This window comes from Spodoptera frugiperda, chromosome 18 (assembly GCF_023101765.2).
Source record: "Spodoptera frugiperda isolate SF20-4 chromosome 18, AGI-APGP_CSIRO_Sfru_2.0, whole genome shotgun sequence".
In the NCBI taxonomy this organism is placed as follows: Eukaryota; Metazoa; Arthropoda; class Insecta; order Lepidoptera; family Noctuidae; genus Spodoptera; species Spodoptera frugiperda.
The window spans coordinates 5,049,872-5,171,767 of record NC_064229.1 but is presented as its reverse complement, the minus strand read 5'-3'; the positions used below and the strand labels follow the sequence as shown (position 1 = coordinate 5,171,767).

The 121,896-nt window shown below is 37.6% G+C and overlaps 6 protein-coding genes, 3 long non-coding RNA genes and 1 other non-coding gene across 10 annotated transcripts in view; 5 read left to right on the top strand and 5 right to left on the bottom strand.

Moving 5' to 3' along the window:
• Positions 1-2,104: 2,104 nt before the first annotated feature.
• Positions 2,105-4,906, top strand: LOC118278122 (UDP-glucosyltransferase 2). The gene is made up of 4 exons (XM_035597199.2): positions 2,105-2,963; positions 3,288-3,507; positions 3,920-4,139; positions 4,539-4,906. Exons 1-4 carry the CDS (start codon positions 2,139-2,141, stop codon positions 4,798-4,800), a joined length of 1,527 nt encoding a protein of 508 aa, XP_035453092.2. The 5' UTR covers positions 2,105-2,138; the 3' UTR covers positions 4,801-4,906.
• Positions 4,907-9,398: 4,492 nt separating this feature from the next.
• LOC126911701 (uncharacterized) lies at positions 9,399-11,229 on the top strand. The gene is made up of 2 exons (XR_007706205.1): positions 9,399-9,958; positions 11,039-11,229. It is a non-coding gene; the product is annotated as an uncharacterized LOC126911701 (long non-coding RNA).
• A 148-nt stretch (positions 11,230-11,377) lies between these two features.
• On the bottom strand, positions 11,378-56,379 carry LOC118277892 (semaphorin-5A). Its single transcript, XM_035596896.2, has 21 exons — positions 55,953-56,379; positions 44,084-44,203; positions 41,966-42,071; positions 28,989-29,196; positions 27,291-27,445; positions 25,779-25,938; positions 23,343-23,542; positions 22,547-22,708; positions 21,814-22,111; positions 21,117-21,327; positions 20,329-20,484; positions 19,697-19,897; positions 18,986-19,234; positions 18,748-18,824; positions 18,168-18,393; positions 17,628-17,801; positions 17,038-17,205; positions 16,311-16,433; positions 15,215-15,360; positions 13,049-14,876; positions 11,378-12,884 (listed from the first exon to the last, which is right to left on the bottom strand). Exons 2-20 carry the CDS (start codon positions 44,181-44,183, stop codon positions 14,640-14,642), a joined length of 3,357 nt encoding a protein of 1,118 aa, XP_035452789.2. The 5' UTR covers positions 44,184-44,203; positions 55,953-56,379; the 3' UTR covers positions 11,378-12,884; positions 13,049-14,639.
• Positions 15,938-16,028, bottom strand: LOC118278339 (U6atac minor spliceosomal RNA). Its single transcript, XR_004783875.1, has one exon. It is a non-coding gene; the product is annotated as a U6atac minor spliceosomal RNA (small nuclear RNA).
• On the bottom strand, positions 38,647-40,459 carry LOC126911700 (uncharacterized). The gene is made up of 2 exons (XR_007706204.1): positions 40,206-40,459; positions 38,647-39,782 (listed from the first exon to the last, which is right to left on the bottom strand). It is a non-coding gene; the product is annotated as an uncharacterized LOC126911700 (long non-coding RNA).
• LOC126911702 (uncharacterized) lies at positions 56,299-65,077 on the top strand. The gene is made up of 3 exons (XR_007706206.1): positions 56,299-56,437; positions 56,847-57,036; positions 64,794-65,077. It is a non-coding gene; the product is annotated as an uncharacterized LOC126911702 (long non-coding RNA).
• On the bottom strand, positions 57,938-61,332 carry LOC126911697 (uncharacterized). The gene has a single exon (XM_050700272.1). The coding sequence runs from the start codon at positions 61,161-61,163 to the stop codon at positions 58,506-58,508; it is 2,658 nt and encodes an 885-aa protein (XP_050556229.1). The 5' UTR covers positions 61,164-61,332; the 3' UTR covers positions 57,938-58,505.
• A 37,734-nt stretch (positions 65,078-102,811) lies between the features above and the next one.
• On the top strand, positions 102,812-110,293 carry LOC118278218 (venom protease). The gene is made up of 8 exons (XM_035597342.2): positions 102,812-102,974; positions 103,337-103,437; positions 106,352-106,488; positions 106,859-106,992; positions 107,316-107,484; positions 107,921-108,165; positions 109,316-109,476; positions 110,058-110,293. The coding sequence occupies exons 1-8, from the start codon at positions 102,905-102,907 to the stop codon at positions 110,217-110,219; spliced, it is 1,179 nt and encodes a 392-aa protein (XP_035453235.1). The 5' UTR covers positions 102,812-102,904; the 3' UTR covers positions 110,220-110,293.
• Positions 110,294-111,072: 779 nt separating this feature from the next.
• On the top strand, positions 111,073-113,192 carry LOC118278182 (microvitellogenin-like). Its single transcript, XM_035597284.2, has 2 exons — positions 111,073-111,292; positions 111,749-113,192. Exon 2 carries the CDS (start codon positions 111,774-111,776, stop codon positions 113,079-113,081), a length of 1,308 nt encoding a protein of 435 aa, XP_035453177.2. The 5' UTR covers positions 111,073-111,292; positions 111,749-111,773; the 3' UTR covers positions 113,082-113,192.
• Positions 113,085-121,896, bottom strand: part of LOC118278181 (cysteine sulfinic acid decarboxylase) — an 11,833-nt gene continuing 3,021 nt past the window's right edge. Inside the window, exons 2-8 of the mRNA XM_050700282.1 lie at positions 118,183-118,364; positions 116,814-117,036; positions 116,184-116,435; positions 115,718-115,782; positions 115,104-115,293; positions 114,462-114,695; positions 113,085-113,952 (exon numbers count right to left, since the gene is read on the bottom strand). Coding sequence (XP_050556239.1) covers positions 113,758-113,952; positions 114,462-114,695; positions 115,104-115,293; positions 115,718-115,782; positions 116,184-116,435; positions 116,814-117,036; positions 118,183-118,364 — 1,341 coding nt within the window. The 3' untranslated portion in view covers positions 113,085-113,757. The remainder of the gene's footprint in view (positions 113,953-114,461; positions 114,696-115,103; positions 115,294-115,717; positions 115,783-116,183; positions 116,436-116,813; positions 117,037-118,182; positions 118,365-121,896) is intronic.

The window sequence follows — 121,896 nt, the reverse complement described above, 5'->3', positions numbered from 1 at the left end:
TGCTTATTTATGTTGTCCTATGTTCTTTTGGGGTGTACAATAAAGTATAAATAAATAAATACCCTTAGTAAGGAGTAATATGAGACACGCTCAGAGACCTGTTTTTGTACTTAAATATTGTTATTTAAAATTTTGTAATATTTATCTTTTTATTATTATTTTGTCTGTACCACTGTGCATGTAATGTCCCATAAATAAATGCTTTTCCTTTCTTTCTTAATGTCATATTATTCATTTCAGTTATTTTTAAATATAGATGTACCTACTATTAAACACCTATACCTGTAACAAATCCACGTAAACCCTAAAACAGTGACCCGTGTGATCAAATTACATTAATACTTGTGAACAAATTCACTGAAATACGAAAGCAACTAGCTGGAAGATTTATTGAATACCCCTGCCTCGTTGGTTGAATAGAAGCAAGTACGATTGCCGGACAAAGGGTCTCGGGTTCGATTCCTGGGCAAAGAACTACTGGGCTATTCTCGTTTATTTATTTAAAAATTTTTCAGTATTGGCACGAAGGCATGGATGGCATTGTACGACGATCGATGATGTAGCTGTTTGAATATCAACTCCCGATATTTCATGTAAGAATGTTGTTCAGTTACATTCCGTTGCTAAAAGACAATAAAATAGTTGAATCTTTGTGTTGTTAAAATTTCCATGACGTGAAAACATTAGGTTCACCGCACGCGGACGGATTCCGACGGCATGGAAGGCATCGTTCGACGATCGCCCGATGGTGTAGTTAACACCCTTAAATTCATTAAAGGTCTTTGAATTTCAACTCCCGATATTTCATGTAAGAATGTTGTTCAGTTACATACAAGCAAAAAGCACCATTTCTAAAAACAAGAAACAAAATAGTTGAATCTTCGTGTTGATAAAATTTCCATGACGTGCGCGCTTGTTTCACAAACAAACATGAAGAAGTTTTCTATTATGTTACGCCTTCCACCAAATAATATGTCAAAAACATGAATTAAAACAATAACATGAACCGAAGTCGTGTAACGATCGACATAGAATTATCTATACTCCGTTAGAGCATTTTCTTTGTACTAAAAGTTTAATTATATTGATATTATTTTTTTCATACCTTTTTACTATTTATTTACTTTTTTTCGATAAATTAAAACAATAACATGAACCGAAGTCGTGTAACGATCGACATAGAATTATTTATAAATAATTTATTTCTTATTTTTATTTTTTGATTTTTGAAATAAAAATATATCTATGTCCTTTCTAAGGTTCTAAACTATATCTGTACCAAATTTCAACCAAATCCGTCAAATAGTTGCGGAGATTAATGGTATAAGCATAGAATGTTCGACGTGATTCTTTAATTTGACATAACTTTTTTATTTATGAACCGATTGACATGAAACAAACACTAAATGTAAATTTAAGCATCCCACAATATATTCGTGAAAACCGCATCCAACTCGGATCAGCCGTTTCTGAGATTAGCGCGCACAGACGAACAGACAAACAGACAAACAGACAAACAGACAAACAGACAAACAGACAAACAGACAAACAGACAAACAGACAAAAAAAAGTTAATTACATTTTTGGGTTCGACATCGACATAACAATAACCCCTGCTATTTTTTTTATTTTTATTTTCAATGTACAGACAGCACTTTTCTACGATTTTATTATATGTATAGATAAGTATTAGTATTCAACTTAAAATAAAAAAGCATTTGTGCACAAACCCGCGAAACAGCAATTTGTCGATCACAGAAAGTGTTGCTTCGTGCGGGAATCGAACACGCTACATGTGGCACGCCAGTCGCTTGCCCAACCGTGCGGTCATTATTTATTATATTCATTTTATTCCTCTATTTTTATTGTGTCTATATAAATTACCTATAAAAACGTAGGTATTTAAAAATAAAAGGTATAGAACCACATGGCCATTAACCTTTCACCTACACATGCAATGACACTAGATATATGCAAATGTTACATTCATCCACTTGTGATAACAAAAACAGTATATACTTAATCAATATTTACTTTTCTCAGTACCTAACTATCAACATCCACCTTAAAGATGAACGCAGTTTTATTCAGAAAGTGAAAGAATTAAGAGCTATAGAAAAATATATAAAACAAAAACAATGTTTCTAACAATCTTCATAACTATCTCGCTTCTAATACAAATAGAATCTTCAAGAATACTAGCAGTGTTTCCAACACCGCTTATAAGCCACCAGAGTGCTCATAGATCGATCATACATGAGCTACTTCAAAGAGGCCACGACATCGTCCTCATCACTCCTCTACCAGAATACCCAAAAGGCGATTCACCAGAAAATCTGACAGAAATCGATGTCTCCAACGTGACAAATGAAGTTTGGGACAAGAGATACGATCGGAACATCTCTACTAAAGACAGTTACATCAATGAAGACTTTAAAAATATTCTAAGAATTGCTACTAAGGTGGTAGAAAAGCAATTTGAATCGGAAGAAATTAAATCCTTTATCCACAACAATGAGACCTTCGATCTTCTTCTGTTAGAGACCTGGATCCGACCGACTCTCTTCTGGACTTACGTTTACGATGTACCTGTAATTTCTGTCAGCTCTCTAGGTTCATTATTCAATGAATACCAGAACATAGGTGGACCCATGCACCCTTTGCTGTATCCAACAAGCTTACAACGTGATGTATGGAATGAGAACTTTTGGCAGAAGATTTTGGCGGTGAACGAGTATTGGAAATTGGACTCTATGCTCAAAGAACTTGAAATAGAAGAAGATGCTTTAGCGAAGAAACTGTTTGGTGATGTGCCTCCGTTAAGAGAGCAGATGAAGAAAATAGAGTTACTTGTGTTGAATATTCATCCAGCTTGGCAAGGGGCTCGTCCAGTGCCTAAGAATGTGGTACATCTAGGAGCTACTCATCTGCAAGATAGGAATAAATCGATGCATTTGAGTCCAGTAAGTTATTAATATGTGATTATCGATATTATTTATATTTGTAATATATTTTTGGAGAAGGCCCATTGTCTGTTCTAACTATCACAGACTGGTGATGTTGTCTTAGTATTCACAGAAGATTTTGTTTGAGATGCCTATGTTGCTGCTCATATCGCGAAGGACCAGTGTCCCGTTATAGGCAATATAACTCCTAAAAGACAACATTACCCTTTTTGCCCTATAATAGAAGACAATATAAGTTTTGTAGATGGTTTTGTAGACAAGATTTGGAAGATATCTACCAAAAAAAACTCATTACAATACTTTTTATTTCGGTTCCTCTAGCAAATGGAAGAGATCTTGGATTTATCAACGGCTGGTGTGGTCTATGTCAGCCAAGGCACCAACGTTCGACCCTCGATGGTACCAGAGCATCTTAAACACAAGCTGATTAGAGCATTCAGCAAACTACCCTGCTCAGTGCTTTGGAAATGGGATGAAGTCCTTAAAGATTTGCCATACAACGTCAGACTTGGGAAATGGTTCCCTCAGGCAGCATTGTTAAGTGAGTTCCAAGTGTTGATGAACATTTTAAGTTTTAATTAGTTAATTCTACACCGTGAAATTTTCTGTTTTTGATACTATAATTGAAGCTAAGCTACAGATTAGTAAGAAATTATAGCCATCTTCAGTGCTCAATGCACATTAATTACTTAAATCGAACTGTTTTAGTAAGACAGTGTTTTATCACATGGCTATTGTGTAATTCGATAAAATAAAAGTGTTATCCGCCTTTTGTATGGCATGGGCCGGCAAACGAGTATACTGATAACTTGATGGTAAGCAATCGACGCCGCCCATAGACATAGACACCTGAAACACCCAGAGGAGTTGCCAAACTTTGTAGGACGAGACGACGACTTGCCGAGGGTTCCAAAACGTAAGATCAGCCTTTAAAATCATTCTCTTTTTTTCAGATCACCCAAATGTCAAACTGTTTTTAAGTCAGTGTGGCCAGCAGTCTATCGACGAGGCTATAGCAGCAGCGGTACCTGTCCTCGGTCTACCGCTGACTGGAGACCAGTGGCGGAACGCTGAGCTATTGGCACATCACAAAGTTGGCGCCACTGTAGACTTGGAGACGATAGGGGATGAAGAGCTGAGGAACATTATTGAGCTTTCTATGAAAAATGAAAGGTAAGTAAATAAATATTTAGAAACTGGTTACTTAAGTCCGTATTACTAACTGTACTGCTGAACTAGTTTTGATGAAAGAAACCTATAGTTAAGCTAAAGAACACCTACTTATAAGTTTTTAATTTATAAACTGACATGAGGATCAAGTACTGTTTCTTCAGCTCCTTGAGTCTGATAGTTTTTTTAATAATAACTCGTAATGAAAAGTTCCCCCTGTTACTCGAAACTAGCAAAGCTCTCTTCTCCATTAATGGAGAGTACGTGAAAAAAACCGTGATTTTTAGTAAAAAAATACCTTGTATAAATTTTTACTTACAAATACGGTTTCTTCAGCCCATACCATTGAAGACATCATTAAAACCCGAAACAAACTAATCATCAATAAATGTTTCCTTTCAGCTACCGCACCAACATGCATCGCCTGCGCACCGCCATATTTGACGCACCAGCGCCCGCGCCGGCTCGCGCGGCAGACGCCATAGAATACGTACTACGTCACTCATCAGTAATGCTCGAGTCTCCTTCGCGACTTGTCTCTTGGTACCAGTACTTAGAAATTGAACTGTTACTTATTGTTTCTACTATATTTTGTGTTAAAGTTTTTCTTTTATATAAATTGTTGAGCTACCTGCTGAAAGAGATGTTTAAAAAAATGCAGTAAAGTTGGTTGCAAGACTGCGTTAAGAGAAAAGAGAAATAAAAAGAGATTTTCCAAGTAAAAAGGCTTTCCAATATTTCTGAAACATTTATATACAACGTGTAACAAAAAGGGGTATACATATCAATTGCACGGCTTCTAGATAACATAACAAACGATACGGGAAGGGTTTTTAAACTCATGTTTTCATGGTACCAAGTTATGAATTTTTCAAATCGCGCCGCCGCGTGATTCAAAATTAGGTAGACAGGTACTAGGCGATCAGATTGACAGAAGAAATGTTTCGTAATATTAGCGAGTGATCCCTGTAGTGTTGTGACATGTTTGTATGATTTAAAATGAAGAAACATGCGATACCAAGTATTTGGTACAAAAATTTTTTAAATCGTATTTTCAGCTGAAACTTCGTGTAGAGACTCTATTCAACCTGTATTCATCAGCGCTTCTTGATGTATATGGGTATTTTGTTACACGTTGTATATACTAGTATATAAAGCTGAAGAGTTTGTTTGTTTGAACGCGCTAAGCTGCAAAACTACTGATCCGAATTGAATAATTATTTTTGTATTGAAAAGTCCATTTATCGAAGAAAGCTATAAAACGTCACGCTATGAACAATAGTAGCCGAGCAGAGTGGGTGAAACAACTAAGTTCCTGTCACACAGGGCTCATAATAAATAAACCCACGTGGATAAATCTTTAATTTCAATTAAACTAGTCGCTATCTCATGATAGTCATTATATCTGAATTATTATTATCTTCATAAATAAAAAAATTCAGTACAACATCCTATTACCTAATACACAACGAAAATCTAGAAGTACAAACTATATTGACAGTAATAAAACTATTTGAGTAAAATATAACAGTGTTTCATTGTAATCACTTTCCTTAATCGTCCGAGAGAACTGCGATATTATTGGCCCATAATCTAAATTGGGTCGAGAGTAAGACGCTCGAAATGGGGGAAATTGCTCGAAATTGATATTACGCCTACAACGCCGGTTTGGGTATAATAATTGATGTTATTTTTGCTTTGTGTTTAAACCAATAGATTCGGACACATCGATATTCTTTATAATATTTTAAGCCCCTATAAAGAATGGGTATTTTTGCTAGTAAAATGACATGGTTGTAGTGACTTTGATCTGAAATGGGCCTATTTATAAAATATCAGACATTATAATCTTGCTGACCTACTCGTCGTGATAGTGGACAGGTTAGGTTACCTTAAATCTGATCTGGTTTTATAGTGCTTGAAAATCTTGCGATATCACCAAGCGGTCCCGGCCAAGCTAAAGAATGCGGGTCTGCGGACGGCGAGCAAGGGTAGCTAGCCACCCAATCAAAACCCGCGTGTGGCGCATCGCGTTCTGACCAACACACATCGAGCGCCATCAGACCACCACTGAAGGGGTGACCACCAGTAAGGCTGATGCCGACCCGGAGCTGCGGACTGACTAGCGGTTTAACAGGGCTACAACTCGAAAAACAGGGGTAGGAATGGGGTGGTTTATAGTCAGTAAGAGTCTGGACACTCCCTCTCGCCTTGTCCAAGGCGGGAGATGTGATTTACACCTTAAAAAAAAAGCTATTAGGGAAAGTGGGGTAAACGCGAACGCGGGATAAACCCGAACCCAATAGTTTTAATATGTTAGAAAGATATAGCCGTATATCACTCGCCGGTAACTCAAAGATCACGCCACCACCAGCACCAGTCAACGACACGAAAGACGCGGACGCACGTACTTTTCAAGGTATGTCAATTTTAATATTTTCAATGTTTTCGATGTAATTTTTTGATAAATTGAACTTGGTGTAGCTTTATTTCTATTGAGAATAGTTATTTAACACTTTACATAGTGGGAAACTTACATACTAAACCATTCAAATGACAGTGACGCATTTGGTAAAAGTTTTATAACTTAAAATATTTTTTCCATTTTATTTTTTTCGACCCGGTGGGGTAAAGGCGAACGCTGCATGTCGGGTAATCTCGAACGTTCGGCATTACTCCTTTCTCCTTTTTTTGTTAGTTCCCTGTTCATATCTTTTTTCCAACTAGCCACTGGCAAACAGGGTAAGTGTTTTCCAGTCTATGTTGACTTCTTTGTGGCATAAATTATGTTGTCGGGTGATTTTGATAATGCTAACACATCAAATAAATTGTTTCAGCTGCCCCGTAATTATAAAAGAAAAACTGAAACTAAATACAGTTCAGAGGATCTCAAAAAGGCTATAGTCGATGTTCAAACCAAGAAACTCAGCATTGTCAGATCGGGAAATACTTGTGTTCCAAAAACTACAATTTACCTTAGTAATGTTAGTACGTGCATTACCCCACTTGGTGTTCGGCTTTACCCGACATCAGTTGGGTTGAACCGAACACTAAGGGTTTTGTTTTTCGGTCATTTTGTTAATTTTATTAAAAAAAATAATGATGTTGAAAGTCCAATACGTTAGCAGATAAGTAAAGTTTATTTTAATAATTAAAGAAACTCGTGATTTGATTCCACTGTTTTATTTATATTTTCCCTTAGGTGTTCGTGTTTCCCCCACTTTCCCCTAAACCCCCATTACAAATATACTGCTAGGGGCAAAGTATAACAGCACATGAAAATAATAACACCAACAATTCCATATAAATATTATTAACGCCTACATATTATTTGCGTAAGAGCAAAGTAAACAACATGCTGTGTAATTTGCATACCGATCACGTTCGCTGCCTAATATCGTGTCACGCTGTCTAACGAACTAATGAGCGCACATGTCACTTCGCGTTCTCAGCGAGGACGCAGGTAATCCGGAATGTCTACTCAATATATTAAGAATTTTGGGGCGAAAATTTTCCAATGTTTCTAGAAAACCAAATTACTTCGGGAGAATCGATACTTACAGAGGTTTATTTCTTTACTATTTCGTTAATTTCCTAGACTTACACAGGAAGGATGTGAACCTTAAACTCAAAGGTCCGACCCTGTCCTTCAAATGGTGTGTACGTCTAGGTGGGCCACGAAAATGATTCATTTTAGAACTGGAACATAATTTTTAAGATATTGCAAGGTTTCCAGTCGGGCGAGTCCTAAGCTTAAGTTTCCTTGAAAATAATTAGTTTCACATTTAATTTTTATCAATAGTACATTCCAAGGGGTAACGAAAATCACGTCATTGTTAAGCTTTTTTTGAAGGAGGCATCCAATTACTTTTCACGCTTTGGGCGAGGTAATCTCCTGTTTTTGAGATATTCACGTGGTAAGCCGTATTTTATAGTTCTTGAGTTCATTGAAGTCTTTGTTCTTGAGTTCAGTTGCAATACATAATATATTAAAAATTGTGATTAGCTTTCGTGATTTCGTCCACTTAACAAAGGTTGCTTTCGTGTATGTTTATTACTATAAAATGATCTTAGTACATCTAATACTAAGTGCTCCAGGTATTTTTGTTTACCTCGCCTTAGTTAAGCATAAATAGGTAAGCAGAAATGTACTTCTCATTAATATGCATGAAGCTTGTTATCACGACTCAACGAGATTACCAGAATAAATAACTGCAAATTGTATTTGATGTCGAAGAAATGATAAATATTAATGGTTTATTCAATAAACATGTTTGCTTTTCTTCTTTGAAACTTTACTAAGAATTGTTTGTTTTTTTCTTTTTGTTTTGTTTTGTTTTAAAACGTTGCCCCACAAAGATTTTCTTCTGTATTGCGGGTGCGTTTACAATCATATAAGTTCATGTATTCATATCATACTCAAACCCGAAACCACATTAGTGGATCATACAAAGAGTTGCTTCGTGCAGGAATTGAAACCATCGTTGCGCGGGAGCCGTAGCCAGTTGCACAGCCAACGTGCCAACCGTGCAATCAAGTGTTTATAAAGTCAGAAAACTTTAATTTCATGTTATCGAGTGGAAAATTTATAATCGATTTGCTAAATGTAATAAAACAAAATGTTATCAATATGTGACAGTCTTTATTGTTATTTTAATTAGCTTAATAACAATGTACAGCGTCTTATATAAACATTTTACATAATTAAACATTTAGGAATAGACATAACTAAGGCATCAACGTTACAAATCACAAGAATAGGTAATCTCTTAAGATTTAGACATGAATCGGTGAGTTATTGAGATAAAAAAGCCTCTTAGAAATATAATGATATGATAATATTTAATGAAAACTAACTTAAAATGTATTCAAATCCAAAACAATGAAATAATACAAAATTTCGCAGACCGAAGCGGTATTTTTCGCTCGCTAACGCGGGATTGGATAACGCCATGTTTGATTGCAGAACCAATATAACTTGACCTTTCTGAACTTCGTAACAATCGTAGCATTCCCTGTCACACGTATATAAACATATCACCTTGCGTCTCTAAAGTCAACTAGGTACAATGAATTTCACTCCAGACAATATGGTGGACAATCTTCAAGATTTCCGACTGAATAAAGAAGGTATAAATAATATCGTTAAGAAGAAACGTCGCAGATTTTCTCTTTGTACAGAATTTTCTTCGACAAAAGCATTGAATAAATGCAACGATGAATCTCAGGTTTTATTTTAAACATAGAAATCTTAACAATTATTAGCTCAGCTCAAGATTGTTCAAAGAAATTCTAGCGCCTTATAATCTTAGTATTTGAGCTGTGTTAGTTACAGATGGTTAAATAGAATTTTGAGATGAATTTTCAAGTCTGACATTTATAATTTACTAATAACTGAATTTTACTATTATCTTCACGTAAAATCAAATGCGAACGTTTGAACGAGATTACACAAATCGGGTCGGGACGGTCGCAAATTACACTGCTTAAGTGAAATTCATTGTATTCCCATCAAGTGACATTGAACAGTGATAATGGGAAACTAGGGCCAATTCTGGGCACAATACCAAACTATTTTGACCTGGGACTTTGGGACCGATAATCTTATATAACAACTTTGTACATAGTTTTAATTAACAATAACTTTTGTTTGGAGGAGCGTTCGGTTATAATGTTGATGTATTGAGGATTAGAGTATTGATTTATGGTTTGTATAACCACGAAGTGGTTAGCGTTGATACTGGTTAGAAATATACAGAAAGAATTTAATAATGTATGTGTGCCTATGACAAATTTTGTTGTCTTTTTTATTTTTCACACCAGTACTCACGTTGAAGTGGCCAAGCATCTGGTCTCGTCTTCTAGAAATTGGAGTGCCACCGAAGATTGTCCGCCTGTTGGAAAGTATCTACAGAAAGTACTCCTGTAGAGTAACTCACAACGGTCTCATTTCGGAAGACATAGCGGTGCACGCAGGTGTCCGCCAAGGCTGCCTTCTGTCACCTCTGCTTTTTCTGGTCGTCCTGGACGGAATTATGCTTCGCATCACAGATAAACGGCGCCGCGGGATAGAATGGGGACTGTCCAACACATTAGAAGACCTGGACTATGCCGACGATCTTTGCCTGCTGAGTCACACCCATGCCGACATGCAAGCTAAGTTGGACGATTTGCGACAGGAGGCAGCAAAAACAGGGCTCAAAATTAATACCCGGAAGACCAAAGAAATAAGATCTGGCGTGAAGAATAATTCACCGTTGCTGATTGGCACAGAGGCAGTGGAGCGCGTCCACAAATTCACATACCTCGGGAGCGTCGTGTCGGAAACTGGAGGAAGTGAGGAGGACATCGCCTCACGGATCGCCAAAGCTCGAGCAACTTTCGCGCAGTTGAGACCGGTCTGGCAGTCCCGAAAACTGACCCGAAGGATCAAGTTTAAGATCTTCGGGTCCAACGTCAAATCGGTGCTGCTATACGGGTGCGAGACGTGGAAGGTAACGAAGGACATCTCCCGCCAAATCCAGGTCTTCGTTAACCGATGTTTGCGTCGCATTCTCGGTATTTACTGGCCCGAGACCATCTCCAACTTAGACCTGTTGGAGAAATGCCACGAAAGTCCTATCGATCGCCAAATAAAACGCCGCAAGTGGGGATGGATTGGCCATACTCTCCGAAGAGGCCCCGACCACATTCCTAAACAAGCATTAGAGTGGAATCCCCAGGGGAAAAGGAAGCGTGGCCGTCCTCGGCAAACCTGGCGACGTACTGTAGTGGCGGAAGCGGCGGGCATCGGCTTGACGTGGAGCGAGGTGAAGCGGGAAGCTCAAGACCGATCGAGATGGAGGACCTCTGTCGACGCCCTCTGCCCCATCTAGGGGTCATAGGACCTTAAGTCAAGTAAGTCACTCACGTATACTTTTTCCTGTACCATTAGTAAGAGTTTGTTTTATGTTGAACAAAACGAGACCGTGTTCGGCACTCTGATTGGTTGGTTCATTCACACGGTTACGTTTTCGTTCGAAGCAAGCCCGTGCTATAGGTGTTGCACACAATTTTTTGTACACATAGTATTATTTTTTGACATAAAAATACACGTTTTGAAAAATTGCTTTTTAAAGAAAGTACAAATAAATTCACTTTCAACTGCAACTAAGTAATCACACTAACCAGTATCAACATTAATTATCTTTTAAAACCACCAACACTTAGAACATCACAACAAAATTAATAATGTAAATATGATAAACAAACCCTGATATTTAGGCACTCCCCTTAAAACACGTCTAGCGACAATTTTGTTCTATTAGTGGAACAATAACCAAGGTTGTCTCTTAACAAACAATAACGCTAGAAACTGCGTTCCTCAAACATCGGCCAGCTGCTCAATAAGGTACCAAAATAAAAGAGTAACGATGGAGTTTCTTGCTCGTTCTTCTCCAATTGAATCTACACTTTGGACCGAGCATCTAGCTTCACTGGTGGAGAATTCAATTTGACGTTTCAAAAGTGCCTAATAAGAATTAATCGAAATAAATGCTTTGACTTTGTCTTTGAAAAAATAACAATATTACCGCTATATTTTCGAAATATTCAATCGTTACCAAGATACCAAAGTTTATCAAATTCTTTTAAATAATTTATTTCACCACTAAATCAAAGTTTTATTTTTATCTATAATTACTGATTTATATTTTACTGTTTGGGGAGATAACTCGATTAGTTTCAAGTTATGCTACTTAGCACACAAAGATTTAGTGACATGAGTAAACCGTATGACATAAATAATCTAATGGAATCACAAAAATATAATATAAAAAGAGAAAATACTAGGACATGGTGGAATGTTTGGGAAACGCTGTCATAGAATATTATGGTCCCATCAGTCTCGACCTTCAGAAGACATCAATCATGGTACACTTATACCTAGTGCTATGTGAAACAATATACACGTATTGTGCCCCGTTTAAAATCAGGCGTGTTACTTGGCAGTTTTACTTGGTCATTTTCTTATTGAAAAAAAAAATAATTTATAGAATCTTAGTATTTGTTGCTGTTACAAATTTTAGTGTTCGAATAAATAGTTTTGAAGACAATTTTGACTTCTTAATTATTTGTATGTAGATCGTTTTATGTGCTGTATTTAATAGTTATACTTAATGTATAATGTAAATAATAAATATCAACATTTGAAACCAAGTAAATCTGTCTGAACACTGCTCACATTAATTTTGATTACATTTCTGAAATTTCCTTCATATCTTGGCAACAAACAAACATGAATGAAAATGAAATAAATCTGATACACACAATCATGAAGCCGCGTTCGCACTTATAATTCATACCAGTGACTTGAGCAAGTCACTAGTCAAAATTATAAATGTAAACGAGGCATAAGAGTCTACCATTAAAAAAGGTAAAATAAAAAAGTATAAAATTTCCATACATAAAATAATAACCCACACTTCTAATGACTCAACATGAGTCGTTTTCACTGTCGAAATTATTTTCAACCATAACAAGTTGTAAAGGAAATAGTCACTGTCAAAGTAAATTAATCTTTCCTGCTCATACAATAACATACTTTTTCCTATACAACCAGTAATTACGTTACCTACACATTTCTCTGTGACAAAAATATAATTATTTTATGAAGTAAATAGCTTTATATTTGAAATATAGTGTAAATATGCAATCTGTATACTTTTTCTATGTAAAATATTGTATGTGAAGGCACCTCTATTTGTACTGCTTTAAGGTGCTCCCACACAGCGGTTATATAACGTTATACAACAATGTGTAACAATAACATTTGTGTTTAAACAAATTTTAACAGTGGTTGTAGAGTATGTTACATGCTATTATAAATGTTACACAATGTTGTATAACGTTATATAACTGCTGTGTGGGAGCACCTTAATATATAAAATTTTCTTAATTAAAAAACTACATTTTATTTACAATTGTATTAAAATACTACCTACTTATTTACATGGCACATACTTTTGTTTTGTCGTACAAACTCCTCTTATTAAAAACTAAAATATACTGGGATTTAATTATTTTTACATGTTTTAGTAGCATGGCACTGGATTCATTACCTACGGCCTAAAATTTTAATAAAAATAACTAAATAAACTAATATTTCTTTTTACAAAATTAAATAATCGCATCGCCTTCTATTTTTAAATACATTTTTAATCTGTGGCTAAACGTCACATAGCTACCAGCCAATCACAACAGCGGAAATATAGACCACAGATTAAATAGTCATTCAATACACACTCATACATGAGTCTTGTCAAAAACGTTCAACATTTTTAACAGTTTGTCAAAGGCATTGAATAAAATACGATACTTTAATATAAAATATAGAAAATATAACAATAAAATGCAAAATTCAAATTCATTAAACATTCTGGCAACATTTTCAAATGTCAGTTGCAACGAAATTATAGATATCACAAAAAAAAATATATGTATAATACAAATTATTGTTTTAACATGAAACTATATGATCAAAGAACAATTAATTCATTTTCTATGAACAATAATTATAAAATATTTTGGAGGGATCCAATACACGCCTTACAGTATAGGAATAACTTTATAATCACTGAAAACTATTTTTTCTTCAAGAGATTCCGTACAATCGGCAAGGAACTACAGTTTGGGCAATATATAGGTATATAATGAAATAGGTACACTATTCTGTAGACACATAGAAATACCCCAATATATCAAATATAAAAAAAAAATACAATAAAATTTGAACATTTTTGAAATAACTTGACGTGTTTTCATCAACACTCCGGTCATTATACTTGCGCATACGCAAGTAAATGTCAAAAAAATATCAGCATAATTATGTTTATTATACTATTGGCAGTTCATTAAACACTCTTTATAATACACTTAACAAGAACCACAATAGTCACCATTTGTTTAAAAAATAGTTTTTTTTTCTTGTCCGTACTTTATTTCAAACACTCTTTATACTATCACAGGCTATAAACACAACCGCACTAACACCAGCCTCTTCGAATTAATTAACAAGGTAAATCCAACCTTATTAACATCAATAAATAGTTCAAATCTCCTTGTCTTATCTAGTCATGCATGATACTGATGCGTCATTGTAAAATGAGCTTTGTTTCTTGAAAGTTTAAGTTGAAATTACTGTATCACACGTACAAGTAGCTCTAATAAGCATTCATCGATGAATAATAATCGACATCATTGTAAAATGAACTCTGAAATCGAAACGTTTAAGTTGAAATTTCAATACTCTGACGGTTTTTTTTCAATGAACGTCTTCTTCCATGCAGAAAAATGACAGTAAAGCTTCATCGATGAACAAAAGTCGACAGCATTGAAAAATAAACTCTGTTCCCTTCACATTAAAGTTGAAATTCCTTGGTGGATGTTTTTCAACTAAACTCTTCTTCATCAACGAAAAATAGGCTCTATTACTTGGACACTAAAGTTAAATATTCACACCATTCTTCAATAAAACTTGTCTTCTTCAATATCTAAGTTGTTTTTGTTGTTCGGTTGGTTAGAATGCCTTCGCAATGTGCCGAGAGAATCGTACTCGTTCGCGATAGCTTTCGGGTAGAGTTTGGGAGTCGTTGCCGCTGTGTTGTGGTTGTTCGCGTTCGATATATTGTTGCTTTTCGATAAAAGAAGACCACTAGTACTGCCGATCCCCGTGAACGATGGTTGGCGTTTCGCTTTTCGCGGCTGTGGATGAAAGTATGATGTTAGAAAAGAATATAAAATAAAACTACTCGACCGGAGTAATACCACGGTCTCACAGAAAACTGACGTGAAACAACGCTTGCGTTGTGTTTCGTTGTGTGAGTGAATTAACCCCTTCCCAATATTCCCAACCCCCGATTCCCCAACAACCTTTCAATTCCTAACCCCCAAAAACAAGCAACACGCTTGTAACTCGGCGGCGATTGCTTACCATCAGGAGATCCGTCTGTTCGTTTACGGGCTTTAACTAACTACATTTTGGTCAGCAGTACCGCATTTATAGGTTGTTGATATGATAAATAAATAAATAAACAACTTACAACTTCTTTGAGCGGCACAGTGACGTAACTGTTCTGTTTGGCGGTGATGTAGTGCGGGCTGGAAGGCACGCGGTGTTGCTTGTTCCACGGCATTCTAGTGCCGCGCCGTTGGCAGAATATCACACCCGCTAGGCAGACTAGGCAACCTAGGGTACAAAGAAATTCATATAAATAACTATCTACTCAAGTACTCGACCAGTGCTCGGGTCCGATTGATCGTAGCGAGATATAAAAAAAAAAATAAGTAGCTAGGTACTCAAGCATTTGTCCAGTGCTCAGGTCCGATTGATTATAGCGAAATGTTTTATGACTTACAAGCCTTCCTCGATAAGTTAGTGGACTATCTGACAAAAATAATAATTATTCGATTCTAAACTGTAATTCTGGAGATTAGGGAGTTCAAACAAACTTCAGCTTTACAAAATTGTGCCCAATGTATATTAATAGTAACTATATGTATAATCATTATATAGAACTCGTAATTACAACTGACGAAAAGTTCACGTTACACTTTAAGTGGACCTCTGCCTACCCCTTCACAAAATGAGAATAAAAGCGTGATGTTATGTTATATTTTTAAACCTATATTCCCAAAAAATATCACTATCAAAAAATCTTATCAACTATCATTATTACTATACCAATAAATCCTATTATTGAAAAAAAAATAGTAAATATAAAAAATAACAATTAAAAATATGAAAATAAATAACAAAAAGTATTAAAAAAATGTGGTCAAGTTGTGCCTTAACCAATTTTGTGTGTTCCATCCTTGTCAAGGGGAGTGCTAACCGTCTCTCCTTTCAATAGACACAACAACACCGCACGAAATTATACGAGTGTACTAACTTTGATGAAAACTTTACAAGCGCGATCTAGAACTTCCTATTAAAAAACCTATAAAAACACAAAAAAATACCAAATATGTTTTTAATAAATATAGAATACTGCCTAATCTACTCATTAACAACAATAATTACACAAAAATTCTAAAAATAAACCATAAAAAAAATATTTAAAGCATTGACCGCCATGTAGTTTAGTACAGCGCCACCTATGTTCACGCGGTAGAACTACGTTGTAAATTAAAACTCACCCATGGCAAAGGCTCCGACGACGCAGCCTATGATGCTGCCTATACTGAGAGTCTCGTTGTTGCCCATTGTGACGAAGGACGCCATCTCTACGTTTTGGCTGTAAGCTGGCATCGCGTATAGTTCTGGTAAAGAAAATTATTTTGGTTAGGTAATGGAATGTTCATGGAACATTTTAATGGCAAACACATTAACATCGTATTACTATAATTTGTGTAAAATACACATATTTAATTATTAAAACGAACTCAAAACAAAACTTGAGTGACTTGAAATATTCTATAGATTTAAATACAAAATTAAATTATATTTGCTAAAGGCACTGATTATACAAACTGTTATTTTTATTCGTTACAACAGTAGACAGAATATATCAGGAAATCATTAAATTTTTTGGTGCATTGTGTTTTACCTAAAACACAAATAGCTGTAATATCTTAATTATTATGTTATCGGCTTACTCACGTATCGTTTTGACGAGGAACTCGACTAGTTTCAAGCCATGCTAGAGGCTCATATTCATGAGCAGCATTACGCAACACACGACGCGGCGATTGTCGCACTGCTACTAACAACTAGCATGGCTTGAAACTAGTCGAGTTCCTCGTCAAAACGATACGTGAGTAAGCCGATAACATAATAATTAATTTAGTATGTCTCACGAAAGTTACAATAAAATCATAGCTGTAATATCTCTTCCAAAACAAATAAAAACGAAGAATTACATACCATTATCAATATCCTGGTCACTGTCAATATCCTGTCCATCATCAGCACACCTGGCGACCTGCAGCTGTGCCCCGAGACAGGCCCCGGCCAGACACGCTCGCTTCCTGATCCGCTCCCCGCCCACACAGTCTCCCCAAGGACCCCATTCACCCCAACCCGCTTCTGAGCCTACAGAAATGATAAAATGTTAGTCTTGACAATTCTATCCGGAAAGTGTGACTGGCTTAAGTCGGTCTCAGTTGTTAGAAATTTAAAAAAGTAACGTCAAACTAAAGAAAATACATCTTTTACGGAAATAAATTGTAAATAAAAGTTATGCAAGACTTTGAATGGAAGAAATGATTTCGAATGATGTTTTGTGGTGTATTACCATAGTAATGCTAATGTAATGGACATTACCAAAGTCGTCCGTAACACATCAATAATTTAACTTTCATACTAGATCAGTACTAGCAACTGTTATAGTGATTATTGGCCAGTTTCAATAATACATTTTGTATAAATCTTTATGTCACAATTCTATTTCTTATAAGGATAACAGCAGGTAGGTAGGGTATTAAAATGGGCTGTATCTGAAAATGATGGTGTACCTGCGCAGTTCTTGACACAGACGCGTCGTTCGAGCGCGGCCCACTCGTCGCTATGCCCTGCGCAGCCCCCCGGCGACACGCAGGCCCGGGAGCGGGTGCTGTGCCCCGCCACGCTGCCCGACCCAGAGCACTCGCCGCGGCACTCGCTCCACTCACTCCAACACGACCATTCTCCTGGTAACAATGTCAGGAGGGTTAGCACTGGGAAATATTTATTTAAAGTGACTTACGCTAAGATGTTTTGCTTCGTTATAGGTAGGTTTACAATTACATAAATATCACACCTAGCTTCAAAATCGATGTGAATAAAACGGCTAATATCATAAAGTAAAATTAATATTCTTGATAATAAGAATATACCCAGATTATGGCAATAGGCTTAGAATCTGTAACTTAGGACATGAAAAGTGAATATTACATAGTACACATATTATGCACCTCTGACCAATACTTCGAGAATCAAAAAGCAATTTGCTATATGAACTATACCTATTCCAAATCTTGAAACATATTTATCAATAACAATCAAAAGGTACTAACCAGTACAAGCCAACTTGTTACAAGCCTGCAACATCTCACTAGGTCCATGACACTGTCCGTGTTTGAGACACCTCCGCGTCCTCCTCTGGAGTCCCCCTCCACAGGAGACGGAGCAGGGCCCCCACGCGCCCCAGGCCTCCCAGCCGACGTCATTGTCAGATATTGGCTCACTGCTGCAGCGGCCGCGGGAGTTACAGTAGCGTTCGTCTTCGCGGACCATTGAGAGCTGATGAAAGAAAAATGGATTGTAGTGAATATTAGGATTAATTAATAAATGATCTTTTAAAGTTAGTACGTTACTTTTACTGCGCATTCAGAGTCATTTAATGGTTACTTAACCCTAAGTCCTTAGCAATTGTTTTCTAAACCAAATTATTACTAAGGAAGAGTTTAATTAACCATTAAAGGACTGAGTATGGCAGTTAGTGACTATCATGGTTGATGAATGATATTTTAACTACCGTAATACTTTCGATGGCAAGTCTTGTACGAAATGGTTGCAACTGTTGTTAGTGTAAAGTTTTAAATAAAAGTATTGTAATGTGGATTTTGCTAAGAAAATTGCTGTTACATTACATACCTTCAGTTGCTCAGGGGATGGAGCTCTGCATTGGAACTTAAATCTTTTTTCTGTATAACTTCCGTCTGATCCGTTGCCTGTAAATAACAATATATTATTATGAATTTTGGTCGGTAAAGCTGTCAAAATAACTTTAATTTTATTATTAAACATTTATGTGTCGTTCTCACAATATACTCTCTCTTTATAAATTTCCTCAGTAAAGACATACATTATAAGATTATGTTTGGCTACATACCAGGTATCTGCACCCAAGGTGTCCACGCCGTAGCCTTCCTGACCTCACAAGGCGCCATATCACAGGCCTGTCTCTCAGTACTAAGTCCCTCACACTCGGCCCCTCCGTTCTTAGGTACCGGGTTGTTACACTCCCGGTGCCTCTCCTTCCACCCTCCCGAAGGGCCGCAACCAGGACCTCCCGATGCTGTACAAGTGGACCAAGGACCCCAGTCTGACCACCCACCATCCACTGCTGCGAGGTTTGGGTCTGAAAATGAAGATGAGATAAAGTTTATTTTTTGGTAATATGTTACAGGAGCCTGCTACATATAAAAGTTAGTCTATGTTAAGTACACATTCACATAGTATTTTTGTTATGAGATAGACCGGAAACGAGTTTTCTTCTCACTTGATAGAGTGACACCAGAAGAGTTAATTACAAGTTCGTTGCTGGCCTTTTGGGCGTTAGGAATTTGGGGATTAGGAAGGTATTATGCAATTCTGCTTCGCTCTTTGTGATCAAAAGACTTATGTTACGTGTATGTAAGATATTGCGGTTTAGACGGGCCAGGAATTAATCTTAATTGCTTTCAATGATCTACAGGGGGATTAATTTACAAAATATTTCAACATAGTATACTTTCCTATCTAATTATTATTGTTCAATCGTACATCTATCCTGCCACACTATAACTTAACTAAAATAATAGTAGTTTATCTCAATACTAACCGGGACAAGGCGGCAGGTTGCAGTAGACATCATCGATATCGAGTCCGACACAGACCCGGCCGCCGAACTTGGGTTCGGGCGAGGTGCAGGTGCGGCGCCGCGACTTGATGGCGATGCCGCACGACGCCGAGCACTTGGACCACCCCGACCAACTCGACCACCCGCCGTGCACCGTGCAGTTCGTCACCGAGATACTGGCGCCTGGGGGACGGGGGATACACGTTATTATAAAACCACATTATGTATGTTCTGTTGTTGTGATGTATCAGTGTTTACTTCCATTCACGGGACACAGGGTCCCAGACCTTTGGAAGGCATACGAGGACCCAAAGCCTGAATAATTAAGTTTATATCCATGTGATAATAAGAATGAAGATTGATATGCTGATTCGTAATTCACAACTAAAGGTACATTTAAAGATGGTACATGTTATTTGTTTAGCTTCTGACAAATTCATATTACATAATAGTCATACAACGAACAACACATTAAAAACTTTAAACAACGAGATATTTAATTCTAAATCTATATTTTGTGACTATGAAGACAATACGTTATTTATGTAAAACCATCTTAGTATGTCGTGGTATATATAAGTCTTTTAATGAAATAAATACTCGTGTCTACGTACCATCACAGGGTTGTCCGCCATAGGCCGGCCTAGGGTTGTCACATCTCCTGGTGCGACACTGGCACATGTCGGGCTTGTTGTCCGAGTACATGGACACCGACGTCCCGTCCTGCATGCAGGGCTCCCACTCCGACCAGCTCGACCAACCTCCGTCCACTGGGGAATTGAAAATTAATGTTTAACGTATTAAGAATTTGAACGATACCTGTACATACGTAAGTCTTTTCACAAGTCAAATTAAACAAAAAGAGGTTCAACTTTCAAATGAAAGATCAACAGCGTCATGAACCAATATCCGTCTAGTTAATACTGGTGATAGGCCTGTCGAATAGGGCCCTAGAAGGGCATTCTACACCTATCCTACATATATCCTATTTACCGTAATGATAGATAATAAACTGAATACTCATATATGAGTTATTTTGTACTATGAACGATTTCTTACCATTAAAGGGTAACATACTCGTATATCGTTTCTCGGGGATATCGATAACATACTAAAGGGAATAGACAAAACACGTCCTTATATGTTCAATTGTTTTAGATTGCAATGCAACATCACGCCTTTTATCCCCGAAGGGGTAGACAGAGGTGCACATTACGACACGTAATGCCCTTATACAATGTACACCCACTTTTCACCATTTGTGTTATGAGTCCCATGTAATAGGGGGTGAGTCCTATGGCAATGCCATATACTGGGTTTAAGATTGCAAGGATGAAAAGCAGGTAGTGTTACCTAACACTATAGACATCATAACAGTATTATAAACGTTGAACCAACGAACCTGGGGCATCAATAGCGGGACAGGCGCTAGTGTCCTGCTTGAAGGCGGGGTCGGCGGCCCGACCCGCGGCGTGGACGCAGAGCTCGCGCGCGTCGTCCCAGCCGCAGTGCGGGTCCCCGGCCAGGACGCAGCCAGACCGGCTCGAGTAGCGCCCGCACCGGGCCCCTACTATACGGTATATGCCTGATTTACCGCCTACGTAGATTGACATCTGGAAGAAAAGAATAATTGGTTATATTGTATCCTAACATAATTGTACTTATCTCGTTAATTTTTGTGTAATCAAAGTCCTAAGTTACAGTTATGCTATTGGCTTGCTACAACCAACAAATGTATCATAATAGAAACCTATAAAGTCTATAGAGCCTATGGGCACTTTTCTTAGTGGGCTACTAAGAAAATACATGCACATATATTGTCATCCACCTGCCTCTCATTTAGATAGGCCAAATGGCCTAATTTTAATATAACTCTATCACATTATCTTCTTTCAAAGGTCTCTACACAATGTACACACCTGATAGTAAATAGCAGGTACTGTTGATTTGGCCTTTTTTCAACATGTCGCTGAGATGGTAGGTATATGCCTGACTAAGGCGTCATCTACTGACTTATATTTTGACAAAATGAATAGAGGAGAAACCGCATAACAAAACAATGGTCATAATCGATATCATAACAAAAAAAAAATACTCACAGTATCCTTAACAAACTGCATGGTGAGAACCTCAAAGCTGTCATTCTTGCCGTTAAGTTTCCACCTCTCGACCAGACACGCGCCATCCAACTTCGGCAGTACTGCCAACTTCAGCACGTTAGACTCCTGAGTCGCCACATAGAGTACCAACTGCTTTTCAATGTTCTTCGCACTGGTGACGTCAACGGTGACGTGGGTGAACCGTTCTGACGTCAGCTTGAAGATTGGTTCTCCTGACACTGGTTGGACTGCCTCGTACATTAGGTGGTAGCGATGGTATTCTATGGCTTCGTTTATTCTGCAGGAAATTGGGTATTGTTAGTTTTATTGAGGTTAAAAAGAGGTTTTTAAGCACCTTAGTAGGTTAGTTCTAGGGTATTCAAGTTTTTATGTAGTAGACATATAAATAAATTGCATCTTTTCATATAAAAACATAGGTTAACTAAGTCCGTGTCCACCAGTGCTATGCTATGTATATCAATGTATATGATTATTGGAAGCCAAAGCATCCACAGCAACGTATTCACACATATCTGGTGGAAAAGCACCCAAAAATAAAATAAAATAAATGTATTAAGTCAACATCTTAATTTTGGCCGAAGATGTTACAAATCTTGTAGTGACAAAAGTTTATCTTTAATGTGCAATTTCTTCCTAACACTTTTAAAACGCATCACTTTCAGTAGAATAGAATCACACTCATTTAAAGAGGTTCTATTTAAAAAATTCTTACCTAGAATCCGGTACACATTTGAAATGGTCCCTGGCCTGCTTGGAAGGCGACCGTGGTTCCCACGTGGAGGTGGGCCTGTCCTGCACCTTGTACGGACCCTCGAACGCCGCGGTGATGTCGGCCATGCTGTACACACATACTGCACTGCCCACTATGCTGTTCCTGTAATAGAGAATATTGCTCTGTAGTGATATTGAATTAGTAACCAATTGGAGTTTAATTTTAACCAATTTTTAAGCCAATCAGAAATATAATATGTATAATAAAGTGGTATTTATGCTAAAGTCTAAAATGAGAGGTAACACCAACTTGCTGGTAGAAATCAACGGTTTGTATAAAATACGTCTGAGAAAAGCTGATGCCACTGTACAGTGTACACCCACTTTTCACCATTTTTATTATAAGTCCCATGTAATAGAGGGTGAGCCTATTACCATATACTGGGCACAATTCCAGACTACGTGCTACTATTGAGAAATTTTCGAAAAACCAAAAACAAACTTGGCGTAACTCGGGAATCAAACACGAAACCCTTTGCCCAGCCAGTCATTTGCGACCAACGAAACTCCGAGAAATCAGAATCTGTAGATATGCATAAACAAATACATCATGTGTACAATACATCTGTATAATGTATTGGCTTAAGCTGTACAAATATGCATGTTTTTTACATTGGATTAGTAACATACGTCGTAATTATTCGTGATATCTAGAAACAAAACATGGGGCATCCTGTAACCGTCGAATGGAAGACGAGAAAGAGCTCGAATAGTTATAAACAAATAAATAAACTTACGTCGGTGTAGTGAACGTAGCAACGAGTATCTTCTCCTGCGGCAGGTACTCCACGCTCTGCACCTCATCGTAGTTGAAGGGCACGTCTCCGGGCACGGAGCACTTCAGCCGAGCCTTGAGGAACGTGCTCCAGCTGTCCTTCATCACCAGGTAGCCACCTGGATCGTTCTTACACACTCTAGCGATGCGGGAGTAGATTATCTGAAAGATGAAAGTTGATTTTTATTTTCTAGTCTTTAAAGTCTAGATAATAGATGTAATTTGAACAAAAAAATCCCTGCTTGTCCCTATCTCTTCAAGGCATGAACGTCTGTGATATTTTAATGCCTAAGGTTTTGTGTACTAAATACCCATAGTTCCGTATGTTAGTATAAAATATAAAATAGTATAAAAAAACCGTAGTTACGTATAAAATAGAACCATCTAAATATCCCTTACCGCCTGTTTCACCACATTAAACTATGATTCTGTAGTCAGTTTAGTATGTCTCACGATACTTATTATAAAAATACATTACTAATCCCATAAAAAATACTGTATGAAATGATCTCATCAGAACATCTGACCTAGTTTATCAAAAACAATAAAATTGATATAGATCATATAAATAGGGAGACAATTGGCAAATTGGCAGTGTCGACATAATGAGGGTCATAACCTCTTCCGGAGTGATGTGATACTGCTTGTTAACATGCGAGGGACTGGGAGGGACCCTAATGTACCTTAAGTACCTGCGTATGGTCAGCAATAGAGATGGGTTCTTTTATTATGGTAAATCTGGAGAAAAGTAGATGTTTAATACATTAAAATATGTGCATAGGCATAGTCATTTAGGGATTAATAGACGCGACGATAGGTTATCATAAATCTGAGTTTATCTTAGTCAAATACTCTTTTTAACGGTGCTCCACACTAGAATTTTCTCCTGTGCCATAGATGCGTTTACATGACACCCTAACACGAAACAACAATTTGTGGCTATGATATTACTTGAAATATGACTGTAATATTACTTAAATTTCTGCAATCATCTATTTTTATAACTATAAGGTCCAATAGGCCACCCCTATGATATAAAACACCAGATAACTATGTCAGTTACAACAAATGTTAATCACACAATCTAACACCCAGTCCCAGTTCCTTTATAACGACCTCACTTATAAATCGCTCAATCAGACCAAATAAACAAGAAACCAATAAAACGTTATACTGTATGGTGTACTGTTGACACATATAACCGACTGTCGTTAACTATACAAACTTAGAGGGCCTATAGTGCGCGATTTTTTTGAACGTTACAACATTGAGACCTCTGATTGGTTGTTTAATTGGAGCTGGCCAATCAGAGCGCCGAACTTCATTAGTGTGTCGATTGCGTTAACGTAAAATAAATAATAGGCCCTCAGCATTAACCCAGTAAAGCAAGGGACATTGGACAGTCGTTACTGAGACAATAAATACAAACACTGGTAGATCAATTACTGGTAGGTTTCGAAAGAGTATGTTGTCAACGGCCAATCAAACTGATGGATTGGGCAATCTTGCAAGCCAGGAACTGTACTTCTGAAGTTGGTACCTATAAGGGGAGTCTGTCTGCTTATGTTTTGGATCGATTTGATCCTAGATTATTAAGTATTATTTATATATTTAACTGTAAAAATTATGAATTAAATTCAATCTTTCTCAGTTTAGTAAATCTAGTAGAGTTCTGCGGAGAGCGACGGTCTATACTGCATAGTCTTTTAAAAACATTCCGTGTTTAAAAACAGTGACTTTATTTGTTGCCCAAGTTTTTTCTGAAGTAAACAAATGGGGACTAAGCTACAAACTACGGAGACATCTGGTCGTCATTAAATTACGTTCTTGTAAACAAATTGCATGTCAAGTTATACATAAAATCCACACTTTCACATATAAATGTAAACACAGTAAAGTCGAGACTTTACTGTGATAAAATTCACAGAAAGACAGTTTCAATACTGGAAGAATAGTTAAAGACTAGGTAAAGGGTTTTTATTAGAGGCAGACGAGCAGACGACTCACCTGTGAAAAGCGACCAAAGGGTTAAGTACGAGTTTGTTCGTCATTAAATTACGTTTTTGTAAACAAATTGTACGTCAAGTAACACATAAAATCCACACTTTCATAAATGGCCGAGTTTACTGTAAAATGCACTGACAGACAGTTTCAATACTGCAAGAATACTTAAAGACTAGGTAAAGGGTTTTATTAGAGGCAAACGAACAGACGACTCATTTGTGGAAAGTAACCAAAGAGCTTAGTACGTTTCGATCCCGTTAAACGTAAAACAAACTCGTACTAAGACCTCAGGTACCAACACGTGTAAGTACCAATAACGGTAAAAGTCCATTACCGGCCTCATAGAAGGATATAGCTCTTTTCTTAAAGATGCTACAATATTATAGCCACCTACCTTTCCACAATTCATGAACTCCACAGCGACTTCTCTGAACACGAAGTACACGAACTGGTCGTCTTCGAAGCTGCCCACGAACTGAGGCTCGTTCAGCCAGTTCAGGTCGTACTGTGTGGTGCGCAGCATGCCCGAGTCGTGGTTGGCTGCTCCTTGACTCCTGTAGATAGAGAACAGTGTTTGTTTTGCATGTTACAATGAGGATTATACGTTTTTGTGCTCGCTAGATGGCGCTTTATTTTTATTGGGGTACAGATCTAAGATCTTATTAACTGCAAAGGGCATTGGTCTAAGTTCTAATCCGAAAATGTACGCAAAATGGTATATTTAATTAAACCTTGAATAAAACCGAAGTTATTGGTTCCACAGTTTTGGTGTCATTATAAAAAATGCTTAAGGGGTCAAGTACTAAGGAATTAATATATTTTTTCATCTTGGCCGGCACTTTCGAATTTAGACGAAAATTGTTCTGTACGATGATCCTATTGTGTGTCAAAAGTGTCATTTGAATGAGGACCTTAAAAAACACTTTTTACTTGTCAATCTATAAAAAAAAGTTTGTAGATTCTTGAGCTCATTTACTCACTCTGGTGAAGTGAGCTAATAATAAAATTTTCGAAACGATTGAAAGGTGACTTATGGCGTTAATTTACAGACAGTATCAATTCTATATCAAACGCCCGATTGAAACATTTACATTCAAATACATATAAACGAATTGACCTACTAAAATGTAAACGTAATAAACCAATCAAAAATTAAATCTAAATTTAATATCTAACACTATAATGAAGTAAAGGTGGTATTAATCTAATCAAAGCTACTTGGATTGCGAGAACAGATAATAAATATTGACACGAGCGATACAAGGACGAGAATCGATATGAAGCCAATAAATCGCTGACCCGTAATCGATATCAAATTGGAACGGTGCACCGTGGACCGTGTCACTAGTATCTAGGTGCTTACGTAAAATGTTTGTTGAAATATTGTTCAGTATAAGTTTTGTATAGTACAGAATACAATCTATACAAGGGACAATGCAACCCAATAGGTATATCACAATCATGGTTATAATAGTATGAGTCCAACTCCAAGCTAATCCAATGAATCTGATATCTAGGTAGAAATATTTTTTTGTGGAGAGATAGCCGTCCAGTAACTTCTCCTGCCTTTCGTGGGGCGAGAGGTGGTAACTTCCCTTGTTCCTTCCCTTGCTTTGAGCCAGAGCCCCGGTAACCTGTTATGTTGTCAGCAGGAGCTGTGATAGTATCTACCTAGTACCTAGGTAGAAATCTACCACCAGCGTGATATTCCACATTATCATTATAAAATACTATCTATCCCCTCTTCATGTAGTTAATATTTTTCCTTCTGTAAACCTGTGTTGGACCTAGAAAAGTCTATAGGAGTACCAGGAATGACCAGTTATGTAGTACTACTTTGTTATTGCAAACTATAAGTAAGTAAGTAAGTAGTTAGTCTATCTCCTCTTTCAAAGTCTATATTTACCTGCATATAGCAGTGTCGGAGCTAGCGAAGTCGGTAGGGGTGCCAGCATAGTACTCCCCGTTGGAAGCCAGTATCGCAGTCACGTTGGAGTGGGGGTTGTACGGACAGCTCGCTACTCCAGTCGCCCATTCCGTCACAGTTTTTATGGATTCGATCTGTTGAAGAAATAATAATTTTAAGTATTTATATTTGTAAGCAGAACTTAAATCGATACTGATACACAGACAGCACTTTAATGGAAATAATGTGATTTATTTAAATCGTTTTAACGACATTTGTATGTTACCAAACGTGATTGGAAGACTTGACAACGAAAATAAAAGAAAATATAATTGCTGAATGTTACTGATTGACGAGCATGCATGAAAAGACTGATGTTGAAGTTGTTGTTAAGGAAGCGAAAGAGGTATGTAAGATTCGTAGCAATTGGCGTTCCATTGTCTCTGCCTACCTCCATGGGAGATAAGCATGAGGTTATGTATGTACGTTAATATTGTCTAAGTCTAAACTATTCTAACTACGTATTACTCGAATACACATACGTACATTCCCACGATTATCACAATAGAATTACATGTCCACGACCAAAACACGTTTAAGCAACAATAGATTTAATATAATTTGTGTAACATCACTAAATTGTTAACAGTTTCTTACAAAATTTAACAAAACAGATTACGCTTTTAGAGAACAGTGAGTAAAGTTCCCTAAGAGAAGGAGGATCCTCCGACCAGGCGAGGTGATCTTGTCTGGCGGGATTTCTGCCCAACTGTTGTTCGTTGGGATTTTCTATCCATGTTTATTCGCATGTATACTTCTATAATTGCGATATAGGATTTATGACGTCATCCGTTGATTAGCTCGTCGATCGGCTATGTGCGACTTCTTTCATCTGTCATTATGTCATGAGTCGCCAAACGCTTGGTCGAACTCAGTAAAAAATAATAAAGAAAACACTTAAAGCGTACTACTTAAAGCTCAATTTTCCAAATCAAAATCTTCGCGTTCAATTAATTTCAAAAAGGTTTCCAGATATGCAAACTTGATTTGGCATTAACATCGAAAGTGTTGGATAAATATCTTTTGTATGTTCACATACAAATTCGATTTCAATATTCAAATATTCTTAACACACAACTTTACGGCAGCAAGCCTTACAAAAACAAACATGATTTTAGCGCAATGGCTTAACATTTAACTCCTAAAATACCAGTTACCAGTTCTAAGACCAAATAAAAGAGACATGAATGTTTTCAATAACGCGAATTGAAGTTGTATCTATAGTTGAGTGCTTAGTATAAGTTTGTTTTAACGTTAACACGATCTACACGTTAATGACGGTCGGCGCTCTGATTGGCTGCTCCGAGTTAAACAACCAATCAGAGTGCTAAACGTGGTAACGTTTTGATCGCGTTAAAGTAAAAAAAACTTGAGCTTTAACACCATTTGGCATATGTAAGTGTGTGTGTGAAGATGTCAAAAGTCATGTTTTGAATTATCATTGATTTAATCTTTATAAACTTAGGCAGGTGGCTGTTTTTAGGAGGCTCTTAAGATGCATATCTTAGTCGAAACTGGTTAAAAGGTCAGTATTAGGAAGCTGTTGCCTGCAAGCTATTGCGATTTTCCAATTTTAAACTTTAATTCTTTACTAGTAATGTGTAAAATGGACATGTTACTCGAGGAGTTTTAGCTTACCTCTCGCCAGCTGCAGACAGGACTAAACGCATGTGTTCCACAAGCGAACAGCTTGTGGCCATGCAGCAGGAGGACTTTGATATAATTGTGGCAATCTTCTTCCGTTTGTCCCTTCATCTGACACATCTTTATCTTACTGGAGGGAGCCAGCCAGTCAGCTCGTTCCAGCACTCCGAGGCCTCGAAGTGATAGTCGGTAGAGGGCATCCCTGGGACAAGAAAAATACGCATATTAAAATATTAAACTCAATACAGACAAGAAAAAAAGGTATCAACTGCAAACGGTTTTATGTGAATAATGGAAGTATAGATACTGCATTGTTAGACTAAAATTAATGTGCATTAATAAAATACTCAGAAACTAGGAAGTTGTCAAGTAATCGGAAGTTTAACGGAAGACTTTGAAATAAAAAAGAGATATTATACGACGGATGCCGGAAAACTCTTTCGAGTAAGTATTTAGACTAATCAAGTTTGAATTTCTTCCTACATTTTAGCGGTAACTAGACTACTATGACTATCACTCAGTAACTATGTATTTTTGAATTGACATTTTCGTAACCACACTGACATATTACCCCAGCATGTTATACAACAACCAATAATCCTACAACAGAGATTAACTGTAAAGATCAAATGTGCAAAGTACAAGCTTGACAACTGCGGAGCTTAACAATACAATGCAAATATTAATCTCACAAATCCAATTATGATGGGGATCTGATAACAACCTGCGTACGTTGTATCCTTGAGATATTTTAAAGGGCAATAAATTATAATAATCTGCTAGTAGTATAGTAACTCGGTAATACCAATACAGTTATCTAAAAAAACGACATTGAGTTTGTTATCTGAACACGTAGACTGCACGGCGTCGTGTTTAAAGTAGATACTTCACATTTTCGCTTGAATTAAAAAAATCCGTAATCCAATCACCTAGATCCAATTGTAATTATCTAGGAAATATAAATCGTTACACAAGCGGTAGTTGGAATAAATCGGAACACATGTATGTAACCGTATATCGAGTCGATTGCCGCGGGATCGAATATCAATGGTACGCCGTTGTAATCGATAGCGTTACCGATAGGAACGGTATCGATATTATTTATGTATCGAGTACGGTCATGTATCGGACTGGTTTGAGAGCAATTTCGTAATTAGACAAGCAGGTGAATAACTATATGTTTGTTTGTTTTCATTGAACTAATAATGATATCTGATTAAAATCATTAATTAAGTTATGCTTTGTAACTTTGACATGAAGCTCTATTAATTATTTTGGATTGATATCTTATTTAAGAAGTAACTAAACCTCTTTCCACGGCGGTGCTTTTCCACTAGAGATGTGCTATGCTACATTGTTGTGAATGCGTTTCGCTTCTACCAATCATATTCAACGGTACACGTAGCTTAGCATTGGTCGAAACGGACTCAGCTAAGCTATGTTTTTTTTTTTGTATGGAAAGATGCGGGCTATAGATGTGTGCTATGGATAGTTTCCCTACGATCGATACACCGCATTCTTCACTTTCGTAGCATAGCTACATAGCACATCACTGACGGAAAAGCAACCTGAATTTTCTTGTAATGTTTTTATCCTCACAAAGCCTTCTAAACACTCCCGTACATAAAAAGTTGCATCTGCTAATTACAGAGATCATGCTATACACGAACAAAAAAAAATTAGAACTGCACCATTAAATCGTGTGTTTATACAATAAACTTCACACATCTCGGTACTACGGGTAGACGCGTGCCTTGATCCATGTTTGTGAGGCATATGAACAAACAAATGGGTTTAATAGCTCAGCCAAATGTTCACGGCATATATTGACACACTATGTGGCAAACACTAGCACTTCCTGGCGTTTGATGAGTACCGCTGCGTCTTAGGGCTATCTTTGAGGCTGGTGAAATGCTGGGACTACTTTTTTTGAGGAGGGGAAAACATTCAGTCTTCTCCCAGAGTGGGTAAGGCGAGAGAGTGTCAGACTCTTACTGGCTAAAAACCATCCGTTTCGTAATCCTGCTTAGAGCTAGTGTCCCGATTACCCGATAGGTTATCTGCAGCTCCGGAAATACTGGGACATTTAAGTTTGGTTTTAATGTCTTTTGATACAAAGAATGTGTAAAGATTGCCGAATAAAGGCCGTGGACTGCTGAAGATGAACTTGAGAATCTACTGAGAGTATTTCCACCCCAACTTCTTTGTGTAGCTAAGAAACATTAGGTTAGGTTTGGCTGCTAGAAATAAATTTTGACGCATATTGTAGATATGGAACAAGGATTTCCCCTTTTATGTCATTTGACAACAAGAGAAAGAGAAGTTCAGTCAATGGACTGACATATAATTAGGTCAGGTTGAGAAAAGCCCTCAGTTAAATGTAGTAGTCCCCTAACTTACATCTTTTTAAACCCTGATCTACATATTTTAACTTATCCCTAGCCATTTTTGTCAAAATTCAAAGAAATAATGGGTAATAGAATTCCATTCTGATAGCTTCTCCACGTCAATAAAAAAGTAAACAAAATAGAAAACAAACAACTTATTTATTTCCGACCGCATGTTCCTGATTCATTCGACAGCCCTAGCGTTGAACTGAATCCATATAACTCAAGATTATAACGCACCTACATAAGTGTGAGTGTTAATAAACAATCGTAATAACACTTAGTTAACGTTCGTCAGTTAGGAATAGATAATGATGAAATGCTCTCGACTTTCACACGAGTCGAGTAATTAGGAGTAGTGGGTCATGATATGCTAAAGAATTCCTTCTAGTTTAGTATATTTTTAGGTAAATATGGCGAGGATTTTACTGTTTTTGAGATTTAACTAGAACTGAGATTTAGGTAAACGAACGACACAGTGTAATGTTAAGTTAACTACTGGTATACATATTATGTATACGTATACTTAATATGTAAAATTTGTTTGAACGCGCTAATCTCCGCAACCGCTGGTCCGATTTATTAATTCTTTATTTTGTGTTGGATATTGCATTTATTGAGGGTGGCTATATAGGTTATAAAATATCACGCTATGACCTATAGGAGCCGAGAAGTGGGTTATAAACTAAATGAATACTAAAGTAACTCGCGTCTGTCTCTACTTAATGCCTAAATCACTGTACGGATTTGAATAATTATTTTTGTGTTGGGTAGTCCAAGTATAGAGAAAGGTTATATATCATCACGCTACGATTCATAGGAGCCGAGCAGAGCGGGTGAAACCGCGGAGAAATAGTTTGTAATACAATACAGTATTATCCGACTTGTCGTACTTATTAACAAAGTCAAAGTCAAAGCATTTATTTCAATTAATCCTAAATAAGGCACTTTTGAAACGTCAAATTGAATTGTCCGTCAGTCTGTCTGTCAGTGAAGCTAGGCGCTCGTTCCAAAGTGTAGCTTCGAATGGAGAAGAACGAGCAAGAAACTCCATCGTTACTCTTTTAAAAAAGAAGTTTTTTACAATTTCTCTGATACACTATTTATCTATTGTATATATATGTAGGAACAATGTAACTACAATACGTCAAAACTAACGGGACAATAAAACCAATTTGTAAAGAAAATAAAATAGCGGGTTATTTCAAACATAGTGCCCACATATGTACACTTACAATTTTGAAATAATGCTTCTATACAAATAATAATAATATATAATTTAATCTTTCACATAAAAAAAAAAAAATATCTGCTTGATGCCACAGGATCCCTAGACTGCATTGGAATAAATTAATACTTTAAGTTAACGTGTAACTAGTGATCGTATTTGAGCATTGTCTAGTGTGAGCGAGTGTCCAGTGGAGCCGGACCAACATGCTGCCACGCATTTTTATCCTCAATATAATCTGACAGTTTATAATATGCCTGTTTACACAGTTCACGCTTTATACAAGATTTAAATTTTTTCTCGTTCAGATTCAGTATGGTAGTTGGTAGTTTATTATAACATTTAACACAAAAACCCATGAAGGATTTCTGCACTTTGGACAATCGGAATTGCGGTATAGCCAACTTATTTTTACCTCTCGTATTAAAATTGTGTCTGTCGCTTCTTTTTTCAAACAATTGTTGATTTTTTCTTACGTACATAATATTTTCGTAAATGAATTGAGAAGGCACTGTAAGAATATTTATAGTTTTAAAAAGTTCTCTCAAAGATTCACGACGGGGCAAGTTATATATTGCTCGAATAGCTCGCTTTTGCAAAATAAAAATTGATTCTACATCCGCGGCCCGACCCCACAGCAAAATGCCGTAAGACATTATGCTGTGGAAATAGCTAAAATAAACAAGCCTTGCTGTATTTACATCCGTTAGCTGCCTAATTTGTCTGACTGCATAAGCAGCGGAGCTTAGTCTCCCCGAAAGTGCTTTTATGTGGGGCCCCCATTGTAATCTGTCATCTAGTGTGATACCCAAAAATATAGTCTCCTTAATAAATTCCAACTTTTGTCCGTTCAAAGCAACATAACATTCGTTATTTTGTACGTTTGGCAAGCAAAATTTAATACATTTGGTTTTTTTCTCATTAAGCGCCAAGTTATTAATAGTAAACCAATTATAGACTTGAAGAATGGAGCTGTTTACGCCGTCAAAATTATTCATACGTCGACCTATCTTAAAAATCAATGATGTATCATCTGCAAACAGCACCATTTTTGGTTCATTTTCGAATATGAGTGGCAAATCGTTAATGTAGACTAAAAAAAGAAAAGGACCCAATATTGAACCCTGAGGAACGCCCATTTTTATCTCAGACCCTTTTGAATTAACCCCGTTTATATGAACTTTCAGCTGCCTATCCTCTAAATATGTTAACAGTATTAAGACAAGACACAATGTTTTGCGTATTAATAATAATGATTAACCAATGCTCGGTTGTAATTAATGTTCTTGTAAATACGGCTCAGATTTTATCCTATTTAACTAAGAATTTCCCCAGACCAAACCCGTATGAAAATTAAGTGTTTCTAGATCAAGAATCTTAAAGAAGACCTAGAATACCTATCCCTACAAGGAAAACAAGTTAGGTACCGGATTTGAGAGCTTTGCAATGTAAAATAACTACTTATGCTATTACAATTTTAAGATCAACTTGTAGATAATAACTGTACTTCGTTTGAGCAGGATCAATGAATCTTTAGACGACCTTGATTTCGAGAACCGCGGTTGGATTTATGTTTTAAGAATTAGGCACGGTGGAACCTGAATCTGGCTTCAATGAGGATCGTGGGCGAGGTGATTCTGATGGATTGCCGTCATGAATCAGTATTTTGAGTGAATTTGGTGGTGTAGTGTTAATTGTAAGATCCTTCAATGTATCTAGTTGTGATTTCTTTGCTAATTGGATATGATAGAGCTTTGGTTTTGACCTTAAAAATGACAATATTTCTCGTAGGACGACAGACATCTTTCGTCTACAATAGGACTCTTGACTACCTACTTGACTGCACGGTTGGCGCAGGGCAACCGGCTGCCGCATAAAGTGTAGCGTGGATTACATCCACAAATTGTTGTTTCGGGTTTGGGTGTCATGTGTATGTTCGTAAACACAACCACGACACAGGAGATGAAATTCTAGTGTGGGGCAACGATTTGTTAAATGAAAAGAAAAATAATAAAGAACTCTTTTTGAACCCTAGGCGGAAAATATTCATGGAATCACATTGCTTAGGGAAGACGAAGAAACGACATACTGGCTGAGTCTACTTACAAGATTTTTCCTATTTAATTCACACATTTACTATTCAAGAAAGTTGAAATATAAATCGACATTTACATTCAACATTTCATAACGCTAACAGAAAGTTTTATAATTGCATGAAAGAACTTCACCAACCCGTATTATTCTACATATCTCATTTAACTTTACATACCTAATTGTTTATACTTTATACTAATTAGTTCTCGATAATGTAACAAGATCGCAATAATGTGCCATGTTTATTGGCACTATCGATTCAGTTTCGAAGTAAACGATGTTGGCTAGATACTCTAATTACGTTTAATGTATGTTTATCACGTTTCATTACATAAAACTGACACATACTGACTCAACATTTAGCTAGAATGCAGTGTAAATGGTTGAGGCTTGCTCAGTCATGTATAAAATTACATAATTGGCAACCTTTTGCTATTTGTGATAAGGTTTTGTGGTATTACGGTATGCAAGTATCGAATTAATTTTCATGAACGACAGTATCCGTACAAACTTTTTGTTCTGTAACTTAATACAGCTTTTTTCTTCTGTAGCTCACAAATAATTATTGATACTCAATTAATGAAAACTTCTTCACATTTTTTTATTGTAAGAAACTATTGATAGGTCCAATCACAAATTCTTATTTCAGATTTTTTTAGGCCTTATAATTTTTTTATACTTAAAAGTAAATATTCACACTTTCAATAAAAGTATACCTAATTGTGCTAAATCCGAAGCTGCCGGCAACCTAGCGGGTTACCGGGACTCCGGCTCGAAGAGCAGGAGTAGGAACGGGGTGGTTTTTAGGGTTCCGTAGCCAAATGGCAAAAAACGGAACCCTTATAGATTCGTCATGTCTGTCTGTCCGTCCGTCCGTCCGTCCGTCCGTCCGTCCGTCCGTCCGTCCGTCCGTCCGTCCGTCCGTCCGTCCGTATGTCACAGCCGTTTATTTCCGAAACTGTTGGGCCTACATAGTTGAAACTTTGTAGGATGGTGTATTTCGATAACCGCTATTCGAATTTTGAATAAAAATGAATAAATTTAAAAATTAAAGGGGGGCACTCCATACATGGAACTGATTCAAAAAAAAATTTTTTTCAGCTAACATATCCGTGATGGGTGTCTATAGATAGGTCTTTAAAAAAGACATTAAGGTTCCTAAAACCACTTTTCGTCAAAATCAATCGTTTGAAAGTTAGACGCTTCCAAAGTGGAAAAATGTGTGTCCCCCCCCTCTAACTTTTAAAATAAGAGAGTGAGAAAACTGAAAAAATATATGCTGTAGATTTCAATAGAAACTAACAACGAAAATTGGTTTGAACGAGATATCATTATTAGTTTTTAAGAAATAAAACATTTTAAAAACCGCCAATACAACTTTGTTGTTCATACAAACACTATGTAAAACCAAGTTATTTTACAACTTTTATATTATGTCATTTACTTGCTGCTACGGAACCGTTCATGGGCGAGTCCGACTCGCACTTGGCCGGTTTTTAGTCAGTAAGGCCTCGGCCTCGAATTTTGCGGGCAGCGGGGCGGCGGCGGCGGCGGCGCGGGAGCGGCAGGATCTTATGCGTATAATCAAATGGACCGGTTTTCGAAAACAGCGGCGGCGGAGCGGCGCGGGAGCGGGCAACGAGCGGTGCACTCCAGTCAAGCGGTGACCGCCCGCGTTGCGCGTCTGCATTGTAGTATAGTGTTGTGTACCTAAATTTTTCATTTTTTGTGAATCAAAAAGATGTTGTCGCCGTTTTTCACACATTTCGTTCGCTAATAAAAACAAATATCTCGACAACACAACCACGAACACAACACTACACCGATCTGCCCGCTAGTTTCGAGAACGGGTCTGCGATGCCCGCCCCGCTCCCGCGCCGCCGCCGCCCCGCTGCCCGCAAAATTCGAGGCCGAAGCCTATTTGACACTCCCTCTTGCGTCACCCAAAGCGGGATAGGTCATTTGATGATGTTCCCCCTCAAAAACAAAAAAAAAAATGTTAATGTTTTTGAAGTAGTAGGCATGATAAATAGATAAGTAGGTAGAGTAGACTAGATCAAACAACTTACGGAAATTAAGATTTGCATGCTCTGTGCTATTACTTTTGAGGTAATTTTTATCATTTATAATTTATTAGTAAAGATAATTATAATTTGTTACTTTTTTAGTTACCGAGTCTCATCACTCCAATTTATTTTTTGATAACTAGATACCGATATTTTAAACAATCCAAATTAAACTCAATCGCATCGTTAATCTGACTAAAACATCACACCATCAATTAAAAAAACAAAAATAAAAAGAGAGAACATTTATAAATCATTAAAAAAACGTTATCGTAAGTCGTAACAGCTTTTTAATGTGATAACACTGCTTACCCTAAGTTGTTTAAACATCAAGTCATTCACCTGTTAGCTTATGATAGATAGCGTTATCAGTTACCAAGACCGGCCGGTTACCCCACTCTTAGATCTTAGAGAAACAGTTTTAATTATAAATTTTATTGATATGTATGTAGTTTTTATGAGGTACTCTGATGTTTGTTATTAAGTTGTCGATAAGACTGTTTGGTAAAATGTTGATGAGAGAAAGAAATTATTGAAAGAAATTAATGTTCGTGTTATGATGAGTATGGGTTCAAAGAAATGGTCCATCCATTTCTTTCATAGGTGAGTATGAGGAAATGGAAATCGATAGGACAACTAATAAAGTTCACTTCTAATAATTTAGGATAAGGCCTAAATAAATATTTTTTATTTTATGTTTAGTTGTTGATATTTTAATATGTTGTAGAATTGATTCATTTGTTTCGTAGTAGTTTTTCTTTCTATCTTATAATGTAGGGTTGGCCCGCAGTAAACCTGACAAAACACTATGTATTCATAGTCCATTCCACATCACAGATAAAACTTTATCCATCGGTTTAAGATTATGACACCCCCGCAAAATATTATTAACCTGTATTACAACTTTACAAGTTATTTTCTTCATGACATAGTCTTTATCAATGTATAAACGACTGTCTATACCTTGTTGAAAACCTGTATGTAATCTGTGCAGTTATTTTTGAGTTTATTGCGAAAAGACAGACGAGCAATAACATGTTAGATATTTATTATGGCGTGACTTGATGATACATTATAAAGCTATTTTTTTCAAAAGTATGCAAATGCATATTTGCAGAAAATAATTACTTAACCAGTTCGATGGAGCTAGCTTCCAAAAAGCCCACTTAGGCTAGCCTACTTATTTATTTAGTTGAATACTTACGTTTTTTGAAGTATAGCCCAAAATTTAAAAGAGCTTGTTTGAAACCAGATGCCCTTACAAAAAATCTGACGGCTACCCCAACGAACAATGCACCCTTTAAACGCGTTAGAGCGAGATAATGCAATCTTTGGAACCTTTTGTGTGACTCGGTCACAAGAATCCGGCTTTAAAACGTTGCATAGTTCTTTTTTAAAGTCGGTGTCAGAACGTTACTTATAGAAAAGCAAACAACATAGTGTAGAATTGTTTGTTTCTGACAATTACTGTCGCAACAGAAAGCTACAGTTATTTGCTATCAGAACATATAAAGAGAGTAGAAATGAAATAGTTCCTGATTTGTATCAGAACGCGTGTCGCCGTTTCTCCCACCCTTTAATTTCACTACAAGCAAGAGACCAATGTCTGAGCGGATTACCCCCACAAATAAATAACACACATTTAAATCTCGAATTTGCTATTGGTTGTCACACAAACGCAATGACTGCATTTGACGTACACTCTAACACGCATAAAAACTCATGTATGCTAGGGCGAGACAAAGGTCGATTGTTGATATCGATAAAATTTAAGTAATCTTGTTTTTGTTTTACAAGTATTGTTGAATATTGTGAAATTGTATTCATGCGAAATAGAAACCAAGTAATAAAAGTAAAATAAATAAAAAATACATAACTGAATTTTAAAACCAATTTTATTACTCAATAAGTTAAAAATCAGTAAAAAATAAATAAATCATAGGCACTTTTGAACGTCAAAGCAAATATAATAATATTAATAACGTCTGTCTGTCGGTCAGCCCTCTAGTGAAGCTATTTAGCTTTGGAACGAGCAAATGCTCGTTCCAAAGTGTAGATTCCTATGGAGAAGATCGAAGATCTGTTCGTTCGATCTTTTTCAATTAGATTCACAATACAATTCTTGATAACATTGCTTTTCTTTGCATCGATTGCTTGAACTATGTGAGAACAATGTAAAACTAATATTCAGTCAAAGCGATAGAAAAAAAACCTTAAGAACAACAAAATTAATACAGTCTGGAGCTGACCAGTCCCAGTTGACAGCGCTCGTTCACCAACATGACACGTACACCAGCACCGTCCAACTCAACCATGTTGCAGGGAATCGAACGATCCAATGCCCGTGCCACCGCCAGTGAGACCTTTGAGTGAGCATGACAACTCTAAGCTGACACAAATGCATTCTACTAGTCTAATTTAGCTAATTACAGGGCTCTCACATTTACAATAATCTGTATAAAGTACAGAACACATTGAAATAACATGGTTATATTATTTCATTTTTTAAATTTACGAAAGATGATATTTTAAATATCGCCATTTTTAGACAAAAAAACTGATTTAAAGAGACTAATTTAAAATTTTCTAAAATAAAATCAGTTTACTTACTGAATTACACATTGCGATATTGTGCGGATAAACGCCTAATTTTAAGTTTCTTTTCCCTGACTTTGTTATTATGTAATTATCAACATCGAAATGTTGCGAACGAAATATGCTACATTTAGTAGGAATCCAGGAGCCCATAGTACAGGTTTTCCTAGTTTGGGTTCCTGAATCCCACCACTTGTCATTTCAATTGTTTTAAACCTGGTCGTGTAACTTGCTACATAATTTATTATACTATTAATTATTATATAAGCTTAGTTTTTAAGACCAATGTCTGTATAAATATGGTGGAGATAAAAATATACGCAGTTTCTAATCTGTGTGGTGGAACTTGAAAAAAAAAAAATTAATTCTACCAGTTGTGTCAATCCACAATTTTGTTACACCTGGATCTGTTGGAAACCTAAAACATAATATTAAAATAAATCATATGTCACATTCTATAAAAAAATAAAAACATAAAACTCACTCAAAATCTATATTACTAATTAGTCGTAATAAATAATACTTATTATTTAAATTATAAAGTGTGCTATTGATTATAATAGACTGTATCATAGTAACAATCGACATTGATTACAAATTTGCCCAACACTATCGATGTCATAGATTTTGTGGAAATGAGCTTTTGTTTCGGTACTCGGGACTCTCGCAATGGACGTCATACATTGCGCGATTGCTCACGTAGTGCAAGATTGTACTCATCTATCGCAAGCAATGTATTACTATTAGTCTGCTTGCGATTATATCGTTTTTGTCTATAAATTTCATAATACTAATGTTATAATTACAAATATCACACGTATTTTTATGTTTTTGGACTTACCGGTGAAAAGAAATTCCTTCTCGTGCTATGCTACACACCTGGTTTCTTTTCCGACACGTTATAATAGCGCAAGACGGCATAATATAATATTTTTGCGGAGATACGTACGCTGTCAAAACATGACAGCGATTGCTAGCCGGTAAGTATGAACATTTGAGCGTTATGACAGCGCGCAGTACGCCGGCTCGCACCCTCGGCACGCGTGGCCCGCCCACAAGGCCAATCCAGTCTCTTTCTTTTATCCATGTGCTATACCATCTTGTCGTATGTCACTTGTTATGTTTACCATCAACAGTCAGTAGAATTACCTATACCTGTACCTACGACGTAGGTACGCTGAGCAAAATATACATACTCAACTACGCAAATACACATAACTTTTCCACTATTACCTAATTAAAAACTTGAATTCCCATCATAAGCAAACCACTCCCAATTTATGACCTAAACCAATTTGAAGCCATAGAGAACCCATAAACTCGTATACATAGGTACCAACGTTTTATGGCGACTCCGGCTTCAACGCATCAAGCGAGGCCTTAGGGTGCCATGTAGCTATGTAAATGGAATAGCTAAGCTGTTAAATTATGTGACCATTTCCACCGATACTAAACTATATGTATAACTGTGCGAGGAAGCTGCGCAGCTCGAGTATGCGATGTATCAATAGTAGAGAAGCCATCCAGAGCACACATCTATAGCACGCATCTTTCATATAAAAAACATAGCTTAGCTGAGTCCGTTTCCACCAGTGCTAAGCTACGTGTACCAATGAATATGATTGGTGGAAATCAAACGCATCCACATCAACGTAGCATAGCGCTTGTAGAAAAGCGCCCTTATACTCGTACTTAAACATAATTTCCATAAACTGTTCTATAAAATTTACACCGCAGATAATTATGTGTTAATTATAAGACCCTATAAAATGTTTATAACTGACTTTAGTTATTGCAAACTACGGCTTGAAAGTTTAATAACTATATGATGAACTCATTGGATTCAAGTTCAACTATCGTATTAATAATGTATTCTGTTTAATTGAACCCGAAATGGGTAGGGCTAATTATCACCGTGCCGGTTTTATCACATCTGTTTATAATACTGGTGGAAAGTACTGTTCTAACTATTGACGTCACATAATATAGTGTGGTAACAGAAGAGTAGAAAACATTTGTCACAACCCCTAAACTTCCCGCGGGTGTAGTAGGAGACCGGCAACGGTCTCAAGTCTAACTCCAACCCAAGCTTTGCAAGCTTTGAAAACCAAACCCTCTGATATAGAGAAAGTTGTAAATATGTTCTGTTACATACATACATATGTACCTACGCAATTTTACTTCACAGTTTTAGTGCATTTAATATTTTTACGTTTACTTGCTTTTTTCGATTATATTACCAACCTACTTCCTATCTATTATATCCATCATTGTCATAGCAACATCAAAACTATTCTTTAGACTCAGCACCAGTTCAGAGAACTTCAATAGGTAGCAAAAATTCACAATAATATTTAGTCCTACGTAAAAATTGCATCTGAGATTAACCAACCAGGTCCTCAATAGTCATTAAAACCAATGACCGTTAAGCTGCACTTTATCAAATCCAAGTCTAAGCCGTTGCAACAATAAATACGATAAAAACTTAATCAACATTACTGTTTGTCTGGTTTCCTACACCTTGCTTAACTAAATCAGGTATTGGTAATTTAGTAGACAGGTTGGATTAAGGTCTAGACACAAATAGATTTGGGTACTCACCTTGCGCCCACTATAACTTGGTCCCTTGCGACATCGAACAGCAATTGCGAAAATGAACCAGAACTACTATCTTCAAACACGTCGCTGTGATCCGTCGTCAAAAGATCTGGGAATAAATAAAACATTAATTAGACATAGTATTAGTCATTAGAGAGATATAGTTTTGAAAAATTATAAATGATTCAAATAAAAGGTTTTTTTATGATATAAGCCGGAAACTGGATCAACAATCGGCATCGTCCATGGACACCCGAAACACCAGAGGCGTTACAAGTGCGTTACCGGCCATTTGAGGGTTACGAATATAAGGGCTGTTGGGAAATCATGGAATGGGAAGATTGGGGAGAAAGGTAATTAGGCCTCCGGTAACCTAACTCACAACGAAACACAACGTTTGTTTGCCGAAGCATGGCTCTCCCACACTTGATCAAGTTTCCGTGCACTTCAAATCTAGTTGTTTTATAACTTAAGCATGCTTATGTAGCACTCTAAAAAACATATAAAGTACCGTACAATATCTCATGCCTTCTCATTAATCATTAACACCTTCGTATTAGTCTGTAGGCTTCAAAATTCTCCCACTACCCACAAAATCTAGTTCAAGAAAGTTGTTGACAAACATTGTACGGAATAAATTAAAAAAGTAACTATCTCGGGCTGGCAGGTTAATTTTCATAATATCTATGTTGAATACTGATTGATTAGGAACCATTTTTGAATAACAAATTAGATGATTTTAATTCTCTTCTTATGTAATAGCGACCCACGCAAATTCTTGGTACAATCTGAATTCGCCGCTTAAAATAGACAAGACATGTTTAATTTTAATGAGAATAGGTAGGTTGGTCTTAAAAATGCAGCGTGGAATATTTGTTAGCAGCATACATAATCATAATATTATGTATTTCCAAGAACTAAAGACACAAGGCGTTTGTAAGATATATTATTTCCTTAAAGACTTGCGACTTAGTGAAGACTGGAGAGTAAGCACATAACATAAAAATACCTACTAGGTACAATACAGAAAGAATAAAAATAAACCAAGCATAATATGGCATGGGGACCAAAATCAGACATGCTAATTTCAAGCTTGAGCTAATAACTCAATTCAGAGCTGCACGCAAGCGACAAACGGCTTAACCGAGCCCTTGAACAGCTTACAATACAGTACTTACAAAGCCTTGCCTGACAGTTAGGCGAAGTAATTAGCTTTCTACATTTAGGCTAGCCTGTTTGACTTGTAAAACTGATTACATATGCAACAACACATTGTACACGACTACCAGAATAAATTGACCCCTCCACGTGGCGCTACTCGCTGAGGAAGTCATAAATAATGAAATAGAATTCGTCTATACAAGTGTGTCTTCTAGTTTTTGTAACTGCATTACGAAATTGTTGATTGTAAGTTTAAAAATAACCTCAAGAAAATCCGTGGCCGATAAAAGACTAGATAAGTAGGTATGAGTAACATTAATTAGTATGCTTAGAATGTTCGCAGCGAAAACTCATATTTTGAGCAATTGCAACTTTGGCCGAGAACTCATTTCTCCAGATAAAGCTAAACAAACATAGTCTTAAGAACATTTTATCCACTTCTCCACATCTAGTTCCATATTCCACCGCGGTTCAAGATATTCTGGTCGCTCTGCGCCATGTAATTGTCGTGTATCTGTCATCGATTTGAATGTTTATAGTGGCGATTAAGCGATTACCATGCAGTGATTATTTTCACACTCATTGTACACACAAATACAAGATGAAGCACAATAAACGGTTTTTGTAAATATTAGACCATATGGACGGTTTGATCCAAATATTTGAAGTATGTGTTTGGTAGGTAAACAGTGAAATAATTAGATCTGACGGTTGGCACCTCTTGTTGATCTTTTCAAACGAATGGGAAAATATGGTACATTCCATACAAGGATTTATAAATATTGCCTTTGTAAGAAGTAAACTTTCTTTGACTTTTTAAACATGATTGTATTCTTGTAGCCGTTTAAAGTTTCATTAATGACAATATGCAATGTAATACAACATCCTGCCTTTATAAAAGAGTCCATCCTGTTTTACTTACTCTTATGAAGTTGTTACTTAAATAATCCAAACAAATACCTTGTCTGTTGATTATCCTGAAGTCATCTTCTGGCAGTTGTCCTTTGCTGAGTGCACTGAGCAGTATTAGTGCAGCTACTTTGTACACTGACCACATCATTCTTGATGATTATTGCTGACCTGGAACAAGGAAAGACAAATTTGAAGAAACTTTTATTTCCAGTGGTAACTAGAATAAATAATTAATGGCATGATATGATAGCAAGAATAAAATGATGATACGGATTAGCGAGTGAGTTTTGTCAGAAATTAAATAAAATAGTGAAGACACTACGTGATCATTTGATCAAGCATTCGAAAAAAGATGGATAATTTTGGCGCAAAATAAAAAGGCGCACGGAAGTATACTAGTTTTGTTTTTCGAAGAATTTATTCTAGACTTAATAACAGTAGAACCTGTCGACCAGTTTGCCATTTGTTAGCAAATACGATAGCGACGCCCCGTTGCCAAACATTTCTATCTTGATTTCTTTAATATTCTAGACATCCGAAATCCATATATCATGCAAATATTTGCAATTAACTCCAAACTTGAATACCACTTGCGAAAAATACTCCAACAACTAACATAAATAAGATTCATCAAATAGTTGTGTGTGTATGTGTATCTCATATCTTGTCCCGTAATTATTCAAAACTATAGGAATCGCATTAAAATCAATTTGCTTAATTGCCTGTACGGCGATGCCAATCCGTTATGTTGGAGTTAGAAGCTCTAAACTGGTTCCAACTATAGACTGCGTACGTAGTCTTCAAACATTATCGATTCTCGCTGTCAATTCATGTCCATTTGTCTATCTGTCTGTCAGTACTCTATCTAGTTTTAGTTCATGAAGCCCAACGTCCCACTTAGGCATAATAAGGCTGGGTGAACACTGAAGATATGGAGTCATTGCCTCCATTAGGCTTACGCACATGATGAGTTTCACTTGATAAGCTAAGCTTTAAGTTAATTCAAGCATTGCTAAGTTGATCTTTCTGCCAATGAGTTTAGTTTTCAAAAGCTTATCGGTAAGCAATCATCTTGGAAGATTATATTAGTAAGAAACTAAATGGTTCATTTCGAACCTTTTAGTGCTTTAAACTATGCAACATGCTGCTTTAACCACTAAGGAGTAACTATGTAGTAAGTATTTGGTGGGGATAATATAAGAAGAAGAGACAGAAAATATAAAGTGTATAGTAAATCTCACACACATTATAATATTAATGAAATTGAGTTCGTTGACAACTATACCAGCAACTGGTATTAGTAATCCTTTCATAAATAATTTATTAAAATGTAGAAATAAACTTCTACACATTGGAGACAAAAGAAACGCCGATAGGTATCGCGTATCAATTTTTTATACCGACTTCGTCTTTTATGGATGAATGAACCGCCGTGAACAGACATCGAAGCTTTATTTGTACAAGAAACATGCATGTTTTAACAAGACTTTATTGTAATGGATACTATAGACCTTCTGTAATAGTATACGCAACTACGTGCATGTGAAGAAGAAAAATCATGAAGATGGAAAATCATCAACAGACTTCTAGCGCCCTGGACGACGCATGAGGGAGTGTCAGACTGTTACTGACTAAAACCACCCCGTTTCAACACTAGCAAGCTGCTGTACATTCTCCTATTGGGTAGGAAAAGTGGACAGTAACGTTCACTTTTCACAAGTTACAAGAACCCTGAAATAACTTAGGGGGGTATCCGTGTTCTGGGCCTGCGGACGACCGAAAAGGTTACTGGGGCGCCGGCTCGAAGCAGGAGTCAGTAATAGTCTGACACTCCCTCTCGCCTCACCCAGGGCGAGAGGAGTCATTTGATGATCCCCCCTCACCCCAAAACAAAACACAGGATGGGACGGATTCTTCAATCTGTCCGGTTAAGGTTAGTTTCCAAGTGCTAAATAGGCTTGTCTATGGACTCTTAATTATGCAGTTTTATGACGATACCAACATTTATTACAGTTTTATGCCTTTTAGAAATACCCTTGAATATTATTAACTACGCTACGTCCTTATTGCATTCTTGTCAGTAAACAAATAAACAAAGACTTAGTTATTTAAGTGAATAATAAAAGGTAATGGCACTTCCTTTTATTTTCAATATAAAATAATCTGATTAACAAGCAAAAATGCAAAATGATAGTTACTTCAAGTCTCAATCGACATGGTCCCATTTAAAATCACTTAGCCAGTATTGCTTTACTGAACAAAAAACATACCACCTGTTGCCTATTAGAAGTTCATCTATAAAACATCGGTCGGTATGCGTAACGACCATTTTAAATTCAGTCCAAGTGATGTTTTATTACTTGTAATTATTTAGCAATGTTTGTCGGAAACTCTTTTGCTTAGTTATTATTACCTATAACATTTTATTAATAATAGATTTAGTAATTGCAAAATATGATTACATCGCCATGACTAAGCATACAGCAAATCGATCTTGTTATAGTCCCACATAGTTAACCGAACAAGCGGCTGGAATTGGTACTAATAGAAACCCATACAAAAAAGCACTTTTAAACGACACTAGCGCCACTGTCGACCGCAAAAATCGTTGTGGCTGTCAAATGTTGTAGATTGTTTTTGTAGAGCCATAATTATATCACACTTGTTTGTGATCATTCACCATACTTACAAACTTTGTAACGTACAACTGGAAATCTAAATAAAGCTTTGTTAGAGATTGAACTCAAGACATAATGCTTTCGACCATTAGATCAACAAGGCAAACAGCTTTCTAACAACACTACAATACCTGTGATTCTCCGAAGAGGTAGGCAGAGACGAAGTTATTACCGAGCACGATTCAAAGATCCGTGCTACGGAGAATTTCGAAACCAATTTTCTAAATGGAAGAAAATCAGAATATTCAGCGCACGCGCCGTTTCGTATACTCTCTATTGTGGGACGAAACAGCCAATATTCTCCCCAAGACTTTCACAAATCAGTTCCATTTTTTGTTACATCCAACTTGTAATATAGTAACGTAATATTTGTTTCGCTTAGCGAAAGCATTCGAAGCGAAAACAAGCCCGAAGACACATAATAGAAAGTATGTAATAGAAACGTTCTAGACATTAAAGTAAAAGTAACAATAAAATAAGAAGCTGGAATGTAATTAGATGGCGTAAAACATATCAAAGCTATTCAGAATATTGCAATGCAAGTTAGTTTAACTAGGAGTTTAACGATACTAACAATTTCATCGAATATCGGATTAAGTAGTTATTCTCATGATGTAGTCAAAATATAGTCACACCTTGCTTGCGGGGTTGGTAACTACTGCACTTAGGCTGCAATGTGTGCTGACTTAGGGAGCAAATGAAGACACGAAGACACTGATTCTTATGATTACCTTTAATCAAGTGTCTAATACAAGGGCGAGGTGTCACACACACTACACAGCTAAGGTAAGGGTTTGGATTTCAGATCAAAAATGAAGGTAAAACTAGGTATCCTTGGTAAACACCAATGATACTTAGTTTGACCTGAATTAAAAAAAATACTGCCAATTTGTATCATAAGAAAATATCGCTTACATCATTCCGCCAAAAGGTCAATGACCTGTCTCATAATGTCATTGCGGAGCAATATTCATTTACAAAGTTAAATTAATACATAGTGGTGACTTCATGCAAAATAAGCAATCACAACTGATGCCACTGTTACACTATTATTACGACGACAAATGAACTCAGTTATCCAAACGACGCGTGCGCAATTACCTAATTGATTTATTAGTACCACAGACAATTTATTTTTTTAAACATCGAAGCGTTCTCCACTGATAACATAACGTTTAAAGATACCGTATCTCAAGGAGGTTCAACTACACCGACCTAAATATTGAGTGCTCATTTAATTCCATATCTTACGATAGACATTTATTTTGATATCGGCTTCCGTGTTACAAATTCGGCTCATACCGATGGGATTGGCTTTTTAAATTCGGTAGCGACTCGGTGAATGCGCAAATATTATATTGCCGATATGCCGATTTGATATCTTACTGTCGTTAAATAAATACAGAAGTTTAAATAAATATCGTGGTTGATACTTTATCTGGCTTATATGGAAGGCTGGGTCATTTAGTGCATGGTATTTGGGTTGAACTTCTAAACTGATTCCGTTCAAGTCACATTAAATGCTCTAAGATCGTTATCTAGTAAGACCTAAAAAAGAAAAATAATAAATTACAGTCTACGAGTATTAGAAACCAGTTCTTATAAGAATCTATACTAATATTATAAAGCTGAAGAGTTTGTTTGTTTGATTGTTTGTTTGAACGCGCTAATCTCGGGAACTACTGGTCCGATTTGAATAATTCTTTTTGTGTTGGATAGTGCATTTATCGAGGAAGGCTATAGGCTATAAAACATCACGCTATGACCAATAGGAGCCGAGCAGAGCGGGTGAAACCGCGCGGAAGTAGCTAGTAGTTAATAAAACTTTCTGGGATAAAACGACCAAGAGTGAATCTTGATGAAGACTAAATAGGAGGCACTAACATTATAATTACATTTACCTACTTAGAATAATTATAGAAAGTACCTAATAGATCTTACATAAATATAGACTAATAAGTACCTAAATAAAATTAGACTGTCTGTTTGTAATAACTAGTCATTGAAATAACCGCGTTTTACAACATGCATATGAATATACTCAATAGATGTAGTTATTACGTATATAAACAAAAATATTTTTTTTACAATTTTATGTCTGTCTGTCTGTTTGTTTGTTCCGGCTAATCTCTGAAATGGCTGGACCGATTTTGACGGGATATTTACTGGCAGGATGCTGATGCTGATCCTTAGCTGATGTACTAAGGAGTAGCTAAAGCTACTTTATTTAAAAAAATATATAGTTACTTTCTTTCATAGGTTAAGCAAAGCCGCGTGCGTCAGCTAGTCACAAATAAAATACATCATACACAGCAATATTTCTCTGCAATCTCCAACAAAAGTAGTTCACTATAAATATTAATTACAATGATATCAATACGAAACCGGCCGTACAATTGTAACATTCATCAAAATTCTGTGTAGTAGAGAATACAAGTCCTCTTTATGCTATCTAATCAAGAGTGCAGCATGTTTATAGCCCTACAAACAATGAAATAACAAAGCCACCGCGATAATATACTAGATACCGAACTATTTAAACTGGTAGTAGTATAATTATGTAAAAGTAAGTACATAGTACTTGCAATAATGTTCACGCACTTTCTAAGTGTTTCTTGGAGTCCCACGAACCGATAAGTATATAGGTATCTAAGCATTAAGTATGATATCCTGATCTATCTTTGTTCAATAGCTTATTTAAGTTTATTAAGTTAGGTTACTATTAAGTTAGGTTACTCATAACATGCTATGTCTTATTAATTGGTTAGCTCATTATATGGGCCCTGGCGTCGCTTGAAACTAGTCGAGTAACCTCGTGAAACATGAATAAGTCAAGTATTGTCTCACGATAATAACTAATAAAATGTTTTATTTAGTTTTTCTTGATTCCAGAATAGGTTTATATTCTGTTGTTTTTTGGTTATAAGTAGGCGCTTGGTCGCTATCTCGCCTGATGGTAAGCGAAGATGTGGCTTACGATGGAGCAAGCCTGGAGCGCCCATACATAAGGAACCTATTCACTCGAGACTATATAGTTTACTACTGTTCCATTCATATCTATAATTTTCATTATCATTTTCTAAACAATTTCTTCACCACTATTTCTTTAATCCCGCCCACCTGCGCAAACGCATGACCCATTTCCAAAATCCACTTGTCTTATAAACCCCCTTATCTAAGTAAGTACCTCCGTAATAGCTTGTTGACTCTATAATGTACACATAAATAATTTTTAAACGATAGATCGATATCGATAATAAATTGTGTACCAAAAGCGACCCAAATTGATATGTCAAGTGTAGTTTATTTATACTAAAGGCGTAAAACTCCTTAACAGATAAGAATTATTATCTAAATAAGTTACGTACGTACCTACCGTTAAGGAAAGTTTGTGATAATAAAAGTGATAGAAAATAATAATTATGAAATAATTTTATTTCAGAGTTCGTATAACTAGTTATAACTCCTTCATGATAAAAGAAAATGACATAAAACGTAGGTAACTGTTGTAGGGTCTAGATGTTACTGGCCAATTTTTATAAGTTAAAACGTCTGTAAAGTCTATAACTAACATACAATATCTTTTCTCTTCGAAATAATCATCACCATAAATGTAAACCTCGACCTAATTATGAACATGGTAAAGCCCTAAGTCCTAAGTCTCACGTGCTGTGATTGTATTAAGTTTTTGGTGTATCTAAAAGAAAATTTATCACATAACTAGGTATTTAGTATACCTACGGTCTATATCTACACTATCTATGTAGTAGCACGGCCCTATCCTTGCATTTGCGTCATACATTCATATCAGCACACGACAAATTCTGCATTCAAGCCCTTATCTCTAATTTGAAAAAACAACTGATTTTACAAATTATCTCAACACCTACGCTATTTTTATGAAGTGTGCGATATCGATTACGTTAATAATATCGATACACTTCACAATAGATAAAAGCAAATCTTTAGAGTGTGTGCTACGTGCTCGTCCGCATGTTAGCAGTGGCCGTTCCGAACATATAAACAATTAAGTAACTTGAAACATAAGTATGTATGTGTGTTCGGAGGAACAATGGATTCTCTGAGGGTAGCGTGGTGTTGCCAACGCAAACAAGAAAGCTACTGTTTCTCGGAATAGGTACGCACAACCGTTGAACCCACTAGTGATGTGGCGGCGGGGGCTTAGCCGCTAAGCTGACTTGAGTGGGATTTATTGGTTCTTTCATTTAGATACGCCATTGACCCGCGATGAAGATTAAATATTGCTGTAGGTATACTTTCCCGTTTCAAGCAAACTAGTTAACTTTAAAAGATTTACATCAGAAATAGTAGATAAAAAAATTAAGTCCATGTGTGTCAATCTCGGTGGATACGCTAAACGTTAATCCATTTTTTTGTAGTGACTAATATTGGCTATAAATTAGGATTATTCTCACAAAACTCACAAATGCGTAGTCGAACTAAGCATATTAAATCCCGGAACCTCACACTGAGTTCAGAACATACGCAGCCTGCACATTTCTTTGTTTCCTGTCCTGCAAAACCCGTCTCGTATAATCAGAACGGGCACTTTAGCTCAGCTTGACGTTTTAATGAAGTACTCGACTAAAAATAAAAAGCGCGTCCCATCACTATCCACCATATCAGTACTTGAGAGTGGAAATCACGCGCGCCACGCACCAGCAATAAAAAAATATAATTATGTGTGGTAAGGGACCATACTTATACGGCCTTAACTGGTGTTTGTTGGCGGAAATTAGTTACAGCACGATTTTAAAACGGACTATTACGTGGCTATTGTTATTGATTAAAAATACCGGATTCTAATTTACGTTACAAAAACGAAACAATTACCTAACGTGAGTTGTTGGTAATAACAAAAGGCACGGTAACTAAATACTTCTTGACTGACACTCAACTTTTGGTTCACATGAAATGTTAAAGCAGTTTGAGGAAGTAATCAGAATACTGCCTTTGCAAGTGTTTAGAGTTAACTAGAAGATATTAAGAAGAATGAAGTGTCCCTCAAGTCCTTATATTTTGGTACCAACACAGCTGCGATGGATCGCTTTCCGACCAGCCATTTTACGGCCATTAGACGAGTAAATATAAAAAACGAAACGTAAATAAATTGTAGTCTTTGTTTTGCCTCATATCATGGTCATTAGCAAACATTTCTGCCAATACCATCGTCAGATAACTACGTAGATTTTCTGGTTTTACGCAATGCTGGCATTTGACCTCTGCAACCCATAAACAAACCTGGTTTTAGCACTACGATCTTATCAACATAACAAGTGGATGTGGCTTCTATCGTGCTCATCTATACACAATTTATTTTCTTAGTACTTAATTATTAACAGTGGATTGTACGTTAGACTTATAAGTTCAAAAACACAAGATGTTCGTAGAACTAACTTAACTATAACAAAGGTGCTGGGCTCGTATGGTTTATAATGACTGAATACGCCTAGCTGTAAACAATACATTGAAGGTCACAGATGTGACTGCTAAGAGTTCTTTAAAAGATTGAAATATTTCCGTGAAATTAGTCTCTAAAAGAGTTGATTTTTAAACAAAGCTGCTTTTGCTTTAGAGCTCAATTTCTTATGGAGTTTCTGTCACATGTGGTCAGTGTTCTCTTACAAAATAATAAATCACTCAATATTGAGTCATGGTATAACAATGTGCACGTGTGTTTAGAGAGTTTCCTTGGAAGTATGCACAAAACAGGCGTCATTATGCCTCGTAATTACCTAACGGTGACAAACCAAACAAAGGTTCAACTTTTACTATAATATTTACTACGCAAGTTCGCACACCTCCTCGCAACACCATGTTTTCTCATGACACGCAGGTAACTAGTGCCATTACGTACCGTTAGAAAACTATGACATTTCGTGTGTAAACAATTATTCTAGACTTCTTAGAAACGAAGCAAAACAAACCCGTCTTCAAAGAGCAATAAATAAATCACCCGATAAGCCTTATTTGCCACCAATTTTAGAAAACAAATTAGATTTTTAAAGCACTGTGATGTTTAACAAATAGACTACCATTTGTATGTTGTCGCAGAATCTACAAGAAAGGATAAACAAAGCTTCACTCTCGTTCCATCTGATACTTAAAATTCAGTCTCTAGCTCGCTACAGGTTAAACTGGTTGTAGGCCCAACAAAAATGTTGGGTGGGATTTAAGATACGAGTAGGACTAGAGAACGAAATGGTCTTACGTTTTCTTAGTAGGAACAAACATGGGCATTCAAGCGCCGACCACCCGACATTATCCCTGAATTCTAATCTCTTGTTATCAGCGTGTCTCACTGGCCTCTGACATCCTCGCCCGCAACAAGAGTAAATACTAAACTTTAATTAGAAATACCCACACTTTTAAAAGTAACGGTTGATGGATTCCTTCCTACACGAATTCAGACAATGGTTTTGTATGGAGTTAATTGATTACAATCAAAGCATGGTATCAATATGTTTGGCCCACATCGTATTGCAACACCACGGTAATGAATCAGCGGCGTCATCGAGCAGACAATTTGCATTTATTGGTGCTATCTCTTTAAATTAATGATTATGTTTCAGGCACACTCTGTCTGCGTGTTCAGATGTTAAAACATGTCAAGGCGAGAATCGAGACCTGGCTGTTTATGTACATATTTATTATTTGGAGCTTCCATAAACGTACATACATCTGATTACTATTCAAGTTCAAGTCTTAATGAATCTGATGTCTGTCTGCTTCGGGTGATGTTAAGTAATCTTTTGGTATAACTACAACGCTATTGCGGTAACCTAAGTCGGTAAATACTGGGATTGGAAGAGAATTGAGCCTACACGCTCCCTGACGAATAATTTACAATTCCCGTGGGCTTAATAATAGTCGAAACTTTCGCAAAATAACTAGTTAGTTTAAGATCCTTCTAAGAACATTTAGGTAGTTAGTAGTTTCAGCTAATCTTCAAGAACAAAGATAAACCGAGATATGGCATATTAGCAAGTTTTCTCTTCTTACACAGAACTTTGACGTAGTTTTACACAATTAGGCATAATAATATGATCCCCAAAGAGACATGCTGAGGTGTACCACCAGACAAATTTCACGCTAAAACTTTTTAATTTGTTACTAAAGTCTAACACTCAGACATTCTCGGTACCAAACCAGGGGTTTTTCCGTCGAGCAGACATGTAGTCAGAGATGGCAAAAAATATTTCTTAGAATAATTTACTAACGGGATTTTTAATTGGATCGTCTTTCTTATAGTTAGTGTGGATTCTGGATTTATGATAGGTACATTCGAATTGAATGGAACTTCGTTTTTGACTTCTTTGACTTTTTTGGTTAGTGTTCGCTCACGTCGCAAATCGCAACAGAGTTTTTATTTTATCATTAATACCTCTAAGATGGACCATACAGGAGCCGCCTGCAGATAGCTAAGATTTTGTATTTTTTTTTAAACGTTGCCGCACATTAGGATTTTCTCCTGTGTCGTGGGTGCGTTTACAAACATACAAGTTCACATACACATGACACCCAGACCCGAAACAACAATTTGTGGATCACACAAAGAGTTGCTCTGTGCGGGAATCGAACCCGCTACCCGTTGCGCGGCAGCCAGTTGCCCAGCCACCGCACCAACCGTGCAGTCGTATTTAAGGTCATTTAACCAATTTAGGTCCTGTAACATATATACCCTCTTTTTTACCTTTCGCTAACTCTATTAAATCGATTATTAAATAGGAAATTGAATCGATAAATAAGTTTTTTTTTCTCAGTAACTCCTATTGACCCAGAACTTGACAGGCCGCTAAAATATTGCCTTGGGTAATCTTTTAGCCCAAATTTATGATTAAAACGGTAAACTGTAGTGAACAGGTACCTATGTGGGTGTGGTTTTAATGGCCGTTAAGTAAATTAAAACAATTTGATACCTACTTACTTACACTTCCATAACATTAACTTTGAGGCTGTTGTTTCGAACAGAGGTAAACAAAAACTTGTTTTGTCAGCTGTCCTACTGTACTAAACGATCGATCTGGTTACCAAATAGTTAGTTGGGCAGTTATCTACCAGACAAGGTGCAATTCTGTAGTAGGAATAATTAATTTAGATACAAATTGAAAAATCCCATTGAACTGGAGTACTTTTGCGCGCCATTTGCAAATTCGACTATGTATGTACTTATCTCATGTATTTTATTTTCATTCTAAGAAGTCGAGTAGTCTAACTTTTTACGTACATAGGTACACCTTAAGTTAACAACGTTTTTGCCAATTCTGAGTTCCATTGCGAAGAATTTTGACGATTCGAAAACCTCGGGATCGCTTTATTCGGCATTCGCGCTTACGGCTACTGAACCAACGGTACAGTTGGACACCTATTCAATTTATACCTAGGTTTAGTATCTGTACCTACCTAGGTATGTTTTAGTGGCTGCATATAAAAATTATAGACTTAGGTAACAGGTTTATGTTGCTTAATCAATATTTTTATCTTCCACGCTAGAGTGAGGTTTTATGGATTAATGTAAATCATGTTTTTAATGTTCCTTCTATAAACTCATCTTTTACGACTACCCGATTGGTTACTATGGCAACCAATTGAACAGGTACCTACCTAGGTACCTAGGTAAGGTTAATAAGTTTTTAATTAATTAAGCAGGTAACTTATTACCGTAAAAATCTTCCCATCATCTATGAAAATTAATAATTTAATACCTAGCTGCAGGTATTAAATAGATACATAATTAATTTCCTCCTTATGAAGTATTTAATTGAAAAATTGCACAGGGAAGTTTAATTGGTAGTCATTTAATTTATACCGTTAATTAAATAAGGCAGTCAAGTTACTTAAACAGGTGTGTTTTGCTGCTAAATACCCAATTCACCTGCCGCTTTATTTACGCAAGTTGGCTAGAACATAGCCAGAATTATTATCACAATGCAAGTTAGGCAATCATAATGACATTCCATGAGTTTGCGTAGGCTAGACATAGTATTACGTTGTATTACATAGCTTTTAGCACGTAGGCATAATACCCGCCAATTTCGTGAACGCCTCCGCTCCGTACCAAGATCCGATTTAAAAAAAAACTATAAAAACATGTTCAACTTTCTTCGCAATGCAGAGGCATAAATAAAAAAACGCATCACGGCATCACCAAAATTGACTCGGCGGCCGAAAAAATAAAGTTGTAAGTTACGAAACAAGAAGTAAAACTTTTTTCTTACCATAAATGTTATGTAGGTGAAGTCGTAACAATATTAACGTTCCAATACAGGCACACGAAACCCATTCTCGTCCTGGATTTCCAGTTTAGAACATCTTTTAATTCATCACTTTTTGTTCCGAACACAGTGTAACTTGTCCCGATCACTGTTTATTATTATTTGTTGACACAAAACGAGGTTATTGCCGTTTGCTTTAACATCTGGACCTCACTCGACTGATTTCACCAGCCGTAATATCTAACAAGTTAACTTTTACATGCATTCAAACTTTATATGAGAAACAATAATACGATCACAGTTATTAACAAAAGTTATAACACTTGCAGGTAAACGGTGGGCATAGGAGCAAGTGGTCGACTGTATACGAAAAAAAAACAAAACTTTACAACATCGCACACAACTTCCACGTTCAACGCGGCGTCACAGTGTGAGTGAATGGAGATACAAACAATATGCGACGCACGCGTGCGCGCGCTCTGTCTCAGGTAAGTATTGCCAGCACGTAAATAATGAACTCCCTAGATTCACATCTACTTTGGATACTGTGGTCTAAATATTTTTGTCTTATTATGTATGTAACTGTTCTAATGAGTTTTAGTATTCTCTATCAATAAAAAGAGCCTGTTTTATTTTTAATACAATTATTAACATAACTATTTTTTGGTGGCATTATTACATCATTATTTTTCAAAATTACATTTTATAACATTAATTACTTATACCAATATTTTTTGTAATTTTTGTCACCAGACTGCCACCTTTGTTGGGTAATTTCTTTTTCAATTTTTTCGTTTTTTTTAACGCATATTACATTTTTAAAATAAGTTATTACATATTTTTCTCTGTTGTAATATTCATTGCAAACACAATTAAATTTAATCATTTTCCATTAAGTGAAGGAGACGTGTAATTTCTGGCAACACTAACGCGGCGTACGAAGCAGCACTCACACAACCAACGGCGCCTTCTGATTGGAGAAGAAGTTGTCGAGCGCTTGCCTCCGCCCGCGCACCAACGTCCTTGCAGGCACGGGCCACCGACCGCAACTGCCTGCTCTAAACTATACTTACTTGAAACTTAACAGGTAGATACAACCTCCAGTTATACTTAGGTATATTATTATTCCTTGTTCCTCTGAGCTTCACCACAACATAAGCCTCGTACTATAGCTAGGTACGGCAATATGTGCTACTTCACAAGTAGGTAAACAAGAGGAGTTGTAGTTTGTAGCTAATAAATTACTTTATACCTACAAACGAGCATGTTCATGAATATTTATTACATACAAGAACAAGACATTTATCATAAAAGTTCTGGGAAATGAGCTTTTGTATGATGCGGCGAATAACCTGTCGTCTTATCGTTTTTGTACCTAGGTTGGAAGTTTAATAAATACCGGTCTGAAAACTTTTTTTAATGATGGACAATCATCCGATGACTTGCCCCGCCTTGGACGAGGCGAGAGGGAGTGTCAGACTCTTAGTGACTAAAAACTACCCCGTTCCTACTCCTGCTTTTCGAGCCGGAGCCCCGGTAACCCGCTAGGTAATCCGCAACTTCGGAAAACTGTAGTACGCATGTCTCTTATTGGTCTGTTTTTGAACGTAAGCTAAAATTAGGACTAGCAACCACAAAGACTGCTGTCTGTTATTGCAAGATTTGGAGGAAATATTTCATCTAAAAGTGCCCAACTGCGACCGCCAAGACTTAGTACGTAGAACTATATAGGTACCTACATAAATCCAAACGCACATGTGTTAAAAAAACAACTCAAAATTGTATTAAAATATCAACAACAAATACCATATTTGTACCAACCATCTGCTTATTATGTCGCTTAATTAGACAAGTGTAATAGCCACTAAGTTGGGAGCCAGTTTAATAGGCAACTTCCAAACTCAGTGGTGGTTTTAATAAAGCGACACTTTACAGTCAAATCACTTTTATTACTAATTGTACATAATGTTCCGAACACGAGACTAAAAAACTTAACACAAACTACTTGGTACAAAATGGCGGATAATCGAAATAAGTTCTAGAAACAAAATGGTGGCGTGATATAGAGCCGCGGAGGATTTTACAACACGTCCGTACGCGTCGGTGGTCGGGGCGCTCTCTCTCTCACCGCTCGCAATGGCTGCGCTGGCGCGCGAGGTTGCGGCGGTCGGGAGAGGTAGTCGTTCACGCGCTCTCATTGGGCGACTTCGTGACGTCGCAACCACAGAGTAGTCACACCATAGACTACGTACGTTGTTTTTTTAATTCCCGCGCTACATCCTCCCCCTCTAGCCTAACAAAGTGCCCTCACTGTTGGGCTAGTCTAGATTAATAGCGCGATCTGCCACAATCGCGTTTGTCGCGAACGGGAATCTCTACTTGGCCTGCGGAAGGCGTGAGGTGCGAAACGTGATATTGCCCTACGTTCGCCCGAGTCCGTACGCTCTCCAGACCGTGAGTTGTAGAGCTGACAACTTTACCTAACATACCTATAAGAGAGTAATCTGCCTAGTATCGTCAGAGTATTCGTATCAGCGGTCAGACCGTGGTCTCCCCCTAGAGGGTTCGTCGGACTCCATGTCCTCGATACTCATACGTACCTCTGGGGTCCATCGGCTGACTGCTGCGAACACTGCTGCTTCTCTCTGGCAAAGCGATGTCTATCATGCATAGGTCACACTCGTCCTGGTCGCCTGCACTAACGGGTCGCGAAATGGTACCTGCAACTACCTGTGAGCGACGGGGTGTGTACTCAATGCTGAGATCGAACTCTCGCAACATCGGGGTCCATCTGACCAGTCTACGACTAGGTGCCCTCTGACCCATCAGCCACCCTAAGGGCTGGTAGTCAGTCCTGACAATGACCTTCGCGGTTTTCACATACCTGCGGAACTTACCGAGTGCCCACACGACGGCGAGAGCCTCTCGCTCAGTCGTGGAGTAGTTCCTCTCGGTAGTAGTGAGGAGTCGACTCGCGTACTCAACTGGCTGTTCGTCATGGCCCTCCCCCTGCATGAGAACAGCCCCTAGACAACAGGCGCTGCTATCAGTGCAAAGGACAAATGGCTTTGACGCGTCCGCTTGGCGGAGAATAGGAGCGGAAACGAGCAGAGACTTGATGCGCTCATACGCCTCCTGTTGTTCGGTGCCCCATTGCCAGGCACTCGACTTCTTCAGGAGGTCAGTGAGGGGTCTCGCGATTCCTGCATAATTACCTATGAAGTGTCGATACTTACACGACATGCACAAGAAACACTCCAGTTGCTTCACGTTCTGTGGAGCAGCCAGGTTGGCGACGACTGTAGCCTTGTCTGCGTAGACTTTGATCTCGCCTTTTCGAAGCGAACTTACCTTATTACGACGACGCGCAGCGCCCTTCGACGCGGGTACATCGCGCGCGGCTCGCGGCGCGCGGTCTTCAATGAACGCATTGGGCGTGCGCCGCCGCACGGGGGTAAACTTACCTTCACGCTGTCGCGGTGCTGGGTCATCGGCAGAAGCGGTGTGCAATAGGCCGGCGTCGACACTATTGTTCGAACCTACGGTGTAATTATATACAAAACCATAACGTCGTTTCGGATTGTTCGAGAACGACCATGTACGTCGGGCGACGTCTATTACCATGCCGGCCCGAGACAAGAAATCTACACCTAACAGAGTCCTAACATTCCTACCAGGCAACACTAGGAACTGGCATCTTACTCGACGGCCTACAATTATAACATCTGTCTCGGCTGACAGCAAGTTCCTCCATCCTTGTGTGCCGTCGGCTAGGCGCACGAAACGTCTCGTTTCGGTAAATCGAACTCCCGAGTTAACTAATATTCGGTGTAAGAGCGGGCTCGCTATGCTATGCGTGGCGCCGGTATCTACAACGGCCACGCCCCTACGACCCGCGACACTAATATTCACCATCGGGTGATCGTCGCGCGTACTTAAACATGCACTCGTAATGCTAACACACGACTCGGTATTAACCCTACTAGTGTAAGTACAAGAATTATTCCTAACATCGACGTTATTCCTACAAAAATCTACATCAACTTTGTTGAAAGATATTTTGTCGTCGGACTTCGACGTTGTGTTCACGCAAACATCACATTTCGACCTCACGACTCCCTGCTTGCCACACCCATAACAAAGTACCTCCTTCGTTGTGTTATTATTATTTTCGCGATTAGCCTTCTCGCGATTACGACACTCGTCGCTAACATGCCCAAAAAGCTTGCAAAAACTACAACGCGGTCTACTTCTGTTGTTGCAACGTGACGAAGTCGCGCCCGTGGTCGCGGAACTCGATTGCGTGAGAACACGGTCGGTAGTAGATTCCACCGATGTATCGGTCGAATTATTATTACGCACTTTATCGAAATTAACCTTAGACGCTTTGTAGGTATCCTCCGCGATCCTAGCCTTATGTAATAGGTCGTCTAACCCACGAACACTATCTCGCGGCACTCGTTTCACTACGCGTCGATGTAACAAGCCGTAACAAATGTCAGTTTGTAACGTTTGATCTAGACTATAAGGCAACCTAGCGATTAACGCGCGCACTCTACATATAAATGTCTCCGCACGTTCTTCCTGCTGTTCCTTCGTGAAGATCTCGCGTAGGATGAGGTGTGCGGGCTGCGCGACGCCATAGGTCGCACGGAGGCGCGCGGTCGCGTCCGCCCATGTAGTCACCGACGCTTTTACGCCGCGCCACCACACGGCGGCTTCGCCCTCCAGGAGCATGGGTAACCCACGCAGGGCGTGTTCGTCGCTCACTGCTGCGCACTCCTTGTAGATCTCGACGGCGTCCAGGAATGCTTCCAGGACCTCAGCGTCCGGGGAGGTCCCGTCGAATCTCGCCGTGCACTTCACGAAGTTAGCCTCGCTGCACGGCGGCGCTGCGACGGCGGTACCACCGCCGGTCGCGTTGGAAAATGGAGGAGGCCCGACTGGGGTGGAAGCTCTGAAGTCGCCGCCGGATCCCATCAGCGTGTTAACGAGACTTCTGTTAGCCTCCACCTGCGCACGCGTAATCGTTTCGATCAGCGTGGATAGAAACTCTTGGGTGAAGTGGGGAGCAGGTTCTGTCGGCCTCGAGCCGGCGCTCGCGGCTACGTCCGCGTGGCCGCGCTCGGCGACGATCTCCTCTTCAGTGAGAGTGATGTTCCCTTCATCTCCCTGTTGTTGACGGAGGGCTTCCCCTCTCCTCGTTGTCGGCATCTTCACGCTTATGTAACGGTCGTAACGGTTCGGCCCCACGTTGGGCGCCAGTGTAATAGCCACTAAGTTGGGAGCCAGTTTATAAGGCAACTTCCAAACTCAGTGGATGTTTTAATAACGAGACACTTTACAGTCAAATCACTTTTATTACTAATTTTACATAATGTTCCGAACACGAGACTAAAAAACTTAACACAAACTACTTGGTACAAAATGGCGGATAATCGAAATAAGTTCTAGAAACAAAATGGTGGCGTGATATAGAGCCGCGGAGGATTTTACAACACGTCCGTACGCGTCGGTGGTCGGGGCGCTCTCTCTCTCACCGCTCGCAATGGCTGCGCTGGCGCGCGAGGTTGCGGCGGTCGGGAGAGGTAGTCGTTCACGCGCTCTCATTGGGCGACTTCGTGACGTTGCAACCACAGAGTAAATCACACCATAGACTACGTACGTTGTTTTTTTAATTCCCGCGCTACACAAGTAGGTATCATAATGATATTTCTTCAAGCATATTTATATGTGGGTGGCAAACAGTTGGCAGTCATACGGGGACTCTTATAAACATATTTAGGATCTTACAACGAGCCATAAACACAATAAATATGTAAATTTTAAACTACATTGAGCTCAAGTATACGGACCTTATTTGATATGTTAATAATATCAACATAATATACATATATTTGTAGGTAAGTAAGTACGTACGTAACATTTAAGGTTACTATGACCATAGTATAACCTTAAACGAATATTGTAAACATTTAAGAAATAAATATGTTTAACATTATCGTAAAATCAAATGAGATGTCACCAATACCTACCTACGTAAGTTAAAGTAAAAAGCAAAGTTGAAATAAAATTCCATTTCGTACAAAATATTTATTTTCTTACAAAAATAAAAATCACATATGTTCACAACATCCCATCACTGAAGCTCTATCATCATACTATATCTAATATTGATAAATAATCGATAAAAAGTTTGTTGATATAAAATGTCAGCTAATATCTCAGAAACGATTGAACGCGTTTGGATAAAATTAGCATAGCAAGATAGACCATGACCTGCATTAACTCTAGCCACAACTTTTATAACAGAATCACGTGCAATGTCTACGACACAATCAAGTCGTTCATTGTAATCAATTAGGTAATTAAGAAACCAAAATGGCGATTAATAAATCTTCTTAATTTACGAATTTAGCTCACTAGACTAGGTACTTAAGTGAGTTGTATGGGTATTAACTCGCTTTTGTGTATGAAATATTATTGTCGGTTTCAAATGTTTAGTCTAAATTAGGTTTTAGTACTTATTTGGTGAATTAAATTCAAATCACGTTTAGAGTGCTCTTCCGCCGAATATGTGCTATGTAGCTATACTAGCTCGAGTAGGTATACGTTTTATCGATAGTAGGGAATACAAAGCACGCATCTTTCCGTATAAAAAACATAGCTTAGCTGAGTCCGTTTCCACCAGTGCTAAGTTATGTGTAGCCACACGTATTCACAGCAACGTAGTAAAGCACATCTCTTGTGGAAAAGCACCCGTAATCGTGGCTGCGATAATTCATTCTACATAGTTGGATCTTAAGCTTTAGGTACTTTTTTGGAGTTCTCCAAAAGCAGTGTATGTTCGAAATCGATAAGCCAAAACGGGTTGCACAAAACGCCAACCAGTTACTAATATAAGTGCGTTGTTTTGTTTTTTTTTCTAACCTTATCTTATCATAACGTAATTCGGAAGTCTCCTGTCAATACTTCTCGATAAAATCTACCTAAGTTAGCATCTTTCAAGTTTATCTCATTTACGCACTTATATTCAACAACACACTCTTTACAAGAAACAATTGAGTTCTTAGTCACCATCTTGAGAAATTATAACCATTTTTTATCTGTGTAAGAGAGAAAGAGAGAGAGAGAGTAAACAAAAATGGCGGACCATTGAAAACATAAACAAAGTTTTGCGTAGGACTGCGTAGGACCAATGTTTGCAAAACTTGCGTCTCCTGTGTTGTGCATGTGTGCGGCGATAGCACTATTATTTATGTATTGTATAAGCACAATCTTGCAAACACATATGAATATTGTCAGACTGCCTGGAGCGCAATATTTCGCCTTGACATCGACGTTAATTCATTAACTTAATATGTAATTGAAAACAAATGGGCGGAATATATTTCTGTCTAACAGATATGGACAGTAAGCCGATTTTGGAAGGTGGTTATGAAAATATTAATAAAAAACTTATACACGTTTAAAAAAAATGAACGGCTTCAGGCATTAGATAAACCTTCTACTGATAAAGACTGGCTAATACGTAGGTATGTACTTGAACCAATTTCTGTGATAGGGAGATCTGAAAAAGTAAAATTGTCCTTAAAAAACGCTAAATCTGTCGTGCGTAAGATATAAAACAAGTCAACGACTCATCGAGTTAATCTGGCACTACATAACACTCAGCCTCGTCAACTAGCGACGAAAGACAAGGGTTTAGGAAGTCCCATTATCCTAACAATCGCCTTATCTGGCCCTTCCTTTCCCTTAGATTTTTTGTACAGTAAATATTTTCTTAAAAAAAGTACTTAGAACTTTTTATTCTGATGTATGACTTCCATATCAAAGGAATGTTATGGTACCTTTACATATCACCATTGATAAATGTATTGTCATACAAGGCCACTCCAAAACATCCATTAACAAAACCAACAAGACTATTCATATTGGCAAAAACCAGCAAACGCACTTTAAAACCAAATATATTCGATATTTGGTGTCCAAATTTCACAAGATCGTATAAATCACTGACGTGGGCTTTAACAGATGTGATTTTGTCCATCTTTGTTACAATCCCCACAATGCCCACTATTTTGGAAGACCTACACAAACTTACACCTACATCTCTATTATAATTATCACCTTCGACATGAGTAACACGTCTTTCAATCAGCCTATCAGTAGTGAGGCAAGACTGCTTGGCTCCAAAAACTTCAGCAAGGTCGTGGCCTTCCCTGTTATCAGCTCCAGTATCAGTTCATCGCAGTCCCCAATTTCCAAACACCTCTTTGCCAGATAAGATAGCACGTCGATATCAATCATACCATACATAAAAAATCTCCAGCCTTACTAGTGATTTAGTGTCACCGCCTCATTTACATTTTGAGTTTGTTTATGTATAAAATGAGGTTCTTAGCGGAGTTAGAAGTGGAGTTAACTAGCTTAACTGGTTATGCGTATTACGTAGTTTAAATAGAACAATATTTGGTAATGGTTGGAGCTACTAAACTTTTTTGCTGTGGAACATACGGATTTTGTTTTGTCCTAGTAGTCGAATGAAGAACAGGTTTTTGAACAATAGAAGAGGAAAGTGAGTGTTAATATTCAAGGCTTTATCAGATGCAATAAAAACATATGACGACTAGAAGACACCATAACATGTCTTCAGTATCTAAGTGAAGCTTAGTACGAGCCGTGGGCGATGACGGGTTCTGGATGATAAAAATAATGATGATTGAAAATAACGAGAGCCCCAGGCAAAAATCATTTTTCATAAATCATAACCAGAAAAATATCTATTAACTAAAAACGTAATGCATGTAATAAATCATTTATAACACTTATTAATTGTTTCAGAGCACGCCACCGGAAAGCATCATGGTGTCGAAATTCCTAAGTGACAGTAAGAAGTGTAACGGAATTCGATGCGCGTGGGCAGCCTGCGCGGACGCCGACTGTCGCGACAATATGCACTTGAGAATTGTGCGTACGAGTTCATCTTGCCTTATTTCGGATTGAAAATAGAGATCAGATATAGCCTTTAGCGTATTTTTGAGACAATTTTATTTAGATCTGATTTTTAAAGATGAGGTTTGTGCTTATCCTGTGGAAAAAGATGTGGGTTTAATGTATTTTAATGATATTTACTGATATAAGAGCAGTATGATATTGTTACAAAATAAAATAATCAACGAAAACGAAATGAAACAGTCTGAATCGCCTTCACGAACCTCCACAGGATGACAGGCATAAATATTATGACTGTGTTGATACATACAGATTTTTTTAAAGTTCTTTTTTTTACTTTTGAAATTCTGAGAGTTTCTCATATTTACTGCATCATACATAATATAATAAGTACATCTACGTATGGTAATTAACTGCTAATTAAGAATAGAAAGTTACTCGTAAATGAACTTTCTTTCTTAGTAAAATCGAATAAGTACCTAGAAAATATTCAAAACAAAAGTTTTATGAGTTTGATACCTGCCAAGATTGCTATTCATGATGAATATTCAAAGGCCAGCAAAAAGTATAGTCGCCAAGTGTTAATGCGGAATGAAATAACTTCCTCAAGTGTAGCTAGGAATAATGTTTTAAATTAACATTTGTGAACAACAATGTATTTAGTGTCTACCTCCACAATACAAAGTAAAGACCGATCAGTATCTCTGTTTAGTCACATAATGTTTTTAAAATATGCACAGGTAGCGTGAAATTATGTCTAGAATAGATTAGAGTATACAGTAACCATAGTATGAATTGCTATTTTATAGCTTAGGGCGGCGAACGAGAAGACGAATCACCTGATGTAAAGCAATCGTCGCCGCCAATGGACACACGTATAGTCTTCGGCACGTAACGTGGCAATTTTTTTTTAAATAATTATAAAATTCCGCCAATCGCACTGGGATTGATCCTCACAAGCATCGTGCGCTGACTATTGAACGTCCGCGTCCGCGTATTTTTAGTTAATAAAGTAATTTTCTTGAAAAAAAAGATAACAAAATTTTGCCAAGTTTTCTACCAACCTTTACAACACCAGAGAAGTTACAAATAACTTGAGATTTTGGGGATGGGTAGAATGGGATTATTCCTAGAGACCTAATTCCCTCCCTTGGAAGCATGGTTTACCTGCTTAATAAGTTAAAAATTAGAGAGCGCTAGTCTGTCTCTTAGTCCAATCTCACGATATCCGTTAGAAAAGCAGGTGGACCGATTAAATGCTGCATGTTCATGTATGTATGCAAAAATTGGCAAAATGGTAAATAACTTACCATTTTGCTAATCTATGTATGACCACACATTTTTAGACCACACTACCACAGGGTCATCTTTTCTTTCAAAGATAAGGAATGTTTGGTTTTTTGGAACAAATATTAGTATACGCTGCTTTTTGGTCAAACTGTCTGTAGGTCGGGGTTTATGTGTATTTACAAACAAATAAAATGTGGGTGTGTTTACAAGCAGGCACATAACACATGCAGGAGAAATTCTCAGTTCCCAGGATGTTGTCGACACACGGACAAACTGACAGGTTATGAGTGGGAGATGGGGCATCGGCTAATTAGTTCATCACAAGTTGACTCATGCCTATGCAATGTAACCTGGTTAAATACGGTGTTTGTGCTAGGGTTTAGAACTTTAAAATAGTGCTAGTGCTAGAGAGAGTTATAAAATAACTTAGAAATCACCAATATTTCACCCTAGCCTTTGATGCTGTCCGTCAGATAATTGTATAGGTTACCGGGACTTCAGCTCAAAGCAGGAATTGGATCGAAAGACACTCCCTTTCGCTCCCCCAAGGCGGGAGAAGTCATTGGATGATTTCGCCCCTCAAACAAAAAGTTTGACACTCACACTCGTGTCATCCAGAGCGAGAGTCATTTGCTTTTCTCCACTTAAACAAAAATATGAAGATTTTTGTATAGTGTATAATGTAAATAAAACGATAGTCCTCCTTAAGGTCCGCCATTTTTGTTTAAATGTATAAAAAAATATTACAGCTACATGGTATTAAGCCTCTAGACTCTAGACGTAGCCATAACAAGCCACAAAGCCTTACAGAACGCTATCGCAACACTATGTGTGCCATTTGATTAACAAAGGTGACTTTTATACTCTACCCAAGGACCCTGCAGTGTGGTCCGATAAAATAAAATAAAAGCCGGCCTACGCAAGCCGCCATGTTGACATAATATTGTAAGTATTGTGTTTTATTACGAGTCCGTTGCTCTCGATTGTTGCATTATGCACTTTATGAACTTAAGTACTACTTTCCATTACAGTAACTTATCAAATTCATGTCATTATTATTAAGGAAAATTAAGATTTTATTTTTAAGTTGTGAACCTTACTTGCAATGTTTATTTAAGTGTGTTTAACCTTATTTAAGTGTCGATGTAGTAAATGTAAGCCATGCTTTGTCACGAATGGGCCGGCTCGACCAGACCGTGATTACTGAAACGGCTACTACGGCCTCACAGAAAACTGACGTGAAACAATGCTTGCGTTATGTAAGTCAGGTCACCGGTGGCCCAATTACCCCCTTCTCAATCTCAGATTCCTCAACATTCCTTAAATTCCAAACCCCCAAAACCCCGGCAACGCACTTGAAACGCCTCTGGTGTTTCGGGTCTTCATCGGCGGCGACGAATGCTTACCATCAGGTGATGCGTCTGCTCGTTTACCGGCTTATATCATAAAAAAAAATGTTTCTTTGACTGTGTTGTGATTGTAACTGACTATAGGTACTTTTGATTGTAGGTAGTGTTGATTATTAAACATAATAATTATGTTATCATTAAGGGCAAAGTATGCAATTACGTTACAATATACCTACACAATGTGGTTACGTATATGTAAGTTCACTTCGTGTTTTCATTATTTTAGTTAAACGTAATCCCTTTTAATTTTGTATCGTAAAAAATAAAATCAAACATTCAATTTGATTCAAGTTTAATCCCCCTACTGATGACCGAATATTATTACATAAAAGCAAGTTGTTTAAAATTGCAATAAAAAACAAAAAAATCAAAATGGTTGACCTTGACGTATAGGGATCCGTAATCCGTATCCGATCCTAACCTACCTGGAACTGTCTAAACTAAATTCAAATTTGGAATAAAAGAATCTACACCCACTGGCCGGCAGAGCCATAAAATGTGTCATTCGAAAAATTTGAGGAAGTTGCAAAAGATACCTACCTACCTAATTCTGTTATTTCTTCGGCGTCTACGCATTATCATAGATTTTTATTGCTTTTTACCCACGGCGATTTTATGTATGATAAATGGTTGTTTCTTACTATTTCTGTACGATATTGGTTATCTAATACCACTTTTTGAGGTCGAAATGTTAAGTGGATTTTAGAACTTCTTGGAATTACACCACAGATTAAAATTTTACAGTTCAGGCCTCAAGTGTCAAAAATAAATCTTGCCAATACGGTTTGCGGTTTCCAAAGTAAAATGGTGAGAATTTATAGTATCTATTTCGCAGGAAAGGTAAAGCCACAGTACTTTGAGAACCCAAAAAAATAGCATTAGTACCTACCTAATTATCTAACTAGATACGTACAAAATTTCGCGGTAATTTATTCAGGCCGGCCGAGTATCAGTTTTTAATTGATATACTTGCCTTATCTTGTACGCAGATAACATATCCCCATTACCAAGAACGGCAAACATCATAATACAGCATAAACAATGATCTCACCTACAGCCACGGCACATTTATCATGCGCTGACGCAGATGCACACACTCCTGCTCCTGCACTTATCTCGACAACCGGTAGGCTGCGAATATATTGGTAGAACCACCCGTTAGATTATCTGTCCTTATGTTGAAAAGCAGCATTTTACATCCCACGGTATTGTCAGAAAGTAGGTATGTGAAATATTAGTTCCAAAAACTTAGGTTAGTACTACACAAAAATTGCTGTCTGCTGATGATCAAATTGCATAACTTACGTCTTCGATGTTATTTCCCCAGTAAGTATTATTAGAATTTCTGAATACCTATACAATCTAACATAAATACATACAACAATAACATTTTGGACGATTTCAATTTAGGAAACTGTTAATAAAAATGTACAACACGAGTAATTTTTGCAGCTCCCAAAGAACTAACACTTTTTCGTACCCACAATTCACCATCTGCTTACATAAAGTAGTCAGATAACGTAAGGCAAGTCAAGTCACAAACTGCATTTTTTACTGAAAACCTTTTGTACAGAATCAAATTGTGGCAAACTGTCTTTTGTCACAGTTTTTGCTACAAAGCGAATAATACAATAATGTGTTCCAATGGCTGGCTGGTTCCAACAGCTGCATTTTTATTCGATGCAAAAAATACCAAATGGACCATTTTACATAACCACTTCAATTTTGATTGGAATTTAATGTCCAACTTTCTGACTTTTTTTGAGGGGAAAAATCGTCCAATGACTTCTCCCGCCTTGGGCCAGATGAGAGAGAGTGTCAGACTCTTACTGATTAAAAACCACCTAGTTCCTACTCCTGCTTTTCGAGCTGAAGCCCCGGTAAACCCGCTAGGTAGTCCGCAGCTTCGGATCAGGCATCAGCCGTACTCGGGTCCATCTGTGGTGGTCTCATGGTTCTTTAAGGCGCGTGCGGAACGCTACGCGTCGTATACACGGGTCTGGTTCCCAAGATGTAGTGACCTCTGTCTTCAATCTTCATATACAAATAGAAACAGGATAAATATTTCAAACTGCATCCATTTTATCTTATTCTCAAGTCAACAAAACTAAACATTTAGGTATTTAAAACATTTCAGAATTAAATTAAATAATTTCAGACAGTCTGCATAAGAACACTTCCTCAGTTTTTGTTATTGACAAAAACACATCGCAAGCCACTGACTCACGCTAATAACAACAAGTTCATGACATTTGTAAATATGGCATTCCGTCCATAAGCAAAGAATTTCATACAAATTCTGCCCGTTAGTGATATAATAGGAAAAAGTTTCGAGTCACGCTGTACGGTTTATTCTATGGGAAACTTCACAGTGTATATTTTATATTACTGTGTTGTATGTAATAGGTATAATGTTTAAAATTAAAAGATTTCTTGTTTCCTTAATGCTTTACTAAGCACTTTTGGGACATCATCTTCGACATCTTCCTTTAAGAGCATTGATGATGAGTATTGTGAGACTCGTCCCACTCTAGGCACTCTATTAAATATGAACTCCATTATCGCTATTATGATCAGTTGTATCACATACAGCAGTGCAAAGTCTCTTAATAAAGGGTTTAACATAATCTCACGCCTGTTTCCCTGTTATCCAACGCCAATCGCTACAACGAAACAAATTTATTTAGAATATACGAAACAGCAGGACCACTACAGACAAATAATCATACGACTGATAATACACTTTTTCCACGATAGTACCGAAGCGCTCGGCCGATACCCAACCAAATGAATGTAACGAAAGCAAAGCGCGATCTATTTCTATTTTTAGATTTTTGAAATAAAACTATCCTATGTCCTTTCTAAGGTTCTAAACTATATCTGTACCAAATTTCAACCAAATCACGTCAAATAGTGGCGGAGATTAATGGTATAAGCATAGAATAGTGTTCGACGTGATTTTTTAATTTGACATAACTTTTTTAATGAACCGATTGACATGAAACAAACACTAAATGTAAATTGAAGCATACCACAATATATTCGTGAAAACCGCATCCAACTCGGATGCCGTTTCTGAGATTAGCGCGCATAGACACACAGACAAACAGACAAACAGATAAACAGACAAACAGACAAACAGTTAATTACTTTTTGGGTTCGACATCGACATAACAATAACCCCTGCTATTTTTTTTATTTTTATTTTCAATGTACAGACAGCACTTTTCTACGATTTTATTATATGTATAGATAGAATTTTGCATACCTCTTTCATTTCATCAACAGTCATCAGTCTTTTCGAGCAAGATCGTTGGCTAACTTCATTAATCCCAACACTTGTTAAAATGCTGCCTGTTTTTCAGCTGGTCCCAACGTATCTGTACTTATAAAAAATAATAAGTAACTTCATTCTGTTAAAGTTCAGCGTAAAGTACTTATAATAAATATATCAAGCGTCAACATTGTAGGCTGATTAAACAGTTGATTAGCAACCTGCCGTAGCCTGTAGGTTCACTGCCCACCCACTTATCGGTATACCGTGATTAAACCTTATTAACCTTTAAATTTAAAATCAAATCCTTACATTCCTCCATTTAAAGTGTGATCCATTTAAAGTGTGATCCATTTCATAGAATGTTGTTAAAATTGATTTTCACGGCTGTTAGCATTGATTGATGCGTTCTAAAACCGTATAAAATTAGTTCTAGACTTTTCGGTTTATAGCCGAACAGAATGACTGACATTTATTTAGTTTTGGAACAAATTGACGCCATTGTGTCTAGATATCTTATGGGACACGATGATTGAGGAACTGTTGACTCTCAGATTTATTAAGATTAGGTCATTTAAATGGTACCTGGTACTGGATTATTGTGGAAGTATTGCCTGCAAGATAAAACAAGATCTGTAAATTTTTGTAGTGTTTGACATTGAGATTCTCCATAACTGTATAGAAAGTATCTTATCTGGGTAGATCAAATTCTTTCAATTCCAGGATTGATGCAAAACACAAATTAGTCTTGAATGCAAACCAACTGGGTCAAAAGAAAATCGTACGGAAATGCACCGTGTGCTCATACAATTAGTGTCTAATAGGGAATCTAGCGCGGCCGGTTAGGCGCAACATCATAATTAAATTAATGGAGACTCGCCATCAAGCCAGTAATGAGCACGGAGCAAATACACTTTACTAACGTGTCGTAACTGCATATTTAAAATTACATACCTCGTCATTAACCCCACATAATCTTCCAATTAAAATGAAGATTTCTCCACGAAATTGCAAATGAATTTTAAGCACAACACGCTAATTTCAAGCGAGCTTTCAGTACCATTCGATTCTTAATTAAAATTTTAAAAAGTACAATATCTTACAAGCGACTGATAATCGATATCCTAAAGTAGTTTATCAATGTATTGATTATAATCAAGTTTGCTTATCCCCCATAAAATGATTATTAAATATGATATTTAATATGGAACTGGCATCAGAACAGCTCGCTTGATATGGTAAGCTTACAACTTTCTACGTGGCAGTGCCAGCGTAAGTTGACCTGGAGAATATGTCCGTAATAAGGTAAGGTGAAGTAATTGCAGCTGTCGGTGCCGCGGTTAGGGTTCAGGTTATAGTGGTGAGGTTTAGTTTCACTTTGCTTCTGTGAGCCCGAGGCATTGATTTTATTGCTCGTAGGTGTTTTGACGACGTTCATCCGCTTTGTTATGTCGCAGTGCTAACGTCTTTATGGTACTATAAATCACTTTTGTTACGAATATTCTGTTGTTAAAAATTGATTAAAAAATGGTGCCCACAATAAAATTATATTAAAAAGAACAGTTACGTCCGTTGTTATTTTTTGTTGGTTTGATGAATTGATAGTGATTATGGGTCTACAATGCTTTTGTGGTTATCGATAAGATATTCTATGGCGATGTAATCAAAATGTATCCTTCCACGGGTAATCGTTTAGTCTTTTATGGAAAATATCTTAAGATGTTAATCTTTTGCGATTTTCCGCTCCAGTACCGAGACAGTTTCCAAGGGAACATGACGGCAACCTGTTGCTACTTTCTGTGATCGAAGTAAGAGCTCAACCAGTTGCCTTGTCGGGGTGATGTCTGGTTAAACGCGTGACGAAGCCATAAAACCATAACCGGCACACCATGGTAGGTACTACATTTTTGTTTGATCTCCTGTCGATGTTTACTGTGTGTCTTTTGCCTATAAATATCTTCAAAGGTTTTTAGAAATTAAGTAAACATTGTATACAACATTTTACAATTCGACTTTCAAATAGAATCGTGGTTCAGGCGTGGTAAAGGTCGGGTACGAAATAGAAATTGCAGGCAAAGCAGGTGTGGGCTGCTAGTCCTTAGTCCTTTATTAAAACAGCTTAATAACCAGAACAGTCGCATTATAATTGAGAGACTTAATTTATTAAGAGGCAAGCTTAAGAATAGGCACAGAATCATTAAACCGTATGTGACCTTTGACACAAACTAAAAAGTGCAATATAATTTATGAGCACTTACATAATCAACATGTAATTAGTGTTTAGATATCAGGCTGGTAGGTGCCTCACGGACGACGCTGGTGGTCTGACTGCGAACGCGAAGATGAAAGGTAATTAAACACATTTTTATTGTTTGTTCCTAAATATGACTTTCCAATGATAAAGCGTAAATCTTATGTCCCATAGATCACTGTGATTGCCCAAGAAAGTTATTTGCTGAATCCATGAGTGTAACTTGGGTGTCTTCAAAGCCCGAGTTGCTTATAGGCAGTCGTGGTCCATCGTAGGCCGCATCATCAAATACTATCAGGTGAGATAGCAGCCAAATGTCGACCAATCAAATTAAAAAAATTTACAAAATTTCCACCTTCGGGTCACAATAGTCTTTAAATCTCCAAGTCCAATTCAGTACAAGGAATTATGTCTAAATTTGTGCCCTACGAAAAGAACAAAACTCCATTATACATACCTATAACTTAAATAGTCTTGTAAATATGTGTACAAGGGGAAAAAAATGTCAAAACAGGCAAAAACATTGGCAACAATGAAACAATCCCCATAGCTGTGTTGATAGGATGATGGTGCAATCATCTTCATTGCTCATCCAAAAGTGAATAACCGTAATACAATATACAATAGAGTTCAAAATAAGGCAGTGTTTGTAACAGTTGGTATGCAAGTAATACAACGCCGGTGGTGTAGAGCAGGGATGGTGAACCTTTACGTATCAACGTGAATCTAGAGACTAGAGAAACGATTATTGAGGTCGTAAATGTATCATTACATAATGTTGGATGTTTTCCCTTACCTATTATTTGCTTCTGATATTCTATATCCCTGATTGGATTAATGAGCTGTCTCTGTCACCATAACATAAGTAAAACTTTTTTATGGGATAGGCCAGCAAACGAATAGACGGATCACTTGATGGTAAGCAATCGGCGATTTGGCGCCATTCGTGGACACTCGAAACACCGAAGGAGTTTTTCGCCAGGGATTTGGGGATCGGGGAAATTGGAAAAGGAAAGAAAATGCCTGCAGCCAACCTGCAGCACCAATTTTCGTGATCAATGACAAGCTCAAAATATTGTGTTCGGTGCCATCAATATCACGCGTGCCAATAGTTCAGCATCCCTGGTTTAGGTCGTGCAATGGTACTGGGTCAAGGCGCTCGGATAATTCTGAGCTAAACCACTATATGATTGTTTTAAATGAGTTTTGCCATAACGGATAGCGTAATTGATAGCACGCTTTACCTTAAAGTGTGAGATAAAAATCGAATGAGCAACAGTTATATGAACGTAAAATATAATTTGGGAATTGGAATATATAATATATATAAAAGTGACTTTTTTATTCGATAGGTGTTTTTATTTTTGAGTAAGGACTTCCAATGACTTCTCCCGCCTTGGGCGCGGCGAGAAGGAGTATTAGACTCGTACTGACTAAAAACCACCCCGTTCCCACTACAGCTTTTCGAGACGGAGCCCCGGTAACCCGCTAGGAAGTTTGCAACTCCGGGTGGCCGCAGCCCGACAAACGAATAGAGTGCTGATAGCACTACCTATGGACATCACCAGCAGTAATTACTCAATCAGAATTCAGCTCTATTTGTAAACGAACCTATGATTATAAGGATGTTATTTTGAAATGAACAAAATAATTATGTTCTTTAATGATTTTTGAAGCTTTTCCACAACACTTTCTACGAGGGACACGCGACCATAGGCAGTCAAATATTGTCCAAAGTTAATGTCTGTTGAATATTCATTAGTTATTCAAGTTTAGTCCGAATGTATGCTCATCCCGAGTCGGCTCATTGCAAACATATTTGTTTTGAACATTTTATAGGTTTCGCGGAACTACGTGGTCAGTTGCACAGTGTAATGTTAGTGACACGTGTTTTTGGTTACTTACTAAGCAATTGTTTGTCGTTTGACAAGTTTCACAATTACTAGGCTAATAGGTAAAATTACAATTAAGCACATTCCTTACCGTTTTCCAAAATTTTACTAATGAAAGTTTAGTTATGCTCCGTCATGTCTTTGTACGCGCCTGTGAAATAAATATCTATATTTCATCGGAATCTATTTAGCATGACAGAGAGATTTTTGTGTTCTTTAGAAGAAGAACCGACAAACCGAAGCCCGCTCAACGTCCACAGACGTCGCGGCAGGCCCAAAAGGAGATGGCGGGACGAACTCAACAGCTATGACAAGGATTGGCCGCAAAAAGCTTTAAACAAAGAGGAGTGGAAGGAATTTAGGGAGGCCTTTGCTCTGCAGTGGGACGATCATGGCTGAAATCTAAATCTAGAAGATAAAACATACTTTTTTCAATAACGTTGCTCTATACTAGGATTTTCTCCTGTGTCGTGGGTGCGTTTACCAACAAACAAGTTCACAGGCACATAACATCCAGACCCGAAACAACAATATGTCGATCCAAAGGGTTAGTCCGTGTCGGAATCAAATCCCCTATATTTTGCACGGCAGCCAGTTGCCCAGCTACCGCACCAACTTTCATTCATTTTGGATGGATAACCTAGGTACTGCGAAATAGGAATGCAAACGGCAAAAATCGAACCTTAGAGACCGTGCTAGGCAATAGCACTTGTGACCACTCGACCAACTAGGCAGCTTTTGATTGTGATGAGTAAGAACATACGGCTTCACAATAAGCTATACATAATCAATTTATCATGGTCTCGCTTTATATGGTCTTGCTGCACATTCAAAGGTCAGTTTATACTGGTTATACATAGCCTGCATGCAGTATGTATGTAGGTACCTTATGATGTTATTATTTACGCTATTTTTAAATACTTACTCAACATCACGCTACCTTTCAAGGTTGTTTGCAACAATAGTTCACCTGCAGTACTTTGATGTTTATTTCAAAATAAACTGGTTAAGTTCTACCGTAATTGAAAGCGAAAGGTTCCGTACCATATATTATTATAAACCCTTCGCATTAGATTAGAATAATTTTGCCTACTCTATGCTTTATTTTTTAATAAGTTTTATATAAATTGGACATTTATAAAGTTTTATAAACAATGACAGTTGGACTGATAGACAGCAAAGTCAATGGAAACCGCGGACGGCGAGCAAGGGTAGCTCGCCGCCCGACCAGAACCAGACCCGTGCGTACGGCGCGTCGCGTTCCGCTCGCGAATCAAAGAGCCATCAGACCACCACAGATGGGGCCTAGTAGGATTGATGCCTGATCCGGAGCTGCGGACTACTTAGCGGGTTTACCAGGACTACAGGTCGAAAAGCAGGTGTAGGAACGGGGTGGTTTTTAGTCAGTAAGAGTCTAACACTCCCTCTCGCCTCGCCCAAGACGGGAGAAATTTTGAAGATTTCCCCCCTCAAAAAAAAAAGGAGTAGTGGATTATCAAAGGTCGTTAGGGGTGATATCGATGTTTTCGTAGTGGTGTCTTTTTGGAGTACCTACGCAACCCTATACGCTACATGATGCAACGCGCAATGATATCATAGTGATGTTCGAATGTAAAAATAATTGCGATAGTAATAATCGTTTCTTGTTTACGCACGAACGTAGAACGTAGGGAAGCGAGGTTGTAATGTGTTTGGCCGTGACTCCGTGACGTCTGGTTCAATTTGCTGAGTAACTTGTTGTTTCTGGTAAAGAACACATATTAATAATATTATGTTCTGAAGCTTTATTAAAGGAATGAAATGTACATAAGTGAAGAGAGAACTAAGGGACTACACAATTGACGGAGATTGGGCATCACTCTTTTCCACTCCACCTCGGCTATTTCATCATGTACTAAATAATAAAAATCCAACGGAAAAATATTACTAGGCTTTTTTCGGATTTTCGAAAATTGCTCAGTAGTAGCACACAGTCTGGAATTGTGCCCAGCATATGGCAATAGGGTCAGCCCCTATTACATGGGACTTAACACAAATTGTGAATAGTGGGTGTAATGTGCACCTCTGCCTAAACCTCCGGGGATAAAAAGGCGTGACGTTATGTATTACTACTGATTACCCTTCATTCGTCTCAATATGTCTCAGCATAAAGTGCACTCACTCCAAATCCCGACGGGGCTGTAATCCGACACGATACAAGAGAGATCAGGCGGAAAACAAACAGGTTTGAACCAACCAATATAGGAGTTGAACATTACTGACTACCATCTATATCTAACCACAATGATCTCGCTTGAGGTTAGGCAGAGGATCCAAAGAACGGTAAACTATTCGATCTGTGTCCTTAGTACGAGTTTGCTCTACGTTGAACGAAAACAAAACGAAAGCACATTCGGCGCTTTGATTGGTTGGTTCATTCGCGCCGGCCAATCACAGCGCCGAACGCGGTCTAGTTTCATTTTCGTTCAAAGTAAAGCAAACTTGTACTAAGGGTACTACTGTTGATGATAATCTAATGAGACTCGACGGTAATGAAAAATTTGATGGCACTTAGATACAACCCACCACTTAACTAAGAGTGACTTAGAGTTAAACTGACCCCTTACCTCAGTCATAGGTTAGTGAAAACCAAAATGTCGTTATTATGTCCCTTAAGTATCTTAGCTTTAAAATGGCTAGTCTTTTTTATTATCTACATTAAGATAAAAAGCTCATAGCATTCAGTTTTCGCCAGTTATGTCATAGGAGCAAACATAATAGAAGCGAGTGTACTTCCATGTTTCAAGTACGGTTCCTAGCTCCACATTTATTACCCAGAAAAAAACATCTCAAGCATACTTTGTCCAGAGTGGGAATTGACATTTCTTGCTCCGCAGTCGGCACTCGGCAGTCGAAGTAAGAATGTGGCAGGCAACCTTCTGATAAAGTAGTTCAAGCCTTTACCTCACAACCGCGTAGGAAGTAAGCGGTGTCTTAACACAAGAGTTATTTACTAATCGCTTCCTTTTATCGGTAATGTGCACTTAAACGACACATTAACCATTCGAGGATCTTTGTTAAAGTTTATTGTACTTGTAGTAAAAGCCGAAAGATATTTGGGTCGGCAGGACGGTGCTAAAATTTGTTAAAAGCATTCTTTGGTGCTTCTTTTGTTGTTGATGCAATGGGTGGATTCGTTTTTGTAGCTGATGTTGTTTTGAATTATACTAAAAGTCTATTAGGATTACGTAAAGTATTATCAAGTTTTGACACAGGATTTTCCAAAGTTTGTTTGATTGAACCGAAATGTTCCAAAGTATCAAACAGTATATAAAAGTGATGTGTGATGTGACTGGAACGAACCAGTCAATCGAAATACTAAAAAACATCATAAATAATAACTTAGGTATTCCATTAATTGCTCCGAAAACTGAAAACGTCACAATAACTTGACCTCCAAAATCAAAGCAACTTCAACAATACGCTATGTTCAGTGTTCACTAACTAGAACGAAACTAGTTAATTTATTAGTTCACTATTTCTATATTCCTATTTGTACAAAAGAAGGCAAAAAACAACAACCCACAGATAGTAATTATAGCGGCAAACGGATATAGATGTCTTATGTAAATTTTAATGTGCAGCGCGTAGAAGGCCTTGCGTAGCCTAATAGGCAAAAAACATTAAATAAAACCATTTAGGCTCTGCCAAATGCGATATGATTCGACGAATTCGCGATAAAATCGGATCTAGTGTTAGAGAACGTATAATTTTATTATATCTGTCAAGATAGACAGATCACAAATCTTAGGATTACCAAATGCGCGGGCGCCGGCGCCCGTTTGTTCGTTCTTCGCGTCGTCTACACGCCATTTTATAGTTTACGATCAATAGGTTTCCCCACATTCAATTTGTCACGAATTAAGTACAAATGATTAAGTATTTGTAATACTGGTTAACTTTCATAATTTAAATCTGTATATGGATGGCAGTAGGATATAAGGCTCATAATTTGTAGTCAATGTTTGCATTAAATTATTTATTTTACGCCGCTTTTCTCGGCCTACCTATAATAAATTATGCGGTACATTAGATTATGGAAAGTTGATAGGTGGGGCTTCTGAAGAATCATTGCTGGTATTTATAGATTCTGAGTGAATCAATGAAACTTTATGTAGTGAATTAAAATTAAAACGCCTTCTACCCTTTTTATTCCCTATAAAAAGTAGCCTATGTTCTTTCGTTCCCCATTAAGTGTTTAAATACAAAGTTTCACTGTTACAACTTTAAAAATGACGAATTTCCATAAGACCATTCATCCCCTATTTTTACCCACTCTCCCCTATGTTACAGCTTTAAAAATGGCGAATTTCCATATGACCATTCATCCCCTACTTTACCCATTATTTTGCACTTATACGTATGTTCTTTCGTTTCCCATTAAGTATCTAAATACATACAAAGTTTCACTGTTAGAGTTTCAAAAATGACGAATTTCCATATGACCATTCATTCCCTATTTTTACCCACTCTCCCCTAGGTTCTTTCGTTACCCATTAAGTTCTTCCAAAGTTTAACTGTTATAGCTTTAGACGAATTTCCATAAGACCATTCATCCCCTATTTTTACCCACTCTCCCCTTTGTTACAGCTATAAAAATGGCAAATTTCCATATGACCATTCATCCCCTATTTTTACCCACTCGCCCCTATTTTTTGGTAATAAAAAGTCTATGTTGTTCTTCAGGGTCTCTTCTATCTCTGTACCAAATTTCATCAAAATGTGAGCCGCGCGGGTACCTTACTCATAGATCTAAACACCCCTCTCCCGCACGCGCACCCCTGGCCTTGGCGACGTCCACTTCGCAACGTGCAGCAGAAATCGTAATATTTGAATTTCACCACAACTTCAAAACCAAACGTCCAATTTTAATCATTCAAAGACCAAATATTATCAACATAAACTGTACTTAATGATGAAATAATTTATTTTGATAAGGATTAATAGCATGAGTAAAATAAACGCGTTTAAATGTAGTCCAAAAAAAATTCAAGATTTTTAAATAAAAATGTGGTTGTTGTGCCTCACTCGACATAGATAGGTATAGTGTGTCGCGGACTTTTTTGTAGATATTTATAAAATCTACAATTAATTATAACATTTTATGGTTCTATCTTTTGTAGTTTAGGCAGCGTACGCAAAATAAGTAACTTCTTTGGTTGATTTTTTTCAGTTTGTGTCCGAAAAATCCAAATATCTTACGGAACCCTATTTTTTCCAAAATAAAATATAGCCTATGTTACTCGTGGATAATGTAGCTTTCGAATGGTGAAAGAATTTTTAAAATCGGTCCAGTAGTTTTTGAGCCTATTCGTTACAACCAAACAAACAAACAAACAAAGTTTTCCTCTTTATAATATTAGTGTAGAAGTATCCCATACAACCCACTTTAATTTACCTATACGACCATGAACAAAACACTTAGATAGGTACCTCGTCTTAAAAGGAAAATTTTCCATTTAAGAGCCAAAATACAAATTGACTGGTACAAAATACGTGTGATTGCATCCAAATACATTCATAATACGATTCCGTCTGCCGTGTGATTAGAATTTATTAGTTCCTTATTTATAATCTTTGCGTGCAATAAGAGGATTTGAAAACAATCAAATATCAACTTAACGTGCGTACAAGTTTTAGGGACCCGTTAAAGTGGACATTCATACACGTCTTAATTCTTATACGGTTCTATATTATATAATGTTTGATCTTTTAAAGGCGTTTTACAACCGTTTAATATAAAACTTGGGTGTGTTTTATAGACAATTTGACATTAAAGTTTTAGATAGTCATATGTCTTAATTTTCTGTTCATCCCTGTTAGGATTCTACTGAGCAAGATACAATAACTTTCCTTACAATTCTTGAATATTGTAATACTGACTAGGGTGTCCCCCAGGGTTACATTGTTGGTCCAGTCAAGAATTGTCACATGTCTTCCATTATTATTGCCTACGCGACGAGGTGCATATAGTTCAAAATGGCTATAAAATTTATTGTTTACCTGCTGCTTAAATTCTTTAACAACAGAATCTTATATCTCTAAGCTGACATTTACAACTTCGCTTAAAGCAAACGCCTATGCGTGCCTTTGTTATGTTTACAGCACTGTGTAAATTTAAGTTTATATTTAGATTTTATTCATTCGTTATAAATTATTCAATGGGTTTAGTATAACTGATTGAATTCAAATTTTCATGTCTTTGTTAGAAGAATATGGAACCATAGTTCTTAAGGCGATTCGTTCTTTACTTGTTTTATAAATAATTTTAATCTACATCATTGCGTAGTTATTCTGCCAACGCTAAAATAGTGAACGTTATAAGAATACTAAACGATGCTCAGAATACCTAAATAATGAAAAGTAAAGCTGCTACGCAATCCAAATCCAAGTAAAGCATACTAAAATAAACTTTATCTGTAAAATTTTAAAGTTTAAACTTGTATTTCATTGGACTTGCCCATACATGTAAGTACATTCAAGAATAGAATCCATTCATGACCCATTGTTTTAATCCGTTAGTAATAAATATGTAAACAGAATAAATATATCCCTCGTCTGAAGTTTAACGTACGATAAATTAATATTACATGATTTATTCTATAAATAACCTCGTTCCTGTCTACCTGTATTATACTTTATTAATAATTTGGATGGTTTTCATTAATGAACTTACTTAGATGTTTGATTTAGTTATTGTTCTACCTGTAATATATGAATAGACCCGACTAGAACCAGATCCGTGCGTACGGCGAGTCGCGTTTCACGCGCGCCTTAAAGAGCCATCAGACCACCACAAGTGGGGCCCAGCAGGGCTTATGGACCTGGAGCAGCAGACTGCCAAGGGGCCACCGGGGCTCCCGCTCCAAAAGCAGAAGTAGGTTTTTAGCATAAGTCTGACACTTCCTCTCTCCTCGCCCAAGGTGGCACAAGACTCACTGTAATCGTCGTCCCAAAAAGGAGGAGATTCTCAATTCGTATGGTATGGTTTTTTTTTATTACAACCTATCAATCAGGAATCAGGCATCTACACAGTTGGCTCCAGACTTTTGTATTTTACACATTCCAAAAAGACGAAAAAGTAAATAACCCACAAATAAAAGTTTGCTATAAAGAAAAATAAACATTGCTTTGCTTGCGAGTCTTACAAATCTAGACACACGGCAGTGTTCTTGGTCCTTCAAACCGACACACCGGCCGTGGGTTATATTACACGAACCATTTCGGGCCAAGTTCGAGCCTATAACTAAAATCTTTTTAGGACGAGTGAAAGTATGGTCGAGATCTATGTGTTCATATTAATGTACATATTTAATCTTGAGATGTATGTATGTCTCACTTTGTCTTCATCATCTGTATTGACGTGAAATTTGGCAAAGCTTGCTGATTTCCAAGTGTGAGTGGTTTTAAAAATAATGTTCACAGGAACTAGTTCTCTATATCTTCCAATGTGAGGACCTCTTACGGGTTTGTATTTAGTCAAAGTAGTAAAATAAGAAAAAAAGAAAATCCTTACAAACGATCCCACCCAAAACATAAATGTGAAAGGCTCCAAGTTCGATAATATTGGAATGCTTCGCCTATAAAAGCAAATAAGTACCAATTCCATACACAGACCTCAGTTAAAAATTATACTTGGCAAGTTTTAATAGAAAATATATACTTGACTCATTGCTTTAGTACGTTTATAACAAAGTGTGTGAAAACTTGCCAACTTGTTATATCATTTTTAACTGAGATCTGTGTATGGAATTTGGTACTTATTTAGATCTCACTTCTTTTATAGGCGAAGCATTCCAATATTATCGAACTTGGCAGCCTTTCACATTTATGTTTTGGGTGGGTAAATATTCTTCTTGGTCCTCCAATATAATTTTTACGAGCCAATAACTTTGAGGACGAGTGAAAGATGGGACATGTGTTCATACATATTTAATCAGAGATGTATGTATGTCTGTTTGTCTTCGATCTGTATTGCCGTGGGAAAACCTTGCTGATTTCCGAATAGGTTCACGGAAAGTGCTGTGAACTGTGTTGTTCTACGAACGATCACCACTTATCAAAGGGGTCAAGAAATTATGTGAAAGGTTTGCTGGGGTTTTAAGTAGGTGCTATTATAATACTTCGTAGCTTCGTACGCACCAATAGGTGATTCCTGTTTTTATTATACCTGTAGGAATTTAGGGAAATCTTCTCTTAGTGGTCCCCTGCACTTCCTAAGGAACATACATGTTAAGTTTTAGCTTCTTAGGTCCAAGTAATTTCTGATGTGCGTTGTCTGTCAGCAAAAAGTAGTCCAGCAAAAAGCCGGTATTAAAGGGATTTACCCTTTGTATGTGCATTTGTGTCTTCGGTGAAACAATGGCAGAAATGAGAAAAAAAAACTGTGTTACTACTTCCTACATACAGTTGTCGGTTAATGAGTTAAACTAAAGAGATACTTTTTATAAAGCACATCAGCACACTGACTTTTATTGATAGCATGATTTTAAAGATACCAATCTATGATTGTACGAGTAGGTAATACCGGCCCATTGTTTACTTCATTATTAAAAAACAAAACGACAATTAAAACATACCTATAATTTTGTTAAATCCTGAGCTGACTAATTAAGTAAACCTCGAAGGACATTGCATTAAAATCGAAAGCAACAATTACAAAATTACGGCTCCTTATTTCATTTGAGAGTGGGCAGGAGCAGGTACCGGCTCAACTTGACTTATTGTGAAAGGTTATCAATAGGAAGTTACATTTCTGATTTAATTATAATTAAACAGTATGATTCATACGAAAAAACACTAATTAAGTATTCTGAGCCTTTAATTAAGTTGTATTCAAGGATTGCTGCAATTTATTAAACTTGTGTGGACAGTGAGTAGCTAACTTGTTTTATTTTCCATGCAAATTAAAGTTTATTACGACACACGACGCGGCGACATTCGTGCTGCTACTAGTGAATAGAGTAGAGAAGAGTAGAGTAGGATAGCAGCGCGACTGTCAATAGACATTTGCAAGACTAGAGGAGGTACAAGTGCGTTGCCGACCTTTTAGGAATTGGGAATTTGGGAGATTTGGGAAAGATGGATTAGGCCTCCGATAACGTCACTCACACGAAACAAGCGTTGTTTCAAGTGACAAGTGTCAATTAACAGAAATCGCACATAGGACGATCGACGAGCAAATCCACTGATGACGACATAAATTTTACATAGTTTACATGCGAATAAAAATGGATAGAAAATCCCAACGAACGACTATAGGACAAAGCCCGCTTGGTCGGAAGATCCTCCTTTTCTTAGGAAACTTTACTCTCTGTTCTCTCATATGACGTTAAGTACCTATTCGACTCCAATATGTGCAGACATTGGCACTTGAACATGTCAATCCAGACACGACTGCTAGATTGATTTGTGATCTGTTCGCACAGGTTTTCACAGCTTTCTAATCTTACACGTATTATCGTCCATATTTGGTGTTAACTTGGTTATAATGATGATGGAATGATTTATGGTGATTTACTAGTTGCTATCGGACAATTTGCTTCGAGAATAAGTAAGCTAGACTAATCTTTGAAAAATATTTTAACCTCTTATGAGACACAATGGAAAACACATTATGTGTCTCCCGTAAAGCTTTCCGGCTACCATCACCGTTTGTATTAGTCATAAAACGTCTAATGGCTTCCAGATCGGCTGTTTGTAACTGATCTGCATCTAGTAGATCTCTGCAAGCTTTAGCTTGCTGTTTTTGCAAAAAGTCAAGTTGTAGACAGTTTAAAATCGCCAAGCTTTCTTGAGCAAGCGTCATGATTAATGCTCATTGTTTCTCCGTGTTAGAGGAGGTCTTTGCAGCAGTGGCCACTTATAGCTGATAATGATGAACAGACTTGTGACTTTTCTATGGGTAAACACCTCTCTACTCTAACCAGAAAAAAACATATGCTATGTTACGTTAAAGCAGTTAAAGATTATGCGATACTGGATATTATGGACATGTAAGAAAAGGTCTACAATTCCACAAACGACTTTCTTTCCTTCCATACTCAGGTCATTTAATTATGATCTCTGTAGAGTTATCAATGCATGACATCACGGAACGTTTTACCAAAACCTGCTTCATTTACATGTCCATGTCACCAAAAAGGAAACAACTTCATACTGTTAAAATTACATACTTTAGATCTGATACGAATCAATGTTACGAAAATACGGTTTCTTTTGCAAAATGTCAAGTTGTAGACAGTAGCTTATAATAAAGATATCCCAAACTGACAGGTTCCTTTTATGGATTATCAAATTTAATTGAAAACGATAAAGTTGAAGTTTGAAAAATAAGCGTAGATTATTTTCTAAATCAGTTGAGAATAGGATCGATTGTCTGTCAGTCGATTTTTTTTTAACGGGGAAATCTAATGACTTCTTCAACTTTGGGCGAGTCGAAAGAGAATGTCAGACTCTTACTGACTAAAAACCACCCCGTTCCTATTCCTGCTTTTCGAGGCGGAGCCCCGGTTCCGCTAGGCAGTCTGCAGCTTCGGTGTTGATCAATGGCTGTTTCTTGCCATCTGAACTTGATTTCATTGACATTTGACAGGCCATTATAGATATTTATTTATTTTAGACTTTACTTACAATTAGGCGGACTTAATACCTGGTGGTGAATCTCTAACAGTAATTTACATTGTTTTATCCATACAAGTTATATGGAATACTTTCAAACAAGAGAAATGCTGTCTCCCCTGGCGTACAAGTGGATACAATTGCTGTAATGGCGGTTTCTCGGTCCGTAATGGGCCGCGTCCGCGACGCATGCGCACCTATCATTCATACGTGACGACGCTCTCAATGACTTACGTTGCACATCATTACCGCTTACAAGGGAGACAAGTCCCTCGTTTAGATCAGGAAGTGTCCCTTTTTCTAAGCATTTATGGGCATTTTAGTTTTATAAAGAGGTGAAATAGAAGCTTACCACTTAATCAGCTCATTATTCTTGGCGGGAATTTGATTTGTGTTGGATGCTTTTTATAGGGAATATACGCATTCCATTTTTCCAATAAATGACAGGTTAGATTGGATATTTCATCGAAATCTTCACAATCACAAATAGTTAATGTAAGTGTGCAATAACAAGACATTCTCAAAGAGGGTAAGCGTTTATTACCTATAGCTCTAGAACAATAAATAAAATCACAAATCCTACGCTACTAATCACTGTCTAAAAACAAAACAGGTTCACATATAACAATGACAAAAAAGCATTGCCAAAACCGGTAAGCATTTAATTTTGTTCGGATGAATGGGGAGTTAGTGCCGCTAAGTTGACCGCGGTCCGGCGCAGGCGCATGCGGTGGAACGCGGCACAATATTGACGCATTCCGCCGGGACGGGACCAGTCTCCTTCTAAGGAAGACGACCTGGACACACTAACTGTACAACGGCCTGCAAAAACGTTCTTCTAATTGCCGACAACTTTGAAACGGGAACCAATCGACGTTTGACGATTTACGCCATGATGAGCATGTTTTTACCGCGTAGTGGTAATTTCATTCGATTGATCATTATATTTTAGTTTTAAACTGTCCTTATGTTCTATTCTATCAAATCATTAACGAAATGAAACTATGAATAATTATATTTAAAAAAGAAAAAGTCAATAAGTAATACTTTATCCCACTCTGATCTGTCTGCTCAAGAATCGCAACATGTGTGACAACAGTGTGTGTAAGTACATAATATATCATCAGTAACGAGCAAAACTACTATACACGTAGAATGTAGTAGATAAAATTGCTCTCAAAACACGTTCCAAGCCTCACTTCCGTTTAAAAACCAATAAACAGTCCCATTGTAAACAACATAATTGCAACGATTAATTATTTAGTAAAAACTATGGCAGACTATAATTACGCTTTCAATTGATCCACATAACTACGTTTGATTAATTTAATTATTGAATTACTGGAGAAAGCCCGTTATTATCTATGTTTTAAAGATTAAAAAATAACCGACCAAAATACCTTGGCACTCTGTGACGTCGCCGCCATGTTTTGGCAAATGTCAAAAATCTGTCAATGTCACTTTATGTTACATTGCCTTTGAGTCGCTGGATGTCAAGTTACACTGGATGCTCCAATTTAATTTAGTTTTAACGAGACAGGAAGTGCCTCATCAAAGTTTAATCAGCCGAAACATCGTTTGATAATGCAAATTATATCTGAGTTTAAAAGGATGTTATCGACGATTATAATCGACGACAAACTCGATTGGCAATCGATGTTCCCACGATAAACGATTTAAATCGGATCATATTCGCATACTCGAATGCGTTAATTAATTAAACTTACTTTCTTTGTTTATGTTTTGTGAATTTTAAATCAATTAGCAAATTGGTAGGTCAATCAACTGTTTAATTTGCTTATAATCGGGCTATAATTTCAATTTTACGACGAGTAGTAGGTATCCATTTATTATGAGAATATCTAAATGATGATGTCTATCCGCACAGAGAAACCAAATTCTCGCGAAATCAAATTATTTGGCAATTGAATTAGGTAGAAGGTATCCTAAAAAAATCGCAATATACTTAGTAGTCATTCGCACAAGATTGCTTGGTCCAGTAATTCTCGTTGTTGAGTACCAACGACCGCAAAACTATGATAGCCACGTCCTACGGGCATGCGGTAATGCAACAGTTTTTACTATTAAACCTCAGCTAAGCAATTTTGTACGTGATCAGCAGACTAACAGCTAAGAGATGTCCGCGTTGCTAATGAATCGGACTAATGAACCATTCAACAAATTCAGACGTTTATTTTTTTGGCTTGAAACCGGCTCAAAATGGCTGTATTGTTTTTTGAGATCGACAATTTAGATGGGGTTTATTTTTAGTTTTATTTGACAATACAACACATCCTGTAGTTGTTTTGCCAAGATGGTTGGTCGCAGGTGGTAAATAAATTAGATATATGTATTATATTGATATTAGATATTGTGATCCCCCATTTACTGATCCTTTGGTTACTGTTAAGTACTAGCCATTGCCCATGGGAAATGGTAATATTAACTTCGCCGTTCTGGCAGTAAGCGGGTCGGTGGCCAAACGTAGACTTATCAACGTATAAAAAAAAGTGAAGAAGTTTTGCTATTCTGGAGGTTATGTTAATCGGTGTGCCTTAATACCTTGAGTGTACAGGCTACGCTGTTGTGGATGCATTTGGCTTACACCTATCATATTCGTTGGTACACATTCAGCTTAGCACCTAGTGGAAGCGGACTTAGCTAAGCTATGTTTTTTATATGGAAAGATGCGTGCTACTATCGATACCTAATCACAATAAAAAACATAATGAGATCTGTAACATGTTTTTATTTAAAAGCCATTATAATGATCAGTTTGACAGGTTTTTTAAACAACGCATAAAATAAAACTATTCGCTAACATAATAAACCGTTTAAAACCTAAATAGTTATGTAAATAAATAATTATTTATGTATAATCTGATAAAGTAGTTTAATGGAGTCTTTATTGAAAATATAATTTATTTTATATGGAAGGCATTAACACGTTTGATTTATTTAATTTGACACCAGTTCATTGATCGATTGGTTTTTAAAGTATCTATTTATTTTTTATTAATCAATGATTTTGTGATATGCCTAACCTACACCCGTTCGTGGACTATGGGCAACCTTTACATAAAAGGTTTGGATCCAGTTCAAAAGTTTGGGTTTTTCGGAAAGCGCTGCTGCCCGTTGAGAAGTCCTTTGTCCTGGCTGGGGGATTAAGCATAGACACCACCACAGAGATTTTTCCACCAGTCAACTCTTGTCTGACAACAGTCTTATCGTGTTTTAAAACGAGTGGTCCATTAAAACATGAAATACATTCTTTCACTCTTAAGAAACGGTTTTAACGTGGTCATCAAGAGTGCGTACTACAAACTAACAAGAGTGTGTACTAAAAATCTGAATGATCTGGCGTCAAGAAGGAGAAGAGATTAAAATATGGACCTAAGAAATTCAAATTAGGTACCTACTTAAAAAAAGTGATTTAGTCGACAGTCTGCGAAACTCGTGGGAAGAACTGGGATAGACGTTAGTTTACAGGAAAAAATATTATCTAAATTCAATTATACTATCATAATTAGATAAAAAACAAAATAAGAAAGGGTTCCGCCTATACTCTCGTAAAGTAGTACCTACCTAGTAAGATCAATCGTTCATCTGTCCGTCGGTTGTCCATCAAAACGAAGGTTTCTCAAGAGGTATCTTTGACCTTGTCTGAAATGTCCGATAATAAGCAGTTCCGCGTCAAAAACTTGTTAAGTATAGCCACAGAAGATCAAGCTACACATGACCAGAATAAAGTAACCGTTTGAAGTTACAAAAACCTTTAAAAGCAGGGATCATCTTAGACCGGTAGGATAATTTGATGTGACGTTTTGTATTCGTCAAAATGAGCGAAAGTGGGTCGTTGTTGCGTGCACGCACTAAATTAACGCAACTGTCTCTGTCACTCGTATGCGGTGTGAGTGAGATAGAGCTATACAGACAATCGTGAACCACTGAACCGTTGGGAGTTCCGTACAATTGTTTTTGAATGGATCTTTGTCCTATGTACTTGCAACCTACAATTGAGAATTGCTCATTGTCCAAATGCGCAGAATAGTAAACTCTATTATTGTGGCAATAATTACTAATTTACAAAAGATATCAGATCTATAACGTGTTCATTTATGACGCATAAAACGTTAATATGAATACCGATACAAGAAAGAATTCCAACTATTTATAGTTTACAACGGGACATTGTTACATAATATAGAAATATTAGCAAAATATGCAAATGCACAGCAAATAATATAGCACGCAAATTATGCTAATAGGCGTGCGAATTATTCAGAGTAAAATAGCTATTTTTTCTTAAATATACACTTATACAGTCATCTGTGACAAATACCTAGAATTCCTAGATTCTAGTCTAAGCTCAGTCTAGAAAGCAGAATTGGAATGCAGACAGATTTATGACTAAATAAAATAACGTTACATAGGCTACTATAGCTTCCAGTTTTTGTTTGACACTGGCGGCGGAAAAAGTTCATAATCTTTCAATTTTTAGGATTCCGTAGCCAAATGGCAAAAAACGGAACCCTTATAGATTCGTCATGTCTGTCTGTCTGTCTGTCTGTCCGTCCGTCCGTCCGTCCGTATGTCACAGCCTTTTATTTCCGAAACTGTTGGGTTTACATAGTTGAAACTTTGTAGGTTGATGTATTTCGGTAACCGCTATTCGAATTTTGAATAAAAATTTATAGATTTAAAGATTAAAGGGGGGCACTCCATACATGAAACTGAATCAAAATTTTTTCAGCTAACATTTCCGTGATGGGTCTATAGATAGGTTTTTAAAAAGATATTAAGGTTCCTAAAACCATTTTTCGTCAAAATCAACCGTTTAAAAGTTAGACGCTTCTAAAGTGGAAAAATTAGTGTCCTCTAACTTTTAAAATAAGAGAGTGAAAAATGTAAAAAAAATATATGCTGTAGATTTCAATAGAAACTAACAACGAAAATTGTTTTGAACTAGATATCATTATTAGTTTTTAAGAAATAAAACATTTTCAAAAACCGCAAATATAACTTTGTCGTTCGTACAAACACTATGTAAAACCAAGTTATTTTATAACTTTTATATTATGTCATCTACTTGCTTTTACGGAACCCTTCATGGGCGAGTCCGACTCGCACTTGGGCGGTTTTTTTTTTATACATACATATACGGACAGACGGACCACCTGGTGGTAAGCAATCGCCGCCGCCCATGGACAACCGAAACACTAGAGACGTTACAAGTGCTTTGCAGGCCTTTTGGGAATTTAAGGGTTGTTGGGGAATCGGGGATTGGAAAAATTGGGAAGGGGTTAATTGGGCCGGCGGTAACCTCACTCATACACACATCGCAAGCGTCGTTTCACGTCGGTTTTCTGTGAGGCCGTGGTATCACTCCGGTTGAACCGGCCCATTCGTACCGAAACATGGCCCTCCCACACTAAATTTACAGCGAAGGTAAACGTAGTGATTAAAATTATTCCTTTTCCGTGTGAGAAGAGGCTTTTTCACAGTGGGATATTTACAAGCTGATGAAAAACAAGGAAACGCAAAAAAGTAATCAATGCAAGAAATAAAAACAAAATACATCTGAAACCTTTCCTTGACGTCAAAACATAAGATAAGATAGACATCAAAGACCCGTTTCATTACGGAACTCCAAGAGCGTTACCAAACGGATTACTGAGAAGACGATAAGTGATAATTATGGCCCTGCTAACGAGCCTAATGATAATGCAAACCGTGTTTTGTATGCCCGCTGCCACGCTCAACGCACGTACTTTAGAAACACCAACCATTATAATTAGTTACATGTAATTTAACAACTATTTAAAAACTCGATCGCACATTAACGGTATGACAGGTCGAAAATAAACCTTTTTTTTTTTATTTTGTCAATGCTATGAATGGCGGGCGACCTCGAGCCATCGTGTTCTAAAATTGAATTTCAAATCATCAATAATGGAATGTTAGTCTCGTCGAATGCTAACTGCACTCATTTGTCCTGATCCTGATTCTCGATGTTGTTTTACAAGATGAATATTTGTAGAGTATTTTATCATTGTCTGTGCATTAATGTATCATTTATTTAACTTCAGATTAAACTTTACTATGAATTAATTGATGCTTTAGCTTGCTATGCTTTAACTTTAAACGTGTAGATAAAATGAAAAGGTAGGGAAACTAATTTATTCCTAGAATTGTAAGAGATTCTCATAAAAAACATGTAATGGAATAAATTTTTCCTAAGCGTGGGAGAGCAATGCTTAAGTGTGGTAGAGCCATGCTTCGGCACGAATGGGCCGGCTCGACCGGAGTGATACCACGGCCTCACCGAAAACCGACGTGAAACAACGCTTGCGTTGTGTTTCGTTGTGTGAGTGAGGTTACCGGAAGCCCAATTACCCCCGTTCCCAAACCCCGAGTCCCCAACAACCCTTAAATTCCTAACCACCAAAAGGCCGGCAACGCACTTGTACCGCCTCTGGTGTTTCGGATGTCCATGGGCGGCAGCGATTGCTTACCACCAGGTGATTCGTTTACCGACTTATACCATAAAAAAAAATATATATTTTCAGTATCAAACTAACACAACCCTATTTTACCTGCAGTCTAGACCGAATGATGTTGTAATTCCTAGTTTTAATTCTAGTAACCTGTTGAGGAGTATCGGTTGATAAAGCCCCGGTGAAGGGAATGCGTAGGCCGCTCGTATTACGTTACAGACCAAATTGATGCCAGAGACGATAATATTGAAGTGTACTTATACCCGATTCATTCATCAATTGTAATGAAATCATTTTCGTAATATAACTTAGGTATACTAGTTTCTTCCAGCGGCTTTGTCCGCGTTCCTGTCGGAAAAAATGTAGCTGTACTTTTGTTGCAAACCTCATCTCGATCCCTTCAGCCATTTTGACGTGGTTGAGTTATAAACATACACACAACATTCACAGACATTCGTATTATTGAGTAAGATAGTCAACTGGTCGTTCGCAAATGATATATTTCTATTCTGGGCTGGTTTCAAGTAAGTTTATACTGATTGGTGTACATTCTAAGTATAAAAGGTTCTTCCAAAATGACTGAGAATTGGGTTGGAGGGCAATCTAAGTTTTATTAAATCGGGGGCCCAATTATCCCTCTTTCCAATCTTCCCAATATTCGATTCCCAAACAACCTTTACATTTCTAACCCCCAGAAGGCCGGCAACGCACTTGTAACGGCTATGGTGTTTCGGGCGGCAATTGCTTACTATCAGGTGATACGTCTGCTAATTTACCTGATTATATCATCATCATCATCATCAGCCGAGAGACGTCCACTGCTGAACAAAGGCCTCCCCCTTGGTCCTCCACGTAGAACGACAAGCCGCCACCTGCATCCACTGGCTCCCCGCCACTCTGACGATGTCGTCGGTCCACCTAGTGGGAGGTCTGCCCACGCTGCGTCTTCCGGTCCGCGGTCGCCACTCAGTCACCTTCCTGGCCCAGCGGCCATCAGTCCTCCGAGCGACGTGGCCTGCCCATTGCCACTTCAGCCTGCATATTTTGAGAGCTATGTCTGTAACTCTTGTTCTTTGGCGAATTTCCATATTTCGGATTTTGTCGCGCAAAGATACTCCGAGCATAGCTCTCTCCATCGCGCGCTGGGCGACTCTGAGCCTTTCTAAAAGGCCAGCAGTTAGGGACCATGTCTCGGTACCGTACGTCATCACTGGCAACACACACTGGTTGTACATCCTGGTCTTCAGACACTGCGGGATTTTTGACGAGAAGACTTCATGCAACTTCCCAAATGCTGCCCATCCGAGTTGGATTCTTCGAGCGACCTCTTTCTCGAAGTTGGACCTACCTAGCTGGATGATCTGACCCAGGTATGTGTAGTGGTCTACAACTTCGAGTATATCGTTCCCAACGACAACCGGTATAGGTGCAACATGGACATTTGACATGATTTTCGTCTTGTCCATGTTCATTTTAAGGCCCACCTGTTGGGAAACGGTATTGAGGTCGCTGAGCATGGTGTTCAGCTCTTCCAGCGACTCTGCCATTACGACTATGTCATCGGCGAAACGGAGATGAGTGATGTATTCGCCATTAATGTTGATGCCGCGTCCGCTCCAGTCCAAGAGCTTAAAAACGTCCTCCAGTGCGTTCGTGAACAGTTTCGGAGATATAACGTCTCCCTGTCTCACGCCCTTCCGCAACTGGATTGGCCTCGTAGTCTCTTCCTGGAGTCGGATGCGCATGGTGGCGTTGTTATACAAACACTTCAAAACCTCGATGTATCTATAGTCGATGTGGCACCGCTGGAGAGACTGCAGCACCGCCCAGGTTTCGATTGAATCGAAGGCTTTCTCATAGTCCACAAACGCCAAGCATAGTGGCAAGTTATACTCCTCGGTCTTCTGTATAATCTGCCGCAGCGTATGAATGTGGTCTATGGTACTGAAACCTTTTCGGAATCCGGCTTGTTCGGGAGGCTGGAAGTCATCAAGCCTGCGTTCGAGACGGTTCGTGATGACCCTCGAAAACAGCTTATACACATGGCTCAGAAGTGAGATAGGTCTGTAGTTCTTTAGCAGACAGTTGTCGCCTTTTTTAAAGAACAGAACCACCACACTCCGTTGCCATGCTACCGGCGTGGTTCCCTCGAGTATGACGGAATTGAATAGCTTCTGGAGGACTAAAAGTATCGGTTTTCCACCCGCTCGCAGAAGTTCCGACGTGATTCCGTCATCGCCCGGCGCCTTGTTGTTTTTAAGCTGTTTGAGAGCCATCCTAATCTCGTACAGGCTGATGTCTGGGATATCCTCAGTGTAGTGCCGCGTCAGTTTAGCTCTTGGGTCCCGAGCTGTACCGACGATGGGTTGCCGTGTTGAGGTGTATAACTGTCCGTAAAACCTCTCGAGCTCTCCGAGGATCTCGGACTTCGACGAGATGACGCTGCCATCCTCGGTCTTCAGCCTCGTCATTTGGCTTTGCCCAACAGACGAATTCTTTGCGAAGACTTTTGAGCCCTTGTTTCGCTCAATTAAGTCTCTGACTCTTGCGGCGTTATAGGCCCGCAGGTCACGTCGCATGTATTTCGAGATTCGTCTATTGAGCTTGCCGTATTCAGACATATCGTCTGAAGACTGCAGCCTCATCTCGCTACGATCCTTAAGAAGTTTTAAGGTTCCGTCGGAGAGCTTTTGGGGCCTGTTTCGGCGGGGGTCTTGAAGAAGTCTGACCCCACTGCTCGGACAGTTTCCACCAACCCATTATTTATCTCGTCCACGTTTCCACAATCAGCTAGACACTGGAAGCGATTTTGCAGTTGGAGTTGGAACTGCTCGGGGTTTTGGATCTGGGCACGTCCAGGGCGGAGCGTGGACTTCACCAGGCGTGACCGCTCTAGTTTTACATTGATGTTCAGTGTGCCCCTGACAATACGGTGATCGCTACCGGTTTTCACCTTCGCTATCACAGAGACATCACTGAATATACGTCTTTCGGTCGCCATGATGAAGTCGATCTCATTTTTGGTAGAACCATCAGGGCTTATCCATGTCCACTTCTTGGCCGGTCGCTTCTGGAAGAAGGAGTTCATCAAATAGAGTCTCTCCCTCTCCATAAAGTCGACCAGCCGCTGGCCCCGATGGTTTCGCTGCCCATATCCAAATGGCCCTTTTGGTTGCCAGGGCCAAAGTTCGTCGGGGGTGGTAGCGCTTTCTCTGCCGGGGATTCTTAGCACCCCCTGCTCCGCCGTTACCTGATCCGCTACCTAGATCAGGAATAGCGGAGCTGCCGGGGACTGGGGGCCGTGTAATTTTGTTGTCGCTCATAGTGAAAGGGGGGGGGTTGCCATAATCCCCACGCTTGGCAGGCGGCTTGGGGATCGCAGTTAGGTCACCGATAAATTTTGAGAATGCTGCTGCCCATTCCTCGGTGGCTGGTCGCAGTTTTAGGACGTACCCGGGTCCGGACGTACCTGATTATACCATAAAAAAATAAAAACTAATTAAAGAGTACCTGCTCCCACTGCCCAGCTCCTATTCATTGTAGCCTGATGTTTTATATCAGTCGGTTAATATCCACTAAAAATTATATCTAACTTTTGTTAAATTTTCGGTGTGAATCGCCATTCGCCACCATAGCCGTCACCACACTGATAGCATAACAATTGCTTTTTATTTATCTTGATTGTAAATTTCGCGTCCATCGTTCGTGACGGGAAGTTGAAAAGGAGGTGGCGAAGTATTATTAACGAAAAGTGGTTTTTAAGTTTTATATAACGTTAATAAATGGTGCGAATTGTGTGTTATTGCCACCGAGCCTATGCTTACTTATACTCAACCAAAGTTAATGATTTATCAGTATTCAAAATCCAAGATTTAACAGAGCCCGACCCAAAGCTTCTAACTACCAGTTACTAGGGCTCTGGTTCGAAGCAGGAGTAACAACGAGGTGGTTTTTAATCAGTAAGAGTCAGACACCCCTTCTCATTTCACCCTAGGCGAGAGAAGTCATTGGATGCCGAAAGAGAACTTCTATGAAGTCTCTAAACTCTGGACTCTACTCGTTCAAATCACTGGATAGTGTAGAGTTATAGAACATCGATAGTTATAGAATACAGATAGAGTAGAATTATCTATAGAACTCAAGTAAAAAATCGATACCTATTAATTCAAAGATTTTTCAATATGATTTTGGTTAATTAATTTTGGCCATTAGTTATAGATAGGTAACTATTAGATCATGTTATACCCGTAAATAAGATACTGCATATATAGCTATAACATATGAGATCATTTACGTACATTAGTTGAAGAGATGTCATCCGATGATGCAATGTGTTATTTTACATATTACATGTTGATAAGATAAAATTGATAAAACTGTCCGTTGATGATGTTATCTATACTCGTACAATGATGAACGCATCTTGTGATAGGCATCTGTTTAATTAGATGTTTTACACCATTAGTCTGGATGGTTTTTTTAGAGGGGAAATCATCAAGTTTAACCGCCTGCTTTGGATGAGATGAGAGCAACCACCCCTGCTGGAGCTACTCCTGCTTCGAGGCGGGACCCGGGTTAAATGGGAGGTTATCTGCAACCCTGTTCTAGTATGGAGGGCTGATGGTAATCAGTGAAAATACTGAAGGAAAAAATGCTCTATATGATATTAAAATACTAGTCATGTGCCTGCTCTTCTAAAAACTAAGGCACTGTACATTTGACAGAGACTGAGTGACCGGCATAGCCATGTAATCAACAACCTGCATGAAACCTGTAGAGATTATCACAAACCCTCTTGGAATGAAGGTGGACTATCACGGGCTGTTCATGTTGTTGATGAGTAAATATCTATATTAATACATATATAAAGAAGAAGAAGAAGTTTATGAACCCTGGAACTACTAGTTCGAATTGAATAATATTTTTGTGTCGGTAATTCATTTCTCAATAAAGGCTTTAGGTTATAAAACAACACGCTGCGATCAACAGGAGCGGAACACCAAGTGAAAACACACGACATAAGCTAGTTCTGTATACGACTCAACCAACACAGGCAGTACTGCACCTAACTTAGACTAAAGATGTGTCTAAAGCAAGTAAACAGTGTCAGTGACTCACAATCATAGAGGACCACATATCTTGCCTGACTCACCACTCACCAGTCACCAGGCAGTAGGTACCCGTACGCAGTGATAATAATGAGTTCATAAACTTCATCATAGTAATATTGATAACGTTAAATTACGTTTTACTATTTCGCAAATTATATTAGTAACAGAATTGATCGAAACCAAAACCTGCATGTCGGGCCATTTATTAGAAGTTCGATTTCAACCCACTGGTGCTGAAGTTGACGCTTCTACTAAACATGAAACACAACTACCAACAGAGTTTTTATTAACAGATTTTTCCAAAAATCAAAATACACAACAATACTTTGATCGATTTCGATTGCTCGAGAGACAGCCAAATAAACATTGTTTTTAAATTCATTAGCATGAGCATGTAACTAATTGTTTTGTTTAACTAAATGGTACTGATTGCTTGCTCATCCTTGAGTCTTGCACATGCAGAACTGGTCCCATTTCACCGCAGACAAAATCCATACATAGTCATTTTATCTCATCATAAACTGTACCTACTTGTCATTGTTTTTGTTTTGCGTGTGAAATTAATGTTTTTTCTTTCTTTGTTCAAGTTATCACCTCATACAAAAAACGTAACTAAATTATAAATTACAATTAATTTGAGAAGTCGTTAGCGTATCTATTAGCTATAGACTATAGATAACTTTGCGAACAATTACGGCAATTAGCAGTAGTAGGGTGGGCAGACTCGTAATTGCCGGGTCATAAAGATAGGTGGCGTCTAGACGGTGACCCACACATTATGCAAGAATTTAATTATGTCACTGCACACGTAAGTACCTTACTGCAGTACGTGTGACCGCTTTGAATGATAAATAGGTTATCTCCATAGTTATAGGAAGTATTTGTCTGCGGTTTAATTCCCCTGTTCGAAAATTCTTCATCGATCACATGAAGTAAGTTAAGTTCACTTATTTACGAAGTCAGTAATAAACATGTGACTTCTCTCGCATTGGACGAGGCGAGAGGGAGTGTTAAACTCTTACTGACTATAAACCACCCCGTTCCTACTGCTAATTAATTGCCTAATTCGTCAGGTCTTCTGCAGCTCCATATCAGGCCGGCTGGGCCCCATTTGTAGTGTTATAATGGCTCTTTGAGGTGAGGCTCAGGTTTCGTTATAACCTTGCTTTGTCCATTTTCACTGACTTCATTTTCATAAACTAGGTTAGTTTTTGTCACCTCAGGAATCACTGATCCGCTTCGAGAAATTTTGTTGATCAATGTTTGTTTGACAATTGAAATAGATTATTTCAATCAATGCTCAGATTTTAAATCATCATCATCATCAGCTGAGAGGACGTCTACTGTTCCTTATTTTGACCAGATTTTGGATACATGCTTGGTAATTGACAATTACATAATTAAAACCAATTTTACTATATCTATAACAATGATTAAAAGTTATGAGTGCTGCTGCTAAGCAGTTCTGCTTGTTCTTTTAAAATTGACTATTAGATACAGCATTATATTAAAATTCTTACAATCTGTCTTAAAAAACTTCGTGTAGGCAGTAGATATATTATAAATGGAACTGCATACAGCATAATCTAAGAATGCATTTGAAATAGTAACTTAAGTCGTGCCACAAGGACGAGTAAAATGATACCGCAACGTTTGATTAATACAGCAACAACAATGTATTGGAGGAATGTATCCCAAACACGTGGGTCGAATTATTGTGAGACAATTTTAAGTTTATAACTTACCCACACAGGTAATCAAGTGTTTCGGTTACATTTAAGCATTATGCAACAAGGTACATTGTTGTTAGGAGCATTTTGTAACTAAATTATTCATACTCCGTGTTATTATTATTCAGAGTTTCCAAAAAATGGAGAATACATATTTTGCTAGAGTTACATAAATGTTGGAGAGCCATACTTGGGGTTGAATCGGCCTCACAGGAAACCGTGCAACCACACTCGTATGAATTGTGTTTCATCGTGTGAGTTAGGTTACTGGAGGCTCATAATCGTCCCCATGTGCACATGCTCCATTTCCAATCCATAAATCCTCGATCCCTAAAAAGCCGTCAACGCACTTGTAACTCCGTTACGTTGCGAGTATTCATAGCCGACGACAATTGCTTACCATCAGGTGATCCGTCTGCTGGTTTGCTGTTTTGCAAACAAATAACAATCACGTTTGCAACCACTGGACTTATGTGGCATTTAAAACTAAGATAACTATGTCCCGAGCTACAGTTATCGAATCATATGCTACTTATAAAGGTAACTTATGTTTTTCACGGTCATGATTTACAAAACTAAATAATGAAAATCTTATACAAATGCAATAAGTATGAGCAAGACGGTCCTGAAACCTAAGCCACTTCATGCTAATTAAAAACCTACTAACGTTTCCTAAAGAAGCCTAATAAAGAAGCATTAAAGAGCTCTAGAAACAAGGAGTAAACATGATACGCCGAGTTCCTGGAAGGCAGCTCATTGAAACCCTAAATGTACCTAATGTTTAACAATACGAGACTTATCAAAAAGGAAACAGCAAATTGTGCGAGTAACTAGATACATAGGTGCAGCGACACGGCGCCGGCGCACCGTCCTGTCTAATACTGGACAGGAAAGCGCAGAATGCCTAGTGTAAACAAGTCTTGACTTTACCAGAATAACGTGGAAGAGGATTTAAATGTGTGCTGATGGGTTTTTTTTAAAGAAAATAGATAATATATGGGGTTGCCATGTCTTCTTCATCAAAAGAGTCCAGATGAAAAGCATTATATGCCCTACGTCTTACAACTTAATCTTAAATTTGAGGATGAGGATTTGTAGATGAAGCCCATAGTCCAGCAGTTGACTGACTTTTCACGATCGTAGTAATTTTTATACTTTGAGGTACCAATACAATGATGACGTCTGAGAAAAAGCACTTACTGAAACTGTGTTTCTTCTCAATAAACAAATAACAGGCTCATCTATGTTTCATACTTTATCAACTTAGTTTTAAAAATATGAAAAAATATGCTATTTTGAACCTTATTTACATAAACATAAGTATCACTTAAATATAATTTATTTTCAAAAGGTGTCGCACGTGTATTGTGGACCTTCTTTTCATTGTTTCTAGTGGCAAGGTAATGAGGCGAGTATTTTAATTGCGACCCAATATCCCAGCACCGACGACGGCCAACGACGACCGCCTGCCAATATTTGCATAGCTTGATTTAAGCTTAATACACTTGTCCTGGCTGTTTTTCAAACAGCTACCAATAAATCTTGTCGGTTTTAATCTATATTTAGATCTGTTTAAATTTATCTTTAACTCTAGATATCCAAAATTCGCAGTTATGGAATAAATGAATAGTTTCGGATTATGAACTGAAGCACCCATACGTCTCTCATAAATACATATAACAAAACGTTACGTCTCTTAATCCCCATAGGATTATTCGGATTTTCTATGTAACAGCCATTCTTTGCCCATAATGTTGTTCCATGCAATAGGGAGAGCCTATTGCCGTACACTGGCCACAATTCTGGACTTGGCTATTGTTTTATCTACTACAAAAAATAACTCTTTGGATTAGAGTACATTTGTATTGCTTGTGTCATTTGATATACCTACTTTTTCAAATGTAATGTAATTTTTTTATGTGTTCTCTCCTAAACTTGTATTGTTGTGCTCGACAGGGTCCACATTCTGTCCTAGGTAAGTTTATCACCTAACCCCACATGTGGAAAGCAAAAAAAAATTGTGTATTGAAATAAAGGCGTGTAAATTATGTTTATGCCAGATTAAAGACGACTTAAGACTCTAAAAATAAACACCAAAATGTTAGCTTTAAATATCAGACATATTATTATTTTTATATAGTCGTACCCTATCTGTGGAGTAGGCAGAAGTAGACCTATAGTAGATACGCCCACTTTTCACCAATACTGTAATTACTTTAATTTTATTAGTCCCATGTTATAGGAAGCCTATTGCCACACTTCGCTCCGTTCTAGACTGCATACAACTTTGTATTGCACAACCGGGCTAAATGATAGTCCACTTGAACCATAGTTATCTAGTGTACATAGAAAAGAGAAAAAGGGTTTCCTAATATCCAAGTTTGGTAGGCGGATTAGAGATAGCTGTTTAAAAATCCAGATTACTCCATTAGAGAGCGTTGCTGCCCAGTCCTATCGAATAATAACTCCCTTACAATACAACACAAGGGAAGAGTACTGTGTGTGTTTTTTTTTTTGAGGGAGTAAATCATGCTTTTGCTCCTCATGGGTAAAGTGAGAGAGAGTGTCAAACTATCACTGACTAAAATCCATCCCGTTCGTACTCTTCCTTAGAGCTGGAGCCGCGGTAACACGCAAGTCTTCCGCAGCTTCGATATAGCCCTAACGCCCGAATACTGAATATTCAATTTTAAATTGTACTTTAAAATCGTGCTATCTCTGTCATTTTATAAAGAATTGATAGGTACAGAACTGGCTTTGAGAGCGACTTAAAATTGAGTAGCGTTTGAGTATTCGGACATAAATCGTGCAGTAAGTAGTAAACAAGTACGTTACCTCCATTATAAGAGTCAGTAGACAGTACAAACAACCTGTCTTGACTAAGCAAGGTGCCTTAGGATAACTTCAGTCCATTATAGTTATTATCATACCCGTGTAATGGGCGGTGACGAATATTTGACCATTTCGATACATTAATGGCCTGATACTTAACGGTCGCCTCAAGGAATGGTTCTTTCGACACAGATGTAAGTTTTGCGAGTCTTATCAGAATTTAATGGTTGGGATCACACATAGTTCGGATTGCATTTTAGTTGAATTACGACGTTGCGTTGCTATTGAAACACTCAGCACATACCTACGCACATACACATCATAAGGAGTATTTCTTTATCTGCCAAAAACTCGGTAAAAATCCAAATTGCGTTTTTTGTTACGAACATTGTTAATTATATCCGAAAACACAATATTACCTACCCAGAAAATTTACCTACTCAGTGCATTCGCGAACACTTTATCAATAAATACTGAAAGATGTAATTACTAATTTAGAAAATCGGAAATGCTCTTGTGACCTCTAGAAAGCGAGGAAATGCCTAATAAATGTAACATTAAAACTAAGGTTAAAGTTTTAAGGCCTTTGTTTGGTGCAAACTATAGTAATAGATAGACAGATAAATTTTTATAAGTCTTTCACAAAACAGCTAGTATTGCCACCTACTTGCCGGATTTGGATAAAAATGAAGACCATGACATATTTGGTGTCAGATGGAATATTCGCAGAGGAGACTAAAGGGAATCTGGCTCTAAAATACTATGTAAATAAAAACTATTTTAATGCTCCATCTTGTACACAGCCCAAGAAGCAAGCAGTTTTCTCTTTGTAACTGAGCGAAGTCACAAGTATCTACTATGTCATACAGCCATGAAACCGTCCTTGAACTGCTCCGAATATGCGGGTTATAAATATTTTTCCTCATTTGCAAAATATTTATTATCAGTTCATAGCATCCTGTGGATTATTCTATAGTTATCGGCTGTGGTATCCGGCCATCCGTCCCAAATGCTCTGATACTGCGCAATCACTGGTAGTCCTCAATGAAGTGATCATGTTGTTACTGTTTCATCTTTTTATATTATTTGGGACTGTTCTCAGTGTTCGTGGAGATGATTATGCCTGTGAGTATTTATTAGTGCTGTCTTTTTTTTTGTTTGTTTTAGACCATTATCGAGGGTTTTTATTTGATCTGTGTTGTTTTTCTAATGGCTTGTTCTGTTTTTTGCTATCGGGAGCTAAGTATCTGTTAGTAAATGTAGGTATGATTTGTTCTTCTTTAAGTGGTCATTATTACAATTATTTGTCTTTTTGTTATCGAGTTCATTTATTAGTACAAAAAATTAAATGATATGGTGATATTTTCTTCGAGAATTTAGATCAATTTGAAATAAGTAAACTTTGAACAGCAACTTGTTAAGAGTACTCAAAATAATATTAAAAAATATACTCAGGACGACAATATTTATTTGTTTAATGTTATCAGCCAAACTGCTGGATCCATCATGGCAAGAGATCATAGCTCAGGGTGGGCTGCACATCGGTGCTGGTCGAGCGAAGCGATTCATTGGGATAAATGACAACCAGGTGAGAAGAATTTTATTTTTTTCTTTATTTTATACTATTTAAATGCTTTCAGCAACAACAAACCATACAGTCCACTTGATGGTGAGCGTTCAGTGTAGCCTCTAAGCACATTTGCAGACACCATAGGTATCAGTGTCACAATTAATAGAGGACCAGTCTCACGAAAATCCTAAAAAAAAGCTTAACCAGAAATCTGTTTATTTAATTTTTTTCTGTATTTTAGTTTTAAGTTAGTTTATATTCCTTTTTTTTAGGTATTTTTAAGTTGTAAATAATGTGTAAGTATGTCATAATAATTTACTTCGAATAAACTCAACCAGATAACTATTTTCGGTTTTTACCTAATTTAAATCTATGAAAGTTAACGTTCCAAACAAAAGCAGTAAAATATAAAATGTCTACGGTGTAGGTATTACAAAATATTATGTAAGGAAGTACTATATACGATTTGAGCGTGTGAATTGTGAAGTACCCACGATATCGGAACGAAAGTCTTGTTTAAAAAACATTACAATTGTTTGCTGAAACAAAAAGTCGGGAAACCGATTCTATGTCATTTTGTATAACTCCATTACTAAAAACTTAGGGAAACATGGCGATCGTTGTCCCCAAAGGCGTTTTTTGACTTGACCCATTGAGTAGAGCAATATTTTTTTTATGTAACAGAATTATTCATAATTAATAGTTATAATATTAATAGACTGCTAACTATCTAAAAATTCTCAAGCCAGTCTACCACCCGCCCACGCAACAGCCTTCAAAACCTAGTTAGAATACATCTATTCAATTACCTGCGCCGGCGCCGCACCGAGCGTGTTTAGCAAGCGATCCCTGAGATCAACATCATTACGCTTGTAAAACATGAGCAATTAGCTGTTATTTCCGCGTTTAACCCGTGTGTAGAGAATTAGCATACGAGATAAAGCTACTTGTGTACGTAAGCAGATAAAATCTAGCTTTCATCCTAAGACCTAAAGGACATGTAGTGAAAGCCATAATTATGCTGTTTTGCTTGACTGTAATAGGTTCTTTTTTCATTTTTTTCCTGTAAGTATACGGTAATATACACACGTGAGCTTTGATAAAAATGATTAAATAATTTCGATCTCTATTACAACCATAACTACTTATCATAAAGCCTTGGACCCAAATCATATGTAGTACCTACCTAAAGGGCTTATCTACTGTCCGGAGCTACGGACATTTGACGGTTTACCGGGGCTCCAGCTCGAAGCAGGAGTAGGAACGGGATGGTTTTTAGGGTTCCGTAGCCAAATGGCAAAAAACGGAACCCTTATAGATTCGTCATGTCTGTCTGTCCGTCCGTCCGTCCGTATGTCACAGCCATTTATTTCCGAAACTGTTGGGTCTACATAGTTGAAACTCTGTAGGTGGATGTATTTCGACCGCTATTCGAATTTTTAATAAAAATTAATAAATTTAAAAATTAAAGGGGGGCACTCCATAAATGGAACTGATTCAAAAAAAATTTTTTTTCAGCTAACATATCCGTGATGGGTGTCTATGGATAGGTCTTTAAAAAAGACATTAAGGTTTCTAAATCCATTTTTCGTCAAAATCAACCGTTTGAAAGTTAGACGCTTCCAAAGTGGAAAAATGAGTGTCCCCCCCCTCTAACTTTTAAGATAAGAGAGTAAGAAAACTAAAAAAAATATATGTTGTAGATTTCAATAAAAACTAACAACGAAAATTGGTTTGAACGAGATATCATAATTAGTTTTTAAGAAATAAAACATTTTCAAAAACTGCAAATATAACTTTGTCGTTCATACAAACACTATGTAAAACCAAGTTATTTTATAACTTTTATAAGATGTCATCTACTTGCTGTTACGGAACCCTTCATGGGCGAGTCCGACTCGCACTTGGCCGGTTTTTAGTCAGTAAGAGTCTGACACTCCCTCTCGCCTTGCCTAAGGCGGGAGAAGTCATTAACTGATTTCTACACTCAAAAAAGGCCTCATCTACTACAGCATTCTAAATAACGTGGTATGTACTCTAATACCGATAAATAACTGGTAAATAAATGACACTCACACTCTTACGAAGTCTATCTACAATATCTCCACAGGTCTTACATTATATCTATGTACATTACCACCTCATTACACGTTGTACGTATAAACTTTACATTCTAATTACTTTAAAGCTTAATTAACCTGACCTCTCAAAGAATATACGTTTAGTATTTGAGCAAGTAACTTGTAGCTTGTAGCCCCACAATGACTTGATCACGATCTTATCATTAAGTGCTGACATAAGACCTCTAATGATGTTAAATTAGGGACATGTTCGTGTTTTGTGTATGTCTGTGTGTTGTGGAAACTGTTTTTCCCATAGCTAAGTATATTATAGGAGGTTTGACAAAACCGTGTTTTTATGGTATAAGACAGGTAAACGAAGAGACGGATCACCTGACGGCAAGCAATCGCCGCCGCTCATAGATTCCCGAAACACCAGAGGTGTTACAAATGCGTTTCATTCATGCCGAAGCATAGCTCGCTGACACTAAAAAATTAAGTAATTGTGTTCATGTCAAAGTAATCTTCTTTGAAGTTCTTAAAACCGTATTGTTTCAAGTAGGTGTTATACTAATTAGAAATGCCATTTATGGTGTGTTTTTACTTTGTCTAATAGGTAGGAACTAGAGTATTATTTTAGTCGATTGCTTAGACATGTAACTATTTAAAAACACAGTACGCCTCTTGGCGTGTGTGTAAATGTGCCGGGTAGGCAATTGGGTCATCCCCTATTACATGGGACTTATAACATAAATTGTGAAGAGTGGTTGTACGTACATATTGTACAGTAGCATTACGTGCATAACATAATGTGCACTTCTGCCTACCCCTTCGGGTATAAAAGGCCCCTCTTAACTGTTCAAATTTTTCAGATCGACACTGCTTACCAGAGCTGCGTCTTGCCTGATGGCAAGCCGGGCCACTGCCGCCACCTGCGCCACTGCATCCAGGATGAGTTCCGCAGCGATTTCATCAAGTTCATGGATTACGTTTGCATCATCAATCAGCAGTCAGTAACAGTAGCTTGTCATTCTATTCCATTTATTTATTTATTTAATAATAACTATCGTGAGACATACAAAATAAACTAAAAATAATGGTTTACTCACGTAAATACATATATTGAGAAAAGCTCTACTAGTTTCGAGTCACAGAGGGACTCTTCATCATGAACAACGTGATACATGTTCTTAACTTCGAGCTACTTACACCCACACCTGCAGGAATCGAGCAGCAAATGAAACCACGCTGTTTATCGGAGTGTAATGTTTTATAACCTTCCGGAGATTAACGCGTTCAAAGAAACAAACTCTACAACTTTATAACATAAGTTTAGATTATTAAGCACTTTAACTTAATCTTATTACGTGTGTTCTTAGGGCTGTAGGAGCGTGTTGCCCTGATGACTTGACTCGTGGTGGCGCTGAGGGATTGGCAGGAGACCTACCAGCAACCGCACCGAAGGAGGAACAGAATGAAGCCATTATCAAGGTCACCAGGGCTGAGACTAGAGGTAGATTCCTTATCTCTCATATTACCAGTTTTGTATAAATATAGGCCTTTACCGAACCTTCTAATCAAACTAAAATATAATGAGTCTAATCTTACAAAATGATCAAGATAATATTAAGCTAAAACTCTAAAAGATATTGCGATAAAAATATTCCGTAAAAGAATTAATTGATCACAAGAATTTTATTGGAATTACCGGGTTGCAATCAAAAACTTGATTATTTACATAAAAAAAAACAAGCAGCCCTAAAAACTATTAAAAAACAATGTTGTACTTTTTACACAAACAAGTATAAAATATTATATTTCTTTGAATTTGTGCAGGTTGTGGTCTAAGCACCCGCCAACAAAGCAGAGTGCTGGGGGCTCGAGAGACGAACCCTCGCGAGTGGCCATGGATGGCGTCCGTCACTCCGGAGGGCTTCGAGCAGTACTGCGGAGGAGTGCTCATCACAGACAGACACGTTTTGACTGCTGCTCACTGCACCAGGAGGTAAAATATTTAACATATCTTCTAACTTTCTCTTTAACATCAGCTCCTTCAAATCTTTCAGTATTTGTATTTGTATTAATTATAAATCCGTTGTAAAAAAAATTGCAGCTGATGCTGATACAGAGGACTTACTAGATTTACTAGTACTATTTATGTTTAATTATTTTTGTAATCGGTGCAAATAAACTGTATTTCTTTCTTTCTTCCCTTCTTTCTTTCCTTCTTTCTTTCCTTCTTCCTTTAAATCTTTCTTTCTTTCATTCATTCTTTCTTTCATTCATTCTTTCTTTCATTCATTCTTTCTTTCATTCATTCTTTCATTCATTCTTTCTTTCTTTCTTTCTTTCTTTCCTTCTTTCTTTCATTCTTTCTTTCCTTGTTTCTTTCTTTCTAGAAATTCCCAATAAAAATCAAAACACACGAATTATTTTCGCAGATGGAAAGCGGAGGAACTGTTCGTTCGTTTAGGGGAGTACGACATGAAGAGGACCAATGACTCTCGCACCTACAACTTCAAAGTCTCTGAGATACGACAGCACGAGGCTTTCCAGATCGCTAACTATAAGAACGACATCGCTATCTTGAAGCTGGAGCGTCCAGCAGTGTTCAACACCTACGTGTGGCCCATCTGTCTCCCCCCACCAAATCTGCAGCTCACTGACGAACCGGTCACTGTTATTGGTAATTATAGTATTTTCCATCATCATACCATTATGATGATATTATTATTGCGACCTCAAGGAACTCCCAAGGAATATTCTAAACGGAGCAAAAAGAACGGGGGCCTACTCCGGTTCTCCAATCCGAAGTTTCGTTTAATCTTCGGCCGTAGGTTTTATTGATTTATTAATAGGATTACTTGAAATAACGTTTTATTTTTAATTTCATATCAAAACCTATCTATTTATCTTCATTTCATTCGTTCATTTCGTTCGCAATAAATAGAATTGTAGTATGCAATCTGCGAAGTTTCGACAATTTTCGTTGAATTAGAGTAGGCCCCCAGGAATTATGCACAGCACAATCTATTTATCATTTGACGTTTCCAATCTATTTTCCCATCAGCATTTAGCATCCTCAAGCTCTTATCCAAAAACAAAATGGAGAAACCACACACTAAACACTGTTTTATGGTGGAATTTCTAAAGCACACTTGCGTCAGGCGTCAGTTGGCGTTATGTCAACATTATCAGTTAGATGCAAATTGTCGCACTTATTGCCGCAGATGCAATCAGTTTCCCATAGAAACCTTTTGTTTTATAACTCAAGTTAAACATTCTGCAGTAAGATGAAAGTGTCGAAGTAAGATGGTCGGTTTGAGGAACTTTCGAAACTGTTACGTTAAAGTTTTCTTAAAAAGGAACGATGGATGATGCGTATGCAAAAATGAGTGATAAATGCAATTGGACTGCACTGTTGACATAACTCAGTGACTGAACGACTGGGCCAATATGTGAAACGGGCTTATTCCATTTTATTTTATTTAAAACGTTTGTAGTTATGTATGTTTTGTATTATGTTAGTAAAATCACAGTTTTTAATAAAAAAATAAACTACGTTTAAGTAAGTCTTCCAAATCAAAAAATTAAAAAGCAGCTGTTATTCTTTGGTACCACTAATACCTACTGATAGGTTAGTTTGGAAGTGAAATAAGTGCAGGCGTTTTCGAATACCAAATCACTGAACATACATAAACCATAAACCATAAAAAATATCTTGACGGATAGAGGACCTCCTCCTTTTTTACAGTCGGATGGAGAATCAAAAAGTTATATTTTAATATATCATCGTTTACATAATAATGATGCTTAATGGTTCCTACTGTAACCAGGTTGGGGAACCCAATGGTACGGCGGTCCTCACAGCAGCGTGCTGATGGAAGTCACGGTTCCAGTGTGGGACCATGACAAGTGTGTCGCGGCGTTCACAGAGAATATCTTCAATGAGACCCTGTGTGCTGGTGGTCTTGAAGGCGGGAAGGATGCCTGCCAGGTAATATATGTAATTGTTTGTGATGCTAGGAAACTGCGCTCTCAGAAAAGTATTGATAAATCAGTCCAGAAGGTTGAAGGTGAAAGCATGTGGTAGAAATTAGGAGACAATTGATTTGTATAGCAATTAATATGATCGTAATTAGTATAATCGATAGAAACTATCTAATGTTTCCTTTGAAACTTAACACTAATATTACATTATTACACTTACATCACACTAATATTATAAATGTGAGTTTATTTGTTTAGATGTTTGTCCGTCAATCACCCTGAAACTAAGAACGGATTTTGATGAAGTTTGATTTACTGACACGGTAGGTATATGCTCAGTTGGGTGATACTTTATATCTCAGGGAAACGCGGGCGAAGCCAGTGGTACATAAAAAGAACGAGTAAGAACGTTTAGAACCAAACAGTTATACCATAAGAAGTTATTCATAAGTCGGTACCAGACAGACTAGATTCAATAGGAAAAAGTGTTTTCGATAATTTTGGCTCAATATTCCTAATCATAAAACACATATTTGTCACTATCCTCAAATCTCATTAATGTAATTATTGCCTTTTTTGTAATATCAGGGTGACAGCGGTGGACCCCTGATGTACCAGATGCCAAGCGGTCGGTGGACTACCGTCGGAGTGGTGTCCTGGGGCCTGCGCTGCGGGGAGCCAGACCATCCCGGCCTCTACACACAAGTAGACAAATACCTCGGATGGATCGCGCAAAATGCACGCTTCTAGAGAAACTATGTGTTGAAGAATTAAAGTCTCTTTTGAGTTCATAGTTCTGTACAAAATATGAGTTTTGTGAAGTATATGAGTTGTATTATTTTATTTAGTCCTCTTATAATATTTATGTAAGTATTTGTAGTTATATCAAGCGTCGTGTTGTCTTTGTGAATGAACGAATTGAATTGAAATGTCGGACACTGGTGACCGACGTTTAGCGGAGTGTTTCCTTCAACAGTTTTCATTCGGTAGTTAATGCTTTAAACCAAATTATTAAACTACATCTTACGAACAAAAAAAAGGAACAATATCAGTCTACCCATAGCTAAAAAATAGATAGGTTCGTAACCAATAATTGTGTTGCTTTCTCTGAAACACCGTGTGTGGTAAGCCGGTAACTCGTACTACAAACATTCAACACTGACAAATTGACGAACAAATAGTTATTATACCGGTCTATTTTAGGAGGTAACTTCAATATTAGTTTACTCAGATCATGAGAACTTTTCATTTACCCGGCGCATGAATGGGCATAATGAATTACAAATGTCATTGTTGGTTTTAAGCAATTATATGTAAATAGGTAACTAAAAGCTATTTACGGTTATGGAGTATGGTACCAGATGTTAGCTAAAGACCAATTCTTTTACTAATATCTTACTCGTTCAATCTCCTCAAGATTCGAGTTACACTGAAAACTGATTTTAGTAAATGAATAGGTATTATATTAGGTACAAGTATATAAGCTTTAAATTATCAATAGCTATCAAACATTCGACATTTTGATTTAAATAAATAACCTAAAATGCTCACAAATTATCGTAGGCACAGATAAAAAAATCCAGTAACATTTCATAATGTCATATCATGACAGAAAGGGAAAAAGTTACACATAGGTATTATTACAGAATAATAGGTATCAAAACATTTATCATTTTGTGGACAACAGGGCAAGATTATTTGCGGCAGCCACTGATTGTTACCGAGAACCGCAACACTGATAAAACAATAGTCAGTACAAAATCATAAATATAAAACAAAACATTTCAATGCAGTTCCATAAAGGGCGACCTAATTTTATGCTGGTAAGTCAATTACACATTGTCTAATAAACATAATATTATAACTGTAAAATAAAATATCTTGACTTGGCTCACGAGGTTGTCGACATGTGGAATGTGGATTCGGCTATCGTTGTGCCGATAGTCGTGTCGGCCAATGGATTAATTCCCAACAGCCTCGACAACCACCTTAGGAGGCTGGGGTTGGGCGGATGGATCAAGGGCCTGATGCAGAAGGCAGTACTCCTCGAAACGGCACGTATTGTGAGGAGGTTTCTGTCTCTGGAGCCCTAACCACCGGTGGCTTGGACCATGCTCCCGCTACTGGTTGGCTCCTATTTTTATATTTTTAAATATTATTTTATTTTATATGTGTAGTATTTAAAAATGTAAATCTAGAGAATGTTAAACAAATAAAAAAAGTACAAATATCTGTAAAGATAGATATGACCTTTGTTAATAAATTCCGTGTTATTTCAGATAAACAGTACAGGACTTCAAAAACATGCATTCCATTGGCGGGTGGAAGCTTGCGCAGCGTCCAAACTACGTCACAAACACTAACAAAACTTATCCTTACTCCGAATGCCCGTATTTAGGAGAGTACCGCTTAGTAAAGCTACCGGTCTCCCTGAACAACTTAATAGAACATGTAGACTATTGGGGTGAAGGCAGGATAGTCACACAACAGGGAAACAGCGGTTTCTCGGATTGTTACAATGTTAATCATGTGTTCCAACTCGTGAGTAATGGCCCCGACAGAGGCAGGAAGATTCCAAACAGGATCCCAGTAGTAAACTACACCAATTGCGATACCAGCGCATATATTAAGGACCACTCTGTCCAGGTCGTCACCGTCATGGGAGCACCAATAAACAACAGCTGTGCCAGAGACATCGCAAGGATGATCAACCCAGACGTCGGTAAGGTTGTCGCATATGGATTTGAAAGGAACTCAGCTGAAATAAGAAACTTAAGTACAGAATTGAAGAAAAAATCGATGTTCCACTATCCTAAATACACTTTACCAAGTAAACTACAAGGCTTGACGTTATTTGATAGCGACATGACATTTTTAAATCTGACGGAAATAAAAGACGTTCTTTATAACAAGGTCACTGAAGGATCTTACGATGATGCCATCAGTTTGTCTAAGGATATGGACACAGAGGCCGGTTCGGAAGCTATCGGCGATGTTGTTATCAAACTTATACGAGACAAATGCGGTAATGTCATGACGTATGCTTACAAACTATGGCACAGTGGAGCTACTGAGATAATACACAACAGTTTCCCAACTCCTTTCCAACTCATTCTAAAAGGAGAAGTTGTAACGATAGTCAGCAAAGAATACCAACAAGCTATGAGATTAGATGCGAGCGATCCGAAAACCGATACACCTGTACTTGGTGACAGTTCTGATAAAATAAGCAAGAAAGTGAGTTGGAAGTTCCAAACAGAGATTGAGAATGATAATGTTGTATTTAAAATATGTAATTTGGAACATAACATGTTGTTGAAGTTGGACGCAAATACGGATAGCCTGGGAGATAGGAAAGTTTTAGCTTCGGCGCCAAATAGTGAAGTTAGTTATACATATTTTGTTGAGCCTGTGATGACAAATGGACATGTAGTCTTCCGTCTCATAGATTCTCAGTATCATCAGGCTGTAAAAATGGATGATGAAGAGGGTGCTAATGGCCACAGAACAGTTTGGGGACATAATGGTGATCCGCGCGGTGACAACAAATCACTTGACTGGGTGATTGCTGCAAATACGAAGCTTTGGGAAAAGGAAGCAATTGAAATATGAAACGTTTTAGAAACTATCGTTTATTGGCAACATGTTTAATGGCATAAATGTGTGTACTATGTACTGTATGTACCTTCTTATCTATTAAAACATATGTAGTTAATAAAATAATTTGTAATATGTTTATTTATAACATAACGTCACAAAACAGAGCAAGTACAATAATTAAAATGTTTAAGAAAAATATACACTACATTACATATTCATCTCACATTACACAAAATAATATATGTCATGTAAAAACAATGTTTCTGACTTAAAATATTATTGAACGTTTTTTTTGGTAACGAAATTATCGGTCATCGCATTTAAACTGTACCCTTAGTACGAGTTTGCTATACATTTCAAGTAAAGCGCATTCGTTGCTCTGATTGGTTGGTTTATTAGAATCGGCTAATCAGAGCGGCGGACGCCCTCTCGTTTCGATTACTTTATTTTACTCATACTAAGATTACTGTTATTTTGGTCAGGTAACATTACTATTACAGTAGGCTGATGGTAGTAATATCTGGAGCCATAACTCCCACTTTATTTCATGGCAGCGAATCAGTCATGTCACCAAATATTTACAAAATGCTGCCCAAAGCAGTTTGCACCTTACAGCGTAAATATTACATTATTACAAAGACATCTCATAATTACTATCTTACATGGAATAAAATGCGAATATACTGCTTTAGGTCAACATATCCATGGTCACAGTCTCACCGCACTGCTCAATAGAGTCCAGCATCTGCAGCACTTGGTGGTGGTCTACCTGTGGGTGGAAGGTGAACGCCAGGCGGAAGAAGTTCTTGTGATGCTGCAGAGGAGAGTAGGCCACCATCAGCTGAGAGCTTAGAATTAGTAGCTCCTTGATCTTTGGGGTTACCTGTGAAGAATTAGAGATATAAGATGAGATAGAAAGATTAGAGATACTAAAAAGAATATTACTTAATACTTTTTTTGATGGTGTTAGTTTCCTTCTTGGTGGATTAGGTCAGTGTGCATACAAGATACACCCGGCTTTACATGTATCAAGTTGTACAAAAAAAAAATAGAAAAATAGTTTATCATGGTTTCGCTTTGTATGATATTTCTGCATGTCCAACGGTCAGTTTAAACTAATCTATTGATGTGTGACAGTCTGTGTTTCCTAATTTGCAAAACAGTAGAGAGAATTTGATATGACTGGACAAGTAACACATCGACTTATACATAAAATTGGACAATAGATATTTCAGACAAACTCCGTACCGTGAACTGAAAAGCTAGAGCTTTAGATCATCGTCTAAAATAAATGTGGCTCCTCCTGTCGAAGTCTCTAACAGTACGTTCCCTAGAAATTCCTTCTATCAACTTTCAATTAGCAAGAATATAACCTTTATTCCAAAATCTTACCTTGTGCATAATCTCCCACCACTGTTCATCTTCAGCCTTTCCCCTCATGAAGGTAGGAATGTACCAGAAGCATACATTGGGACACTGCAGGACATTGGACACCAGTTTGAAACCTGGTCTGATTGCCACAGTCTCCATACAGAATTGCGCTGTCGCCATCGTTCTGTCTGCAAGCTCACTGAGTCCCACGTCACCTCGCGCTTTCCACATCATCCATAACTTGAATGAGTCTATCTGGAAATTTAATCAATTACGATGTGAGAATATATTATGGCGACAGTCTCAATTCTCCTAAAAAGTCTCCTTCTTCTCCAGGCATCGTATTTGAGGCGCGCGCGGAACGCAACGCACCGCCACGGAAATGATTATTATGCTGTAGATTTATTTTTTTATCAATATTTTTGCTATCACGAATTAGGCTCCTATAAAACTTTGTGTTGTCTAGCAAGAAAAATTGAGGCATTATTCAGAAAACCCATAACAATTAAATCGAATATCTAACGAAATTCTGGAAGCCTTTTCTCTAAAAGGTCGGCACTGCAACGCACTTGTAAATCCTCTAGTGTTGCGTCACGAACACCCATGACGTCGATTGCTTACCATCAGGTTCTCTATTCCAAATAAAATAATTTGAAGGCTCACCTTCCTCCCACACTGCACGCTCTTGTCCCCCGTATCGTAAGACACGTCGTAGAACTTGTCCTGTGCGAACAGATACTGTGCAGCGGCGCAGTTGGCTTCGTGGAGTAGCCCCTTGTCTCGAACCATGAAGACGGAACATTGCAGGGGCGCTCCCATCATTTTGTGAGGGTTCCAAGCTATTGAGTTGGCTCTGGAATAGGTTGGTTGAAGTTACAATTTGCTGTCATCATAGAATGTATGAACTATGTGGAGACGGCAGCCGGTAGAGTAGAATTTTAACCACTTCTGCTCTTTTAGCGGGTATCTTAAGAACCTTCTGTTGAGAGCCCAGGATAGACGCCAGTAGTCAATGAAACAGGCGCCGGAACCGAAATCGGCATAGAGGGATTATTATTAAGAGCCTTTTGAAGCCAAAATTTGGCAACAGTGCTTTTTAATATGTAAACATTGTTTAACTACGATCTCATACACGGCAATCAAGCGTAAAGACTAAACCAAACACTCTTTTGTAGAGGATGTCTACAATAGTGGACTTTATTTGGTAACGCTTTTATCATAAATGGTAAGTGGTATAAAAAAATATAGACTGGTATAAAAAGGTCTTGGATACTAACCGTTCAATACCTTTTAGTTTGCTCCTATATTTAGGTGACAGCATCAGACTTCCTCCCCAACAGCCCTGAAACAGGGATGAACTCGACTGTTTATCACTACTTAAATCACTTTGGTATAACCCTCTCAATAGAAAAATAAAGATATAAAGTATGATAATGGTTATAAATACAATAAATAAAGTAAACCCACTATTCGATGACTACTCGTGTTCATATTTCAAGCCCCTTTAAAAAATTGGAGCGAGCTTACCGAGAAAAAGGATTACCAGATCTTTAATTAATTTATCATTTATCAGTATACCTATTATAAGGTTTTCTGAAAATTATCTACCATATAATCTTCAAACACAACACTACCTACCATTAAAGCTGAGGCCGATACTTTTAAAGCCCCTTGTATACATACTGGATTTAACTTTTTATTACTCCTTCGGGGAATGAAGTATTAAGAAGTGTTTAGACTTACATCAACATGCATCCAAACTCCATGTTTCTTGCAGACATCAGCTATAGCTTCCAGGTCATCAACCGCACCCATCACCGTTGTACCAGCTGTGGCATTCACGAACAGTGGACACCTGCCAAGGTCCTTCTCAATCTGGATAGCTTCATCTAGTTTGTCCACCAGCATCTGACCGTGGGCATTGGTGGGCATGATTCTGATACTGTCTGTACCAAAACCTAGCCAATGAGCTGACTTCTTGATGGAGTAGTGGCTCTGGAAGGGAGATTTAAAGGCTTTTGAAATTTGGTTAAAGATTTGTGCAGAGATGTGTATTTATAGTGTTGTCTGCAGTTGCAGAGATATGAAACTGTTGTCGTTTTAGTGTCGAGTTCTTTGTAATTTCAATTAACTGTCACGTAATAAAGTACGAGGTTTATTGCTCATTCTATGGTTGAGCGAAATATTATAGTGATTGTCGAATAAGTACCGACATTTTTAGTCGTAGCGTGAATTTCGAAAATGTGTCCGGTTTTCTCTATTACATTGAAAAACTAAAAATAGCTGAAGAAAGTAGACAAATAACTTGACCGGGGCAACCCCTTCAGAAAATAAAAAGATATAATATATAGTATTTTAAAAACCTATACTTACATCTTGAGAAGTAAAAATAACCATTTCGGGTAGATTTCTCATGCCTTTCGTCTTGATTTCTGGGAACGCCTTGTACCGGGCAGCCACCAGCCCGTACATCATGGAGACACTGCCTCCAGGGCTGAAGATCCCATCCCCATTGGGAATGCCGAAGACTTTGAGGATATGGTTCAGAAGTTTTACTTCTATCAGGGTGAAAACTGGACCTACTTCGAAAGTGTACCTGGAAATATGATAGATGGCAAATAAGAGATATGATTAGGTAGATGTTAGAAGTTTTTGTTTAATTAGTCTCAATTTCAAGTAAATAGTAAATAGTGATGTTTATATCTTATCGTAAACTAGAAGTGCAATGTGATAATAGTTCGTTACTTATGTTATCGACTCGACCAACGACTGCCTCGTTGATCAAGTGGTTGCAAGTGCGACTGCCGGACTAGGGGTTCAAATCCCAGATCGGGCAAAGAATTATTGCTAAAATTTCTCAGTAGTAGCACGGTGTTTGGATTTGTGTCCGGTACATGGCAATAGGCTCACCCCCTATTACATTATGGGACTTATAATAGAAATGGTGAAAAGTGGGTGTACATGATATAGCGGCATTGTGTGCCGTAATATACACCTCTGCCCACCCCTTCGGGGACAAAACGCGCGTGAAGTTGCATACTTAAATGATTGCAATTTTTGCAATGAAATACATTCAGCTTAAGTTCTTATGTGAATAGGTCTTGTAATAATAGTTTTGATAAGGTTTAACAGCTTATAAACATTTTCACCAATAATAATTAGTAGATAGGTAAGTACCAAAGCTGCAGATATATTACTTATATGAATGGACAAATCGGAAACTGCATTCCTGACCCGAATCCACCGCAGTTAAGTATCAAATACGTTTACCTTTAGCCAGTCTCTTAGCATATAGTTGTGAAATAGAAACGTAGGTACGTTCTGAGGTGAGAGGTGATTGATATTTCTAGTAACCCTGCATTAAAAATACTAATGGCTGATTTTACCTCTATCTCTCTCTATCTCTTAACTAAATTTTTACCAATCAAATCAAATCATTTCTTAATTAAAAGTTACGTAGTGTATCGTAGTATCTAAACAAACCCCTTTCTTGTACTGTTAGATAAGACTTACTTACTTACTTGACTTAAGGTCCCATATCCCCTAGATGGGGCAGAGGGCAATCGGCACACACCCGAAACAACAGAGGAGTTACAGGGCATTGCCGGCATTTTGAGGTCAGGGGATATTGGGAAGGGGTGATATAGAATTGGCTCTCCGGTAATCTCACTCACACAGCAAAACAGAACGCCAGCATATATTCACGTCTGTTTTCTGGTAATGCCAAAATTAAGGTACTTACTGACTAGTATTACAAGCCTCTGCAAGCCAAGCTCCGGCCAGCCCATAAGGATCCGTGGCACAGAACAGCTGGTTCTTGAACGTAGCCTTATGTGTCTTCACGCTGTACTTCAACACCTCGCGGACGCATGCCTCCAGGTCTTTGTCATTTACACCTTCTTTCACGTCCAAATCCAGTATTGCCTGAAAGTGATATTAAACACAACATAAGATTACGTTTCTTTTAAATAAAGCTTCTCTACGGGACTTCGTTTTTCAAATTTGTATTTTTTTCTTCACTTTATTTCATAAATTCCCTTAATCCATCGTGGTAGGCCAACGTTAGGTAAGTTGCCCAAATTCAACCTACCTAACGTCCATTTTTCAGCAGTTATGTTAACTTACGTTATATATTACATCAATTTGGAATTGGGAAACATAATGGATGCAACTGAGGTCATTTTAATTCTGTTAATTAATGTGCTAGTATGACAATTTGCCATGTAGTAGGAGTATGATCATACTGCAGCTATAACTTTGTGAGTTACTGGAACTACAGGTCGAAACAGGAATAGGAACGGGGTGGTTCTTAGTCAGTAAGATCCAGACACTCCCTCTCCCACACCCAGTTTCAGTGGGCAATTATTTGATGATTTTTCCACATCAAAAAAGAGAATGTGGTTATCACACACAAATGAGAAATGTTTACTAGCCAATGATAATGATAAAACGTACGTAAATACGTATAGGCAAACTGTTCCTATACTCATACGATTACGGAGAGACAAATTACCAGTGTGGACCGTAATATAATGGAAGGCACATCGCTGCTTTCCCGTATTCTTTTGAATGCAAGAAAATATAATATAGGTTCTTCTACAAGATCCAAAGCCTTTTTTAAACTTTAAACCCCGTAAACCATTTGCAACACAGAAACTACAGTCATAATATTATCGACGGCGTGCAATAAACCAGTATGTATATTGTATAGAGAAAATGCAAATATTGTTCTTAAGTACCAGTTTGAAGAAAACTTTAACGAGTGTCTATACAAGACATCGCTGCCGCCTGCCGCCGGCTGGAGGCGCTGGACTCGCCGGCTGCGCACCAAAGCTGCGCACTAACCAAGTGTTATCACGGCGGCTTGCCGGCGTCGCTGCGCACCAAGATGCGCACAACGCAGTTTTACTAAGACGGCTTGCCGGCGTCGCTGCGCAGAAATCTGCGCACTTCTCTTTCTGACCACGGCGGTGACGCAGCAATTTGTTATCGTTTCTTTTATTATTTTATTATTATAAACACAATAGTCCTATTTGTTTTATACGGGGTGACTATTAACATTTTGGTCCTTCGCAAGAACAACTGCAACACAGCGAGAAGATTTTTGTGTGTTAAGAAACATCCACGCGTGCGAGACGTCGGTGGATTCCCGCGTCGCAATCTGCAGCGTGAGAAAATAGCAGTGTCATCGTCGCCTACGGTTGAAGATTTGAAGTCGCATTCAGGACTTTGCGGATAACGGATTCGGATATTAGTGAGCTCGTTCCAATTATTCCTTGATAACCGTTGTTCCAGTCCTACTTTCTATACACGTTATAAGTTATATAACGTTTTTCCCTTTAATAGTTCTAGTCCATTGAAATGTTACAATTTGAGGGCCGAATAATGCATTTCTTAGAGGACGCAATTTTATTTTTTGATCATGTTGGGGGGGTCAATAGAAGCTTAACTTGAAGTTTGTGGGGTTGCCACCCTTGTCCCCCGGCCGCCATCTTGGAAAAAGGGATGGAAACACTTTTTTTGCTATATCTCGGAAACTATGCATCGTAATAAAATTTTTAAAATCATAATTTGTAGAAAATTATTTTGCCTACAAATATGTTTGTATAACTTTTTGCCCTAAATTAACAATTAAAGAAGTTATAAGTAAAAAAGTGAATTTTTTTTAATAAAATTTTCTCTTTTGCTCTATAACTTTTTTTTTACATTTTATAAATAAATGGCTTCAGACCAATCGTGTAGAATATTTTTCGAGAAAAAAATTTCCCTACAACTGTTTTCAATTTCATTCATTAGAAACTCAGTTACAGCGCTCCGAAGCTAACCGGGTTCGTCAAATTAGTCCAGTCAAATAAGCTTAAATTAGATAAGAATCTCAAAATGCGAGATGACCAGCTGTAATTTTGTATATACTTGTATATTGACCCCCTAAAACTTGTCTCAAAACCATGGTAATATGGTAGGGTGTAAGCAACTCTTAAAATTCAGGGTCAAAGGTCCCAAAAATAGTTTTTTTGCGGTTTTTTTGGAAATAACTTATTTCCTATGGGTTTTTGGTATTTGCATTCATTATCAATATTGTAGAATACAAAATTCTCTACAACTTTTGTCTAAATATTTTTTTTATATGGTGAACCGTTGTCGAGTTAGAGGGCGGAGAACGCACGGTCACTGCATCACATCAGACATTTTTTTTTTCAGCTAACCTATCCGTGATTGTTGGTTATGGATAGGACATTAAAAAAGACGTTATAGTTTCTAAAACCATTTTTCGTCAAATTCAATTGTTTGAAAGATAGACGCTTCCAAAGTGAAAAATTGACCGTGCGTTCTCCGCCCTCTAACTCGACAACGGTTCACCATATAAAAAAAAATATTTAGACAAAAGTTGTAGAGGATTTTGTATTCTACAATATTGATAATGAATGCAAATACCAAAAACCCATAGGAAACTAGTTATTTCCAAAAAACCGCAAAAAAACGATTTTTGGGACCTTTGACCCTGAATTTTAAGAGTTGCTTACACCCTACCATATATACCATGGTTTTGAGACAAGTTTTAGGGGGTCAATATACAAGTATATACAAAATTACAGCTGGTCATCTCGCATTTTGAGATTCTTACCTAATTTAAGCTTATTTGACTGGACTAATTTGACGAATCCGGTTAACTTCGGAGCGCTGTAACTGAGTTTCTAATGAATGAAATTGAAAACAGTTGTAGGGAAATTTTTTTCTCGAAAAATATTCTACACGATTGGTCTGAAGCCATTTATTTATAAAATGTAAAAAAATAGTTATAAAGCAAAAGAGAAAATTTTATTAAAAAAATTTCACTTTTTTACTTATAACTTCTTTAATTGTTAATTTAGGGCAAAAAGTTATACAAACATATTTGTAGGCAAAATAATTTTCTACAAATTATGATTTTAAAAATTTTATTACGATGCATAGTTTCCGAGATATAGCAAAAAAAGTGTTTCCATCCCTTTTTCCAAGATGGCGGCCGGGGGACAAGGGTGGCGACCCCACAAACTTCAAGTTAAGCTTCTATTGACCCCCCCAACATGATCAAAAAATAAAATTGCGTCCTCTAAAAAATGTAAAGCTCATGTAACATTTCAATGGACTATTCCTATTCATTGCCCTATTGATTAGGTTAACTAGCTATTTTCACTCGTATTCGCTTGAAATACAGTGTTTGTTATGTTGTTGCATGAGCACAAAGCGAGATTATTCGCGTCGAGTTATTTACAAGTAACGAATTTAAGTGCATGTTTATTCCTGCTTCTATTGCTTAGTGCATCGCGTTATAATAATTCGTGATAGCACAGTGACATAATTTTATTAATCGTTACTTATATTTTTGATGGCTAAATTTTCTACTAAGTGATTTCTTTTAACACCATAATGGCTGACAAGTTAGTAAAAAGACGCAGCTCAATGAAGGCCAAGC

What these genes read in the sequence shown, in the direction of transcription:
- LOC118278218 (XM_035597342.2), top strand. Translation starts at nt 102,905, where the DNA reads ATGTTGTTACTGTTTCATCTTTTTATATTATTTGGGACTGTTCTCAGT. An exon ending in CACCAGGGCTGAGACTAGAG is followed by an intron (nt 106,993 to 107,315) that starts GTAGATTCCTTA and finishes GAATTTGTGCAG; the next exon opens with GTTGTGGTCTAAGCACCCGC. An exon ending in GCTGCTCACTGCACCAGGAG is followed by an intron (nt 107,485 to 107,920) that starts GTAAAATATTTA and finishes TTATTTTCGCAG; the next exon opens with ATGGAAAGCGGAGGAACTGT.
- LOC118278122 (XM_035597199.2), top strand. Translation starts at nt 2,139, where the DNA reads ATGTTTCTAACAATCTTCATAACTATCTCGCTTCTAATACAAATAGAA. An exon ending in CCCTCAGGCAGCATTGTTAA is followed by an intron (nt 3,508 to 3,919) that starts GTGAGTTCCAAG and finishes TCTTTTTTTCAG; the next exon opens with ATCACCCAAATGTCAAACTG. An exon ending in CTTTCTATGAAAAATGAAAG is followed by an intron (nt 4,140 to 4,538) that starts GTAAGTAAATAA and finishes GTTTCCTTTCAG; the next exon opens with CTACCGCACCAACATGCATC.
- LOC118277892 (XM_035596896.2), bottom strand. Translation starts at nt 44,183, where the DNA reads ATGATGTGGTCAGTGTACAAAGTAGCTGCACTAATACTGCTCAGTGCA. An exon ending in AGTTCATGAATTGTGGAAAG is followed by an intron (nt 23,543 to 25,778) that starts GTAGGTGGCTAT and finishes TTCATCTTTCAG; the next exon opens with ATAATCTACTCCCGCATCGC. An exon ending in CATCCCCTGAGCAACTGAAG is followed by an intron (nt 18,394 to 18,747) that starts GTATGTAATGTA and finishes TTCTTTCATCAG; the next exon opens with CTCTCAATGGTCCGCGAAGA.
- LOC118278182 (XM_035597284.2), top strand. Translation starts at nt 111,774, where the DNA reads ATGCATTCCATTGGCGGGTGGAAGCTTGCGCAGCGTCCAAACTACGTC.
- LOC126911697 (XM_050700272.1), bottom strand. Translation starts at nt 61,163, where the DNA reads ATGCCGACAACGAGGAGAGGGGAAGCCCTCCGTCAACAACAGGGAGAT.